The sequence below is a fragment of the Prosopis cineraria genome, unplaced genomic scaffold, assembly GCF_029017545.1.
Source record: "Prosopis cineraria cultivar Desert tree isolate PC_DT_omini unplaced genomic scaffold, ASM2901754v1 PC13, whole genome shotgun sequence".
In the NCBI taxonomy this organism is placed as follows: domain Eukaryota; kingdom Viridiplantae; phylum Streptophyta; class Magnoliopsida; order Fabales; family Fabaceae; genus Prosopis; species Prosopis cineraria.
The window spans coordinates 39,867,487-39,978,111 of NW_026555344.1; the positions used below are offsets into that span (position 1 = coordinate 39,867,487).

The 110,625-nt window shown below is 32.4% G+C and overlaps 7 protein-coding genes and 1 pseudogene across 8 annotated transcripts; 3 read left to right on the forward strand and 5 right to left on the reverse strand.

Annotated features, from left to right (window-relative positions):
- Window positions 1–4,815: 4,815 nt before the first annotated feature.
- Window positions 4,816–6,859, forward strand: LOC129291523 (dof zinc finger protein DOF5.1-like). Its single transcript, XM_054928927.1, has 2 exons — window positions 4,816–5,308; window positions 5,506–6,859. The coding sequence occupies exons 1-2, from the start codon at window positions 5,255–5,257 to the stop codon at window positions 6,541–6,543; spliced, it is 1,092 nt and encodes a 363-aa protein (XP_054784902.1). The 5' UTR covers window positions 4,816–5,254; the 3' UTR covers window positions 6,544–6,859.
- A 5,556-nt stretch (window positions 6,860–12,415) lies between these two features.
- Window positions 12,416–27,755, reverse strand: LOC129290110 (terpene synthase 10-like; annotated as a pseudogene).
- On the forward strand, window positions 22,736–25,636 carry LOC129290247 (B3 domain-containing transcription factor ABI3). The gene is made up of 6 exons (XM_054926969.1): window positions 22,736–24,340; window positions 24,589–24,681; window positions 24,807–24,907; window positions 25,009–25,055; window positions 25,150–25,226; window positions 25,344–25,636. The coding sequence occupies exons 1-6, from the start codon at window positions 22,736–22,738 to the stop codon at window positions 25,491–25,493; spliced, it is 2,073 nt and encodes a 690-aa protein (XP_054782944.1). The 3' UTR covers window positions 25,494–25,636.
- Window positions 27,756–46,142: 18,387 nt separating the features above from the next.
- LOC129290637 (LRR receptor-like serine/threonine-protein kinase RGI2) lies at window positions 46,143–49,986 on the reverse strand. Its single transcript, XM_054927463.1, has 2 exons — window positions 46,905–49,986; window positions 46,143–46,794 (listed from the first exon to the last, which is right to left on the reverse strand). Exons 1-2 carry the CDS (start codon window positions 49,810–49,812, stop codon window positions 46,277–46,279), a joined length of 3,426 nt encoding a protein of 1,141 aa, XP_054783438.1. The 5' UTR covers window positions 49,813–49,986; the 3' UTR covers window positions 46,143–46,276.
- A 5,826-nt stretch (window positions 49,987–55,812) lies between these two features.
- Window positions 55,813–59,440, forward strand: LOC129290373 (putative kinase-like protein TMKL1). Its single transcript, XM_054927128.1, has 2 exons — window positions 55,813–57,349; window positions 58,441–59,440. The coding sequence occupies exons 1-2, from the start codon at window positions 55,966–55,968 to the stop codon at window positions 59,079–59,081; spliced, it is 2,025 nt and encodes a 674-aa protein (XP_054783103.1). The 5' UTR covers window positions 55,813–55,965; the 3' UTR covers window positions 59,082–59,440.
- A 253-nt stretch (window positions 59,441–59,693) lies between these two features.
- On the reverse strand, window positions 59,694–63,429 carry LOC129290467 (probable pectate lyase 8). Its single transcript, XM_054927241.1, has 6 exons — window positions 63,231–63,429; window positions 63,038–63,103; window positions 61,046–61,688; window positions 60,813–60,916; window positions 60,590–60,728; window positions 59,694–60,402 (listed from the first exon to the last, which is right to left on the reverse strand). The coding sequence occupies exons 1-6, from the start codon at window positions 63,416–63,418 to the stop codon at window positions 60,181–60,183; spliced, it is 1,362 nt and encodes a 453-aa protein (XP_054783216.1). The 5' UTR covers window positions 63,419–63,429; the 3' UTR covers window positions 59,694–60,180.
- A 10,088-nt stretch (window positions 63,430–73,517) lies between these two features.
- LOC129290111 (protein LATE FLOWERING-like) lies at window positions 73,518–73,964 on the reverse strand. The gene has a single exon (XM_054926813.1). The coding sequence runs from the start codon at window positions 73,962–73,964 to the stop codon at window positions 73,518–73,520; it is 447 nt and encodes a 148-aa protein (XP_054782788.1).
- A 3,136-nt stretch (window positions 73,965–77,100) lies between these two features.
- LOC129290781 (sterol 3-beta-glucosyltransferase UGT80A2-like) lies at window positions 77,101–95,008 on the reverse strand. 2 transcript variants are annotated; one of them, XM_054927771.1, is made up of 14 exons: window positions 94,505–95,007; window positions 91,404–91,585; window positions 90,767–91,006; window positions 88,461–88,572; window positions 86,926–87,096; window positions 84,798–84,861; window positions 84,579–84,636; window positions 84,299–84,476; window positions 83,700–83,830; window positions 82,982–83,084; window positions 82,818–82,894; window positions 79,585–79,632; window positions 79,354–79,503; window positions 77,101–77,493 (listed from the first exon to the last, which is right to left on the reverse strand). In XM_054927771.1, exons 1-14 carry the CDS (start codon window positions 94,683–94,685, stop codon window positions 77,326–77,328), a joined length of 1,863 nt encoding a protein of 620 aa, XP_054783746.1. In that variant the 5' UTR covers window positions 94,686–95,007; the 3' UTR covers window positions 77,101–77,325. The 2 variants fall into 2 exon arrangements, 1 of the variants encoding a protein (XP_054783746.1); XR_008588554.1 differs by lacking the exon at window positions 77,101–77,493 and having other exon boundaries at window positions 79,432–79,503; window positions 79,585–79,652; window positions 94,505–95,008.
- Window positions 95,009–110,625: the final 15,617 nt, after the last annotated feature.

Below are 110,625 nucleotides of genomic sequence, written 5' to 3' on the forward strand. Positions count from 1 at the left end.
TTTTTTATATGTTTGAGTATTTTAAACCCCTCCTAAATTAACATTGCCCTATCCGAATTATTGGCTCTAGTTATTTCAAATAACATATTCATGAATCCCATTATTTTAAATATGTCCAAAGAATATTTTAGAAAATCGGAATGAAATAAACAATTCTTAAATTCACTGGCGGAAAAGGTTTCACCCTAACTTCTTGTTTCGTACATATATTTAGAGTTGCTAACAACTAGGGATCGCATTTAGATCGATGTTGCTAATCTGATACTAGTGAAATGAGCTAAGTCTACTTAATTAAACACTGAGTTCCAGTGCGCGTAAATATAGAAAAAAAATTTATCAAGTGCAGGCCAAACAATAATTTTTAGATATTTAAAAAATCTTAAAAAATTAATAGAGAGAAGAGATCTATGTTTTCTATAACAAAACACATGGTGTTTTTTGAAGAGATAAATATGGTCTTTAATTATTAGGGTTAAAGGGCATTTTTGTTCCTATATTTTTCTTTGAGGGGCACTAAGCATCTTATACTAATAAATGGGGGGAAATGAAGGGGGATTTTTGCTCCACTAAAAAATAGTTTAGAAAAAAAAATACTCTATTTATAAGTACAGATTGTCCAATACTCTTCGAAGAAAAGTGTAAATATTAATGATCATTTTAATTTAAGTAATGACTATTTTTCTTTTAACAATGACTATAATAAAACAAGTAATTACAACTTCCCCTCTACAGTTGCTCATTCCATTTTGGTCATTACTAAAAAAAATAATTATTACTTAAATTAAAGTAGTCATAGATATTTCAACACTTAAATTTTAATGAATCAAAAATTTGCATAAAGAAAGATATAATTGCATGTTCCATTCTGCTTATTGTCAGAAGATAAGTAGTCATTATTTAAATTAAAATAGTCATGAATATTTACAATGCTTGGACTTTAATGAATAAAAAATTTACACAAGGAAATTTGTAATTGTTTATTTCATTCTAATTATTGTCAGAAGAAAAGTAATTATTAATATTTATTTTTTTATTTTTAATTGAGGGTATTAGTTATTTCACAAAAAAAGTATTAATGTCTGAAAGATCCCTAGTGACTTGAGAAGAATTATGACGTTTTGCGAGATCTTATTGTCATTTGTATATTTTAGAGGGTTTATACATGTTTCCTTGTACTTTCCCTTGAAGAGCATTGAGCACCCTATACTATTAAGGGAGGTATTTTTCCCTTGACCCATTTTTCATATGAGCAAAAATCTCTTTTTGTTAATGGATTACTAACGGAGGGAGATTTTCGCCCCTATAAAAAATGGCTTATTAGTATAAGGTGCCTAGCAGTTCTCGAAGAAAAGTATATGGGAAAAAATATACTTTATCCCTAATTATTATTAGTCACTTGATAGGTATTAATTTTTTCTAATATTAATCCTATTTAAAGTTAATAATTATCATTACTACAAAAATTATCTTTTAGAGCACTTACGAAAAAAGCACTACTAAATATAGAGATAGAACCTACATAAGTGCTTTCTTTTAAAGCACTCATGTAATATAGGTTTTTAGGAGTGCTCAATAAATGAGCACTCCAAAATATCAGATGAAAAAATTAAAAAAAATACAATCTTTTAGGAACGCTCTTTATGAGAGGGCTCCAAAAACCTTAATTCTTCAAGAGCATTCACATATTGAGCACTTCATAAGAGCTTATTTAAAAAAAAAAATACAAACTTTTGGAGTGCTCTTAAAAATAGCGCTTCAAAAGCCTTGAGCATATAGGAGTGTTGATGAAAGAGCGCTCTTAAATATAACACCTGTTGGAGCATTCCTTCAATGAGTGCTTCGAAAAGAAAAATAATTAAAAAAAGAATCACACAATTTAAAAGCATTTTAAAAAAGAGTACTTCAAAATGATGACCCGTAAAAGCGCTCTTAAAGGTCAATAAAAAAATTAAAAAAATTTAACATTAATTTATTATTTTATTTTTATTTCCCTTCGTGCGACACTAGGCCAATTTTCATTTTCTTTGCTCTCCTCTCTCTCCCTCTCAGCGACCTTGAACGATGCAGCATGAGATTCCCCCATGCCGTCGCCGTCGCTAAATTGGAACAACGCTGCTGCAAGTCTCAAAGTCTCCATCGCCGCCCAATCACTAATAGATCCACCGTCGATCTGTTTCAATCTCTTCTCTCAGCACCGTCGATCTGTTCTGCCCTGCTGCCGCACATCACCTGGAAAACTCCACCCTCCGTCACTGCATAATCTAACTGAAGGACACAGGTCGTCGCACATCGCCATGGAAGTTGCTGAAGGACTCTTGATGCTGCCGTTGCATGTCGCTATACTCAAGGTTTTCTTAATAATATATAATAATAATTTATGATTGATATTGATAATATATAAATAAATTCTATTCATAGTTAATTTTTTTGTGACTTTAGTCTCACGTTACTTGATCTTCAATTTGAAATTGTTGTCTTTAGAATTTCTAGACTAAAGAACCACACTTGCACACTTAGATGAGACTAATTCTGAACCACGTAGTTCAATCAAAATATTGCTGTGATAATAATATAAATCCGATAATAGTAATTTATGATCTTGGTTAATTTTGCTATAATATTATAGTGCTCTCATTTTAGTTTAAGTTGATTTTGAAATTGAATGTAGTTATTATTAAAGTATGGTATGTTGAAATTTGAGAGGGAACTCTTGCTTATTAATTTTTTTTTTGTTGTATTTGTGAAATTTTTTAATATGTAAAACACTATAATAATCTAGCTAATAGATACACTAAAGGTAAATTACAATATTGTTTGATGGATTTTAGTTACATTAAGCTATAAAATTTTTATCTGTATGAATTGATATATTGTAGTATTGGATTTGATTATTTGGAATGTTTCATTTTTAAGAGGGACTTTGCCAATTTTTTTTTAGAAAATTTTTTTAAGTTTTTGTTTCTTGAATTTCTATGACTACATTAGTGATATGGAACGTAAGTGGATGTCAGTTAATCGAATGTCTAAATAATATTGGGATGGTATGGATAAGTTCATTGAGTTTACTTTTTGTCGTGATCAAAACCCCTGTGAAGTCATATGTTCTTGCTTAAAATTTTACTATGGAAGAAGAGTAAGATCAATAGAATTGAAAGATTATTTGATTTGTAATAGGATTGATTTAACTTTTACTTGTTGGACCAAGCATGGGGAGACGAGGAATAACACTAGTGATTGAAGAGATAGTGTGAGCTACTCAGCATTTGAACATGATAATGAGATGCAAGATATTGATCGTCTTAGAGTAAGAATGTCTAACTGTTATGCTTAATTTTTATAGGATTGTAGCATGTTACTAAGGTGGCAAAGGTCTCCCTTTAAATATTGAAAAGCCCTATTATGTTGAGTTTTATTGATAGAAAAGAATAAAAGTTTGTATTATTTGCTTAATTAAACAAGTTGTGCATCTAAATGATTGTTTGATTGATATTTTAAGTTTATTATTCTAAATATGTTGTTTTGAATTGATGTAGAATTTTAAAAAATTCTAAAATGTCCAATTTATAGGGGAGAGTTTGCCAAATTTTTGCTAGGAAATTAGAATTATATATACAATTTTATTCCCGAAGTGTTAGCAATTAAGTTAAAATTTGTTGCTATCATATTTGGATAATGATATTTTTTATTATTTTATAGATACCTACACAAATACAAGGTTGGAAGGGTGAATACTATGTGATGAAGTTCATAAGAGAAATAATCACAAAACAAGAGTTGATTATTCCTAAGAATGTAAGCCAAGTGTTTTAAATTTTAATTAATATAATGTTAATTACTTATATGTTGCTTTTATTTCTCATGTAGCATTTTGCAGGAGCAAGAATTTTACATTTTATCATGAAGCAAATAGAAGATTTAATTGAAGAGTGGTTAGAATATATAATTGGTTTGTTTGTGATAGGTAACTAACTCTTAAAGAAAAATACCAATGATTTCATTTATTAGACAAGCTAGAGATTAGACAAGTTAGGAAATTAAAGTAGTTGTTTTATTTTCAAGTTCTTTTATTTTATGTAAATTTTTATGTTTAATAATATTGTTTTTGAATTGATTTTTGATATTAGGATTAGATATTTTTAAGAGATACAAAAGAGAAAATTTTAAAAAATTTAAATCATAAAAAAATATACATACAGGAGCGCTCAAGAGAAGAGTGCTTCTAAAAAAAGGAGCATACGAGAGTGCTCTCGTATGCAAATATAAGGGAGCGCTCCATAGAAGAGGGCTCCAGTATGTGGAGACCTGTAGGAGCATTCAATTAAAGAGCTCTCCCGTATTTTCATACAGTCATATATTTGGATGCTGTCTCTCAATCTTATACGGGAGCGCTTTTATAAAGCACTCCTGCAGTCTACTAGATGAGAGCGCTTTAAGCAAAAAGTAAACATTCTTGTAGGGTTATTTTTGTAGTAGTGTATGAGAGATAATGCAATGTAAATTTAAAATTTTTTATTTATATAAATTAAATCATAAATTTATTTCATTTCTAGACAAAATTGATGAGTTAACCATATCTATTTACTTTTGATAAAATATTTAAAAATGTCTTATAACATTGGCATCAGAGACTATATATATTCATTTAATCATATTTATAAATCACTTCTTATATATTTTATCATAATCAAATAAAATTTTAAAATTCATTAACTTTGTCTAAAAATTCAATATACATATTTTAATAATATACTTTCTGTCTTCAAAATTTAATGGAGGATATATGAAAAATTTGTAATAAAATTGTAATGATATAACCTATAAATAAGAGCCAAAAAAATCTCTAATTACCTTATAATTAGGACAAGACATAATAGAGAGGAAGGGAAAAGCAGCGGGAAGACATGGGCGGGGAAGGGAAGAGGAGGCCGCACCACCAAAAAGATTCATTTGGCGCGGACACTGTTTGAACTTCTTCAGCATTCTTCACTCTCTTTTTATTCCTTATATGCGCTTCCCCTTTCATGTCATTTCTTCATGAGGCCATCCAACTGAAGCTTCTGGGTTAAGAAACATCTCCCCTTCTCCCAACCCTAAAAAGCAATCCCACGCAATTCATATTTTATAAATTCTTTCAAACCTCCTCCTTTATTTTTGCTTCTCCTCTCTCTCTCTCTCTCTCTCTAATACTCTAGTTCCTGTGATTCTCTCCTCTTCTCTATCTTTACAAAAGCAAGCCACCGAGATCGAGTGAGCCATGGTTTTTTCTTCCATGTATCCTTATCTTGATCCGGCCAACTGGCAACAACAGGTATACTTTTACTGTTTCCCCCTCAATTCTCTCCTCTTGCTTTGTTTCTCCAAAAGCGATCATTCCAAAGACAATATTCTTCTCACTTTTGCTTATTACTGATGCCCCCATTCCCTGCTTCCTGAATATACCCAGATGTTAAATCTTTCTCTCTCATTACTAATTTTTCTTCTCCTTCCTCTTCCATGTCATGGCAGCAACCTGATCGTCAGATTGGAACTGGCGGTGGTCCGAGTTCTCAGCTTCTTCCTCCTCCGCCTCCGCCTCCTACACGGTCTCATGGGGCCGGCGGTTCCGTCTCCATCAGGCCTGGTTCCATGGCTGATAGGGCTCGGATGGCCAACATACCGATGCCGGAGGCGGCGATGAAGTGCCCTCGGTGCGAATCCACCAACACCAAGTTTTGCTACTTCAACAACTATAGCCTCTCTCAGCCTCGCCACTTCTGCAAGACATGTAGAAGGTACTGGACCCGAGGTGGGGCGTTGCGAAATGTGCCGGTCGGTGGGGGATGCCGAAGGAACAAGAGAAGCAAAAGCAGCGGCTCAAAGTCACCACCGGCGAGCTCCGATCCCCAGACGGCCAGTGCTAGTTCAACCAATTCAGTATCTTCTAACAGTGCTTCTGCTGCTGATATAGTAGGCCTTTCGTCTCAGGTTCCGCCTCTGAGGTTCACGGCTCCTTTGCATCAACTAACTGAGTTTGGATCCGGAGATATGGGATTGAACTATGGTTTGAGTAATTACAGCGCAATTTCAGGTCCAGTGGGAGGAGTGGGTGACTTAAGTTTCCATATCGGAACCGCTTTTCCGGGAGGAGCAAGTAGCAGCAGCAGCTCGATCTTATCCGCCGCCGCCGGTTTAGAGCAGTGGCGGCTGCCACAAGCACAACAGTTTCCCTTCTTAGCTGGCTTGGGAGCCTCGCCTGAATTGTACCAATTTGAAAGTGGAGCTGCAGTGCCCAGATATGGTGGCGGCGCAAGTCATCAACCCCGGCCAAAGGTTTCAACTGGGGTGATAACTCAACTAGCTTCAGTGAAAATGGAAGACCATAATCACCGGGAACTAAATTTGTCAAGGCACTTCTTGGGGATAAATAATAATTCGACAGATCATGAGCAGTATTGGAATACTACAGCCGGTAATTCTAATACTGCCGCTCCTAATTGGACTGATCTTTCTGGGTTTAGCTCTTCTTCCACTACTAGCAACAATCCACCACAGGAAAAAATATAATCAAAGAGAAATCTCTGTTCCTTTATGAAGCTTCTGGTTCTTTTGTTAGTCTGGCTTCAACTTCACAAATTAAACTTCTTAGCACTCCTCAACTTGTCAACATGGAGAGAAGAGCTGCTGAGGATAGTTGATGTGAGTACTTGGTTTCTCTAATTAAGATCTTATGAAAACGCTGGATATGTGTTAATTAGTTATTCTTCATTTAACCTTTTTTTCCGCTTTAACTAGTGTTAAGTAGTGTTACGTTGTTATGAGGATGTTAATGTACAATAGAGTGAATTTATGAGTAGTTCACCAGCAGAATGAATTATTTTCATCCGCAGCAGCTAAAATATTCTGGCGATGTTCAATGGTCACCCAAATCTCAAATGAACAGGTTCTTCTCTCTACATATGTTGGGAACTATTGTATTTTTGTGGAATGGTTTTATATATAATTTGGTAGGTAATTTCCTGCAATAGTAATTAGCCAGCGCCATCTCGATCAACTAATGAGAAAATTATATGTTAATATATAATTTATTAATTTTAGTGCATGCATGTAAAGTTTTTTCGGGTGCATGTCATAATCAATTATCATTACTGGTCTGGTCATTGGACTTATGATGACAGCCAAATTGAGCACCGTTAACTTAATCTTTTATGGTTTCTAGAATTTCAATTCCAAAAAATATGTAGTCTTTCTTGTTGTATATACATTCCTCATGTATTTTAAGCGTATTGTTGGAAAAAGGTGTGATTTTGTTCCTTCAAAAATTTGATTTCCTGTTTAATTAATTATTTCTTTCCCTTCAGAAATTAAGTTGATCTAGCTAATAACCACAGACATAGGGCGCGCAGTCTCCTTGATGATAGATAATATGTGATTAAGTTGTTTAATATTTTTCTGCAAAAAGATTTACACAAATAATTTAAGCGTTATTTTATTAAAACCACCTTTATCGAAGGCATAACTCTAATAACGATAGCTTTATCAGCTGGTAGCATTATGCCTTTAGATGAAAGTTATTTCTAAATGACGATGTGTTTCATCTTTAAGTTATCAAACATTCTCTCTTGTCCTATTTATATAAAGGTAATGAGATAATTTTTTTTATTTTATTTATAAGTCATGTTATTAAATTTTTATCATGTTCTATTAAATGTTGATCAATTAGAGAAATTAAAATAATGCATTATTAAAGTATTTACATTTAATAGGGATAAAATTAAAAATTTATTAAATTTTAATATAAAGCTAATAAATTTTAAGGTTTAGTTAGATAAAATATGTTGAAAATTATTTATTCACAAATTTTAAGTGAATTATAGTACAAAACCTTAAAAAATTATAAATTAGTGACTTACTAGCCTTGAATGCAAGCTGATTTACATGATATGAAGTGGCCTGAGTTGGAACTCTAACGACCACATCAAAAGGTTCTAGGTATAAAACAAAAGATCGTACTACTACTCCTTCCAGTTTTCAGAATGAAATATTTTTAAAAGAGTTGGACAGTCTTTATTTAGTATTAATTAATTAATTAATTTTTTTCAATATTACTCCTATATAAAGTCATTAATTATAGGAAAAATATAATACAAATTTAAATTTTTTTTACTGAAATAAGGGCAAAATCCTAAATTTATTTCATTTTAAAATAAAATTAATAACTTAATTATTTTTTTATTCTAATAAAATTATTAATTAATAGAGGCATCTGATATAAAAAATATCGGTGGAAGTATATTTGTATAGAAAATGTAAAATCCAAACCCGGTACTTTCCCATTTGTTCATTATAATAATTTGCAATTAATTTCGCGTCTCAAGATTGAAACTGCCTTTGTTTTTGTCAAAAAACGATGATTGTGATGGTTCATTCCATGCGCCGATGCGCAGTCAAACCTAGGTAGGTTAGAAGTACGGAGAAATTTGTAGCAGTTCGAGGAATCCTTGCCAATTATTCCCACTATCCTCGTTTATAATATACTGCTGCGGTGTATTTTTATAAATTATCTTTATCAATTTTATTAATATTAACATAAAAATAATATAAAGAATAAAAATATATAAAATTTTAAATATTTTTTATATAATAAATTTAAAAAAATAATGTTATGCTATTTTTTTCTTTTATAAAAAATAATTTTAAAAATATATTTTAAATATTATCTTAAAAAAACACTGTGATTCATAAATGTAATCAAATGAACCTTATAGATTGTAACTTACAATTGAGAGAACATTTTTTAAAAGATTATTTTATTCCTTAAAATATAAGAGATACAATAATATTTTTAATTTTTAAATAATAATTAAACAATTTTGTTTTTTGTCTTAAAAAGAAAAGATATATTAATTGTGTACTTTATTTAATAATTAATCAACTTTGTTTTTGCCTTAAAAAATATATATTAATTGTATACTTTATTTACTATCATCATGATATTAATTGTAATATTATTAAGAGTAAAATTAAAAAATTATTGTGATTTTATGTGATTCTAACTAAATAATAATTTTTTATTATTATGTGAGATTCAATTAAAAACACATTCTATATAAAATGAAGGTAATGTGCAATTCATATATGCCTAAATGCATATTAAACACACACATAAATAAATAAAGATGTAATAGACAATCTCAATATGGATGGAGATAATACAAAAGCAAGCTAAGCTTGGTAATTTTATAATGAAATTTGATTATGAGTGAATATGTATAGATAAGGCGACAGATGCATGCATATCCATCTTGGGTCAGGTGACTTCCAAGTACCCGTTGAAAATTTATTAATGATCAATTGTTAAAATCATTGAAGAATTATCGTTTTTGCACGAGAGAGGCAAGTTTGTCCCTTGTGTGTGTGTGAGAGAGAGAGAGAGAGAGATCAATGATTTGTAATAATAAATATATAGGGAATGGAGTGACTGATAATATTATGAGGGAGCAGGACTATATAGACACACAAATGAAAGCTTTTTGCCTAATATGGATTGGAGGCATTGGGGAGAGGAATGAGTTGAGGGAGGAGAAAGAGAAAGAGCATGAAAAGACGACAAAATGAAACCCAAAACATCATAGTAACTTGGACATCAGCATCTTCCTCGATATCCTCCCCGTATTGCAGGGCCTTGGTCTTGGTCATGGTCATGGTCATGGGCTGTACTTTCAGCAATCAAATTGAATACTTTCCTTCATCTCGCTTCCTGAAACCGACAAAGATACCACTGCCATGACCTACTCACTCAACAGCCACGACGTACAGCTTAATTAATTATACAGTTGCTAGAAATAAAGTGTTTTGAAATCGATTCCAATTACTGATTTGTTACCACCGCCATTAATTTAACCTCAAGGAATGTTTGTGCATGTGTGAGTGTCTGAGGAGAGAGAGCATTTCGGAGATTGTCACGCGCCCGGGCGCGTCATGGACCATGTATCATTGATAGGATTCTTGAGTATGGATCCCATGCTACCAGTTAATTATAAAGAATGGATGAATAAAGTAAATTAAAGTAATAGTTGCGTTCAAAAAGAAGAAGAAGAAGAAGAAGAAGTAATAGTTGCGTATTTAGGGACATGGTGGCTGCGGCTGCATGTGGGAAACTCGGTTAGAAACTTCCTGGATCCACCAAACATGAGATTTGAAAATGGGATTGGTGTTGTTGGAAAGAAAGGAATCTTGTTTGAAAGAACCGAGGAGGGTGTTAGGGAATAAAGCAGCACACATATATGTGCACTCATTTTTATTAAAAACCCACAAAAAAACATCCATCATTTTCAACCTTGTTCATATCCGCCCTTCATGACATGCCTAGATTGAGTGACCATGATATTAGTCGCACCAGTTGATGGAGTTAAGATATTTAATTTGTAGATCAGATACACCACACATTATGGAGGAATCAGGGTATATATATGATCTATTTTCCCTCAACTTGTGTGGAGCAGCTTTCACTTTAATAAACATAACTCTTTCTTCCTCTTTCTAAGTTTGGGCTGTGAGATGAAGAGAGAAGCAAAAGAGAGAGTGAGATTCCCAGTAGTCTTCACGTTGTTCCACATGCTCTCAATCATTTTCCCATATCTCCCTCCCCATTCTCACATTTCCCCACCTTCCCCACCCCCAGCTTGTACATATATATTTTAACATCCATATAATCCCTGAATCTATCATTTTAATTTACAAACGTGCATATAATCCTTTTCTTATTTAATTTCTTCTTCATAACAAGCTAATTTTTATCTTCTTACAAAAAATTAAAAATATTTTCCCATGAGGGGGAATTTCAATTAAGGACCATGGGTGGGACTTAATTATTAGTGGGTCCCAAAAAATTTTAAAACTTTAGTTTAGTCTAGAGGGCTGAAATGGAAGTAATTTCAATGGTAAAAAGATCAAAGTATCATTCACTTATTATACAAAATCATTAATTATTAATTTTCTTGTTTCACTTATTAATTTGCCAATATAAGTTATAAATTTTATCTGTTTGTCAGACAAATAGAAATATTAATTGTTTTATTTGCTAACTTTACTTTTTAATTTACTAAAATCAATTTTAAATTATAATACTTGTCAATAATCTATAATTAATGTTAGTAAATTAATAAGTAAAGTTAACAATTTAACAATTAATATTGCTGTATGTTTATGATTGAACAACAAATATCAAGTCTCATATAATTATTTACATATTAATTTATATAATTTACAACTCATAGTAAATTAATAAGTGAATTAAAAAAATTAATAATTAATAATTTTGAATAATAAGTAAATGATACTTTAATTTTTTTACTATTAAAATTATTTCATGTCAGTCTCCTGGGACTCAATTGAAGTTTCAAACTTTTTTAAAATTCACTAATAATTTAATCTTATCTATGACCTTTAATTGAAATATCCCTTGCTTTTTGGTCTTGACTGAATTTCATTTTTTTCCTTCATGAAATAAAAATATTGGGGAACATGCGCGGGCCTACTTGCAAGTTGCAACGCAGGCTGGGGGACCCACATCTGATGGGAATTCAGAGCTGTAATTTTTTTCTTTATCAAAAGATTAAAATCCTCTAAAATTAAGATTCCTCAGTTTCTATGAAATTTTTCTATTTTTAGCATTTTATTATTATTATTTTATATAAAAGATACAAGTTTTTTCTTTCTTCAAAAAATAAACTTTAAAAAAATTTACACATCTCAATTTCAGAAAATTTAAATCCTATCACAAATATTACTTTAGTTTAGAATTAGATAATCAATCTAATTCGTACATAAAATACTTTATACAACAGACCAATAGGATACATTATTATCTCCTTGTAACCGTCATCCTAAATTCAAGAGCAAATGTGATACAAATTAAAAGAAAGATTAGAAAGCAATGAAAGAAATAGTAATGCAAAAAAATGAAAGAGAGAAAAGAAATTATTACCGCATGAATTAAAATAATTATGTAATAATTAAATTATATATAAACATAAGTGAGTATGGTATAAATGAAGATAAAGAAACAGAGATCGGTGCGTGGAGAAAAAGGGAGAAATTATTGACCAAAGAGAGCATGTCGGTCTCATTTATTCTCTTTTTGGAGAGACCATATGCGGCATCCAATGGAGGATGAAGCCTCTTTTATTTTTATCTTTTTATGTCAATGCAAAACGCTAAATTATCCTATTTGCTAAACTTTCATTGTCTCGCTGGATTATCGTATGGGCCTTGTTTTTGCATTTTATTTTCATGGACCCCACACCTCTATTATTTCCCATCTTTCTTCAATCTGATGATATCGTGATCGTGAGTTATTTAACTGTTGTTTCAAATAATTTTTTTTAATTTAAATCTTAATAATAGTGCAAGTTATACACTGGCTTATAAATATTCTCTAAGCAAGTAAAGAATGAAAGATTCCCGGCCGAAATAAAAACAGAAGCACCTGCATATAAATGCAGAAAAAGTAACAGTGCATCTCATATAAATATGAACATTAATAATTTGGAATAAAGTTCTTTATTCCCAGTATAAGCATGCACGTGGTTGAATTAATCAATCATAATCCAAGTTGTGAAATAAATTAAAAGAAGTTAAGTGGAATTAACTGACTCATATTTTCACAAACCAGTCATTGCTGCAGAGTTGTGGCTATGAATACGGTCAGTCTCTTTGAGTCAGATCTGAGATCACAGCTTTGGTTTTGTCGATCTTTATTAATTTGTTTTGATCTGATGTCCTCAATCAGATGTGAATAAATAAACCAGTAACAAGGAAAAAAAATGTACACTTTCACTTTCACCCATCCTATATTTTAAGTATAATTTCTATTTAATAGAATTAAAATATTTCCCTTCAACTTTTTTTTAAAAAGAAAAATATGCATGGAATCATGCAGTGTTAGTTATGTCAAAAACCTACAAAGTTAATATTACATATAGATATACGAAGAGATAACAGCACACAATTAAGTTATCTTTGTATGTTGAGATTTGAGAATATGATAATTTGCAGACCACAATCATTTGTACATATACAGTTAATCAATATAACACTGTACATAATAAATCAAACTTAATATAAGCCAAAATATGTTACGTCGACAGTCGCGTGGTTTATAAACATATAAACATATATATTATTATTTACTTGCTTTGTAAATATATAAAAGTTCTGTAACATTAATTATTTGAAGAATATTTATCATATTTTTTTTTAAAAAAAAATCATAGATGATGAAGTTTGGCGCCCTACATAAAAAAAAATTAAAAACCATAGCTGAAACATAGATAAAATAATATGGATAACTTGGCAATTTAAAGTGTAACCTAAAGCATATATATTTTGGCAACGTAACGTAAAGTCATAAACTCCTTCTCGTGAGGTCATATCAAATTTGGCAGAGGCAGGCCAAAGAGACAAGGAAATACATGAGTAAAATCCAAAGTGTTCCGTAATGGCCTCAAATGTGATGACTGCCTTTAGGATTAACTTAAAAATGGGAAAAATTCTATATGTAATTGCTTCTAAGATTAAAACTGTTATCAAACTTTATAAAATATTTCTAGATTTTAGAAGACTACTAGTGGTATATACGTAGTATTTCTAAAAATTTGATAGCGATTATTTTTAGGATAAATTCAGTGCAATATGTCTCGTAAGATTAATTTGGATTGAAAACAGTTAAGATTGTTGGGTATGAATTGTTTAAAAATGATATTCGTGCAGAAAAATTAATAAGAAAAAGAGTAGAAAGTGCGCTGTCGTGTTGTTCATGCAAAAGGAAAAAGTAAAAACTATATGGCGATCTCTGAATTATGTTTGTCCTGATCCTCAATATATTAATAAAAAATTAAAAAAAGAATATGACATTAAGTTGCACTCATGTTGTGATGCTGTCAAATTCACTGTTTCTTTAACTAATAAATCGAGAAGACCCTGCCCTTAAGACAGCTGTCCGTGATTGAAACGCAGATATAGATCTGTGTGTGTGTTATTTTTGCATGGAAAGAAAATGGATGCTTGCGCGATCAACCACTCATTTCGGACTTTGGATGTCCCTTTCAGGTCTATTTCCCTCATGCATTCAGAATTGACTAGCCTGTGACCGATATTTCTTCTCCTCAATTTATTATTTTTTAATTAATATGCATAATTTTTTATTTCATGGAATGGAGAACGATAATAAGGTCTTGAAACAACGATTCCTAAATTTTCCCCCCCTAAAAAATGAAGTGTAAATATCAAGTGTACGATTAGTCTTTGAAATAAGGCATTTAAATTTCAAGTATAACTCTCAATTTACTTGTAAATTGTTTGAATTGATGTTTATAATCAATTTTATTAATAAAATTGAAATCTAACTATTTTTAATTCACTTGGTTACAAACCTAACTGTCATTCTTTGAAATTCAAATATACTTTATTAAAAAGTATAAAAATTTAAACTCCTCAAATTTAATTTAGTTATCAATTTGATTCTTGAAGTTTAATCTTTATTAATCAAATCATTAAAGTTTCATAGGCATGCGAGTATTATTTTTCCTAAGATTAAAATTTTAAAACAAATAAATAACTGGTGAGTAAATTTGAAGAATAAAAAATTTCATTATTTGCATTAAAAATTATAACCTTTTTTAAGAAAAAATAATTTTAAAACTACTCAAATTTAGAGCTAGTAATTTGAGCAGGGCAGGCTTATTTATGTTGGGTTTAATTTGAGTTGAGTTTATTTGAATTAGGCTTAAAGTATTATATTCCTTCTAAAAAGCTCATATAACTAAATTTGACCCTAACACCTTCGGCTTATTTGGATCAGCCAAAATACTCAAAACTGCTTAAAATATTTTTTCTTTATTTTATGAATAATTTTAATTTTTAAATAATTATGTTAAGCATAAAATACTATTTTAAATTTAAAAAAATAAAATAATAAATAATAAATAATTAATTTTTTATTTAAGTAGCTTTGTTATTATTTTATTATATTATGTATAATTTATTCATGAATGTTTTTTTACTTATAAATTAATGTCTTAATTGTTTAAATAATACTCTTATCATGGTCTAAATAAATATTTTATACATTTTAATTAAAATATATTTTTAACTAATCAAGTTGATCTCAATTCAATCATAGTTAAACTACTAATTTAAAATTATTATCTCAATTAGTTTAAAATTTTCAGTAATTTGTGGGTAAATTATACTTTTTATTTTTAAGAATATTAAAAAATAGCCATCATTATATTATATAAAATAAAATCATATAATTATGAGTATAATACTATTTTTTAAATTTTTTTTAACTTTTTATATTGTTTAACCCTTGCATACAAGGGCTTTTATTCTAATTTATTTTTAATTTTTAATGAAATTTAATGTAGATGATAACCAAATAATATTCAAAAATATTTTATTTATTATGTTTGTCTAATAGTAGAGCTTTAAATTTGTACATGCCCAAAATTTATTTTTACTTTAGATTTAATTAACTTATTTTATAAAAATATAAATATATTTTTTGGATACACAAATGATGCATAGGACTCAATTTTTTTTAAAATTGGCTTTTAAAATATAAAAATTAATATTAAAATATATTTTAAATATTATTTTGATTAAAATAATAAAAACATGAAATATAAATATTTTTAATTCTTTCAAAAAATAACTATAATAATACACTCAAATATATAATATTTTAGTATAAAATGATATAAACATTAAAAAATTAATTAATATTTATTATATTTAATATATTTTTTTAAAAAATTATTTCTTATGAACTTGGCCTGAATATTAAAAAATTATTTATTTTTAAGTTTGGCAGGTTCTAACTAGTTCGTTGGACTTGTTGAAATTAGTGGCTTTACTCAAATTGGCTCTAAAACGGAAGCTTCATTGACCTATACATAGAACTGAAGAGGCTGAAAATTTAATTTGTAAATTAATTGATTTGATTCAGTTTAAAATCAAATCAACGTGAACAATGTCATTGTCCTTCTTATATTTACAACGCAGTTGAATTAAAGCGAAGGCTATTAGATATTAATGTACGCTCCATTTAATTTCTGCCAAAAACTGGGGGTACGGTTCTGCCATTTAATTTGTGCCAACAAATATATTTATTTTTCAAACAGGAGAGCAAGATGTACGATACAAGCGTCTGTAGTCACAAATGGTAATTAAAGAAATCATAAAATTAAAAATTACAAAAATTAATTCTCCATGACGGGCCATACTGGAGTGATGAAGCCCAAGCCCATGCGTTGAAAGCAGAGCAAATGTGATTCATTTCCGCAACTCAATCAGCCTCAAGTTCAATACGATCAACCGCGTTGACCTGACACTGCATGCACATCAGTATTCTCCTGCTAGGCTGCTTATTTGTGTTCAGGTGGTTGGAACTGTGGAATGATTGCCAAGCCATGGCGTTACTATCCGAGCGGCCCACATTGGCCAATCCATCACTCTGGATCCACGCCATCAAAATTTTTTCATTTAAAATTTTATCATATTTTAAAATAAAATTTACTGATTTAATCCAAATTCCAATTCACAATGTGATAAAAATATTACCTTTCATTATTTTTTATGTTCATATAAGTTTTTAGAAAAAAAATTAATCTTTTAATTCCTATTGTTTTGATCTACTTATAATTCAGTCCCTAAATTTTAATTTATTATAATTCAATTCTTACAAATTTAATTCGGCTGTAACTTAGTCTTTAAATTTTTTTTCTTATAATTTAATTTTTATAGTTTCAATAACTTAAATATTGATCTCTATATTTTAAAAAATAAAATTATAAAGACTAAAAATATTTTAAAATTTTTTAATAATTTAAAATATTAGTAATAAATTTTAAAATTATTTTAATATTTATAATTTTATTACTAATATTATCAATATTAAAATTTAAAAATATTATAATTTTAATCTTTAAATATTATAAATATTAAATTTTTAAAATATTTTCAATCTTTATAATTTTATTTTTTAAAATATAGAAACTGATATTTAACTGATTGAAATTATATAGACTAAACTATAAGAGATAAAGTTTAAAAATTAAATTATAATTGAGTTAAAACTATAAAGATTGAGTTATAATGAATTAAAATTCAAGGATTGAATTAAAATTATAGGGATCAAATGATTAATTTTTTTTATATTTTAAAAGTTATTACTCATTCCCTATTTGGTTAAGGAACCAAGTAAAATTTTAATTTTAAAATAAATTCAAAACTAAATAAAAACAAGCCTAGAGAGAAATGAACAAGTTAAAAATTAGTAACGCACACTCCTGTCTCATTTATAAGATATTTTTAAAATAATTTTTTTAGTGTTTAATAAAAGGCACGTGAAGGTGTTATTTGTTACTATTTTTCAATTTTCCTCATGTTGCAAATTTAATTTTGTAATTTTGTGAAGTGGTTTGGATTGAGATTTTTTCAACTTATATAAAAATGAATTAATTTAGATTGAAATTTTTTTAATTCATATAAAAATAAATTGAATCACATTTAACTCACATTTTTCTCAATTCATATAGATCAAGTTATTCCATGTTCCTACCTCTAACAATGGACAGGTGAGGAGAGGGCACGGGGGAGGTGGACAAGGGCTGCAAGAGTGACAATGTGACTGTATGAGTGCGTCTTGCACCTCTAGCACTCCTTGGGTGATTGATAGCCTTTAATTTTTTCCCCCCACCTACTTGTTATTATTCTATAGGATCAAACCAGTGCATGTGGTTGGACAGCTTGGTCTGGCAGCAAGTGATCCTTTGGGTCAATTTCACGATTTTTGGCATAGCCCTAGAGCAGCAAGAGGGGGTTGGGGTATAAAATCTAATTATATAATTTAGTTATTTCATGCATGGATATTAAGAAAATAAGTTAAGTTGGTTATTCCTTATTCGTAAAAAAATGCGTATAATTATTCAATGGGCTGCCTTAATTAAAAAACCTTATTTCTACCAAAAATTAGAAAACTTTATTAATTATGCCTTAATCTAAAATGATTTATATTTTTGAACATGAGACTTGGTCCCTTTGCATTTGAATGTAAGCAAATTTTAGTGAATTCATACAATTTAAAAAAATTGGTTAAGCATAAGTTATGCTTGAAATTTAAAAATTTGAATTAAAATGCCCTTATAATTAATTTTTAGCATGTGATGGAATCAAGTCTGATTTTATGAGAAGCAATTAAACGAAAATGTAATAACTATTTCTTCGATATTCTAATAAAGATAATGAAGTATGAGACATTTTTTTAATGATAAAAACCAAAGAAATATTTCAGAAAAAAATTCTTATATATAATTCTCGAACATGAAGTAAGTATTAACAAGAAACAAAAAGAAACATTTTTGAATCAGAGTTATAAAAGTAATCATGTTTACATTATTTATTCCGTTTAATATTATAAATTATTTTTAATCGAATTGCATGTCCCCATGAGTTAGTAAACTTTATTTAAAATTACATATTTTTTCTATATTTATTTTTATTTAATAGGGTGCTTCAAATATAAAACTACATTAATTACATCCATAATTAAATGTGTTTTTTTTAAAACCTTATTAATTGCATAAAAACTTAAATTATTCCTCCGTCCAAATAATAAGACACTTTTAGGAAAGACTTAGCGTGCCAAAATATAAAACATTTTGATAAAAATAAAGTTTCATTAATAATACTTTTTTAATATTACCCTTTTTATATATTCTCTCTCTTCAATATTTTTTTATTGATGGAGTATTAAATGGAGGGTATTTTTTAAAAGTTTATATTTTTATCTTGAAAAAGTAAGGTTTTATAGTGTACTTAATGAGTTTTATTGATATGTAAGATTTTATCTAAAAGTGTCTTATAATTTAAAACAGAGGGAATATCTTTTTTTTTAACATTGCTACTTTAAAAAAAAAAAATCTTATACTACTTATGTCCTCATTTATAAACCACTCATTTATAAACCACTTCTCGATAAAATTATACCTACTAATGAATATCATTAAATTTATTTTATAACCTTACTTTTTAAAAATAAAAATTTAAAATTTAAAAAATATCCTTCATTTAATAACTTCATTTGTAAAGAATTTTAAAAAGAGATAATATATTTGAAGAGTAATATTAAAAAAATATCATTAATAAAACTTTTTTTTTATCAAAGTGTCTTATTCCCTTTAGTTGTATTTATAAATCACTACTAATATATTTTACTAGAATCACTAAAAACTTTAAATTTTGTTAACTTTGTCTCAAAATTTTTACCTTTATCCCCAATATTATAATTACAAAGAATCATTTTTAACAATTTTTCATAACATTTAATAAGGGCAAATGGTTAAAAATGAATATAAAAAATAGTAAACGCTTTATAAAAAGAACCAAAATTAATAATTTCTCTTTCTTCTCTGTAGATAAAACCAAAAGAAATATATATTGGGATGCCAAATCTCTCCCAAAAATATTTTATAATTTAAAATGGAGGGAGTTATATTGAAGGGAGGAGTAAAAATAGCACACTTTAAATTATCCCTTCTAATGCAAATTAAATTGCAATGCATATAAACCTTGCTACTCCGTACTGCCTCAAGTCTTTATTAGGGGACACTTTTTAAAAGAATTCTTTAATTTTCAATATAGGTACTTGATGAGGTATTAATTATAATTTTTTAATATTATTGATTATATTCAAACTTATTAACCATGAGAGACAATATAATATAAATTAATTTTTTTCCATTTAAATAAAAATAAAATTTAAAATTTATTATATTTTTAAACCAAGTTAATAATTAACTTACTTGTCTCTTCTTGATTTCAATGAGGTGTTTATAGCAATTATAAGCATTGGGTGCCTATACCCATGTGGTAAAATTTATGCTGTCTATTAAATTATGGGTTTGGAAAATATTGTTGCAACTAAAATCAAGAAACACTAAATCCAAATCTCCTAGATAGCATCACATAATGAATATCTACCCTATTTTCAACATAAAATTTAGAATTTTCTTAAACAGTTCAAAATTTTCGTGCTTCTTCTACACTATCATATTCTTTGCTTATTGTTGGTATAAAATCTTCCTCCATTTTCTATCATTGAGAAGCATATGAAGGGGAAAAAAATACAATACTCCTTTCATCTCAAATTATAAGACACTTTTAGATAAAATTTTACATACCAATAAACCTCATTAAATGCATTGAACAATCTTATTTTTTCAAAATAAAAATATAAACTTTCAAAAATATCCTTCATTTAATAAACTTAAATCTACACTTAATTAGTGTTAAATAGAGAGAGATAAAGGGTAGTATTGGAATAGGTTTATTTAATAAAACCTTCATATTCTCAAAGTGTCTTATATTTTGAGACAACAAATCTCTCCTAAAAAGTATCTTATAATTTGAGATGAAAGGAGCAATACATTCATAAAGAATATTCATTTTGTTTTAAATTATAAAATACTTTTAGACAAAATCTCATATACCAATAAACCTCATTAAATGTACTTAACAATCTTATTTTTTCAAAAAAATATAAACTTTCAAAAATATTTATTATTTAATATATTAAAAAGAGAAGAGATGAAAATTAATTATAGAAAAAGAAAGAATAATATTAGAATTGGTGTATTTAATGAAACCTTAATCTACTCAATGTGTCTTATATTTTGGGACAAAAAAAACTTTTTTAAAAATACCCTATAATTTGAGACGTAGAGAGTATATAATATAAACTCATATATCATAATAAGAAAGATAGATGCAAAATATCATAATATATATGGTGTAAAAATAATGATATAGGCGTATACTATTTAAAAAATTCTGAATTTTAGGCGGAAAATATGTTAGACATTTATTAATTACTACTATTTGGGAGATTTGGATGAATTTAGATTTAATATTTCTTAATTTTAATTGCAACAAGGTCTTCCAAATTATTAATTTAATGGATAGCATGAATTTTGCTGCAGGCATATAGGCACTCAATGAATGTACTCCCTCAATCTCAAATTATAAGATATTTTTAAGGAAGATTTAACATCCTAAAATATAAAAATTTTTGATAAAAATAAGGTTTTATTTTCAAAATTACTCTTTCTATATATATTTTTTTTCAATGGAATATTAAATGTAGAGTATTTTTAAAATTTTATTTTTTTATTTTGAAAAAGTAAGGTTATAAAATGTATGTAAAAAGTTTTATTGATATATAAAATTTTATTTAAAAATATTTTATAATTTAAGATGGAGGAAGTAATTGTCACCGTAACGGGATGGGATTCAAATCCATAATATGTGAGCGGAGGGAGTGGCTTTGCGCCTTATGGCATGCGATTCTATTGGGTGGCAAGGGAAGAAACGCATATGTGTTGACCATCTGCCTCCTGATGAATCGAACTGGAATCAAAGTTGCCAGCAGAAATATGAACGCTCATTGCTAATATTACTTTCTCACCACACCCTGAGGCGCACCGTCTGTGTACGCCATTCAGACCCTAACGTATGGCCATGGCACAAAATCCGGAGTCTCTCTCTCTCTCTCTCTGTGAAACCATGGGCACCATTCCCCCTTCGAAACTGCCTTCTTCTCCCTCTAAAACCTCCCTCACCAACCCCCTTTCCCTCTCTCTTACTTCATGATTTGTATTTTATTCAGCCAAACCTCCCAACCCCTTTGAACTTATCCCCAGAAAACATTAAACAACATTTGATCTCTTCACCACGGTGGGTTCCCCCCCGCCCCGGTTACAGTCCAATTTTTAAGCATGTGCCTATCAAGGCCTTGATTGGCTAGCTGGTTTTTCGAAACTCTTGTTCTCTCCCTTTAATTCATTTCTTCTTCATCTTCCCCGGATGGTTCTCTAATTGCCTGCCTGAAAGTTTTTTCTTTCCATTTCTGGTTATTTGAATGTGATGTCTGTCCCTCTCTAAAGATCTAATTAGTACAATTAGGATTTTTTGTTTAAATTAGTGTTCGATGATGACAGAACTAAAAAAAAAACAAAGAAAGAAAAAAGAAAGGGAGTAGTTTTCAGAAGATTCGAGTTTGAAGGGAGAGAGAGTCGCTTTCTTTGAAGGTAAGGGAGGTTGGTTTTTTATTGTTTATGTTATCCGAGTTTTTTGATGCTCTCTTTGTGGATAGAATTAATCAGATGCTCTATGTTGCTTCTCTTCTTAGGATCTGCTGTTATTGCAAAAGCGGGCTCTTATCTTTTCTGCTTCCTTAATTGGTTACAGTGTACTGAAAGTCCCTCACTAACCTCATATCCGTACACAAATAATCCTTCGCTCCTCTCCCTGTCCAAACCTCTTTCTTCTTTCTAGTTTCTCTCTCCTATTCTCTAAAACCACATCTGCGGCCAACACAACTCCAGAGGCTTTAATTTCTAGTGGGAGATCTCTCTCTGCATGCAAGGCTTGTAAAACTGGAACAAAATAAACACCACCCGGTTTTGGTTTTCCTTTTGCTTTCTCTTTCCGAAAACCCCATTACAATACTGCATGATTGTCCAAATGGTTTCAACGAATTTTAATCGTTTCGAGTGGGAGATATGCATGCAAAGTATGAACAAAACCCAATTTTTTTCCTTTTTCCTCCTTTTCCTTAATTTCTCTCTATGAAACCCCTCATTTTCCCCCTCCAGTTAACCTTTGAACATGCAAAATTGTAGGTGGTAATATAGCAATGGAGGAAGAACATGCTTTGAATGTTAACGATGAAAGTGAGATCTGGCTTCAAGACGCGCAAGACGAGCTTCTTGGTGTGAACGAAGCATCCATGTTCTATGCTGATTTACCTCCTCTCCCAGATTTTCCATGCATGTCTTCCTCTTCGTCGTCTTCCTCAACTCCAACACTTCAAGTCAGGACCGCCACGTGCTCCACCACATCTTCATCCTCCACTGCTACCTCATCATCGGCCTCTGCCGTGTCTTGGGCAGTTCTCAAGTCCGATGCCGAGGATAATCTTCTGGTGGAGGATGCGGTGGCTCCGCTGCCACTGGCAACCTTGTCCTCCACCGCTTCCAGGGAGCTCATGCCCCCGCCGGTCAATTGTGATGGCGAGATGGAGGAGCCTTTTCCGTGCCTGGACATGCTAGAGATCAACGATTTCTTCGACCCGTTATTGGTTTTTCAAGATGATGATTGCCAGTTAGAAGAATATCCCCAGAATCAGATAGAGCGGCGGCAGGAGCAACTTGTAATTACGATGCAGCAGCAACCAGAGGATCAAGATCAACATGCGCTGTCTAATGGTAATGACTGTGAAGAAGAGATTCAAGGAAAGGGAGGAAACCCGGATGGGGAAATGAGCGACGTGTTCTTGGAGTGGCTCAAGACGAACAAGGATAGCGTCTCTGCGAATGACTTGAGGAGCGTAAAGCTCAAAAAATCAACCATAGAGTGTGCTGCCAAGCGTTTAGGAGGAGGAAAAGAAGCCATGAAGCAATTGTTGAAGCTTATTCTTGAATGGGTTCAAACTAGCCATCTCCAAAACAAAAGGCGCTGTGCCAAGGAGAATATTATCAATACTAATGATAGTGCGCCTTCATATTTTCTCACTACAAACCCTAGCTCTAATTCCAACCCAAATTTATTTGGAATACCCCAGTCATGTCAATGGGTTTCTCCTCTGCAGCCTTATGCGACAGATCCGGCCACTATGGTGGCCGTGCCGCCACCTTCTTATCAATCGATTGGGTATCCGGGCGACCCTTGTTCAAATGGAGCATTGAACAATATCAATTCTCACCAACCTGCTAGTACTGAACATAACATGATGGAAACGGCTCATTCATGGCCTCCCTCCCAGTTCACGGTTGCTCCCCACTGCAACCAGTCGTATGGGGTCAATAATCTTCACCAAGCTGGTTCACCACCCTTACAGGCGGGGTTTGGCGGCTATGGCAATCAGTATTCATATCACTATTTTCATGGCGTGGCGGCGGGTGATAAGATGATGAGGTTAGGTCCCTCGGCGACAAAAGAGGCAAGGAAGAAGAGGATGGCGAGGCAGAGAAGGTATTTGTCTCATCATAGGAACCAGACACACCAGGGCCAACTACAGAATCGTGATAATAATGAGCCAATTGCAAGATTGGGAAGTGATTATAATTGCACCGGAGCTTCCGCAAATACGGCGAATTGGGTTTACTGGGGGTCACTGGCTGGAGGGGCAGCTTCCCTGGGACCAGTCATTCCAGCTGAAACCCCGCAGGTTTTGGATCGGACCGCCATGGAAACACAGAATTATCAAACTACAGTCCCATCAACAGATCAAAGGCGCCAGGTGCGAGTCAACCTGCATAATTCGAGCCTTAAGATTATAAAATAAGTTTATGATTATTAGTAACTCATTTCAGATTCAAGATTTCATTATTGAGAGATTATTGAGAGTATAAATTAATGATGCAGTTATGCTTGCTGATTTTTTTTTTTTAATTTCTTCCGTTTTCCTCCGTATTTTATCTGGTTTTTATTCTGACTTGAAGATATATAATTGATTGAGGTAATAAATATGGTGCTTTAATTTGATAGGGATTGAAGACAGAGAAGAACTTGAAGTTCCTTCTTCAGAAGGTGTTGAAGCAAAGCGACGTTGGTAGCTTGGGGAGAATTGTGTTGCCAAAAGTATATATTAATCGATCATCTGCTTCATTTGAATTAGTTATACATTTTTACAATATCATAATTAAGTTGACAAAATGAGAATGTTAATTATTCTGATTGTTGATTTTGTCGTTAAATATGTTCAGAAAGAGGCTGAAGCCCACTTGCCAGAATTAGAGGCAAGAGATGGCATTTCTATAGCAATGGAAGACGTTGGAACCTCTCGTGTTTGGAACATGCGCTATAGGTACGTATATGTCCCGAACTAAATTTTCTTGTTCGGTTTGTTCTTTTCTCACAAGTAGGACCAAAACTAATCTTGGATTTTTCTTATTTTTGGAGTCTCAGATACTGGCCAAACAACAAAAGCAGGATGTATCTGCTCGAGAATACTGGTGTGTTTATCAACTTCGGCACTGTTTTTATTTTTGTTCTGTCTTCAATCATGTGAAAAGGGGTTTACCTATAATATGTATACATGATTTGCAGGAGATTTCGTGAAAGCCAACGGACTCCAAGAGGGAGACTTCATAGTGTTGTACTCAGACGTCAAGTGTGGCAAATTTGTAAGAGCTTCTTTTTTAGTTTTTGACTCTAAATGACGTGTATGTGCTACTGAGCATTGCAGTTCCCGTATAGCTTGTGAAATGACTGAATTTTGATTTTGGTGGGAACCAAAACAGTTGATAAGAGGAGTGAAAGTAAGGGAAGTAGCGGGTGGGGCAAAGACAGATCAGAGCAAGAAAGCCGGAAAAACGCAGAAAGCAGCTGCTATTGCTAATAATGAGTCGCCCTCTACAGTGTCACCAGCTCAGAAAAAAAGTAGAAAATGATGTGCTTTTGATCGCAGACTTTAGAGACCAAGGACATCTTTATGCGTAGGAAAAATGGACGGCGGAGGTTGTCTCTCGTCTCTGCTCAACCTTCTCACTGCCATTGCATAGGGTAGTGTGACGAACAATTGGGCCTTGTAAGATGGGAGCGCTGTAGTATATATACTGTATGTATTTGCAGGAATAAGTGAGGTGATGGTGTTGTGCCTGAATTTTTTTTTTTAATAAAAAGATCAAATGTCATTATAATAAATGCTCAAGCTGCCCGTGTAACTAGAACTGCTTGGCCAACAACACAGAAAATAACAGGCAACAAGGATACAAGGAAAAATGAAGAAGCAACACACAGTTACACACAAACACACCAACACGCCGCGTAACTGATCTAGGAAGACAGGGGTCAGCTGGCATTTCATAGGCCTGGGCTTTTGACACGGTGAATTAAAGTCAGGGCCTGCTTGAGAGTTGAGATGCAAGTAATAGGAAGAGGATGGGCGAGCAGCGAGAGGATACGGTGGTTGGTGTGAGGATCTTGGGCATGGCCATCTTGGTGTTAGTACATATAGTGGGCCAGTCTGGCGAGGTTGATGGCTCTGAAACATGCGGGGAATGCAGAATCCTGCACTGTACATCGAACCCCGCACGTGCTCGTATGCCTCCACTTCTGAAGCTTCACTCTAGCTCATGTAGCATCTTATTGATTTTGGAACGTCGCCTCATTCACTTGCTCTCGAGCCATCCCCCTTCTCCATTATTCAAGCATTGCATGCATGCATAAATACATTATACATGAATGCAATTCCCATAGGATAATTTAACTTCAAAAAGAAAGGAAATCAAGTGGCACCCTATATGCGCAGTTGCGGACAATGGTGGAGGAGAGGCGAATAAGATCTGGGTATGGTTGCAGAGGACGAAAGTCGTGGAGTGAAATAACATGGAGAATCAAGAAGTAACCTTGAACAAGTGCCACGGGTCCTCCCACTGAAATCCATGCGTTTTCTATGTATTCTTCCAAGCTTGGCTCGTACCCTTTGTAACACCATTCTGCCTGTTTCATGTACGCTTGGCACTGATCACCCCACTGCTAGTTTGCACTCAACACTTCATCAATTGCATAATCCCCTTTCATGCCCGTGGCTCTTTATATATATATATATATATATATATTCACAATGAAACAAATGCACCTAAATTACACACCGCTTTGTTGAGATAAGGAATGACGTTGAGGCCACTGTTTTTGAGCGCGCCAAAAGCTACCTCGTTCAGAGTTATACAGCGCCAGCAAACATATTTTCATATAATTCGCCATCTTGAATATCAGCACACCAAAATCAATCTATAGTGTAATTAATAGTAACCAATGGATTAATTAAGCTGACCAGCCGTACCCGTGGACCACTTGGGTGAAGAGCTGGAGTTCTTGCAGTATGTGCCGTAAACGTCGTAGATATCGTCTAGTATGGTTATGAGGGAGGTGATCTTGGTCATCTCTCTCCTGAAATACCAGAGCTCAGGTTGGGAAGCCATGCCCACTCCCCAGAAGGTTTCTGTCGGCATGTCCCTCGCAAACCTCAGCTTCTCTCCAACGTCCATCTCCTTCCACCATCTTCTTTCATTTGTACAAGCACGAAACGAAACACTGGCCATTATCAGTAGTATTCTATGATATATGTCAATATCGTTTAAATTAATTGAGTACGTGTACGTACCTTGACTTGGACTTTGTTGAAGTCCGGTGGAGCCAATTAAGCAAAGCTGTGGGATCACGTTCTTCCTCTCTCGTACAAGTCAATGAATCATGGGACCTTAAGTCTGGATACCCTCCAGTGTAGCGTAAGCTACAGCGCATGACTCACCATAAGTGCCATCTCACCGTCTTTCTTCTCCTTTACAAGCTCTTTCAGATGACTGCGGCAAAATTCTCTTGCTTCCTCCAATGTAGTTTCCCCTTCCGTTGAATGAGACGACGCTTGATTCGTTCAATGATACCATCCCAGAGGCTCCCAACAAAATTCCCCTCGTTATCTTGAAAACTTTTGAAAACCTCTAATGCGAGCAAGTAAAAAGGAAAAAAAAGCTTGTCAGGACAGGGCGGCGATACGGGGATGATTCGGTACCTGATGACACATCATATTATTCCTGCTGCCTCAGGAGTCTGAACACGAGGGCAGTGCAGTGCAAGTTATCGTGGGGTCACCAGCCTTAATAAGCTTCACCAGCCACTGGAGAGACGCGGTCCTTTTGACGTGCACGCATAATACATATGTATTTTTTAATGAAATTTTTAACAAAATTTTAATATTATTACAAAATACAAGAGCAAGCATAGATATATTTGAACTACATGAAGCCTGGTGGGGGTAAGATTTTTTTATTTTGTTTATTAATTTCTTGGGATATGCCAATTAGAGTTGTCCATTAGTTTGAAAATAGCTAGGGTTAGACGGCTAGTCCAAAAACAAAAAGGCTGATTTTTTTTATGCCCTTTTATTATTATTTTTTAAAATATAATCTAAAAAAATAAAAGATTAAATATATAACTAAAATAAATGAAAACCTTAAACTCATTCATCCCTCCCTTATTTATTTATTAAAATTTAACTGATAATGTTAGTTAAGTCTCATTTTTATTGCTGTTAGTTTTAATGTTGCTGTTGAATATTAAACTTAAATGTTTAATTTTTTTATATTTATTGTGGTGTAAATTAATTTAAATTTATTTTCTTAAACTTAATCTTATATGCAATAACTTTTATTAGAATTGTATATATTTTTAGAATTTTATATTGAAAAAAGCCAAAAAAAAAAAAGGAATGAGGCTCTAAAGACTAGGGTTGAACTTTGTAAAAGAGAGCTCTAAGATATAATTGAATTTATTAAAGTTAGCCCGTTTTAAGTTCATGCCTTTTAAAGATTGACCCGACTCTAATTGATAGGTATAATACCAAGCAAGTCTTGACTCTTGAGCACGGAACAAAAAATTTATTTCATTCTTCATCATACTCCACCCTTTATTTCGTTCGATTTTGTTTTGGATATAATAATAATAATAATTTCCCATGCGATGCATGGAGGTATTTTAATATTTACAAGATAAACATAAAATACAAGTACGAAAATAAAAAAATAATTTAATTTAATGCACCCAGAATTTATTATTTTATATCAATTAAAATTAAAATGACTATATTTTAAATTGTTTCATCCATATATAGTGTAAAATATTTTTAATTAAATCGCATCTTCAATAAATTAGTTAATTATCTTTAAACTAATAATACATTTCCATATTCACCTAAGACTAAATATGAAATGATTAATTTATTATTTTTTAAAAAATACATTAATTACACTTTGAAACACTAAAAATATCTTATATTTTTAAAAGGAACAAGTATATTAATATAAAATTAATTGGACTTTACTAAATGAAAAAAATGGTTGATAGAAAATTGTGATTTACTAAATCGTTTTAGTCATTGGTGAAACCAAACTTATAAATACTTATACCAACCTAGTGAATCATATAAAATTAGTTATAGATGGGGTATTAAAATAATTTCACACAAATTTAATCACAAAGAAATTCCTTAGGATCTCACTATCATTATCATATTTTGTGAGACCAAATTATCATTTTTATATTTAAGAGGAATTTATCTAGCATTCTCCCTACTTTGAACTGAGGTTTAAAAAAAAAAACTTTCTACTCATTTGCATGATTAATTGAAGGAAAAGTTGTGCTAACAAATATTTCTAGATTCCTTAATGGTTGTCCATGTAAATTAAAATTTGAGCAACAACTTCTATTTTATATTTTGTTACTATTATTGATAGAAGGTTGAGAAATTTTTGAATAATACAAAATATATTTCTTATGTCTCTTGGGCTTTGAGTTTACACACATGGTGCAGAAAGCACTTGGAAAAACAAACACAATAGGCTAACTAGCATATATTTATAGTCCAAAAATAAATCAAGAAAACAACAAGAACTAAACCAAGCAAACTAAGGCACGTAAGCCTAAAAGATAAAAACCTAGGCACATAAGCCCAAAAGATAAACACTATTAAAAAATTTAAACTACTAAAATAATCCAAAATAACCTAACCCAATACTAATTCTCAACACTCCTTATAAAGTTATGTTGGAAGAGATTTAGGGAATCTAACTTAGATAGCATACTGTCACGGATGATATCTCCGTGACCGTGTAAAGATCAATGTAATGAGCGATCCGCTGGTTAACCTCGCACAATATGGGTAAAGGGGGCGATATTGGCATTGGGGGTGTTCTGCCTCAATCTTCGGACTGAGTGCACAACTGGTCGAGGGCTAGTGCCGCCTCCCTGATGAGCCCATGGCAGGGCGAAACCAGTGTGATCCGTACGTGATAAGGCTTGTCCTGAGGATTATGGGGTCCTCCAGGACACCGCACGGGCGCCGTGTGCTGTGCCAGACTCTCAGCTCGTGACAATACGCTCATGAGCTGTTTTTCCAAGAGCCTTTGTCAAAACATTTGCTTCTCATTCCCTTGTTTTCACATGTTTTAAGCTTTAACTTATCTTGTACTTTCTCTCGCACAAAATGATAATTAATCTCAATATGTTTTGTCCTCGTGGTACATTAGGTTTGAAGCTATTTGTATGGCAGCCTTATTGTCATAATGTACATGAATAGGAGTTAGATTATTAGAAACATGTAAATTTGTTAACAATCCATTCAACCAAACTAATTTAAAAACAATGCTACCCATAGCTCTATATTTTACCTCAGCAAAAGACCTTGAGACAATGCTTTGTCTTTTAGGTTTCCATAAGATTATAGCTCCTCCTATTTTAATTAAGAAGTCGGTGATAGATCTTTGTGATGTAGGGCATGTGGCCTAATTTGAGTCACAAAAACCTTCTAATCTCATATATCTTGAAAAGGGAAAGAAGATCCCTTAACTTGGATTTTTTTAAGGTTAAAGTTTATTTCTGTCCCTAAACTATACATGAAGGGTCATAAATACTCCTAAATTCAATTATGGGTCAATTCTATTTCTTAATTTTAAAGATTTCCTTTATCAAATTCAGGGTGTACTTATACTGATTAAGAACAATTCCTTTACTTGACTTCGTTGTTTCAATCCCAAGAAAGTATTTTAATAAGCTTAAATCTTTCATTTTTAAAATTATTATGTAGATAACTCTCAGTTGTCTCTATTCATGCTAGACTATTTTCAGTTATAACAAGATCATCTACATGAGCCAACACAACAATAAATTCATTTTCACACTATTTAGTAAATAAATAACAATCAAATTTGCTTTGTACGAAACCATCAACTATTAAGGCTTTACAAAGTTTGACATTCCACTCTATTTCAAGCCATATAATGATTTTACTAGTTTATACACCTTCTTTTCCCCTTGTTTACTAAACCCTAGAGGTATTTTCATGTATACCTCTTCATTTAAATCCCCCTGCAGAAAAGCATTATCAACATTCATTTGAAAAGGATTCTAGTTATATTTTGCAAATATAGCTAAAACAAAACACATAGTAGGTAATTTGACAATAGGAGAATGTTTCTAAATAATCTATTCCTTCTACTTGACTAAAACCCTTTTCCACTAATCTTGCTTTTAGTTTACTTAAGCTACCTTTAGCATTATATTTTTTTTTCTTGAATACCCATTTGCAACTTATAGCTTTCTTCCTAAGGGCTAAGTCAATTATTTCCCATGTGTTGTTCCTCTCCAAAGCACTAACCTCATCTTTCATGACTTCTATCCATCTTTCATCTCTTATAGCCTCTTCAAATGTGTCAGGTTCAATTATGTCATCAGTTCATGCTATAAAATCCTTATATGATTGTGATATATTTGCATAGCTTATACTATGTTGTATAAGATATAGAATTTTTGTATTTCCTTTTCTATCTATTTTATCGAAAAATTCTAAACTAGAACAGTCATAATCTCCAAGTCAAGTGGGTGTTTGTCGATTTCTAACTAGCCTAGTATTTTATGATTCCAAACTATTCTGTGAGGCATTATTACCTAAATCTATCTCATTCACAAGATCAAAAATGACATTCAAAGCAGGATTACAGACATAATCAAATAAAAAGGGATAAGAAAGCCTTACCAAATCTTGGCCTTGTGTGCAAGTGTCTGCATCTGTAAAAGGAAACTAATTCTCAAGGAATATAACATCTTTATTAGCAAACATATTATCATTCTTAATATTACATAGAATGTAACCCTTTTAATTGTTTGGGTAACCTAAAAAAAAACAAGCCTCAAATCTAGTTTCAAACTTATCCAATTTGCTTAGAAGTTTAGCATAAGCTAAACAACTAAAGACCTTTAAATTAGATAAATTAGGATATAGGCTTTTGAAAGTTGGAACCTTAGATAGAATTCTATTTATTAAATAAACTACAATCCTGACAACCTCTCCCTAGAATTTTGTTAGGATGTTAGCTTGAAAAATCAGACTTCTAGAGACTTATAGGATGTGTTTGTGTTTTCTTTCAATAACCCCATTTTATTGAGGTGTGTAAACATAGCTAGTTTCATGAATAATGCCATTTTTTGAGAGATAAGTAGAAAGATCATGAGTCATGAATTTAGCACCATTATCACTTCGGATTTTCTTAACCTTAGTTTTAAACTAGTTTGATATAAGGCTAAAGAAAGTTTTCAAATAATAAAATGTTTCATTTTTATTTTGCATTAGATATACCCCTGTGTAATGAGATAAATCATCAATAATTGTTAATAAAAATTTGTAACCTTGATGAGTTGATTCCTTGCATGGCCCCCAAATATCAACATGAATCAAATCAAAACATAAGGTACTTTTTGTTTCACTTGAAGGAAATGATAGCTAAGTTTGTTTGGCTTTGAAATAAATATCACAATGAAAAATATTAATAAAATCTAACTTGTTTTATAGGGAGAAACATTTTTAAAGACAAAATTAAGGGTGTATCTTAGTCTTAAGTGCCAAATATTGCTTTCAAATGCATGATTACTAGTAAGAGCATTAAATGGAGAAAGAATACATTCATCTACCACATAAAGACTAGTGTTTATCCTACAATCATCTTGGTTTTGCCATTAAAGAGATGTTGTGTAAAATTTCAGATAAACAAGTAAGGTTACTCTTACTAATCCACCTTAATCTCCCAACATCACGGTAATTACCAAGTTTGTAAACTTATCACAAATAGGGATCTCACGTTTTCATAATTTAAAATACTCTCATAGACTTTTATCATTCTCAAATCAGAGTTTAAGACATGTGCAGAAGCATGAAATCCAAAATAAATGCATTTGTAAAAGAAGTAAGAAAACATTAATTTCTCCAAGATTAGCATGATACGCTATGGCTTACTTTAGATATGTTGCGGCTCATCTACCTTTTGGCCATTTATCATGGCACATTTCACAAAATTTGACAGCACTTTACGATCAAATAACAACACCCGGGATGAACTTTTAACATGTCTTAATTCTCCATCCAATGTCCAATTAAGGTGATCTAGGTATCTACATAGAGCTTTCTCTAGGTGTTTACATAGAGCTTTCTTTTAGCTTTAACTAATGGCATAGATTTTACAGCTAAATTATTTTTCTATCAAAAGTTGGATACCTTTTATAAATCTCACTCCTTTTTTACAATAACACACAACTAGGGTGCCCAAACCACAACACATATACTAAAAGCTTATACCAACCCATAGACCACACTCAATGTACCACTATGGACTCATGCAATAGACCACAATTAATCCAATATATATAATTCATAATTTCATACGCAACTTCTTAATTCATAAAAACATGAGGAGGAGTTAACTTTGCATAAATCCATATTTAGCCATGTCTAACCAATTACACAATATTCTACTTATACTAGTATTTTGGCCTTACAAAGCTTACAACTCCAACACAAATGAACTTAGAGCACAACATACATTTAGAACATCAAATATGAGTGCAAGTAGTTAAAAATGGATTATGCCATCCCAATTGGCAAATTAACAGTTGAAATATACACAAGTAAATCTAGAGGCTTACTATTTGAATTTACACACAATCCTAGACCTTTAGTTATTTTCCTTAATCCTGATCCTATGAGCTAGACCTTGTATTATTGAAAAAAGAAGGGTGAATACAAATACTTAGTAATCAAAGTCAATCTAGCCTAAACGATTGCATATCGATTAATTATGAATGCAAATGGAAATAAACTCATAATCATTATATGCACATATTTCAAATATAGCATTGGCCACAAAATAACAATTATATGACCGAACATGCAAAACATATCATTAGATGTATCTCAATTATACACATTTTAAGGTTGTAAAAATAACAACCATATACCCTTAATCAAAATACGTCGGACCATAATAATGACAATTATATGGCTAGAAATAGAATATGCATGATTAGTGTCAGCCTTCTACCCTCTTGATACTTCCGACATGAAACCAATGGTCATTCATTAGTTATATTTATAACTCAAATTAACCCATCCTTTCACTTGTGAGTAGTTATTGGGCTAAGATGAACCCACTCACTTATGATTTACGGGTTCCTCCAATGTTAACAACCATGAACTAGTGAAGACTAGTTAGGTTTGAGTCTCTTAAAGAACAATTAGGATAGTCTCTAATCAACTATGGGATAATGGCTACCTCCTGATTTCAATGGTTGGTACTGAGGCAAGTTTTCAATTCCAACAATAAGTCGTCATTATCACGTGGATTTACCAATCTAATTCTCTTCCTATTAGCAGACTCCAGCCAAATGATCATGCCATGTAAATATTAACACATTTTATGTAATTCTACCAACAATCATGTCATATCTCATTCATTACCACATTTTCTTCATTAAACAACACACATCTCCACATGCCAGATATCACAATTTATTCATTTCCATAAATACATGTACTTAATTAATATCATTGATAACATATGTATACATGCATATTATCCTCAATAATTCAACAAAAATTTCACACCACAAGATTCATCACATTACTAACATTTGCATCAATAGGTCCTCAGGCACAAAATAAATTTCAAATAATTTAGTTTAATTTACAAATAATTAACATACAACTATATAATTAAGATTTTCTCCCTGTTAGCTTAAACCTTTAAGAGGTTAAATGTTTACCCCTTAAGACACAAACTCCCAAAGCTTCTTCTTAAGCTTGAATAGTGCCAATTTAGTTATTCTATAATAAAATTACAAGGATATCATAATTATCCTTATTTGGGCAATTTCCAACATTCTAACTCCACATTCTCTTTCTATCAAATTTAAAAACTCACTTTCAATCATATCCAATGGGTGTACTTGGTTTCAATAACCCACATTGTCATTAATGAGCTAATAATCCACCATTAATGGCTTTAACATAACTCCAACAACCTTCTATTAATGTCATTTTTAACTATTAACGGCCCTTAACTAATCAAGACTTGTAAACTCATTAATACTAGGTTAAAATATTTTAAATAACTCTCATTATCTCTATTTTAGCTAATAGGTTCTAACCCGTTACTCATATAGACCAAAAATTACCATTACTACTCAAACCTTAACTTAACTCTTTAAGAAAATGGAAAACAAAAGGAGGAAAAGAGATTAAGAACCTTACCTTAGGTGATTATAAGCTTTAAAATGCTCCCAAACCTTAAAGGAAACAAGCCCTAGCAAAAAAACCTTGGTCCTTTTCATTTTCTCATTCTTTCTCTCTTCTAGTTTTAGTATGTTTCATGTACTCTTTATTAGAAAAATTGACCATTCACCACAGCGCATACAGCACACGTTATGGCACATGACACATATAGGTTCTTCTTCGTTGGGTTCCATTTGTGCACTATAAAAAATATTCTGCACGCTGCGGAATATGGCATAGAGGATCTTTCTTTAGCTTTTCTCAACTTTTGATATCGGGTGGCCTGACTTTACTTCAAACCCATATTTAAAGTTTAAATTGCAACCAAACTTACTTTCTAGAACTCTCTGGCCACACATCACATTAATTCACCTAATTGCTCTCTTTTACTTAACTTAATCTTAATTAGTTTTTCATAATGTTACATCCTATAAAACACAGACATTAGGGAAAAAGGCAACAAGTGTTTTTTTATAAGTCATGAGATGAAAATTAAGTCATAGCAAATCTTCAATGCATATAATATGTTATCTAATATTATGTCATTAAATAATCTAATACTTTCAGTGTGTGTTATAGTCAATTTTGCTACATTAGGTACTTTAATTTTTTATGTGGGTTCAATGTATTTTTCATCTTGATCTAGAAATGATAGATTACTTATTATGTGATAGGTGACTCTTGAATCTAATAGCCAATGTGTACATGCTTTGTGTGTGGATGATAATGAGGAGAGAATTGAACCTGAAGACTTAGGCTCACCTATGTCTTTTAAAGTCACTGCACCTATTGTGAGTGGCTTGACAGATAGTGCTTTTACTTCTTTCTTTAAATTCTCTATGATTTGTTCATATTCCTTTTGAGAAAGGATTTGGTGCTCAGATGAGGTTTCATTTTGTGACTCAAATGGATAGAAGAACTAAATCCTTTTGGGTGATTAGTTGTTTTGAATTAGATGCCACCAACACGACCTCTGCCTCCTTAGAAGTTTAAGGGAAACCTAATTATGTGGAAGCAATTATCTCTTGTATGCCTTTTTCTATGGCAGTATATGTACTAATCTAACTAATTGCCTCTAGCACTTCCTTGTCCATATCTTTCTCTAACTATTGTCATTATAGCAGAGTATTCAAATGTCTAAAGCAAAGATGAAGAAATTGACTGTTGATCTTCCACTTGAGAAACAATTGAGTAAGCTTGATTTACCATGGGCAATGACTTCATGAGCAAGATTTGACTTCTTGCAGCTTGATATGAATCATTAAGACTCATAAGGAATTGGAAAAGCCTCTGTTGCTAATATTTTTCCCATACTTAATAGAAGAATTGCATTTGCAGTTAGCAAGAGGGATTATAATCGAATATTCCTCCCACATTCCTTAAGTCTTGTAAAATATCCTAATATAGTCATACCTCCTTGGCTGAGAGAATTGATGAGACGATGTAAACTATAATTTTTGTTCCGTCTATGACATCAAACTATTCTCCAAGATCTTCCCGAACGAGATGAGCATCTTTAGAGAAGGTGATGCTAGCAGTAATTTCCTTAGAGATGAAGTTAATCATCCAAGAAAGAACAATCGCATTACATCTGTCCCACTAAACTCGAAATTTCTCATCAAGGGTCTCTCTTCTACAAGATCCATCAATTATCCCAATATTGTTCCTAACTTGAAGAGCCATCCTCATTGCACGGCTCTAGAAGCGTAATTGGTTGCACCAGTGAGTGGTTAAGCACTTAAGGTTATGGCTTGAGTGTCGGATAGATGCAGGTAGAGTAGGTGATTCATGTCAAGTGCAAAAGTGGAGCATTGTTGTTCTTCTATGTTAGACATATTGCCAGGAGTTGTTTTCAACAGATGTGGCATCAGAAATGAAGGGAGGATGTATTCAATGAAGGTGAATAAAGGAGAAAAGAAAAGATGTCGTCGATTCAAAAAAGAAGGAAAACTCAAGTTTAGGGGTTAGTGTAGAAGCGAAAACGAGCAAGGCAAATTTGCTGCTACCATGATAGAAGGTTGAAAAATTTCTAAATAATATAAAATATATTTCTTATGCCTCTTAGGCTTTGAGTTTACACACATGGTGCAGGAAGCACCCAGAAAAACTAACACAATAGGCTAACCAACATATATTTATAGCCTAAAAATAAATCAAGAAAGCAATAAGAACTAAACGAAACAAGCTAAGGCATGCAGGCTCGAAAGATAAAACCTAGGCACACTGGGAAAAAGACAAACACTATTAGAAAACCAAAAATAAAATAACCCAAAATAACCTAACCCAATACTAATTCTCAATGATTATGCATGTTTAAAACATGTAAATAGTTTTCTAATTCCTCAACTTCTAGCTTGAAAGATTAATAAACAACTTCATGTTTTCTAATTAAAGTATAATTAGGTTATTCTCTTTCATAATTTGGTGGTCCGTGCATCATCTTTGAGAAAAATGAAACATATTTTATAATAAACCATACACTAAAATTTATGTCATAACATGTAACAAACGAGCTTAAGGAAGAAATGAAATGGGTGCTTGAGTTGATAACTCATGAGCCAGAAGTTATCATTGTATAGACGGGCAAGGAAGAAGGACAAAAGGTGTGAAAAATTTTGTTGATCAGCATTCTCTTTCTCTCTGTGCATCTTCCTCTGACCCGTCTAATGTTTTTCTTTTCTTTCCCTTTCTCTGCTGCTATTTTCTATTGTTCGAGGGTTAGTTGTAATTAAGTTCTATAGCTTGTTGATGATCCGAGATTATGGCCTGTTTGTTTAAGATTAAAAAATAGGTAATTTTTAGGTAGTTTAGGGATTTTATAAAAAAATATTTATTTTGTAGAGATTTTATAAAAAGCAGACATTATTTTGTGTTTGGTTACAATAATAAAAAATGATTATTAGTTAGTTATTTTAAAATTTTATAATATCTCCCTTGATTTTTATTATATTATTTTAAAATTTTATGATATTTTTGCATATTATGCCTCTTTACAATAATCTTTTATCTACGACATTAGATTATTTTCAGTAGCTACTCAAAGTAGCTTTTTAAGATAATTAGAAATCTTTCCTTTTAGATTCTGATTATTTTTAAAAAGTTAAAGAAACATCATAAAAAACTAACAAAATAGATTTTTTTAAACAAAATAAGTGATTAATAAGTCAAAACAAATGAGCCCTATGTTGATGAATTCTATTAACGCTTAATGGATAATATTACGAAGTATATCAATTTCTACCCATTACTTGTGTAATCTCTTTATTTTACTTGGTTAATCGTTACATAATAATATTAATAATTCACAATTATACCTAAAAGTAAAATAAAAATAAAATTTATGTTTTTTTGGGCCAAAGAAAATAAAAATTATGTATACACATAAGAAATAATGGTTTTAAATTAAGCAAATGAGCTAATTGATATTATAGCACTATTTATCAATGCTAATTGATACTATAGCTCTATTTATCAATCATGTCCATGACAAGAAAGACACCAGGCCGATTAAAGAGTAGAAAAGTTTAGCAGAGACAATTGTGAGAATGCTTTTTTGTAGCTAGGTTTTATATTTCAAGCTTTGATATACTATTCTATATTAATATATATATATATATATATATATGCTATCTCTCTCTCTCTATATATATATATATGCTATCTCATGTAAAAGGATATCAATATATAATATTTGTTATGTTTGAATTGTTATTTACTATTAAGTAAAAATATTTCCCGGATGTTACATAAGAATATTGATTTTTGGCACAAAGTAGATGGTTTAAAAATGGAGAAAATTTTAATGAGGTTTTTTTGACCTAACTTAATGTCAGTCAAAACTCCTAAAATTATGAAATTTCACTATACATGTAGAGAATTAAAATGAAATTAAAAAATTGATTGAAATGATTTTATTATCTTTGGTAAAATGGACAACACGACGTAAGTAGAATTTGCAACTTTTATTAACAACATAACACCAGTATAAATATAAACACATGAAACTAGGCACATGCATGAACAACTCATATAGAAAAAATAAATAATTGATATATGAAAAATAAATAATTGATTTAAGTAGAATGAGAATTGCCTTATATAAATTGTTCATGCACCTAGCTTCAATAGAGACAAAAGTCATTTTAATCAACTCTTTACTTTCATTTTAGTTAGCACCATTAATTACGGTTCAGCCTATTAGGTTGGCCTTTTCAAGCCTAAAAATATCAAGGGCCAACCTCTATTTTAAAATAAAAAATGATAATTTTAACTTAAAAGGGCCAATCCTTTTAAGCTTGACAATAAAAAGGCTGGCCATTTTAAACTCTTTTATTATTATTATTTTTTAAATTTCAATGTGAAAAAATAAAAATATTAACTAAAAGAAGTAAAGACCTATTACGGTAGACTCATTTCTCCCTCCCTCATCCATCAACTTCAATTCCACAGGAAGAGTTGAGAGTCTCCCATGGTCAATTCCTTTTTTACCTTGCCCTTACGCTATCCTTCACCTTGGTGAGTATAGATGATTTTTTTACTAAAATTAAGTTGGGCCGAAGGATATTCCTTAAAATTTTGGGAGAATTATAGTTAGGTCTCACATAAGAGAATTAATTATTGCAAGATATATTGACAACTGAACTAAACTGTATTAACAACTGGTTGTGTTATCAATACAGTTTAGTTCAGTTGTCAATGAATCTTGCAGTAATTAATTCCTTTGTATGAGACTTTAATATAATTGTCCCTAAAATTTTCCCAAAAAATATGCTATACACTTGTATTGAAAAGGTTTAATGAATAAAAAATAAAAATAGTTCGATTTAAATGTCACGCCATAATAATTAACAGTAAATAAATAGTAGAAAAATGAACTTATTGGCATGCATGTCTATATATATAAGAGTTCCTATTCTTATTATCTCAAATATTTTGCATGCCAAGAAAAGCATGACTTAATTTTTTTTGGAATTATCTAATATATAGAATAATTAATAAAAATAAATAAAAAAACTAAAACGAAAAAAATTAGAATGAAAAATGATTCTCGTGTCGTTATTTTATAAATTGTAACAAATCGATTTTAAAAAAATATAATATTGTAATTAGAAATGCATAGTATTAAATATTAAAAGAATTTATTTATTATATACGTACTAAAAAAATAAATGAGGTTTTTTTTTTTGGAAGAAACCTGCAACGGTGCCTGCGGATCATCTTCCAAAGTAATATTTATTATGGTTATATAATTATATGAATCTTGACCAAATTTCTTGCTATGTAAGTACACATGTTTTAGCGATTGATGCTGAAAAATATAGTTTCAACTTGTCAATATCAACTTTGGCAAAAATAAAAAATAAACTGCCAATATCAAGAATCATCGCCAAGTCTTTTATATATATATATATATATATATATATAATACAAGAATAATAATCACTTTTCTAAACTTGACAGGTATGCATTGTTTTAGGATAAATGAATAAATTTAACCATCAATTATTTTTTAAAAATATTGAGTAGCCGATATTATGAGGTAGTATAAAATAAATTTTTAATTTTTAAAAACAGAACATCTAACACTCACTGTCAATTTTACTCGACAGACGCTAGGCAGGGCTGCAAAATTTGATTAAAAATGACATGTGACACTTCACCTCAGCATATATAAAGGTACAAATTCACTCAATAGATACTAGGCAGAGCCCACAAAATTTGATTGAAAATGACACGTGACATTTCATGTCAGCATGTGTAAAAGTAAAAATTTAGCCACAAATTATTTTTTGAGGAGCACTAGATAGTCTCAACTATTAAAAAAAACCATCCAAAACCTTCTCGTCAATTTTGATCAAGCATTATTTTTTTTAGACTTAGAGGACTTATAACGTGTCAATCTCTTCAATTTTTTTGCTTTTATTTTTAATATCAACTCGAGAAGAAAACTCTCAAAGAATTCTTATTTGAAGACATTTTCAAGCATAACACCAATGAAGTAGAAGAGGAAGAAGACAAAGGTTTTATTTTAATCTCTGTGGCAATTCGAGCGAAATAACAGTTTGAATTGTGATGCTATTACACGTGAGAGAAACTTAATTCAAATGCCATGGCTAAATTAAGCTTGAATCAAGCTTCTCTTACGTGTAATAACATCACAATTCAAACTAGTGTTTCGTTTAAATTGCCATGGAGGTGTAAACAAAACTTTGTCTTCTCTCGCTTCTTCTTTCACTTCATTAGCATCTCCCCCTTAAATGTTTTTATATAAAATTTTTTTAAATCTCTTTTTCTTGAACTGAGACTAACAACGAAAGTAAAAAGATGGAAGAGATTAACGTGTTGTGAGTCTCATAAATTTAAAATTAAACAATATTTGGTCAAAATTGATAGAAAGATATTAGATGATTCATTTTTTATAGTAGAGACTACCAAGTATTTCTCAAAAAATAATCCATGACTACATTTGCATATTTATTTGTTGTGGTGTTGTGCCAAATGTCGTTTTAGTCAAAAATTCATGGCCCCACATGGAAAGTTAACATCTACTAAATAAAAATTAACAGAGGGTATTGCATGTTCTCTTTTTGAACGTTAAGAATTTATTTCACATTATCTTATAATATAAGCTATCCAGTGCTCTTAAAAAAATAATTGGAAGTTAAATTTGCACCTTGACCTACCATATTAAAAATAAAGCTAATTTTAGGCTATTCACATCATCATTAATTCTTAAAAATATTTTTTAAAAATAATATCAATATTATCTCAAAAATTTGCTTTCCTCTATATTCCAAAATATTCACGCACACGATCTCAACAATAACGTCTCAACTAATTTACAATTTTAAATTTTAATTTTAATAGTCTTAAAAAATATCAAATATCATAACTTTCTCAATTAATCTTATTAGTATAATAGATTTTATAATTCTAATAACTATCCTTTAATTCCTATTACTTTAAATATTTTATATTTTAAATTTACAGAATTTAGATTTATATGTGAAATTTTTGAAATTTTTGAATCACTAATAACTTCCTTATCATGTTTGTTCCCTAATATCATAACTCATTTATTTTTGGATTTCATAATTTGGTATGTATCCTATTTTAAAATTATTTACATTTAAATCATTTTAATTAATTAGTGTAATAGATTTTATCATTTGAAGAACCACTCCTTAATTCTTATTAATTTAAATATTTTAAATTTAAATTTAAAATTTATAAAATTTAGATGTAAATGCAAAAGTTTTGAATCTAAAACTTCTTCCATATCCTATGATCTTCATTATCTAATATCATATTCTCTTTGTTTTAGAATTCAAAATTTGCGATATACTATATTTTACAATTATTTAAGTTTAAATTAATTTAATTAATTATTGTTATAGATTTTTTTATCATAATAACCAGCACTTAATTTAACTTTTTCCTAATTTTTAGGTGCATATTTTTGGCTTCCCACATTAACTTCTGTACACTCAAAATTCCCTTCATTATCCTTTCTTCCCAAAATTATATTTCTAATTTTGTATTCTCCAAAGTAGTTGCCATTGATGTTGTCTGTTGCACACACTATATTTGCCTATGCTCCTGACATGCTATGCTTCAAGTAAATTCCAAGTTCACGATAGTCATATTAGTGGATGCATCATAATCCTCTTCCTCTCTTTCAAATCAATCAAAAGCTTGTTTGAATTTCAGTTAAATATAATTAATTAAAAATAATTAATTAATATAATTAATTTTAATTATAATTAATTATGTTATAACATGATTTGTTTGGATACTAAAATTGATTTTAACTGTATAAATTATCATAAAGAACATTGCTTTTTAAATTAAATTATCAATAAAGTTGTATTTAATATTATTAAATTTGTTAAATTTGATTTAAGAAGTAAAATATATTATTTAACAGTGAAATTGAATATATAAACAACCTCTTATAACTTATTTCAAAACATAATTCTGACTTAATAATCATTTATCAAAATTTGTTGCTGTTTGGATAACTTTCATTAAAAAATCAATTTTGGCCCAAAAAATTAGTTTTATATGCTTTCCAAATAGGCAGCAAGTCTCACTTTTCATCAAGTTCCTTCAAGACGTACTATTTCTCATTGCAAATTGCGAAAGGTGTGGTTCTCATGCACACGTGTCATCCTTTTTTTTTTTTGAAAAAAAGAATTTTTCATTTAGTTTTTTTTTTTTAACAACCTTCTGCTAATATTGTTCAAATTAATCTTTAAATATAGTTTCTACCCCAATTCAACATGCTAGTGATGCAATCTTAACTTCAAATTTTTCATAATTTAACCACCTTGCAATGTTTGCCGTGTCCTTTCTTCTGAATTCAAGGTTTAGTTCTACGTCATTGATACATCTAGATATATTACAACTGTTTTTTATCACGAACTCTCTTGCTTTATGAAGTGTAATATTGCTTAGGGGCGTGGGATAATTGTGATTCATAGTGATTTTATCTTTATTGAAGGATTGTATTCAAGCTCTTCTAGAATTGAAGTTTAGGATTCACGCTTTTGCTCCAATATTTATATTATTGATGAGCTGTCACTGATTTATGAATTTATCATTAATCACTATTGTTTAAACATTCAATTTTTGGCCAAAAAAATTCAAAAAAGTTCAATAATGTAACTAATATAATATGAAGTTAATTAAATATCACGGTTTCACGTAATATCATAAATAGCACTCATTTGAAAAAATGATAGAAAAATTCATTTAAATTATATAAACGATAGATTGGTCTTACGAAACGGCATAAATTTTTTGAAATTCTAAAGGATATTTTTATCATTAGGAAATTATTAGAAAGGAAACTTTTGCCCTTTATTCATATTAAAAAAATTCACAACTTTTATTCACATATTAATATTTTTTTTAAATTTGCAACAATTGAATAGATATTTGCAAGTCCTGATTTGTAGGTCTTAATATGTATCAGGTGTTGAAAATTTATAACTTTTCATTCACAACTTTTGTTCCTATATTAATAACTTTTACTTTTAAATTCACAATAATTTAATAGTTATTTGCAACTCTGCATTTGCAGGTCCTAATATACATCATGTATTGAAAATTCATAACTTTTCATTTATAATTTTTTGTTCTTATATTAATAACTTTTGCTTCTAAATTCATAATAATTCAATAATTATTCACAACTCCGCATATATAGGTCTTGATATGCATCATCTGTTAAAAATTCATAACTTTTGTTCACAATTTTTGTTTCTATATTAACAACTTTTATTTTTAAATTTGTAACAATTCAATAGTCATTTGTAATTTCAAGGGTTTTTGTTTTATGTGAGGGCAATTTGGTTATTTTTTTAATTCCCTAATGACAAAAAAATCCCATGAGACTCAAAGAAATTATGTCATTTTGTAGGACCAATCTGTCATTCACATAATTTAAATAGATTTTTTTTGTCATTTTTTCTACTTATTTTATAATATTTTTAGCTTTAATTACAATTTTATTTTAAAATATCATTATGTAGTGTACTTTCTTCAACAATTTTAAATGATTTACTACTCAAAATACTTTTATTTAATGTGATGACTTATTTTAAATGATTTAATATGAATATACTTTTGAATAATTATACACACACATATAATGCAATGACTTATTTTAAACGATGTACTATGATTTGTTGATAAAAAATGTTAACTACCTATACATGTATATAGCTACTACTATTTTATAATATTTTGTTGATTCATCTAACAGGTGTAGACTAGGGGTGTTCAATCTTATACCTATTCTGGTTTGCTCAATTTTGTTTTGGTCATATCAAAATAGGTCTTTTTTAATGTGAAAATAATCGAGACAAAATTTTATTGGACAGAATGAGAAAGATATTTGAGGCAGAATAAGACATGAGATTACCCTTGGGATATCCCGTGCTGTCCAAATATATATATATATATATATATGTATATGTATGTATGTATGTATGTATGTATTTTATTTTAAAAATATTCATTAAATATATTAATTATATTAATATAATTTATAACTATATCAATTGTATTAATTATAATTTCAATACATACAATTCCTATTTAAAATTAAAATTTTTTTATATTGATAATTTTAATGACACAAAATAAGCAATACATGATAATCTCTTTCTTTACAATACATTAATTCTATTAATATAATTTATTTTTATATCTATTTATTTAATAATTTTGTTTATGTCATATTTCTTGCTTTATTTTTAGAAAAGTGACTAGGTTAACCTATCTTAACTAAAGAAGAAGCACAAAAACTTAATGTAGTATTTGTCTTGTTTGCTATTGTTACTCTTATAACCTAAATATCACTTTTAATTTATATCATAATGTGTTAAATCTTATGTATGCTTGGCTTTAAATTGTACATTTATAATTGTGATTGATGTAATTTAATAATTAATTTTAAAGTGTTGTAATTTATGTATTCATATTGTGTTGGTTTTAAATTTAATAAGTTATGTGATTTGAAATTTTAATAAATGTTGTTATTTAAGCATTTCTTTCATATTGTCCTCTTTATTCTAATAACAGAATGTCCCAATTCCATCCTATCCTGTCCTAATTTTCAACGGGACGTGATGACTTTTAGAACGGGAAAAAGATATGAGACAAAAATTTAATTCCGATCATTTTTTAAAATAGGACATGAGACAAGAGTGTCTTAATCTCGTCTCATGAACACTCCAAGTGCATAGCACGGGGTATATATATTGATTCATATAATAATACAGAATGCTTTAATTAATTCTTCTTATTTTTTGTTTTTTTCATACTCAATATAATTGATATTTGTATTGCGCTGTGTTAACGTCTCTGCTTCTTTTAGTTTAAACTTTAAATGTCGCATTTAAAGACTGCAAAGGAAGAAAACGAGATGGAACGAAGCTTATTTGCCGATCACAATTATTAAGACATGTACACAAAGAAACCGGAGTCTTGAAAGTTGAAACTCATAAGCGTCCGTATTAAACATTTCATGTTAAGCAAACCGTAAAAGCCTATCCACATCATCGTTCCTGACTATTTGAATGCGACTTCCGTATTGGAGGACGAAGGAGAGACAAACAGAGAGGCAGAAAAACTAGTGTTGTTGCTGTTTATTGGGTATGAGTGCTTCATCGTATTCCCTCTTGGGTCTTGATCACTTGAACTATTATTATTATTGTTATCTTCTTCATTTGCAGAAGATCCGTGAAGAAGCACATCAACTTTCATATATTCCTCCCTTTCCTGCCTGATCTCTTTAAGCATTGCAGCTACATCTTTCATGGTTGGCCTATCTTCTGGCCCTGGATTCACACACAACAAAGCCACCCCCAAAGTCTGCAATATTTCTTCTATTTCGGGTTCAGGCCTTGCACATAGGCTTGGGTCTAGCACTTCACTTCCTCCTCTTTTCTGTCTGACCCAGTCAACAATGTGGAGCCCGTCTGGTATTGTTGGGTCAATTGGTTGCTTCCCTGTTAGCACTTCTAATACAACAATCCCATAACTGTACACGTCACTTTTCTCTGTTATCTTCATCATGTATCCATATTCTAGAAATCACAAGAAGCCCAAAAATTAGTGGTGAATGATAAAATATATGTTAACATAGGAGACTTAGCAAGATATGAAGAGATGATCTTTAGGACCATATGGTACTGACCAGGAGCGATATAGCCATAGGAGCCGGCCAGTGTGCTAGAGGATCTTGCGAAATCTCCATCATCAACAAGTTTAGCAAGCCCAAAATCAGCAATGTATGGCTCAAAATGAGGACCTATGAGAATATTGTTGGCCTTGATGTCCCTATGAACAATGGGAGGAACACAATCATGGTGAAGATAAGCCAAGCCTTGAGCTGCTCCCAGCAATATCCGATACCTGATGTCCCAGTCCAAGCAGTTTCCACCACTTCGTTCATGAAGCAAACTTCCCAGGCTCCCATTTGGCATGTAGTCATACATGAGTAGCCTAGTATTTCGGTTCCAACAGCAACCGAGGAACCTCACAATGTTCTTGTGTCGAATGGAACCCAAGGTTTTAACCTCAGCTGAGAAGGAATCACGAACTCCTCCTCCATGAACTGCTAGCTTGTCATTTTGCCGATCATATCCAGTACCCAATGTTGTTGGCCATAGTTTTTTCACAGCAATGACATCACCATTTTCTAGTTCTGCACGATAAACGACCCCAGAACATCCTTTTCCAATCACATTAGAGTCAACCAGACATTTTAGGACCTGATCGATAGTGAAGTTTAATTTTTGAAATGGCGTGAACTGCCAAGGCCATGAATCCCCTCCCATCTCAGAATTATTGTCATCTTGAGCCCTTTTCTTTGCTCGATACACTGTAAGAATTCCAAAGATTGCCATTGCAATGGTGAAGGCACTTAGCAATCCTAGGCACAATTTCATTCTCCTAGCCTTATTAGAATCACTATTATTGTGTATTTTTGTCATTGCAGAATTGCTAATGAAGCACGAGTCTCGGCCACTTGGACACAAGCCATGATTTCCTTCCAAATCTGTTGGTGACAATTGGTGGAATAACTTGATGTCCGGAAGATAACCAGTGAAAATGTTGAAGGAGATGTTGAGAGAAACAAGATTTTCAAGTCCTGAAAGTGCCACCAAATCTCCTTCAAGCTTGTTGTGGGAAAGGTCTAGAGCAGAAAGTTTGTTCAGAGAAGAAACCTGCGGTGGGATTACTCCAGATAATGCATTGTGACTCAAATTCAAAGTAATGTCAAGTGCTTCTATATCAAAAAGTTCTGACGGGATTCTTCCTGAGAGATTATTGCTACTTAGATCTAGCAATTGAAGACTTGAACAAAGGCCAAGTGACGAGGGTATTGATCCAGACAATGAGTTTTTGCTAAGGATAAGCCTAATAAGTGAAGTGAGTTGGCCAACACTCACTGGAATTTCACCAGAGAAATGATTCAGAGAAACATCTAAAACCTCAAGCCTTGTGAGCGAAGATAGAGAACTAGGTAAAACACCAGAAAGGGAGTTATTGCTAAGGTTCAACATTTGCAGTTCTTTGCAATTTCCTAACTCAACTGGCACTAAGCCAGTAAGATTATTCTCTGACAGATCGAGGAAGTTTAGGTTATTGAGAAAGCCAAGTTCTCTTGGAATCTCTCCACCAATTTTGTTGTTCAAAAGTCGAAGTCGAATGAGAGAACTACAATTACCAATTTCCTGGGGCATAGGCCCAGAAAGATGGTTAGAGATTAGCAGAAGCTTAGTCAGATTTTGAAGCTGAAATAAGCTAGGAGGTAAGCTATCAGTGAGTGAATTATATGACAAATCAAGAGCTTCTAGGCTGGCACAACTACCCAATTCAGAAGGAATGCTTCCTTCAAGTTTATTTTGCCAAGCGAAAAAGACAGTAAGCTTCTTCAACTTTCCAAGTTCAACCGGAATTGACCCTGATATCTGATTAGTATCTACCTGAAGCTGTATGAGGTTCGAAAGATTGGAAAGAACAGGCGGGATGGAACCAGACAAGTTATTGTTACTTAGCATAAGTTCTTCAAGATTCGAGAGGTTTCCAAAAGTAATAGGTATCGTTCCAGACAAGGAGTTTAAAGAAACATCAAGGATCTTCAAGTTCCAACAGTTACCAATTTCCTGAGGTATGCTTCCCACAAATTTATTCTGCCATAACAACATTTTCTCTAGTTTTTGAAGCTTTCCCAGCTCTTTTGGCAATGAACCGAGTAGCTCATTCTCGTACAAAAACAAGTTCACAAGCTCAGAGCAATTTCCTATTTCAGGAGGAATCTCACCAGACAACATAGTATTATAAATAGAAATTGTTTGGAGCAGCCTTAACTTACCCAAAGAAGCAGGTAATGAACCGGAGATTTTAGTGTCAGCCAGACCTAATATAGTCAAGTTACTGCAATCCCCAAGAGCATCAGGAATCCTCCCCACAATGCCATTGTTTCCTCCAGCTCTTATAACCACGAGATTTGAAAGCTTTCCCAGCTCAACAGGAAGAACTCCACTAAGATTATTATCTAAAATATTAAGGTTCTTCAAACTAACACAATCACCAAGCTCTTTGGGTATTTCCCCAGAAAGCTGGTTAGAGTTCAAGCTCAAACTTTGGAGGTTTTTTAGATTGCCGATGCTGGAAGGAACGACACCGACAAGATTATTTGAGCTAAGGTCAATGGTTATAAGCTGAGAGCAGTGTCCAATATCAGGTGAGATAAACCCAGAAAGGTTAGCCCCTGAAATGACAAGTTTCTGAAGAAAGGGAAAAGATGAAATGTTAGGAGGAAAAGGAAGCGCTAATTCTGTTGCTTGAATGTTTATCTCCGTGACAAGGTTTTGTGAAGAGCATTTGATGAAAGACCAGTTACAAGGGTTGGGGTTTGAAGGGTTCCAATTGGAAAAAGACGAAGGAGGAACAGAGGAGGAGGAGGAGGAGTGGAGCCATGAAAGTAGAACTTGACCTTCATTGTTTGAAGAAGACGAAAGATGAGGAAGAAGCAGAAAAAGAAGGTTGAAGAAGGAGGGAAGATGAAGAAGCGTGAAAGATTGCTGCCTCGACATTTGGTGGTGATTGTTGTGGTTGCTCAAGAAACGCCTCGGCCTTGGCACTGCCTCAAAAACTCCAAGCCACAAGCACTACGCTTGGCCTTGCATTGCCCCTCCCTCACACAGAGTCTGGAAGAGCTAGTGTTTAATACTATTATACTTGCTTTGAGGAAAAGTAACCAAGTGAGAAGCAAGAGGACAACAGATCTTTAATATGATAACCCCTTCAAGAAAGCAAGAGTAGGTGACAAGAGACTGTAAATGATAAATTATGCAGCGAGACTGAGACCACAACCACCGCGGAACCACCACCTCCTCGGCCTCGGGGTTCTGTCTCCTGATATATAATATATATGCAGGGACCGAAAATTGAAGCTACATGCTTCTCCTGTTTTTATATATAATATATTTTTATTGAATCTTAAATATTAATAAATATTTATTACTTAGTTAAAATGATGTAAAATTATAATAATTTTTCAATTTTATCTTTAATAATATTACAATTAATATTATAATGATAAAAGGAAAACGTATAATTAATTATTTATTTTATTTTTTAAGATAATGATAGCATTGTTAATTATTTAAAAATATTATTTATATTTTTTATATTTATAACTAAAATAAATTTTTTTAAAAAAATATTTTATATATAGAAATTGGGTGAGTGTGTGTGTGTATAGTTTATGAAAGCCGTTGTTTTATACGAAGGGGCAGATGTCACATGTGGTCTTGCATTGTTTTCCTCAACCTAGTCACTACAGCAACATGGGGGGTGTCCCATTTTTATGTATTTCGTGTTGTGGGTAAAGATTAACAATTCACTGTTCACATAATTCAATTGGGTTGGACCAATGATCAAACCAGTGACGTAATAATTAAATTAAAAAAATTATATATATATATAATAATTTAAATATAAAAAATAAATATGAAATTGTTACTTAACTTAAAAAAATTAAATATTTTAAGTTTACCATGATTTAATAAGTCATATGATACAACATAACATCAAATGATTAAAAAAATTAATCATTTTTTGAAAAAAAATTTAATAAAAAAGTTTTTTTTTAAATAGTCCGATTCTTAAAAATCAAATCTAGTTTCTAGCTTAATTTCGATTCTCAGTCTGACATCTGACCTAAAATGACCCAACCCAACATAACTTCTAAAACAATTTTCATTAACCAAACTATAATTTGGATCAATCAATGATTGGATCAATCCAACTGTTCAGTTTGATTTTAAAATTATTAAGATGAAATTAAGATGAAAATGAGTTGACCAACACATACAAGATCATTTGAATCTGCTCAACTAAAGCTCTTCCTTCCTGGGAACACCCCAAGCTTTTACTCTGGAAGTGAAAGTAAACGATTCTAAAAAATAGCCAAAATGATAAAGAAAGCAGGAAGGGGACAATGGCTGTGACGAGACCGACAGAGTGTACGAGAAGAGAATCATATTCTCATAGGATGTGATTTTCCCTGAAAGCAAGGCTCATTCATTATTATAGCTAATGCCTCCCTCGTGCTTCTTAAATCTTAATTAGAATATATTCACCTCCTTCCCTCATAATGGCTCCGGGAACTTACTTGTTGAATGGATCCTCAAAGGCTTTAAATGAGATTTTCTCAAATGCAAAAACAAACAAATCTCCTGCTTTTACTGAAAGCCCGATGGAAGGTGTCAAATGAGCCATATATGCTGTCAAACCAACATTTAGCCGACAAACATGATTTTAGGCTATATGGCTTATAAGCCCAACATTGGCAGAAAAGTGAATATGGACTTGTAAACTATTAGAGACTGTTCCCAAAATTAAGCCCCATAATGTAACAAGCCCAAAACTGACCTGCTATATCACCATGCAGCTTACTTTCCATTTTTTTTTAATCAATGGGTTGGTCCTAATTGAAAGGATTAATCCTTGGAACATAGCGAAAGGTTTAAAATTTTAAGGAAAGAAGTGTTTAAATTTAGTACATGATCATGTCTCCAATTAAATTACTTCTAATAAAAAAATACTCATGTACAATAAAAAAAACTTCCATATCTTTTCAAAAAGTTACAAGAAAAATACTTAGATTCTAATCATTTCAAAATTAATTTTCAGAAATATATTACAAAATATTAATAAAACTTCCACCACGCACGCCTGCATTCGTATTCTAAAAAAAAATTCAAAACATAGCGTGCAATCCAGATTTGCCTTGAAGAAAAAAAAAAATCTTCTTACGGAAATTGAAGTGTTCTTTTTTAGCAAAGATACTATATACATCTAAAAAAAAAATACCAAAATGCTATATCATGAGAATTATTTTCCAAAATATTACATCTAAAATACCAAAATGCTAGATTCTAAACATGTTTAAATTAATTTTAAGAAATATATTACAAAATATTAATAAAATAACTAAATTAAGAATAGTTAGACTACTTATTTTTATAATATTTAATTTTTCTAAAATTAGATTATTAGTTTCTTATTACTTAATAGTAACTCTTCTGTTGTCCACTCGGAATTACTCTTCTTACACTTATTAATTTAAATATTTAAAATTAATTAAATTTTCTTATTTTCCGTCAAGGTTCTTGGTTAGTCCGACCGGTCAAAAGAGTACTCAATAATTTAATTCTGTTTTCTTGATTACTCTTCTATTCATTCATATTATTTTTTTGACCAAAATATTATGTTTAAAATAAACGTAACATGTCCCATTGATGAGTTTGTGTGTGTGTGTTTTTTTTTTTTTTTGGGTTTAACAATACTCAACTTCGGAGATGCAGCATTATAGTTTTTTTTTTTTTTTTACAACAGCATTATTGTTTGATAACTCTTTGATTGCGCATGCAAATAGAAATTTGGTATGTATTAAAAATATCATTATGTAAATTTAAATTTGTTTTGACCTGAATATAGTGTAAATTAATGCAAGTTGGAATACACACACACACACACAATATATAGTGATCCGTCAAACAATCCAAACTGGTCGTGAGGTGAGGAACAAGCCTACTCTTTAGAGTTCTTCAAGGGGTCACCAGTCACCACGCACGCCTGCATTCGTATTCTAAAAAAAGCTCAAAACATCGCGTGCAATCCAGATTTGCCCTGAAAAAAAATCTTCTTATGGAAATTGAAGTGCTTTTTTTTTTTAATAACAAAGATACTATGTACAGCAATTAAAAAAAAACCAAAATGCTATATCATGAGAATTATTTTTCAAAATATTACATCTAAACTGATTCCTGCATTGAACAATTTACAAAATTAATGATACCATGAACGATTTTTTCAATATTTAGTCCAAAGTGAAACAAAACTTGTCCTTGGCATGAATGATTTTAAACTTCATCTCCATCACTACTCTTGCTCCTAATAAATGAAATGAATAGTTAGTTTAATGATTTAGTAATCATTTAAATGAAAAATAATGAGCAAATAATTGGAGAGGAAAGTTTTAATAATTACATAATGTTACTAATATGGTTAAGGAATTATTATAATGTGTATTAAATTAAAAATTATTACTAATAAATAAATAATTATTAGGTTTTATAAAAATTAATAAAAAAAATAATTAAGCTATATGAATGAAAAGTGAAAATTAATTTACCTCACACATAATGACTTCTGATACTATATCTTGTTTTTCTTCTCATATATTGCAGCTGTTGTTATTGTTGTATGTTTTTCTCTCCTTGAAATTCAAGTGTTTCACTTATCTGTGTAGTTGATATATTTAAATCAAACTAAGGTAAATCAACTAAAAAAATTGATTATCTAGGGGTGTCATATATTTCATTTGATGGTCCATCATATTTAAAAGTAGAAGTATTGTATTTAACTGAAAATAGTGTGAGGTCATTAAGTAAAGATATAAACGGTCCAAATTGAATTAAAGTGGGTGAGTTAAAAAGGAGTGATGATGAAGGTGCCATGTAATGAAACTCAGTTGAGTAGGATTGGGAGAGGTAAAAGGGAATGATGATAATGATAATGTTAGTATGTAATGGGATTGATTAAAATTTTAAGGTTCTTATTCTCTTATATTTTCATTTTCAATTGGTGATTGTGTAGACAAGTAACTCCCTTGTCGCTTGCTAGGTCTATTTCAAAAAATTTATAGATGACACAACTCAATTCTTGATGGAGCAAGTTGAAAGTCTTTGTTAAATCGCTATCTTCTCATTGCAAGTAAAATATTGAGCTGGTCTTAAGCAACCCTATCTTAACAATCAATGAAATGAGAGCATTATAAATGAAAATTAATTATTAGCAAGTACTCTTTCTGTTAAAAAATATAAGACATTTTTAACCAAATCTTACACCCAATAAAGTAGTTACTTACTTTCAAACTAACTCTATCTTTTCATATTCATCCTTATTAAATATCTTATAATAAATATAAAGTCGCTATCAATAGGGACATTTTTAAAAAATATAATGATTATATCTCAAAAAATTAAAAATATCTTATATTTTTAAACAAAAGGAGTATAACTTTTTTATTTTATCAGTCTAAAGTAAACAATAAAAAAATTGAATTACAACACCTTTTTGAGAAAAAAAAGTAGGAGATTCTCGCATGACAGGAAATATTATATCATGTTAATAAAAAAAAAAAGCTGAATTCATTTACTACGTGAATGATTTCACCTTTCTTTAAAAAAATTAATTTCTAACTATTTATATTTGATTTGAACGAGTTTTTTATGACAACACACTCACTTTTTAGTTTGAATAATTTTTGGTATAATATCTGAATAAATACTAATTTTTTTTTTACTGTTATATAGTGAAATGATAAAAAAGCCAATTGGAGCGAACCAAAATAAATTCTGATGAGAGCGCCCTGCTGCATCTTGGATGAGGTCGCGTGAATCAATTTACACATTTACATTAAACGAACTCATGACTTAACATGTACTCCTCTATTTATAAATATAAAATATTTTTTAATTAAATTTTATTTTTTAATAAAATAATTATTTATTTTTAAATTAATTTTATTTTTATATATATTTATTCCTATTAAACACTTTATAATAAATATAAATTTATTATTAATAAGGACACGTAAAAAAATACTAATTACATATCAAAAGACTAAAAATACTTTATATTTTTGAACATTTAACTCTTTAAAAAATATCTTACATTTTTGAACGGAGGGAGTATTCCTTTTTGAGCCCTCCAAAAAAAACATATATTCCTTCCATTAAAAAATATTTTTAATATTAAAAAATGTAAAATATTTTCAGTTATTTAAGATATAACCATTATTTTTTTAAAGTGTCCTTATTATAAATAAATCACTTTATATTTTTTTAGGGTGAATCATCCTATTAAATAAAAATAAATATAAAAAGATAAAATTAGTTTAAATATAAGTTTACTTGAAGGGTGAGATTTAATTAAAAATATCTTATATTTTTTAATAAAGAGTAAATTATAAGAGTAAATTAGTTTTGACAGTATTGCAGGGTGAGATTTAAATATAAGTAACTACTTAAAGAGTAAAATGTGATTAAAAATACTTTATACTCTCTCCTTTCTAAATTATAAAAAATTTTTAAAAATATTTAACATCTTAAAATATAAAATATTTTGATAAAAATAAAGTTTTATTAATGATATTTTTTCAATGTTACTCTTCATATGTATTCTTTTTCTTGAACATTATTTTATTAATGAAGTATTAAATGAAAGATATTTTTAAAAATTTATATTTTTATTTTAAAAAATAAGATTATAAAATATATTTAATAAATTTTATTAATATATAAAATTTTATTTAATAATATTTTATAATTTGGGACTGAGAGAATATTTTGTAACGGAGGAAGTAAAACATAAGAGTAAATTATTTCGGACATTATCGTGGGGCAAAAATCCTAACATGGCGGAAAGAGAATCTAGTAATGTCAAGACCTAAAGATATTCCGTCATAATAACAAGTAATGATAAGCATTGAGTGAGAATGAGTGAGTTGAGGAGACAGCCTCGTGTACTCCATGAATGAGCTTTACTTATAGTCAAACGTTGTGTCAGCTTTCCAAAGAAAGAAGAAACAGATAGCCTCTTTCTTTGAATTGCCCACAACGGAAACAGAACACGCCCCGTTTTATCTCTCTTCCCACTCCGACCTTCACCCCCTCATGGCGTTCATGAAGCTTTTCACTATCTATGCTTTCATGTCCTGCTACACTTTATCTCTCTCTTCCTCTGCCTCCTCTGACGTTGAACTTCTCTTGGGGAAAATCAAAGCATCCTTACAAGGTAGCTCCCAGAATATCATCTTGTCTTCTTGGAACTCCTCTGTGCCTCTTTGCCAATGGAGGGGTCTCAAGTGGGTCTTCTCCAATGCCTCTTCTCTCCCCTGCACCGACCTTTCTTCTCCTCATTGGACCAATCCGTCACTCTTCAAAGACCCTCATCTTCGTTTGCTCTCTCTTCAGCTTCCTTCCGCTAATCTCTCCGGTTCCATCCCCAGAGAGATTTCTGAGCTCCCTATGCTTCAGAGCCTCTATCTCAACTTCAATTCTTTGAAAGGACCAATTCCTCTTGAACTTGGCTATACTTCCTCCCTCTCCGAAATCGATGTGCGTGAAAATTTTCTAAGCGGAATTTTGCCTCCGTCCATCTGGAATATGTGCGATAGGCTTGTTTCTCTCAGACTCCATGGAAATTTGCTTTCCGGTTCTATTCCAGAACCAGCATTGCCGAATTGTACTTACGACACTTTGCGATTTCTTGATTTGGGCGAGAACAACTTTTCTGGGAATTTCCCAGACTTCATTACTCGTTTTGGTGGGTTGAAACAGCTTGACTTGGGGAATAATATGTTTGTGGGTTCGATTCCTCAGAGCTTGGAGGGGCTGAGGCTTGAGAAATTGAACCTTTCCCACAATAATTTTAGTGGAGTTTTGCCTGCTTTTCTGGAACCCAAGTTTGGTGTGGAGGTTTTTGAAGGGAATAACCCGGACTTGTGTGGTCCGCCCTTGAGAAGATGTGGTGGAAATTCTAATCCTAGACTAAGTGCTGGTGCTATGGCCGGCATAGTTATCAGTCTGATGGCAGGAAGTGTGGTTTTAGCTTCTCTGCTTATAGGGTATGTGCAAAACAAGAAGAAGAAGGGCAGAGGAGAGAGTGAGGATGAATTGGAGGAAGAAGAAGACGTGGAAAATGGTGATGATAGTAATGGTAGTGGTGGTAGTGGTGAGAACAAGCTTATGTTATTTCAAGGTGGCGAGAATTTGACCTTAGACGATGTGTTGAACGCAAATGGGCAAGTTGTGGAGAAGACGTGTTATGGGACTGTGTATAAGGCAAAGCTTGCTGATGGTGGGACCATTGCTTTGAGGTTGTTGAGAGAAGGTTGCTGCAAGGACAGGGCTTCAAGCTTGCCGGTTGTAAAGCAACTAGGAAAAATTCGCCATGAGAATTTGATTCCTTTAAGAGCTTTCTATCAAGGGAAGAGAGGGGAGAAGCTCCTTATTTTTGATTATCTGCCTCTTAGAACCCTGCATGATCTTCTACATGGTAAATATATAATCCTTCCCTTTGTGTTTTTTTCCCCCGGTTTGCTTTATATTGCACCTTGCATATCCATTTCACATTCATCAAAAACTCTTGCGGTGAACCAATTGTTTCAAGTGTCTCATTGCCTGTTAGAATTTTAATATTTCATACTCCAAACATCTATAATGGTATATTCCTTTCATTTATCCCAAAACTAGACTTGACTACTTGTTCAATTTAGGCACTAGGAGGATAACTGTGATTGTAAATTGTTCATGAGCTAGGTCATGCTAACTTTGATAGCATAGTTTTAACCTATCATAGGGATTATTGAAATTTTATGCAAAGAATCTCTCCTAGAGGAATGAGACTAGGCCGTTTCACTAATAAATAATATTATGGATCAATAATAATAGCAAAATTTATGAGACTCCTTTCCTTTGACACTAAGATTCAGCAATAAATCTTGAACTAAGTTTGGTTGCATCAGTGAAGTCAGTAGTGAGAAACTTCATGATCTTGGACTATTAAAAAACCTTCTGGCTCAACAAGAACTTAAGCAACGATGCAAAATGGAATTTTCCAGGTTGTTCCTTTTGTTCGCGTGCATGAATTGTAAAATAACGTATGCTTCTGCTGGCTACTTATTTCAAATATTTGTATAGTTTTGCTCCTTACATGGGCAAATGCCTCTGCATTTTATTCTTTATTTTTGTTCTATGGAAGAAGGATGATTGAAAAACAACTATATTTGAGACACCAAGGACTTAAAAAATACCACGGGAACAGAAAAATTATTTGACCTAATGCAGCTGAAAGTTTTGGATCACAGTCTTAAAAACATCGACAAGTGTTTCGCAATCTTAAAAATTACATTACTGCATCAAAAATAATTGCTTCCTTATGGTCATTTGTAATCATGGGAGTTTATGAGGCCTATTGGCAGAGTCTCTGTTATGCCACAAGTGAAGGTTGTAGCAAGAACTAAGCTCTAAAGAATATCTTTTCATTTTATATTTATTTGTTTTGACTTTTGATATGAAGGGAAGCTGATATGAAGGCTTTACATAGGTTGCGATTGATCCCTCTATTGTAATTTTGGTTTCCAACAGAAACTAAAGCCGGAAAACCAGTGTTAAACTGGGTCAGGCGACACAAGATTGCATTGGGTATAGCTAGAGGGCTTGCATGTCTTCACACAGGGCTTGATTCTCCAATTACTCATGGGTGTGTCAAATCAAAGAACGTTGTTGTGGATGAATTCTTTGTTGGCAGGCTCACTGAGTTTGGGCTTGATAAGCTATTGGTTCCAGCAGCAGCAGATGAAATGGTGGCACTTGCTAAGTCTGAGGGCTATAAGGCTCCAGAGCTTCAAAGGATGAATAAATGTAATTCAAGAACAGATGTTTATGCATTCGGCATATTGCTGTTGGAGATTTTGATTGGGAAGAAACCTGGAAAAAGTGCGAGAGGAAGTGAGTTTGTAGATTTGCCTTCTATGGTGAAAGTGGCAGTTTTAGAGGAGACAACAATGGAAGTGTTTGATGTGGAGATATTGAAAGGGATAAGAAGTCCTATGGAAGAAGGGTTGATTCAAGCTTTGAAGCTAGCAATGGGTTGTTGTGCCCCTGTGGCTTCAGTTAGACCCAGCATGGATGAAGTTGTGAGGCAGCTGGAGGAGAACAGACCAAGAAACAGATCTGCTTTATACAGCCCCACAGAAACTAGAAGTGGAAGTGGTACCCCATTTTGAGCAGTTTCTCTTTCTGCATGCGTGTCGGGTGGATGATTGTAATAATTTTCATCTAGAGAATGCATTTTAGAAAGGGGAAATCTGTGTTTTGTTATTCATGGATGCAAAGAGACATTTCTGGGTATTACACATGCAATGCTATGAGGATCAATGATACTGAAGTAGTGTCCTAAAGGCTGAAATTAATATGAAACATGGGGAGGAATTAGTTGAAATTTGATGAAATAATCCTGAGTGTCATGGATTCATTAACTTTGATCTGATCATTTTCTGAAGTTGGTACTCTTATGGAGATTGTACTAAAACTTTTGCTGGATAAGTATGTTTGAAGTATTTGAATGTCAAATATTTTGCGTTTATTGTCAGATCAAAATGATATCAACAAGATCCAAACACATTATACTACAGACGGCTATTGATTAATGATTTTAATTCATTAGCTTAAAGATGACGGTATACTGTATAAACATCATATGGCATACTAGTACGTGTGCAATTTTTGAAATAAAGTTTTCCGACGAGACGAAGACAAGTCACTGAAAAAGGAACACAATAAATGTAAGGCATAACAAGGGAGAAGAGAGTTCTGATTCGAACAAATGCACAGCAAACTAATTCAATAATAATAATAACATCCATATTCTTTTCTTCATTTTCGCCATTCATATGGGACATACCAAGTGTTCTCTAAAATGAAGGGCTTACAAACATTGTTTCGACAAGATCAAACTATATATAGATGAGGAGATGAAAATAGACTAAAAGGGGTACATATAAGAGTAGATACGGTTTCCCTCTAAAATTAAGGGAAAAACCCTTCACTTCAGTAACTGAAGCAATTGTGGGAAAGGCTTTTTCTAAGCAATCATTGCTATCAAATTGATGACAGTAGTTGACATACTAAAAGAAATGTACGCCCTTTTCTTCCCCATTTGCAAAATCTAAATGGGGAAAGATGTGACCAAAGTGGCTGCAAACTCACTCAATATACCTAGACAATGCAATAAACGAGGAGAAAGATTGAGAGCTTTTCCTTCTTCCTTTCCTTTGTCAGTTTTACTTTCATTATTGTATTTTTGTTTTGCTGATGTTCTTGGTATTAACACATAGAACCCCTCCGGCAGCTAAGAACACCTGCACCAGCAGTGATGGTGCCAACCACAGAAGATGATTTGGCTGATAAACTTGAAGCTCTGGCATAGCTAGCTCCAGATCCAGCACCTGATGAAGTGAAGAAGGCACCGTTTAGCAAAAGGTCTCCCTCTGACCTCCAATTCCACCTTTTCCATGCTGTTGGATTTGTGTCAACTCTCTTTGTCACCTGTCAAGATCATTTTCCCTACTTTTAAGATTTTTGGAATGGCCTATCAAATAAAAACATGCTCTCTGTTTTTTTAAGGGAAAAAAAAAATTGCCAGAAAAAAGTCATTTTTACAGTTCGACAATTCACTACTCATTGATCAAGTGAAATTGTTCCACGTATCATAATTATATAGAAAGTACTTTACCTCCTTAGCAAAAGCGTTCTGAGGGGCAAGGTATCGATTTCCCTGGCTATTAATGGTGGGATCTGCACTGCCACCAATGGCATACATTTCCCAGTGGGTGTAGTCATTGTTTACAACGTGGAAATACCCATGTCTGCACCTGCATTTTCATAATTGAAGTTCACAGTGTAGAACCTTCAATGTCATCAGACACTATTGCATAACACAAATCTATATGATTTACCTTGGCATTCTCTGAATAAGGCCCTCCCCAAAATGGTTGTAGGCAATGGTCACTTGCATTTGCTTGTCTCTTACGTAAGAGTCACTGTGACCCAAAAGCATCACCTGTATACTTCGAAACATCCATCGATTAATAGAAGAAAAGAGACGTGTAATTTTTACCATTTATATCAACAACTTAACCTGAATGACTTATCTAAAAGATAAGGTGCAAGAATAAGGAGGATGATTGACCTCGTTGTGGCGAGTGAAGTAATTGTTGGAAATGGTAATGGCAGTCGAACCCATGACAGCATCAATAAGACCGTCTGCACAATTAGAGAGCGAGTTGTGATCAATCCAGATGTGGCTCGCACCAAAGATGGAAATTCCATCGCCATCAGCCAAGGTTCTCCATCCGTAATGGGAAGGCGAGCTGCGAACCATTGCGTTGCCAGTTTGCTTGCAGTCATGGATATGCAGGCCGTGGATGATGACATTGGTGATGTACTGGATGGTGATGCATCCGCCGTAAGCAATGTGGACGTTGAAGCCACGGCCGTCGATGGTCTTGAAGCTGTTCATGATAAGCTCTTGCTTAAGAGTGATAACCATGTCCCTTTTGAACACGATCCATAAGGGATCGTCTTGGATGACGGCGTGGCGGAGGGTGCCCGGTTTTGGGTTGACGGGGTCGTCGTCGCTCGGGTCAGTCACGACGTAGTACTTCCCGTCTCGGCCGCCGATGGCATTGCGTCCAAACCCAATTCCGCAATTGGCCAGATGTTTCCGGTGGCGCTGCCAGTTCCGGTCACACCGCCAGCAATCGTCGATGGGGTTCCCTGTCCCACAAGAGAAGAAACCCAAATTTCTTCTTTCCGTATGATTGCGTATACTCCTGTCAAACATTCACGCGATGACACCATCAACAATATGGCATAGCCTTCATAGATTCTAGCATATTAAGTATGATTTGAAGAACAGAGCAAAAGAAATATTAATTAAAAGAATGGGAATTTGGTTTGAGGATTTTGCAGTCACAATGTAAGGATACTGTTGGGGGAAAAAGTATGAGAAAGGAATTCGATGCCGGGCTAGACAGACACGTGAATATTAAATTTAAATTCATGATATTAGCGTATCTGCGAGTAATATATCTGCCAGAAAACAAAAATCGTATCTGCAGGCTGGAGCTCGTGCTTGAGACAGACTGGAGAAAGGAAAACCGTTCATGCATGTAACCCCACCTATAAACTATAGTTCAAAGATGCGGGAACTGCATAGATTCGTATCCGGTGACTCTAAATTAGGGGAGGAAATAGATAGAAGAAAATTATAATGAATTCAATAATTAATCAATATACAGATATAGATGTATAGGAAGAATAAAATAAGTACTTCCAAGTCTTCTATACAGTTCAAAATAAGGGAAGAGAGGGTAGATCAATTAAAAGCGTCGGCCGGATCACGCGACAAGAGCATGTGGTTAAGCTGGCAAATAGAATCTGCAAATTAAAGAACATGGTGTCTGATTCATTCGAGTCTTGAAAGGGAAGTCGAGAACGTGAGCCATTTTATGCTTTCATATATACATAACGAATAAGATAAATTGGAGATGACTCTATTTCCTTCGTACCATGTTGAAAAGGAATTCTAAGAATTATCATCGAGTGAGTCCTACTGAGATTCAGCTCTAATTAATGACCTATATATAGCTTTTGTGAGTTACTTACTCAGTGGCTAATCACTGATCCTTCCTTATTTTTCTTAGTTATAATCAGGGTGGGGTTAACTCCATGTGGCTTGTGCTAATGCGGCTTGAATCCTGGCCTGGGAAACGCCTATAACAAGGAATTTATTGAACCAAGCGAGCATGCAGTAACGGTAGCTTCCCGGCAAAGCAATGTGGGAGAGGAAAAATGGCAGCTTTGATTTAAAACTTGCACTGACCACTTTGACTCGGTTTTTATTAAAGTTTATGATGACCGAAAGAAGAAGAAGAAGAAATTAAAAGGACAGGCATATATAGTAGTTTTACGTCTTTTTTTAAATCCACTAGGGTCGGAAAATCATTAACACCAAGTGGGTTTTGATTGGTGATAATGTATCGGCCTAGAAAGGCTATGTCCCATGTGAGGAGTTCCCGAGTGTAAGCCCAAGACAAAAGTAAAGTAATGCACCCCTCACATGCCACGTGAGATTAAATATTCGCACAGGGGAGGTGGGGGGGAGAGAGAGAGAGATTACGTATGAAGCAGAGAGGCTATGTCCTCAGGATTATTAACAGCATGCTCATGGGAAGAAGCGTTGAACCTGAAAATGAAAGAAAAGAGGAAGGTGATGAAAGTAAAAGGAAGAAATTAAGGGAGTGATGCATGATGTGAGAGGAGGGGAAGAAGTGTAAGCAATGAAGTGAGATGTGGGAGATGAGAGTAAGTACCTCGGAAGAAGGAAGGCGGTGGCTGAAGGCAGAAGCAGGGGAATGAGGAGAGAGGAGAGGGCCCAGAATTGGAGAGAGAGAGAGCAGCAGGAGCGCATTGTATTCTCTCTTGGAGCTTTGCTTCGCACTCGCAGCAATGGGAGGCCCGGAAGGGGAAGGCGCGCCCTGCCTTTTATAGCCACTCCCATGGAAATCGCCTTCCAAGCCTTGCCACGCGGACAAACTGCCCTCTCCTTCCCTCAAATTATTCATTTTTTAACATTTTACAAATCTTCATTCTATTCAACCTCAAATTTTAAAGAATAAACGAGTAAATTATTTTTTAAATTTTAAATTCAATAGTATTATAAATTTTAAATTTTTTTATTATATAAATTATTTTTTTAACTTTTAAAAATAATATAATACGCCTCTTCTTATTATCATTAAAAGTTAATTTTAATCATTACTTGATTAAAAATAATAAAAAAGGATCTTAAAATTATAAAAAATAATCAAATAATTGCAATAAGAGGCTCAAAAATGACATACAATGACCCAAAAAATAAAAAAAATGATTAATTTTTTTTACACAATAATTAATTTTAAGATCTATGGTGCTCCTTAACTTAAAGTTTAAGAATAATTTGCTCAATTATCTACTTTTAAATCATTCAATTGTCTTTCTTCATTTAATTCATATTACTTCAATTTCATATATTTTTTTTGTTCCTTTTATTACAACTGTAAGAGTATTTACAATCTTTATTATAGGGCACCTTCTAAAATGATTTATTGGTATTTAATTTAAGACACATAAAAAGTTATTTATTATTATTTTCTAATTTTACCTCTATTATAAATTTAATTTTATAACTCATCGTTTGCATAAATGTCAGAATGATAAGCATTGTGATTTTTATATATTTAAGCAATTGGGTCAACCTGCTTGGCTCTCAACTAATTTATTTGAGTGTTTCAAAACTTAAAGTCGTCATTCATGTTCATATTAAAATTATAAGACTTAATGTTCGAATATGTATAAAAGCTCTCTGCAATCTTGATTCTAACCTGTAAAATCAGTTGTTTCCTGAAAAAATAACTTCCGGGATTGATAAATCGAGATCTAATATAGGAGAGTGATCAAGGAAATCCCTTTTCAATGATCAAAATCTTTATTGCAACAGAAGCTGCTGAAAAGGAGATAGTTCGACAACCCATCCTTACTAGAGCACAAATGACAGCCGGCTAGCTAAGTATTTATTATGTATGAGTTTAATTTCCAGTTTGATATATTCTCGATTGATAAAACAATTAGACACTATATATATATATATATATATATATTTCAGGCTGGCTCTTAGGGGTTATGAATGATTCAACCTAGTTATTTAAACCCATTGTAATATAGGAAAACGCATTCAGTTTGATTTAAGATTTCGGTGTGTTAATTGATTTCTGGGTGTGGCTGCGCTTTGTGCCTTGGAAAACAAATTAAAAGAATGTTTGGAATTTTAAAGAGAGGCTTTTGATACGTGCACGAAAAGCATCATCGGCATAAAAAGAGTGATGAGTACTCTTACACAGTCACATCACATTTGATCAACGTATACAACACCATTTATAACATAATGATCAAAAGCTAATAATTAATTAGCTAGGAGCATCAAGTCAATCAGTATATATATCGTGATATTCACTTCTATCCATCACTGATCACCTGTAATGTAAATCAAATTGAGAAATTAATTGACAGATGGTGTTGCCACTTTTGTTGCCTTTTAATTTTGGGCATCGATGATCGGATCAGGAAAGCGAGGGGGGGGGGTGTAGGGCTTGGATCAAATTAATTACTTTAGCGTTGGTCACAAAATTAAGAATATATTAAATAAATTCCACGAGCAACATGCATGTTTGGAATAATGAACGTGTAACACCACCTTGCTCCATTTATGCTTGTGTCCTCTTCAAGACGTTCTTCATTTTTATCTTTAATTTGCTGCATCTGCTAATACTCCTCCTCCCATCAATAAAGGTCCTTCATTATAATTTTCCTTTTCTACTCTGCTGCCTTTTGTTTTATGTCCTGCAGGTTCATGGGTTTTTGTCTCCATGTCCTTGTCCAGAAATTTCTAGATTCTTTATTTTTAAACTTTGGGGGAAAACTAATTAGTTAAATTATACAAAACTCTTATGAATTTTGAACAGTTACAAATAACCCCCTGTTAAAATTTAAAACTCAATAATGATCCAGCCCCACTATAAACTTTCAAGTCTGTATGGATAACCCTATCTATATCAATTATCTATTTCATTAAATTTTATTTTTCTGAGCAACTCTTAAACTTTGAGTCACATACATACATACATACATATATGCATACATACATATATATAAATAAATAACCCTCCTAAATTTTAAGCTACGTACTTATAAATAATTAATATACAATAATATTTACAGATGTGTGAATTTATAGGGATTTATTGTAAAGTTTCTGTGTATGACATATATAATTTAAGCAAACTAAATATACAATAGTATTTATTTTTAATTTTCCTAATTATCAAAATTGTCAGGGATCTTATATAGGAACATTTCTTTTACAAATTCATATAATTAAGAGATGTTAATTAATGCAATTTTTTTCAATAAAATAAAAACAAGAGGGTCACGCTTTGCCAACAATATTGAATTTGAGAAAAATAATGACAAATTAATAGAATGATACTTCAGAAATTTTTTAATAATCACTTATTTAGCATATAATATGTCTCGCTTCACACAAAAATATGTAACTTAATTGGAGGAAGCAATGCAGGCTTTCATGTCTAAAGATTTGGTAATGTGATGAAGGTTAGCGAATAGCTGGTAGCACCAATGAATGGAGAGGTGGGGTTAGATTTGACCCAAACATGGAGATGCAATTATCAATTTCAACTACCTCATCACAAGACATGGATCTATTATTATTGCATACTCACATGCATTTTTCATTCATGACTCATTTTTTGGCTAAAAAAATCATGACTCATTTGGGTCCCCTTAGTCGTTTCCCACTTCTATTACTATAATATACTGCCGTTTTAGTATGTGATTAATTTAATTAATACACGCGCGCGCGCGCACAACATTTGTGGTTTACTTAGTTCTCTTTCACATTATTGTTTGTTAACATCCCACTTAATTCAAATTTTGTTTCCTTTACTTATATATCCTTTTCTTTTCGCAACAAATATTTATATCTTATTAGTTTCTATATATTTGGTCTATACCACGTACATATACACTACATTTCATGTTGCAGCTCTGATCGAGTTGCAATGATTATATATATAGATATATATAAAAGAAATAATAAGAACTATAATTGAAATATACTCCTTTAGTTTTATTTATAGGATAAAGAAAGAGAAAAATTTGTTCATATTTATAGAACACTTGTCAATTTTCAATGCTCCTCTTTATATTTTTACTTTTATTAAATGTTTTGAATAAAAATATCAATAATGAGATACTCTCTCTGTTTTTATATATAAAAAGAAAAAAACTGTATCACACAATTTAAAAAAGTTGCTTAACTATAATAGTAATGTCTAAATATAAAAAAATTAGATTAAAATGTTCTATGTTAATCAACATAAGTATGCATTAATTATTTTTCATTAATATAAATTATTAAGGGTAATTTAAAAAATGTGTAATAAATACTTATTGAAATAAGTGATTTTACTTATATAAAAAGACAAGTAAAAAACTGGTAATTTCTCCTATAAAAAGAAACGGTGGGAGTATAAGAATATTTATTAGGAGTAAAGGTAAAAACTTGTTAAATTTAAAGACAATATTAATTAGATGTAAGATTTTTCTTAATTTCAGTAAAATACATTAAACGTGAATTATAAATAGGATTAGAGGAAGTAGTTATGAATTGTTGGAAAAACGAATACAATCACAATAACCACGCATAGATGAAATTGTGCATGTCCCAAAAGTTTTGCACATAATTATGGATGAAGATCATAGCTTGTGACCCATAAGATCTCCATCTGTAATTTCCCACCTTTTTTTTTTGGTCTTCCATATGTATATATATCATTCACAAATAAATCAAGCTCCCTACATGAAATCAAACTATATATATATATATATATATTCCTTTTCAAATTTCTCGTTATGCGATGATCATTCCAATCACTTAATACTCTAATAATAATTAAGTGAATAATATAAACCCAAGGGGTGCTCATACTTAACTATACGCACGTACCTTGTGGCCATGCCGGATGCCTTGTGCTAGTTTTTGTGGCACTATTCCAGGTAGTTGTATTTTGTTTTTTGGCATTTAATATAAATCTAGTTACAGCAATAAATTAAGTGGTATAGTTTGTTATAGCTTATAATCAATAAGTCAATCGTACGTCTCATTCTCTCGGCCAAAGCTATATATACTTATGTCCAATTGGACTTTAAATCCACATGGACGAGGTTCACAATTTGACTTGTCAACAATACTTAATATGTTTGAAAGGTAGTAGCAATTAAAGTGGTGCGAGTAAGTTTAAGGAGGGATTGGGGTTGGAAATGAAATATTGAAAAGTAGACTGACCCTTGTTTGACAAAATCGTGAGTGTTAACCTCCCACGAGAACACTTCTGGTCTGAGGACGAATTAAGGGGACGTCTTCCGTAAGTCATGCCTCACAATATAATTGAATTCATTATCTTTCACATTATAATTACCTTTTAATTATAATCACTCCATGTCCTATTTGTCATTTCAAGATCACTAATTAGGAATAAACCTGATATGAGGTGGTGAACTATATATATTTAGATATGATCAGAACCCTATATTAGGGAAAGAAGTCCAAAATCTAGTAATTAAAAAGCAGATTAGGAATATATAACTATTTTACTAAAATCACTTAAGCCACTTGATTAGACACACATATATTTAATTTCTCTAATATCTTGATCCCTTGACACTTTCTGTGATTAGAATATAATTCTCCCATCAAATTATTAGCACTTCTTTATTTTCTCTTTTCTAGCTCCTTAAATTCTCAATTCAAATGCTTTCTCTTATTTCCCGCTCTGGCTGTGAATTAAAATAATAAAATAGATTGCCTACTTCTTAACTTCACCCTTAATTAATATCATTCATCTGATTGTTTAATAATAACTTAGGAGTTGAATCATATGTTGAAGACTTGTAGACACCGTTGCTTGTTTCAGGAGCGTGTGGCCATGAATTGCCATAGCTGGAAGCTCCTTCGCACAGCAAGTTTGGATTGGGAAGAAACCAATCATCAACTTAATTAAATCTCTAATTAACAAACTGCAAAATTAGAGGTTATTGTAGCATATGCTTGCAAGACAATAGAACACTTTACTTTTATTGCAAATCAACAGCTCTTTAATTTAATTATTTTGATGCAATAATTAGTTTGGATGAGGATATGTTCGTGCTTGTATATGTGTGTGTGTTCGCACGGGATCGACCAGACAATATTATTATCAGGCGGTGACATGTGAACAAGCTATATATCTCCCACTGCTTAGAGCCCTAACGTTTTCACATGCCAATAAAGACAATATTAATTAGCTCAGCTAAGGAATCTAAAGCACAACTAATAACAATTTTGACCTCATTATTAGGACTAACTATAAAGGAAATGATGTAAAAGGGCTTCATATTATAAACAACGAAGTTTCCTTTCTTTCAAAGCTCCATTTCTAGTTAGCGCTTATTCATCTATAATTATAATTTGCTCTTTCTCTCGAGAGAAATATCCTTATGTTGCGCCTTGATTAATAGACATGGCATATGATACAGCCAGGTATAAAAATATTCAAAAAGAAAAAAGAAATACACTTAATCCTTGGTGATGAATGATGATTAATTGATGAACACACTTGCGTGCTTCCCTCCGGAAATTTTGGCCCTACCAATAAATTAAGAAATGGTTTATATTATACACAGAGGGTATTCTCAAGTATATGCGAATCGTACGTACATAAAATATGATATCCTGAGAAGTTTAATATTATGCGCAGAGAAAACCCTTTTGTCTGTGAGATATTTATGGAATTTTCTGAAAAAATAGAAAGCAAAGAAGGAGATGATGATAAGACAAGCAAATCACATGCATGCACTTGTTATATTGTTTTTATAAGTTTCTTTATTTTAAACTCTAGAAAAAAAATTATAAAAGTATGTGAAAGAATTATGAGAGGCGAGTACATGAACGGTGGCCTGCAGGATTCCGTCCCTTGTTTTATGTGGTGGCACATTTCGTTGAAGAATGAAAAACCTTGTGGCAATATGAAAACAATAGTACAATAAGTCAATTGCACTTATAAGAAGACATGCAAGGCAATACATGTATATGATCATCAGGCGCTGTCAGTGGCGTGGCATTAATTAGGCTCATAATTAAAATATATAATAATAATGGAAATGGATGACAAGAAAAGGAAAGTATGAGGCTTGTTGATGATAGGAAATGGATAATGAAGGCATAGAAAGGATCATGTGAGGATGAGTGGGAAATTTGCTGTAACGCTGAGGAAAATCCCCACAAAGACAAATGCCAGCTTCTCATTTCAGCCTTACCCACCACTTCTCAGAGTCTTAGATTATATATGCAACTCCATGATTTTGTTTTCTTTATCAAGGCAATCATGTTCAAGACACAATTGATGATTAAATGTAGATAATAGGGGCACCCTGATATGTTTTTTTTTTTTCCCTGGTGTCATCCATTTCTCTATGGAATGAAGATGACGTGTATAGGCCTTCACATCGTGGGCTGTGGAAAGGGACTACGATGGAATAACTAGTTTTGGACATAAATTGTCTGCCCATGCTCAATCATACCATGTGCCGAAGCGAAACCCCTCATTCATTTCTTCTCTGTATATTGCTACTACTATATCATGAATATCAATACATGTCACAGAAAAATCAAGGATTTAGATTTAGAGGTTGAAAAAAACTAAGGCGTGAATTTAAGAACCAAAACCTGGCTCCTACAGGTACTGTGGTTGAGACTGAGAGGCATGAAGCTTCATTCTCATCCACTTCTGAGTTCTCTGAATGGTGGTGTATGCACATAATTAATCTTAAGTGGAATTCTACAATCTTCTAATACACTCGCTTTGTTTCAAAATATAAAACGATCAAAATATTTGTACATATTAAAATTTAAAGACAATATGACAACATTCCTTCTTGCATGCCAAATATGCGTTGTAATATCAGAATATTTATTTAGGAATTAACTTGGGAGAGTAAATTAAATTAAGGTTTAATAAATCAAGTAGGCATATGATTATTATTGGTTGGGCCTAGGACTGAAAATATAAGCTGCAGTAGACCCAAAGGGGTGTTTGGGCTTGGATTGGGGCCCAACAACATAGGCTTAGGGCTGATTGCCGCCTTTATACCATGCGTTACAGTGCATTCTGCAGCTCTGTCACGGCACATGCGTCGAATTAGAATTTAACTTTGGTTCACAAAGAGATGGACTAAGAGACAGAAAGCAAAGGAAGGTTGGTGTCAAAATTAAGTGGTCTATTAAGGTTTGGCGCCTATCATAATTTGGGTGTGATTTTTTAGGCTTGGAGGTTTAAGCTAACATCTCTAATCTCTTCTCTATCTTCTAATCATCCTCTTAAGTTAGTTCTTGAAGGGGAATGACTAGTGTGTTTTCTATGGGTGTTGATCCCAGCCATGAACTTAGATGTTTGAGGTTGTTTAGTGTTAAATAAGTGGTTGTAAGGTTGTTTTGTTGTCAAAATGTTGGGTAGTGATGTTAAATCCAAAGCCCAAGGTTTGTTGGGTGAGATTTGGAGATTTTGATGATGAAGGACTAAATATATAAGTTATAAAGTTAATGATGATAGAAATGAGTAAATTTGAAGGTTGGGATGTATGGAAGAGTGTTGGATGTGAGGTTTGACTAACCTAATCCTTGAATTAGGGAGACATCATGTTGTAAGCTTGAGATTAATAATATACTCCTCTAGTTTTATTTATATATTACTTTCAACATGTTTTATCAATATTGAGGAAACCTTAAAACTCATTAATTTTGTTTTAAAATTTAATAAGTTCTTAATTTTTTTTCCTATTAAATTTATACACTTTAATAATATATTTTCTCTCTCTATCATTCAATGGAGGGTAAAAGAGAAAATTTGTAATAAAAATTTAATGACGTAACTTATAAATAAAACTAAAAAATTCTTCTCTCTCTACTCTATAAATAGAATCAGAGAGAATAAAGCATATAATTTTTGTATATTGTGATGTTGAAAGGGATAGTGGTGAGAAATTGACCACATGGGGAACTATTTTGTAGAGGTATAAATGTAACCTCTAATTCATTTTCGTGTGAGCATGTGATTGATTGAGTGTCTGTTAATGAAGATTGTGTTTGGAAGATGATATAAATGTTGTTTGTAAAATTATACTACCAAGTGAGATGGAATTATGTATTGACTGGAAATGATATGAATGTTATTTGTAAAATTATATTGCCAAGTGGGATGAATCTCTCTCTCTCTCTTCACGTGCGCGTGTGTGGGAGATTATTATTTGTTTGGAATTGTATATTGTGATTTAACTTGTTGGTATGGCTTGTTAGGTTTGAAAGGTGTTGGGGAAATGTTTTATTTGTCAAGGTGTCTCATAATGCGCCCCTATTAAATTGAATAAGTGGCTTGTAAGAATCAAACTAACTTACCATGTTAGTTAGTACCAAATGAGGACATAAGTCTGGAGAAATGAGAAAACAAGGTTGCTGGTCATGCATATTAATCCTTGCTTGGATTGATTTTGTATTGTTTGTAATATGTTGAATATGTTTTGTTATTTCTCACTTACCAATCATATAATTAGTTGCATAATATGCATAATTATATTTTAATTTTAGTTACTAAAACTTTTTTGTCTCATTTTTCATTGTTATTAATTTTTACAGGTGAGGGTCCATTTAGTAGACACAAGGAGCACTAGAAGCTTAAGGGTGTGTGGGGTAAAACCCTCCTTTGTTATCACATTTTGTTCTGATTTTAACGACCTAAGGCATTTTTTATTGTATTGACACATGGATATACACTTTTGATTCTACCCTCCTTGATATCATCCATGGGATGATGATCTATGATGAACGTGTGGATAATCCAAATTTATGAATTTCTATCTCTTGTAATTCTGTGGCTGTGCCCAAATGATGAATTTGTGTGTTTAATGATAATGTGATGACTTGTTCAGGTTAGTTGCATGTGTGTGATGTATTTAAGTGGTCTCGACATCAATATTAGCTTTGGAATGTAATTTGTGAAGTGAAATCTTTGAAAATAATTTAGTGTTTCAAAACATAAAACAATTTAAAAAAATTTTATTAAATATATATTTTTCAATATTAATCTTTCCTTCTTATTATATTCTTTCTTTTTAATTTTATTAAATAAAAGATATTTTTAAAAAAATTTAAAATTTATATTTTTTTAAAAAATAAAGTTGTAGAGTTTATTTAGTAATTTTTTCTATTTATAATTTTGTCAAAATTATTTTATACTTTCTCCAGTTTAAGATATAAACCTTTAAAAATTATTTTTTCCCATCTTATCCTTACATTTATTAATCTAATTTGTTGTGTAGCCTAGGAGTTTATCACATCATTCCCCATTTATATCTTTTTGACTTTCTGATATGAAATCTCTCATTAAAATTTATTGATATAACTATTTTTTTAAATTTAATTCATCATTAATAGTTAGAGTTAAGGATAAAAAATATAAATATAATTATTTTTTCTTTTGGACTCATTGAAGTTTTAGAACAACATGTAGCAAAAATAAAATAAAATTTTGTGAACATTCCAAGTGCAAATATATGCTGGAGCCTTCAAATCAACATTCTGTGCACTCACAAAGGTCAACGGTCCCCGCCATTAAATATTCAATTCACTCGGAATTAGTACTGATGCGTACTATCAACTTCAGCATTTATATTTTCTACTCCCAACGCCCTTCCGGACTCGCTCTTCCACGTCCACTCTTCTCCACACTCACCATATTCCTTTTTGGGATTCACCCACAAGATCGATGCAACTTTTACACACTATTCTTTTAATAAAAATCTTCTCTGTTCATTCTCAATCAATGCAACAACCTCAGTTATCTGGGCGGGGGAAAAAAAAAGTCATAGTACATAGTATGGGTATATGGGGGAGGAAACCAAACCCAGAAAGAGCAGTCATGCTCAGTACGATGCATTATTTCATCTCAACAAGCCTATAGACGCAGAGTCAAATCAAGATTTTGATCTTTCTCTTGACAACGATTCAAGATGCCAATGCTGTGGTCGTCGCTTGTGAGTGACATGTTGCTGTGCCAATTCCCCAAGCCTCTGTCGCCAACATCTTCACAAAACAGAGAATTGCCGCCGAATGTAGGTGCAGCGTTGGGTCTGAAAGGGTAAAAAATCTGATGGGGTTGGAAGTAGTGAAGACTTGAAGCGTGAGAAGCGAGGAACAGGGGAGGGCAAGCAGAGGAGCACTCCGATGCCCTTTTAGCCTTTCTGGCAGCCGTTCTCTCTTTTTTGTGGGCATTTTGGTGTCCTCCCAAAGCTTGAGAGCTGTAGAACTTTCTTGAACAGAACTGGCATTGGAAAACTCGACATTCTTCTCCTCCTCCTTCTCCCACCCTTCGGACTGCCTTTTCCTCATCTTCCATGTCCATCAATACACAGTGTTGAGAATGGCAAAGCAGGGCGGTGGCGGCTATAAATAGTTGAGAATAGGGATGGAGAGAGGTGTGCGTATGGGCTTGGGAAGTGGAAGAGAAGAGATAAGACACATTTCGCGCTTCCCAAACACAGCATTTGATTCATTCCACCAATTACTTTGTTTTCGTATTAGCATGGTGCCACCCCATAGTTCCCAACTTGTCTCTGACAGCCTCGCCGTTTCATCAGCGTTTCTTTGGCTTCTTGTCTTCATAATTATTGCCCCCTTGTAGTTCTTTCCACCATTCAACATTCATCACTTGCCCTTCCACATTTTGACTCGTCAACTAGTTTCGCTATTAAAAAATTAATTACAAATGCTTCCATTTCGTGCATAGATTGGCACCAAGAAACTACTCCCTCCATTTCGTGCATAGATTGACATGAACAAATAGAATCCTAAACTATTGTTTGAAAATTATTTTGAATTCTAAACTCTTTAAATATGCAAATAAACTCTAATTACTAAATTTTTAATACTGTTACTAAATTTTTATGATTTATTTTTCTACAAATTCAATTTTAATTATTATAATACCTGCATAGGCAGTAACAGTGTTAAAAAAGTTAACAGTTAGAGTTTATTTTATATGTTTTAAAAGTTCAGGGTCTAAGGCAATTTTTGAGTAATAATTCAGGGTCTTATTCACTTATTAACCCTGATAAAAATGACATGTTCTAAAAATTTTACGTGGTCCAAAATATAAAATATTTGATAACTTTTATAATTATTTTTTAAATTATATTTCTACTTTATTTATTACTCTTTTTTTTAATGATGCGTTAAAAAAAAAGATACCTTGTATAAAGTATTTAATGAATATATAATTTAAAAGATGTAAATCTTTTTTAAGAAATTAAAGTTTCAATCAATATACTTTAGAGCTGTAAATTAGTTATTAATATTTTAGATTATAGTCCAAAGAAACTACCTACAATTTTATTTATAAGTTTTTTCTAACTACATTACAATATTTAAATTATTGATATTATCTTAAAAAAATTTTATAATTTATTTTTATTAAATGAATCATTTTTAAAAATAAATTATAAATGAAGAAAACTAAAAAAAAATCGGCTACTCTACAAAAAAAGAAGGAAGAAAACCAAGATTCTCAACAAGCAAAAGTGAAGACTGGGATGCAATGCCGGTGCTAGTTTTGCAAGATTATCAACTTCCACGTTTTTCTCTCCGAAGAAATCCAAGTTCAACAGTCCAATCAAGAGAAAACATATTGTGGCATTTCAAGGATCAAGTTCCAAATTTCATGAACATCATTATTTCCATCCTTGATCAGATTAAGGGCCTTTGGAGAGTCATTTCTCAAACAAAACATCTTATGTCCCTCGTCCCTGGCTAAGATTGGCAACATGAGGTTCTCAATTGTGCAATTTTTTACTCTCTACTCATCGAAAATTACAGAGGGATAAGATTAGAAAAAAGTTATTAATGACAAACTTTTTTATACAAACTGACTTATGAAAAAGACTATAAATTTCCTTTAAAAGATGACTTATATATGGGGTTGGAAAGAGTATATACTCCCTCCAATCCTATTTAAGTGTTACTTTATAGCAAGATTGCATTATTTTTTAAAGTTTTACTATAGCATTGCACCAACTAAAAGTTAAGAGTAAATATAGAAAGAATATGTAAATTTAAATTTCATTAAGTAAATGTAAATCAATCAAAAGTATCTTATAATTATGAACGAAGGGAGCATAAATCCTGATTAACACAAAGCAGAGAAAACAGAGGAGAGGAGAGCATTGATTGAGGGAGGCTGAAAGAGCATAACGGCAGAAGGGACCAATGAAAATGGAAAGAGAAGGTTGGGAGTAAGTAAGAGCATTGTGCAGAGAGCATTGGGCAGTAATAATGGATGGGATGAATTGTTGGCTCTTTCCTTCCCTTTCGCCCATAAATGCTCTGACCACAGAGCACTTCGAATTGGGAGATTATGGGGCTAAGCCCCTACTGACTCCTAACATCCATACTTCTACCTATTCATTCTCTACTCTTCCATTATCCGCTGCCACCACCTTGCAATTGCCCACTCCTTGCATGCCCCCTTTGCTTTCAAGTCCTTTTCCAGACTTGTTCAATCCAATCAGTTATCCCCTTTACATCACTCTTCTAACTTCTGCTGTAATTTAGTTTTAACATATCTCATGAAAATTAGCCTGTCAGTATTTTAGTATTTTGTCTAAACGCTGGCTTATCAAAAAGGCAATGGTCACATTATATCACAGTGAAGGGTGCAAATATACCCCCTCACTTTAGAAAAAATTACATATATAAATTTTACAACTTTGCAACATCTACTTTTAATATTTTGTACTTTATAAATTAATAAGATAGTTGAGCTCAAAAACTTATCAAATTTTAGTAGCCAAGATAAAACATAGAAAGCATATTCATATAACAAGCCATATTAATCTATTCAGTATAACTTTTCACAAAAAAAAGGAACAATTTATTTATATTATTATAATTTTAGTTTTAAATGTAATTATTATTCTTTAATTAATAAATTATTATTTACCAAAACTAGTAAGTTCTAAATTAAATTATCATGCATTCCTGGAGACTGCCAAAGGCAAAATTCTAATTCAAATGTTTGTTGTGGGGAATAGGCTGGGATAGGAGTACATTTAATTATTAACAGACCAAACTTGTTAAGGTGCACGTCTCAACATTTTCTGCTGCAAGTTGTTCTATGTACATGATGCTCACGTGATGGGATATAATATCCCACCACCCCTCCCCTGACCCAAAAAAAAAAAATAATAATAATAATAAAATAAAAAACCCGGAGCACAAGTTCCTCATTGAAAGAACCATACTGCTTCACTTAAAAAGTATTGCTACACTAAATCCACTGCATTGAAATCAACAAACAAGTTCGCCAACCATGTAAGTTGTAATAATATTCCCAGTGACAAGCTGATGGTAAATAAAGAACTAAGATGACAAAAACGAAACCTCGTCTATTGATCTTGAAGGATGTAAAATACAAGCCCTTAACACTGTATATTAGTAATAATTAAGAAAGAATGAATATACTGCTTTGATCAAAGCAAACAAAATAAAGAAGTACAATTCAACCTCCGATCGTACTGTAAGTTAAGTATCAATCATCCCGAATTAAAATAATTACATGCATCAACACTAAAATTGAATTTTGTCAAGAAAAGCATGCACAGTAATCAGTAACCTTATGGTAAGGGAGAAGGGTTGAGCACATCTTATGATCATAGCATCAATTAAAAATATAGATGAAATGAGTTGGGGACTGAACAATTTGCATCAAATCAAGAACAACCAAAACATCTACTTATAGATAAAAAACTTGAGGGCGCTGGCTCTGGCTCTGGCTCTGGTTTTTTCCGAGGAAGCTGCTTAAAAAATGCTTTCACAGCTCCTTCTACACCATCTTCATTTTCCATGGCTTTGGCAAGTTCTACTGCACGTTCCTTTACCTGGCATGATATTTGCGTAAGGACACATGATAGTTAGCTTATTCCAGAATGCACCATATCAAATTTGACAACATTCATCAAAATCGAATTGCTTAGCTCAACACCTAATCCCTCGGCAGCAAGGTTAATGTCAGCTCACAAGTTCTTAAAAGGAAGTAGTATACATACAACTCACTAGCTTGTTCAACAAATATAACTCAGAACGAAGTTTAATCATGAAAATCCAGCATAAAGAGCTTCTGCAATCTGTGATTGGATATATTAACCATATACTGAGGGTCTCAAACTTGTGCATCGCAAATGGTGTCCACCATGCTATAAAAAAAATGTGTCCGCCAAACAAATCTAGCACAAACAATTTGCTAAAACCAAGATATGAAAACACAAACAATCATGTTTATCTTATGAGTCCCTAGGGTCTAACAAGCTGCCACTTGATTTTTCTATATTATATCCAAACCTTTGACCACAATGACCCCGAACTCATAGTGAGAAAGGGTTACTGTTGGATTCATTGAAATACTGGAAGGGCACAAATAAGCACCTCTCCATAGAACCGTGTCCCAGGCATAGGGTATCCTATAAGCAACTTCCCACTTCAGACATCTAATTGGAAACCCGGACAAACTATGATGTACAATTCGTTAGCATTATTATGCAAAGCTCGAAAAAGAGGCAGTCTCCATTTTCAATCAGCAAACTTACTATGCGGCTAACTGCTGCTTCAATATTTTTCCCAACCCCCCCACCCTTCCCTGGCAACACGAATTTCAAAAGCATATGCACAAGAGAGAATGACAATAAAGTTTCAAAAGGATAAATTAAAGACAGTTAAGTTCTCAACAAAATTTTCCATTAAATAAATTATAAATATCAATTCAAACAGTTATAAACAAGAATATGAATTGCAAACTAATTGTTATATTTAGAATTCAAACATCGTATTTGCAATTGAAGCTTTTAAATTTGCAACTATCTAAATCGATATTTACAACTGTTTTTTCAAAAAAATTTATCAAGGACCCAACTGTAATTAATTTCTTCTTATAGGACTTAAATTCCATTTTCTCCCTATATTCAAAGCAGTAAGTTAAACTAGTTCATTCAATTATCCTTGAGCAACATAGTGCAACAACTTATTACTATCAAACTTAACTATGATACCATAGGAGTCCAATTTTGATGCTCATCACTTGGTGAGCATCTAGACTGTCCATATGAAAAATATGGATGGTGTAGATTTATTGCTTTTATTTTTTTATTTTATTTTATTTTATTATAAAAATTATAAAATTATAATAAATCTACCTTATCATTAATCTGAACAATACACATTTTAGTTGGATAATCTAATTTAATATTAATTTTTTTAAAAAGAATTTATAAATTGACTATCCAAACATACTCTAAACAGATTGGATCCTAAGTACGTCTGGATAGCCAATTATAAAAATTTTAAAAAAAAATTAATATTAATTTGGACCATCCAGATTAAATCTGTATTATTTAGATTGATAATAAGATAAATTTATTAAAATTTTCTATTTTTTTTTTAATAAATATAAAATAAAATATAAAATAAAAAACTGAAAATCAGGACGGTCCAGATTTTGCACTGAACCCAATCGCAATACTGTAGTCATGTAAGACTTCTCGTAAGCTTAGATTTTTCTTATCACAATCCACATATTCACAAATCAACATTACGAATGCATAATTCGCAGGCCAAAATAGACAAAGCCATAAGATTTTAGCCCCACAATCTTCTTTTGGATGAAGCAGGTTCCTCTCTGGCTCTCTCCAGGCTTTCAGTAGGATCAAACTAAATAAATTGACTAGTAGAGAGAATTTATTTTTCACCTTGGAATCTAGCATATAATTTATTGCGTCGACTAACTTGGGCAGTGAAAACTCATCAACTGGAATAGGTGCAGGGCCGACTCCTCTGGCATGTACTCTATCACCCCAGAACGGTTGATCGCCAAAGAAAGGAACTATGGTTGTCGGGCACTATCACAAAGTACAACAATAAGAAGAAAGCATAACCAAATAATATTATATAAAGAATTCAAGAAACTACAAATTCCTTACAGCAGCTTTTAACCCAGCAGCCGTTGTTCCAGCACCTCCATGATGAACCTGAATGTCACCTTTGTTTACTATTTTATCCAATAAAAATTATGCATGAAATTTCATCAGGAGAAACTGAAACACTAAAAGAAAGTTGGCAAAATATACCCTACGGAAAATATAAAAAACACTAAAAGAAACTCGGCGAAACATAACCCTATGGAAAATATATGTATTTATAAATATTATTAAGATTAATAAAATGAACATAAATCTTCTGCTGGCACAGCCAAGTCTCAATCATTTAATGTTGCCAAGAGCTTGAATTCTACTCAGATCGCTTTATTCAAATCTTTAGTTTGTTAAATAATGCAGTCCCCCCACCCTTCTTATCATCCAAAGAGTGCAGCAAAGACATTCAAGCGTTACTGTATAAGATTTCATTGTGCAGTCACTGATCAACAAAGGTATAACAAACTATAATCCACACCTAACAATAAAAAATGATGCAAGTATAAATTTACTATCCTTTTTGCATTGAACTCCAACAACGTCTTATCCCACTAGGTAGACTCAGCTATATGAAATAGGCCTTATCCAGTAGTATAAACTACCAACGGAACTTAAGCACTTGCAATAAGCTGATGAGAAAAATAGCTAGTTATATATCAATTAGTCAACATATGACTTGACAAAAAGGAAGGGATATCCAGCTGCCTTAGTCAGCATCAACACCAAATAGACTCAGTTATACCAGTTCATACAAGGTCGATGCTACATAATCACCATAGAGAAGGTTTATATCTTCCAAAAATAACAAATAGAATTGCAAGGGCAGGTTCATCCCGCATGGTTGACAAGAACTGCAATTCTCAATGTGCAGACTCATAATCAAACCTACTCTAAGAGACAGCTTGGTTGGCTTGAATTCTTGAGTGATCATGTTTTAAAACCATGCCTTAAACACTCAAGTATGACCACCACCTTGTAATAAATGCATATCATAGTAATGAGTGCAATTTTCACACTTATATCGGCACCTTTTGGTTAATATTGATGCAAAATATGACTATCTCAAGGGTATTTCACATGATTTCATCCATCAATACTTGCAAGAAGCCATCAGGAACATAATCACATGAAATGAAGTCCAAAATCGCATCAAACCAAGCCAAAATGCACAGCAGCATAATCGGCACCAGTTGAGCTTGATCTAACACAGATTAGGATTGTGGATGGCAGAAAGACAAGTTACGAGAAGACCTGGCACCAGTCATGATGGTGCATGACTGACCTGGCATCAGTTTGATCAGAAGGACGAGCTTTTGAGCAGTTTTAACCTAGTAAAGCATCCATAAATTGGGGGACAATAAAAAAAGGGGGGGTTCAACATTGGTCATCCAAGAAGCAGCTAGAACTCATTTTAAAGCACTTTTGGAGCCTTTCTAAACAGAGATATCAAGGATAAGATTGAAAAAGAAGGCAAATCAAGGAGAGATAGACGGAGAACATCATTCCCACCAGTCAATTCTAAGTTTATCTTTTCCTTTATTTTTGAATCATTTTTTGGGATTCTAGAACATCTTTATTGTTCATTTCATATATGAATTGCTAAATCCCAAGCTAGATGTAAGGATGTATCCTAACCCACGGAAAATTTATTCAAACATTTGTTCCATGACTTTGTGTATTTGATTAATAGTTATAGATTGAACTCCTATTCATGTCAATCTTCTTTTTGCTTATTGTGGATTGTTTGTCTAACAATCTCTTAATCTAATCCTTGGAGCTAGGTGAGGACGGACAAGTGAAATCTAATTCTAGAACTAAGAAGTTAAACATGATATATCGAGATTAGAAATAGGTCTAGGTGGTTGTCATAGTTTAAGGTCATGGCTTAACAAGTTAGATTAATGTCAGTTCGATTGAAAGATAATTATGGTTAATTAGATTCAAACTAATAGACCAACAGATTATTAGGATACATTAGTAAAGTAATGATCACTATTACAAATGAAAAGAGTCATAGCTCAAGTTCATAATTAGTTCCCCAGAAGTTAAAGTCCAATTCCATAGTGACGTCCTTAGTGGTTGGCTGGTTGCATTGCAATTTTTATTTGCTATATTACTTTAGCTTATTCATTATAATCTCAACTCAACTGTATTGCTTCTTGCTTGTTTGGCCAAAATTAATTATAATACTCCTTCCATCCCAAATTATAAGACACTTTTAGACAAAATCTCACATACCAATAAACCTCATTAAATACACTAACAACCTTATCTTTCCAAAACAAAATATGAACTTTCAAAAATACCCATCTTTTAATATATTAAAAAGAGAATGGACGAAAATTAATTACAGAGAGAGAAAGGGTAATATTGGAATTGATACATTTAATGAAACCTTGATATATCCAAAGTGTCTTATATTTTGGGATGGAAAAACTCCTTCAAAAGTGCCCTATAATTTGGAATGGAGGGAGTAGTATATATAACTCCATTAAATGTTCAACACTAGAATACTCTAGGCAGTTTATTACAACAAAAATCAACCCTATATAGTTGTATGGGATTGCACTGATCAAATTTTTTAGTCACCACAACATATACTCCCCTATATGGTTGTTTAAGCCATAGCCCAAACATACCCTTCCAAGTTTGAACCAAAAGAACTTAGTCAGCGAGCACAAAAAGTCCACAACTGCTACAAACTAGCATAATTACATGATGTAGGAAAAGGGAAAAAGGAGGAGGGAGGATAAGAGAAGAATGAAGGGACAGGTAGAGAAATTGGGAGAGTGACAACATATATTCTGTATATTATTTGATAGACCAAACAGGTCTAACATTGAAATAAACCTTAGGGCTATTTATAGAGCTCTAAGTACAATTATTAAAAATCATGATCAATATAATGATTATTTAAAATAATTTAAACCTAAATAAGATAAAATAAAAGATAAGATCAAATATAATTCAAAACAAATTAAAGAAAACCTAACTTTTAAAGTAAAGATTACTAAATTCAAAATGGACTTGATAATTCTAAAATTTTCTTTTTTCCCCTTTTGGGCCACAGAATTCTAAGCTTTTCTGCACTTAGCATGAATCTGCAGTTCTCCATTCTCCCCCCCCCTTCCCGATAAAAGCAGTTCTCCATTATTTCAACTATGAGAAAATTGGTGATTCAGCAATATCTAGGTTACTATCATAACGTGCTGAACCAGAGTAAACAAACTAGAAAATCTTACCACAGCCTTGCAGCGTAAGAATAGCCAATCATGAGGAACATTATCCAATAAGTATATTGAATCCTTTGGTTCTGCCACTGGGAAGAAGCATATATAATCAAAAATAAATTAATTAATTAATTAATTAATATCATAGGAGAAGAAAGAATAAGCAATATCCTTACAATTCCCTAGACCCCCCCATCCTTTATTGATGATGCCCCTCTGCCCAGTTTTCTCCAGTGCTTCTACAATTATTTGAGTCATTTTTTCTGGCTCTTCAACAGGCTGTAATAAGATCATGGCGGTGACAAGCAATGAGGTAAAACAAGTCTGATTTCTCTTTCCTATCAAGCCTTAAAAGTTTTTCAAACAAAATAAAACATTTGATCCTCAAGATATAAAATCTTTCAGTAATTCCTCGACACTATAGGATGGTAAACAAACACAAAATTCAGCATTCCGCAAGTCATAATAACCAGAAGGTCACTAACTCGCAGTGGCTTTTAAAATAGATTACAATGCCTAGTATGGGGTGAAACAAAAAACAAAAATATAAATCCTTAAACCTTATTACAATTGCGTCAAGATTTGCAATCTAATCCAACAATAAAAAATAGACAAGGAAAAAACTCAGATTGTGTAACTCTCATGATAATAATAGTTCTAAGGTCCTTGATTTTAAAAATAGACAATACAACTTTGCTTGTTACTCCATGTATCAAAGTAAATGGAAGCAAGATAACACTTGATAGATACTTTGAGGAGGTACCTTGTCATCAGAATCCATTTTGTCACTCAGTAAAAATGATGAGTCACCAAACCATATTCCTAAAGCTAGATTCAGCACAGAGAATTCATATATGAATAAAAGACATAAAAAGTGGGTGTAAGAAGACTCACCAGGCTACCAAATCCAACATAAATGGGCTTGTCACCAGCTTCAAGCCACTTTACAAGGGACTCAGCAGGTTCATAGTTTGATGCAAGATCAAGGAAGCAAAATCCTACCACATCAATTTTTGGTCCCCAATCTGCCAACCAAGAAAAAACAGGGATTTAATGTTTATTCCAAAAGACTAAGCTTCAGAATATAGAATTAGTCGTTTGAATTTCTCAACACTGACCATACTGTTAATATATAACAGTAAAACATCCATATTGGATATTGAGAAACAGAATTCAACCTAGTAAAAGTTATTGAGAAATATCCTCATTGGATACAACTATTGCCAGTCAAGAGAATCATGCCATAGACCTTTCTATTCATTGAAATGATATTTTTATCCATTACATCTAACCACAACGGGAGACCAAGGAAAAGAATGAATATATATAGAAGTTAATATTTTTATCATAAAGAATATGAGCAGAACACAAAGCACTAGAGTCATGCAATAGAGGATTCAAGAAATCTCTGCTAGGATATAGAACAGTATCTATCAACTCCTAATAAAATGACGACATAAAAAGCATTAAAAAATGATATCTGAAGCAACCACCTTTTGGTTTAGGAACAAGGTGAGGACTCCATATATATGCATGTGGAACATCAGTGTCTGAGCCTTGTGAACCACTTAGATATGTGACTGGTCGCAATTTCAGCTTTTTCTTCCTAAGATCATTAATCATGTCCCGTATTCCCAGCCAAATCAATGAGTCAACAATTTGATATGAAAGCTGAAAGAGTTAGAAATGATCAGTTTTGAGCAAAATAAGAGGGCAACCGAAAAAAGGGGGAATGAAAGGAAGATGATAACAGATACAAATTAAATAACTCACCCTGTAACCAGCTTGTTGCTTTACACGGGACAAAGGATGTGGAAATTCACTGGTTGGACTGGAAGGAAAAGGAAAAATACATATAATAGATACGAATCCCCCGCAAAACTTAAACTAACACAATCAATAGGTAAAGAACATGAATAAAAAACAATAGACTGAAAAATAACTGAATGAAATTGTGAAACAACAAGATCACATTACCAAGATGAGACTTACGTCCATGGCATGGTGAAAAATATATGTATTGGAATTTTCAGTGCCTCTGCCACGTGGGTATGCCCTAAAGAAGGATATTGCAATTTCAGACCAGTCAAACAATATAATTAACAAGCAGGCAGAAAAAGGCATAGTAAAAACAAAGAAAAGAGCAGTATAGAAACAGCAACCAAAATTAGAAAGTAGAAGCAACAATTATTCCATGATAACATATCTTATCTAGCAGGGACAAGAAAAGAAAACTGGAAGCCAGTGAGATATAAGACAGCATGGCATATCATCTTGCAACTAAAGTTAGAATATGATGAGAAATATAGTCTATTGATGGAGCTCAAGGTCTCTTTCTGAGGCAGATTTTCCAGACCATTTTGATTCACAGTGATAAAAGAAATATTTTAATGGATCTTAAAATCAGCAATCAATCAATGGAATTATGGAATTATATAAAATGGAATTCTGTAAACATGCCAAAGATTCAAGGGAATAATATGGAAGCTTTCTTCCATCCAATATTCATCTATCAGTATTTAGGTTGAGAGGTTCAGACAAATTATGATTTTAAGTTAATGAAAAGTTCTATCTGTCAAGAGCACCTTTAAGTGCAAGCAATGGAACAAGCCATAAATTCTGTGCAGAAGCCTTGGGCGAGAGAAGGCAATTTAAGTTTAAACATCAATTCGAAGGGTAACTGAAGCTGAGGGCCTTTTGTTTCTTTTCTTCTTCTCCTCCTCCTCCCTTTGTTGTGGTGCATTGAAGGAAAATCGCCTCACAGAGAAAAGGGTTAAGAGAAGGTAAAGGGGTGAGAAACAAAGAAAAGGAGGGAGAAACAAAGAGAAAATTGGGGGGGGGGGAACTTGGAGGAGAGAATGAGAACAAAATTCTTAACTTTATTCAATTCATAAAAAAAAAATAGTGCTCCTAATAGAACCCTAGGTACAATTGTTTAAATAATATAATATAAAATAATCCTAAATAAGATAAGACAATTCCCAATAAGATAGGATAACAGGTTAAATCCTACAAATCTGGATCCAAACTAATTTTATTTAAAAGATAATATAAATCCTAAGAATTTAAAATAAAAATCACACAAATTCAATGTGATCAAATCCTAAGGTTCCCAACTCCTGATAAAGTCTTCCATTTTCCATTATTCTTCCCAGCTTAAAAGAACCTCCTCTAGAAAGTAAAGTTGCCAATGGGACTCCATGGACCTCTTTAGTTATTAAAGTATCATAGACTCAAAACAATTTAAGGGGTATTAGTCATTAGTGATTTTGTCCCAACTATACTCTCAGGCAACAATTCTAAGATGACCTGACTCTGATGCCAAATTGATGTGAAATGGAGGAGGGGAAGGAAGTAGAGAGAAGGGGACAAGGGAGAGATGGAAAGAAAGGAAGGAGAAAACAAAGAGAAATTGAGGGGGCAAGAAGAATTTAAGAGAGAGAGAGTGAGCACAAAATTCTTGACTTTATTCAATTCATCAAAAAGGTCAAATAATTAGAGAAAAATAGGGTAATTTATAGAACCCTAGGTACAATTATTTAAATAATAAAATCTAAAATAATCCTAAATAAGATAAGACATTCCTAAATAAAATAGGACAATAGGGTAAATCCTATAAATCCTAATCCAAACTAATTTAATTTAAAAGATAATATAAAACCTATGAATTTATAAAAAAAAAGATAAAATAAATCTAATCAAATGCTAGGGTTTCCTACTCCTAACAGGAATCTTCGATGACATATCCTTGCAAGTGCTTAAGGGAGAGGAATAATCATAGATTTGAAGCACAGCCTTTCTATATAAATGTTTTATTTGTTCAAAGTTCTACTTTATTCCTGACAATGATCCCTTTGCTGAGTTTCAAAAGTCACCACCCAAAGCTTGAAGCATAGTTTGCATTCTCCTGTTCGCATATTGCTTCATTTTGACCCACAGAAGCTACTAATGTAATGACCATGCCCCATTTGGCTTGAAGACTTTGTCTAAATCTTTAAATTTGAAATTACAGTCATGCCAGCTTGATAGATCCTAATTCATCACAAGAACTTGAAAGGCAATTATCAGTGCACAAATTCAATACATTATATTTTCAAATGTAATGATCAAGAAAACATACCATACGCTGGTGGATTGGCAATGATTGCATCCGCTTTGAAGGAGACACCAGAATCCATATCAGGTTCCTTACAGGCTGGAAGCAAAGAGTTGATGATATCCTTGATCTGATTTCGCTGAATAGGTATCTCAGAAGGTCCTGATGGCAGGAAGCCCTTATTCTTAACCATATCTGCTCCAGAAAGGAAAATGGAAAGTTACAATACAAAAATAATTATAAAGAAGACTATAATCCCATGATCTGAACTCCACGAGTACTTCATTCATGACAGATATATATATATATATATATTTTGGTAGAACATTCATGACAGATTAAATCAACAGACATCTGTTTTAGACCATTCCAGGAAAACAAGCTTCATTCGAGGAAAAGAGCTTGCTGCCTAGAAAATGATTAGGGTGAAGAAAATATATTACACAGCCAAATTCTTGGCAAGAGTACACATCCAATTTTTTAGCCATCCATAACTTAAAAGAGAAACAGTTACAAAACCACAAGGGGGTTAATAAAGCAGGATTTACAATGATTTAAGATACACATACATAAAGTTCAAACAATCTAGTAACAATGGGTCTCACCAAGCGGGCAAGCACAAACTTTTCTTGCGACTCAAACGTTTCTTATCCTTGCCACTTGCTCTAAAGATAACAGAAAACAAGACATAGAAGATGGACATGGCGAATTTTAGGACAAGCAAGAGGATACAACCTCCATTTCAAAGCATCTACTGGTTAATGTAATAACATGCACAATAATAGAGATTTATAGTAAAATTTTATGTTATTTGACTAAAATATCGTTGAGTAATGAAGAAAGAGTATTTGAGATCAGTTGACATATGATTGTTGTAATTAATGAAGGGTAAAATTTTACAAAAATAATTAATACTCGTTGAAATTTTAAAGTGACAAAGATTTTGAAAATAAAAAAAAAAAAAACAAGACTTCAAAACATATTTTGAAACAGCTTACATAGCTAAGGAAGTAATTTTTTTTTTTTAAAAAAAAAGGAGTGGCTAGAAATTGATTGTCCTGCACTACAAGCTTGTAAAGTAGTCCCAATGGCTCGTATCTAATAAAAAAAAATGAAAATATAAGCACACACATGCACAGCCTTCCTAAATGCAATTTAGTCTCTGACAACGGGACAAAAAAAATTCCATTTGGTTATGAGAACCAACTGTGAAAGATCTAACAAATTAGAATATTTTGTAAAATTCTTTCATAAAAAGGGGAAAAAAAATTAATGGATAAACATGCACATATCACACTTGCACATTATTAAGGTGAAAAGCCCCGACAAGGATGCAATGCAATAATATCAAGAAACACCTAAGCCAAATTAATACAGCGTGCCAAATGCACCATATACAGTAGCACTTTGAAACAGGCTGAGTCAGAGGTTCTTCAGAAAATACCCTTAAACCAGTTTCAACCACAAATACAAAACCAAAACACAAAGAGCAGGAGGACTGATAAACAATGATCACGCAGATAATTTAGTAGAAATGTACATGGGTTTATGGTACATACAACCAGCAAGGACTTTTGGATCACCGCCTAAACGATAAAACTCCAAGCCAGCTGTCAGGACAAACTCCTTAAAATTTGAATGAGTAGCTAATCTAACACGATGACCATAGTCCTGCACATAAATGCATATAAAAGCCTCAATTTTAACTCAGAATCTTCAACAAAACCGAAAATTTATAACTTCAAATTTCACTGGACACATAATTTTCTGTAAGATAGTTATTTGAACAATTTAATAAGCAAATATATTTCACCAATAGAAGTTGGAGTAACGTATCAAAGTATACTCAATATCAATTAGCAGCTAGTAAAAACCTTTGTGCAAGGAAGGAGATAATTACAAAGCATTAACCTGGGTAGCAAAGAACAAATGCTGCAGCAATTAGGAATGAAAATGGAGTAATAGCATTTATTCAAGCTGTAAAAGCGGAGCAATAATCAAGACAGCATATAATATCAGGCAAAAGTTTAAACAAAGACTTTCAAATGCCATTAAGACATGAAACACCCAGTATCATTTCAATGTTGCATCCCAATCTAAAATAATTTTTGGAAGTTTGACCTGCTAAAATGCAGCCAAAGCATGTACTTCAGGACACTACAACGTGGACTGACTAAGACATATAAGAGAATTAAAACAGAATAAGGGTAAGATGAAAATTTTGCTGGGAAGATCATAAAAATGAGAAAAGGAGAATTATGTCTGCCTGCAATGCATTGTTTTCTTCTAATATAGTCTTTCCTTTTGTAAACCAAGAGAATTGCAGTAATTTCCTTTATCTACCAACGGGATGACTACTTAGCCTTGACAATCTACAAGTGACATACACCAAAGTTTTATCTGCTCATACTTTATTAAGCAGCACGATAGATAAGATATAAAGAATACAAGAAGCATTAAGGTGAAGTTCATTTGCCAATAGAATCACGTAATTGATTATTCAGTAAATGCATAAATATCAAAGGTGTCATCTAACTCAGTTATCACCTGTAAAGAAGGTTGATATGCCAATTCAAATGTTTTTATAGCATGAAAGTTATGAAAGAATAATTGGACACTCACAATACATGTTTTCAGAGTGAATGACACCAAGAAGTAGAGTGAGGAAACAAGCAGGCTCAACCCATATAGACATAACCCTTATGGGTTTGGGCATGAAAGTCCTATTACCCAATAATTGACTATTTCTTCAAGCCCTACCTTTATCGATTGGGCTCAAGACCAGGTCTAAGAGCCTAATTTTTATTTTTTAAAAATTAAGTTTGTCATTATAAAATTATATATTTATGCTTTAAAGACAAATGAAAATGTTCTAAAATCCAAAATAAGTAATACAAATCATAATTTTAAAGTACAAACACATATTTTAAGATTTAAATTTAATCCAATGATATGAAGTACCTCAATTTTGTGAGGTCAAAATAAAAATGAATTTAAGGAGGTAGCCCTATCACGAGTCCAAAAAAAGATTTAGTGTGTGTTTGATTTTCAATTTATATTCGACAAAAATCCATTTCAAGGATACAACTGTTTGTTAGATTTGGCAAACATACATTCCAAATGTGGTTTGAGTGTACTTTTGAACATTACCCAAATAGACCCTTAAATAGACAACTTGATGGGCTTGGCCTTATTCTCTGCTCTACCAGGAAGCCTCTATCAACCCTCCCTAGGCATTCTCCTGATATTATTTCCTCATAACAGAGTGATTACAATTAAATCAGATCAAGAGAAATCTCAATAACTAAGGAAATTCTCTCAATCTGTTATTCAAAAACAGATAACAAAAATTATAACAGAAATTAAAAAAATATATAACACATCCACATCCAAATGAAGCTCAAAAAAGGCTCCAAGGAATCCCATAATCACAGAAAAAGCCTAAGGCAATGGTTTCTGAACACCAAGTTTTCACAACGCTACTAATAATTGTGAAGCAACTTAGAATATTCAGAACTATTCAATATTTTAGCATACATTTCCAGCAAATTCAAAAAATTATCACTGATTTTCTTTTAGATTTGAGAGGAGTTAGGTGGCAATATGTTGATATGAGGCGCTTTCTTTATGCTCTGGACTTGGTGTCAGCATTCCATCTTGAAACCCCAAGGCTAAGCCTTCTAGGAATCACTACTGGGACCAATTTCATCAGTTGATGCAAGGTGCTTTCTTTATTCAGTAAAACGTCTTACTATGAAGTATGAACAACATTTTTTTTAAACCATTGGAATTGGACTCTCACAACTTCTACAAGGGGGTGAAAAAAATCATATAAAAATATAAGGACAAGCAAAATTTGATATACCTGCAATCGTTTGCCTATTGCAATAAATGGTTGCACATCACCACGTGTGCCAACAATAAGCATTACTATCTGTAATGGAGGTATGTACTGAAGGTCTGTTGCATCAAGTGAATCATCATCAACTACATTATCAACATGTTTGGATCGAACCCTAAGGGCTTCAGGTTCTACGTCTCCTGGGACATCAAATTCTACTGTCCCATCACCCTTTACAGTAGCTATTCTGTTGAACAATTTAAGCTGCACAATTATAAATTCAACTGAGGGTTCATGCCTATAAGCTTAAAATATAAGATGATGATGATGATGTGAAAAAATTACACCGTGAGTGTTGAAAACTAACGTTAACCATTTTTTTTTTTCACACAAAGAGTTCATAAGGTTCCAATGAATGAAATTTTTATTGGCCAAAGAATTCCTCATTTCTCACAAGAAAACCAATTATGCTTAAAAAAAGATTGTCAAAACTCCACAATTTAGAATACCCAACAGTTGTATAATAATTGAAGCAGAATAGTAAGTAGCTACTAGCTAATAAAACTCCTACAATTAGCCATTGGAAGGGGGTTGAAAGAATGCTCAGAAACTAGGGAAGAGAGTAGGGAAAGCCAAAAGTTTCTAGATCACAGTGAATTACCTTCTGTTGGACAGGAATTTTCTCATCAAAAATCTGTGCCGCATCCTCAGGCCATAGATGTCTCTGTCTCTCTGTTTTGGATCTTTCCAACTTAGACTGACTTGAACTTGACTCCAATTTATCAGTATGTGATATTTCTACAGGTAATGTGCTCACTTTACACAACCCTCTCCCAGAAACGCCTGAGCAAGAGTAGGAAACATGAGTACCCTAGTGCTCATGGCACAAGCCCCACATCTAGTTAATCATAATTAATGTTGCAAAGAACAAAGATCATTGCTGATTCACAACTAGACAGTCTAGAAACCGCAAAATCCTTGAAGGAACATATACCAAGAAAAGCATGTAGAAGACATGATAAAGATAAGAAAAAAAAAAGAAAACGCAAAATCCAATAATCACGTGTGCACACAAGGCAAAGTGACATAAAGTTGCACTAATAATCAGCCCTTTAGCATAAGGCATCCAAGATGCTAAAGGTATTAGTATCTATTAAAAGATACTAATGACATTAGTATCTTTTTGAAATCATAACATAGCACTTTTTAAAGAGCTAATGACACACACAAAGAGCACCTTTTAAAATGATATTAGTATCTATACAGTCATTTAATCATTTTACAACATGCTAATGACAAGATAAAAGGACATCAGCAAAAGTATGCTTTTGGTCCTCTTACTTTATATAAAGTTTCAATTTGGCCCCCTAATTTTATAAAATATCTTTTCTGTCCTCTAATCTTAATATTGTTAGTCCCAATTTATGATTTTTTTTTTTTGCCAATCAATATTATTTTGAAAAATTAAACTTAATATGTCAATATTTGAGAATATTTTATCTAACATCTTTTGTCAATGAAATGATCAGTGTTAGGGTTAGAAGATTGAAAAGACACCTTAATTTTATTAAAGGGTTAAATGGCAAAAATACCCATTAATTTTTTTTCCAAGAGCACTTAGTATCCTTAAGTAAACAAAGGTGCAAAAATACCCATAAGCTAGTCTTAGCAGCTGCAATTTTCCTCGAGTTGTTAACAAGAGCAAATGTCTGTTATTTTTTTAGGATGCATCCCATAGTCATGCCAAGTGTCAAATTCCCATAGGCCTTCCACTTCCCTCTCCTCTTCTTTTCTATCTCTCTCTCATCCCTCACTTGCCTCAACATTTCTGTTTCGCTCTCTCCTCTCCTCTCTCTCCCTTTTCTCTCTCTCTCTCTCTCTCTCTTCCCTCACCACCATAGATTAATATCACCTTTGCACTGCTTCAAAGCCAACTCATAAATCTCCATAATCCTCAACACGCAAGTGAAATCCGACTTGGACTTCTTCCTCTTCTTCTTCCCATTTCCTTGACTCCTGGACTCATGCAACACCACCAACTTCTTGCAGAGTCTCCGGACCACATCAAGCTAAGCCTCGTATTCAGTATAGACTAAGAAGTCCCGCTTGAGAGGATTGAACGCCTAAGTCTATATTTGGATTTCCAACGCTAATTCACAATCTTAGCAATTTCACAGCAACTAAAGAGTCTACGTTGCTCAAGTTCATCGACCACATCTATATTGTACAATATCAGCCATTTTCAAGTCAAATCAAAGTAAACCAGAGAATTTGGATAAAAGGAAGACCACTGTGAAGGGAGTGATAGCACCAGCCCCAACGCCTAAAAAGAAAGCACCAATAATACCATCACATGTTTCTTCACCATTGATGGCCACAGTAACACTAACCCCAGCGGTGGTGGCAGAGACACTAGCACCTAATGAAGACATGCAAAAACCACCTCCTCATAAGCGTAGAAGGAGAAAGAAAAGTCATAAACACAAGCACAAGAAACATCAATTGCTCCTCCTCACCGTCCACTTCCCCCCATGACTGCCAACATGACCAAAGCTTGCCACCCCAACCCCTCTACTTCTCCCTCGTCTCCACCTTCCTCTTCCTCTCTATTCTCACCTCCCATTGTAAGCCTAAAGCCACGCGTACAAGACCTGGGGAGCTCACTCTCCACAACCCCATTGACTCTATCGGCAAGTCTCCCTTCTCCCTCTCTACTCACCAAAAGTTCAAGGTAGATCGCTCCCCCGACAACATGGTTGTTCAAAATTAGTATTGACAACCTCAATGGTGGAATGCCCATGAGTAATGGGGGGCAAAGCAAGAGGAAGAGAGAGAAGAAAAGGGAAGGAACCACAGAGAGAAGAGAAAGAAAGGAACACATCAAAGGGAAGGAAACATGATTGTAGGACCCACCCAATAAAATTAACAGATGATTGCCCCTTTTAATGGTCCAGGGAAATTGCACCTATTAAGGCCAGTTTAGGAGTATTTTTGCACCCTTATTCACTTAAGGATATTGGGTGCCACAAAGAAAAAGTTGATAGGTGTTTTTGCCCTTTAACCTCTTAATCAAAATGAAACCTTGAATAAAGTTAAAGAAACAAATTAAGTTCCTAGGAAGTTGGATACCCTTAATTTAACAGCATTACATCCTCAGTGGCATTTGTCAACCCTGTTGACTTCCTTAATATTCAAAGTTGACTACTTACACGACAAGGAATTAGTCCTTTGCCTGGTTCCTAGGAAGTCGGATATCCTAGCGTATAATCATGCCAATCATGAGTAGCTAATCTCAGGATTGCCCGCAATGTTAACATTAAAATAAGTGCAAGTGCAACTGCCGGAGTGGATTACAATGGTAAACTATCCATTCGACGGAATCCCAAAGGTTCTTATGACCTGCCCCCAGAGAGGTGCGCTCGGCACGATAAACAAAACAGAATTAAATAAGCCATCCCGTCTCCCACGTATTGACTTTTTTGTTTTTTTTTTTTTTTTTTGGGTGATGGTCAGTAATATTCCAAAGCCGTCCACTTTTCCAGCAATCAAGGAAGAGGTAACTATAATCAATAACATAAAATTTTCAGAAAAAATCTTAAGGTATCTGATATCATGTAAACAAACTCCATCAACTAATGGTTGCCTAGAGACAAAACCCAAATGCAATTTTCTTTCTTTTGTTCTTAATTTACAAAAGCACAAACTCAGCAAACGGAGGAGGAGGAAGAGAAGATGAGTCCAATAAAAGATGATTTTACAAACCTGAAGAGCTACTGCCACCATTATCGAGTGAGGCTCCATTAGCAGCATCTCTACTACCATCCATTCCAATTCCTTTGCTACTTCTACTTTGAACACCATCAGGCACTTCATGCTCGACTCTGACCGAGAGATCGCTGTAACAGGAAGAAGAGCTCCGGCGTTTTTCCGGCAAGTCGGCCATTATGAGGGCCGCCGATTCCGATGGAATCGATGCAGATCGAAGGATAGAAAGCAGAGGAAGCGAGAATTCAGAGAAGGAATCAGTGGAAAGAGAAAGAGAGAGTGGGTGGTGGAGAGAGTGGGGGTGGGAAAGTGCAGAAAAGAGGAGGGGACACGTACGCAATGCGTGTGAAGATGATGTTTAGAAAGCGCACACTTTGCATTCACAATCGTTGCATTCGAATTCGATTCGATTTTTATTTGGATTTTGGACCCGATGAAAAAGGAAGGCAGATACAATAGTCGTGTCGGTCTTCTGTGCGGGGAAGATCATCCCATCATTGCTTGAACTTTGAACAAATTGGAACTGTTTCTGATTCAATTTCAATTTTTATTGTAAAATATAATATAATAATAAGGAATTATTATTGCAGATCTAATTAAACATTGACATTGGGCCTTAGTTGGTGGGCTTATTAAATGGATGGGCTGGCTGCGTGAATATGTTGGTTTGAGCTTTATGAATTATTTTTTTAAAATATATATATATATATATGTATGTATATATATAACACTAGATTTCTTGTACTTTAATTGCATTTTATATTTAGTTGCCACAATTTTATTTGGTTGCTCACAATTTTTTTTAGTTTAATCCGTTTGCAACATTATTTTTAATAATTTTATAAATGCATATAAGGATTATAAATTAACATCAGCAAAGTTAATTTTGCGGACGAATATTCAACTCTTTTAACCTTTTTATTAACATAATTATTTACTTAGCCTCTCCCTATCTCCCACATTTTATTTGATTAAATTAAATATAAAATATTTTTTTTTGAAAAATGATAGATAAATCTCTTTAAAATAAAAAAATGATAATTCAGTAATACAAAATATGATAATCATAATGAGACCTCAAAGGATTTCTTTGAAATTAAATTTATATGTAAAGTTACTTTAGTAATTCTCTATAATATAAAAAGTTGTAATTTTTTAAATCATTTTAGTCATTAATAGAACCAAAATTGTAAATATTTATACAAAGTTTGTAAACAATATAAAATTAGTTATATTTTATTGGCAGAAAGTTATAATTTTCTAAATCATTTTAACTATTGGTGAAACCAAACTCATAAATACTTATACTAAACTTGTGAATAATATAAAATTAGTTGGACTTTAGTTATTCAAGAAAATGCTTATAAAAAGTTATGATTTTCTAAATCATTTTAGTCATTAGCGAAATCAAACTTACAAATACTTATACCAAACTTGTGAATCATATAAAATTAATTGCAGAGTAGTATTAAAATAATTTCATACATAAATTTAATCTCAAAAAAATCTCTTGAGACCTCATTGTGATTATCACATTTCACAAAACTAAATTATCATTTTTTCTATTTTAGAAAGATTTATCTATTACTCTCCTAAGTCTTTCCCCCTTACCCTTTACCCTTGGCACATGAAAGTTTATGTAAGTTGGGCCTCGATTGTAATAACTCTTCTACTAAATATAACATTCTAAATTTTCTCATTAGTAATTATCAGTATTTTCAAGAGTAATTTAGTTAATTTAGATAAATTATTGATTTAGTGAGGGTTACGGGAGACTAATATAGTTTTTGAATTCTTGGACAGCCTTAAAAGAGGACTAAGTTGATGTTCAAGCAAGCCATGACATGAAAGGGAGTTTAAAATGTTGTGGGATATTCTGTGCTATGCGCCACGGCGGGCGTGTTGATGCACCACGGGGCACGTGCAGAATCAACACTTATTAGTTCACAAAAACAAACTAAAAACAGAAGAGAGAAGAAGGAAAAATGAGAGAGCGACAGAGAGGATCTCCTAGTCTGCTAGGGCATAATCCTTAGACTATTTTGGAAGCATTTGGAGCTTGAATTACCGTTAGGTAAGTTTCACATTCTCTCTTCTCCCTCTTTAATGCTAAAATATAGACATTTGGGGCAATAAGGGTTTTGATTTCAATTCCCTTAGGTTTAGATTGAACCTATTGATTTATTTAAGATCTTGGGGAGTTAAATCAAGCTTCTAACCCTAAGTTTATGAGTATTGTGGTGATTGAAAATTTTTGGTGAGGGTTTAGACAAATCCTGGGTATAATTTGAGGATTTTAAGACAATACGGGACATTGGTTAGTGAATTTGGTGTGTTGGAATGTTTAATAGGATGGTTAGAGTGTCCAGGTATGGTTGATGTTGTGAGAAAGAGGATATTGGGTGTTTTAATCACTTAGGGCCTAGTAAATTCAAAGTTAACTGGAGTAATAATTGATAATTGTCACTTTGATTGTTTGGATTGACCATTGCTCGAGCCTTATCATGCATATAGAACATGTGAAGCTAACGTTGAGCCATGGTAACCCTTTTTTGTGTGACAAAAGGTTAAGATAACTATATAGTTTATTATATTTATTAACTATTATAATTGCATAGAAGTAATTACAAATGATAAAGTTGTGGTTTGAAGAGTTTTGTGCATAATTTGATACTGTAAATGATTTTAGCATGAAAAATTAGTTTTTAAAAGGCTATTGATTTTAATTGATATGTATATACTATGTATATAAGTTTGTGATATGGAAACTGTGAAAGAACATGATCATAAAGGGTAGGAGTTTACCTGAGATATGTGGGGATAATTGTGTGGAGATATATGAGTGAAAAATCTATATGGTCGGGCTGACATCATGGGACATCCAGTACAGCATTATATGAGACTGTTACTATGAGACATCCGGACAGTCTGGCAACTCCCTAGTACTCGTTAGGGTGTGGTTAGGAGTCAATAACGCCTCTATCATAAGTGTGTGAAGAGGGAAAAACTATATTCTGTAAGTGAGTTAGATTACCTTTCGAGTATTTCTACCACCAAAAGTGTGCTCAAGTTAACAAGTAATTAATCTAGGAGAGCCTATAGTTTCATGTCGAGGAGTATTAGAGGTTCCGTGGTTAGATGATCATGCTAGTGTGAAACTATGTGTGTTGTGGTGAAAAGATACACTTATCTCATAATTATGTTATACTTTTTATTACTGTAGTTTTGATACTTTTTCGTGGTTATTTGTAGTAATAAACATTTGATGAACTATATTGATTACTGAGATGTTTATCTCACCCCGTGGTTATATTTTAAAGCTAAGGGCTCCAGTAAGGGCAAGGGAAAGGAAAGGACATTTGAAAAGTGAAGAGCATCATTGTATAGCTCTTCCTTTTCTCTTTTTAGGTATTGTAACAAATATAGTCTATACATATATATTGCCAACACTTAGGAACATAACATATTGGGATATCATTTGTATAGATTTGTTATAGTTATGCGTACCTTGGTTCAAGGATAATGTGTGGATTATATGTGTGTTGGGCCAAGTTACAATTACACGTGATGAACTTGAAGTGAATTATAGGCCAAAATGACCAAGTGACATGTGTGTTAGAATTTATCAACCTTTTATGTTGTTGTGAATTGGGGTTTCAATAGTCATTTTGAATAAAAATGATTAATTGTGTGTTATGATTGAATTGTTACGTGGTGTGTAGTCCATTTAAGGTAGTTAAAGTGTCTTTAGGGTTAATGGCATTTGGTATTATGAGTTAGACACCTTGATGTGTGTTTTATTGTCAAAACAAACCATTTTGAGTTCGGGTGTCCATGTTTTAAATGGATGGTTATTTGGGTGTAAGACTAGTACCATTAGCTAGAGGGCTCAAAGAACTTTGTGTAGATACTTGAACCACTCAAATCAAATGTTAGATGGCGAAACAGCATGCTCTGAAAATTCAAAGGGATGCCATGACAACAATCTGCTGTCATGACAGTGGGTGCGTGCTGCAGCGCAAGAGGCCTTCGAGGAATTCATCTCTCTATGCCATCTATCGTGGCGGGTGCGGCTTGCACCGTGACGGACGAACTAGATAAGGGCAAGATGGCCTATTTCAACCCGTTTTGAAGTGATTTGATTTTCATGCTTCTGTATTTGCTCTTTATTGATTTTTAATCATGGTTTGAGCTCAAACAATATTTTAAAAGGATTTTATTAAGATCTTAAAGTTTTAAACTAATTATCTTTAAACCCTTAAGTTGTGTTAACTTCTTCAAGGAATTTTATTTAATTCTAGTTATCATAACAATGTGTAAGTGTTGTTTTGGTAATGTCAAAGCAGACATTACACTAAAACACCATTAACAATTCAAATCCATGGTAATTAAGGGATTACCTTTTTATAGAGATTACTAAATTTTAATTTCAAATCAAAGGATCCTAAGTTTTCTTAAGTTAAAACATGTCTAAACTCCTAAATTAGAGTAAAAGTAAGCTACGGAAACATAGAATACCTCAAAGGAGTGAAAGAAGTTAAAAACAATTGAAAAACATCCAATTTGCTGGAAAATAGAGCAATGCACTATGGTGTGCTGCTTTCTATGCCACACGCTATGGCTCAGGAGCTAATACGTTGCTGTGTGTTGCGTATTTTTTACAACAAAATCAGGCAACTTTCGATATGCCTTAAATCTCCGTCCGACATCCAAATAATATGATCTAAGTGTCTATGAAAAGCTATTTTCATGAATTAGCTAACAGCATAGGCTTTACTCTCAAAACAAGTCACCCTAGAAAATTAGACATCCAAATACATTTTCACCACTTTTCATAACCTTCACACATAAAAAAAATGTCCAAAACCCATAATAAGTGCTAAAAGGTATTCCTAACACCCAAACCATATTTATTAGATATAAGACTACTAGTAAAACACGTCACATGTACATAATTACTAGTATAACACAAAATCATTTCTCAACCCTTTTAATACCAAAATTAGAAGGGGGAAGTAATTTGCATTACATTGCATCAAAATACATCATAATACTTTTAAAATAATATTTCTACTTTTTACATTAGTATATTGGCTCTATAAACATATACAATTAATCATAATCATACCTCAGGGCCCAAAATATGTTTCAGACAATACAACAACTTTATAGTGCAAGTGTAAACAAAAAAAATGCATCCTAAAATTGGTAATGATATTCTATTACATAAAATAATAAACTTAACACAAAGGGATACAATAAGAATGTGCTAATTCATAAGCCTCCCAAGCTTTTTTCCTCTCTATACCAGAACTAGAGCCTATAAAATGTTAAAGGAAAGAGTTGAGTCTAGCCACTTAGTAATTAAGGTAAAACCTACCCTATGCAGCTATATATCAATTGTAATAAAACACATGCATATGAAACAAAGTTATTAACACATGCTTGCACACATGACATAACTTATCACTCCAGTTAACACATGTTCATCTCATAAAGATTAGGTACATTGTCACAAGACACTCAAACATGTGATCATGACCCAATATCAACACGGTTTGCCACAACTTAAACATGTGACACATCATATAATTACATATGCAATGATCAACTAACTTTATGCCTTCTTTATTTTCTCTGATTGAAACATGGGCTATAACATTGAATAAGGCTCTATTCATATGAGTGGACTATCTAAACTCACTAATTGTGAGATATGACCTAGCCAAAAATCACAACTCACTCTCAGACTATAGTTTCCCTCACTCTCAAATCTCTAAGGTGTTGTATATCTTAAGCTATTCTCCTCAATAAATTGGTGGAGCAAAAGAGGTTCTAGTCCCTCAACAAAATATTGGATAGTCCCTCGACAAATTATAGGATAAAGATATACCCCCATGCACTAGAGGGCGGCATATCATATAAATTTTTCTTTACTCTCAATCCTTAGGTAAACTCCTGCCCACTGATCATACCATGTTTGATACTCACTATTTTTACAACCTCATTATTTTACTATTATCAATCAACACATTAGGCTCACAATCGTGCACTACACTACCCAAGTAAGCATCACGTCTCATTTCACATAAACACATATATTCTCACTTTCAATGATAGCACATTCATCAATATTATTCTCAATCATTATCAACACCTAATTAACCATCATTATAGAACTTAAAACTCATTTCATAATCTCTTTACATTTGTAGTTCAAACTGAAGCAATTACATAAATATATGGATTCATAACGTGTTATCCACATTCATAAAACACAATTGTCATTCCAAACACTTATATCACAATACAATTAACATATAATTATCCAAAATAGGGTTCTTTCAGTTACCTTAAACCTTTGAGAGATCAAAGGTTTACCCCTCAATATTCTAAGTTCCTAAGCTTGAAGTCCCAAGCCAAATTGATATCCAAGAACTTAATCTATAATTAACTAAGTTATCTTCATTAACATTGTTAAAAGCAGACTGTCAATTCACACTTTCACTTTTCCATTTTTCCAACAACATCAATTTCATCATTTGGGCTTGTCCATTAAGTTTATTAACTTCTTTTGATTGTCAGCAACATTATTGAGCCATTGAACTCCCATTTATGACATCACAACTCCCCCAACAACCATCATTAATGAAATTATTAGATATTTATGAGGTTAACCAATCAAAAATCCTAAAACTCATTATTTTTAGGTTTAGATATGCCAATCTACTCTTATTTACTCTATTTGAGTTAATAGATTCAGACCCATAACCTATATAGACCAAAAATCATCTCTCACTTTCAAATCCTAACCAAAAACTCATAAATATAAAAGAGAATGAGAAGAATGGGGTTTAGGGTACTTGCCTTAAGTAATTAAGAGCTTCAAACTTTCTTCAATCTTCCCCTAAATTGTGCCCTAGTAGATCAAAAATGAGTTCCTCTATTTTCCCTTTCTTTCTCTTCTATTTTTCACATCAATTTGTGACTTAAATTCTGCAGAAAATGGCTATGCGCTACAATGAGTGGGATAAAGAGGTCTCTTGTTCATTTAGTTATTGTCAGTGAACCATGATGGACGTATCACACGCTACGACATGTAGCATAGAGACATTCCTTCCTTGTTTTCTTTCCTTTTTGATGCTTAGATGGTCTAAGTTCACATTGAACCCATAATTAGAGCTAAAACAAAACCAAATATTATCATTAGACCTCCTTAGCCACATACCACTACAAAGACTCAATTATCATCATTAAACTTAATTAATCTAAGGATTAAAATTCAGGATATTATATCTATGGCTCGCTAGGGCTAAGGCATGTCTTTAAGCTCAAATGGCATTTACAAAAATATTTACAGATCACCTACTAATATGGTCTTCATGTCGATAGTAAAATTTGATCTCACAACCCTATAAGTTATAATTCAATTTCTTACCAGTTAGACCAACATTTGTTAGTCTTTTACTTTTTACTTTTAATCATACCTAGTTAAATTATTTTCACGTTAGCATATTTTTACCATGTTAACATAAAGATTCACATAACTAATGATGGTTTAGTCTAGTGGAAAGAGCTAGTCCCTCACAATATAACGAACTAATATTTGAATCCCCAGTAGGACAAATATCATATGTATTGCCCTATCATGAATTTATATTTGCATAAGTATAGCAAATTTGATTATGTCAGTTCCAACTAATGAATTTTTGGTGTATTTTTAAAAGGGTTAATGAACAAATAGGACCTTGAATTGTTATTTGAAAATTGTCTTAGACCATAAACTCTTAAAATATATAAAATATTTTAACAATGTTACTATCCACGCAGGTACTATAACAGTCAAAGTTAAATTTGTAGGAAAATAAACTCTAAACAGTACCTACATGGATAGTAACGATGTTAAAAAGTTAAAAGTCAAAGTGTATTTTGCTATAAATTTAAAAATTTAAGGTTTATTTTACATATTTTAAGAGTTTAGGATCTAAGGTGATTTTCGAGCAAGAGTTTAGGATTATATTTGCTTATTAACCCTTTTTAAAACTAAAAGAATTAATAGATGGATTAAATTAAAAGGGTTAAGAATAAAAAAACCTATATGATCTAAAACAAAACACAATCAAAACCTATATTAAATTAATTTAAGTTATAATAAAATTAATTATGTCAGTGCTAGCTCATGAATTTTAGGTGTATTTTTAAAACTAAGAGAATTAACATTATAGACAAATTAAATTAAAAGGCCTAAGAACAAAAAACCTATATGATCTGGAAACAAAATATAGGAACTTGCTAATATATTTTCCTTAAAAAAATATTTACTGCCTTAAGGATTTGGTTCCTGTTTATCTTCCTTTAGATATTGGGCATTCAACAAGCAGCAACCTATCCATTCAAGTTGAGACAATGCATCACTCTCTTCAACATCCTCTAATTGCGTAATATCCAATATATTTTATCCCATCACTTAGTATTTTGGAAAAGGGTCTTATCACCTCCTAATCAAACTAATTCAAACCCTTACTCTATGGGAATTTTATTACCAACAACGACCTTATGGGAACATCGAATATGCCTTTAGTATGTTTATTTAATATAACTATATATCTCAAAATTTGAACTCAAGATCTAATAATAAACTAATTTGATTTTGTTGAACCAAACATCTCTCAATACATAATATTTAATATTGAGCTATGAATGGATTAGAAAATGCTCAACCTCTACATTCAGCATGTGCATTTTTAGTTAGGAAAAAGAAAAATACGTGCAGGTATCGTGCTTGAAGAAGCCCAACACCTTCATGAATTGTGTGGTCTCTCTTTTCTTTTCTTTTAATTGCTGGTGTCATTTTATATACTATTTGGCATATATGTAAGTGTTTCCTTGAAAAAAATACACACATCACATTTTTTTGGATGAATTTCTTATTTTCTTTATAAGAACTTTTTTTTTAACCAAACATGTAATCAATGTTGCCCTTTTTTCACTACGCTTAGGCATTGTCACTTTACTGAAGCAATTCCACTGTACTTGAAAGAAGGGGCTTATCCAAACACCATTAGTTTTAGTTTGATGTCTCACATTTCTATTTAATAGTAGCAGGGTCAAACAAATTGCTAATGATTTTTATGTGGTAACATCAAACTTTATCCTACTAATGTGCTACCTAAATTGCAAGTGATTTTTATACCATTGATAAATTTCATGAATTTTTTTATAAATTATATTTATTTGTTGTTAAGTATATTTTTCCTTAAACAAGGAAATTATAATGGATACCACATCTAATTTTAAACCTTATGCAAATGCATGCAGCATATAAGTTTTTTTTAAGAAATAAAAGATCATCTGTGTAGTTTTATCTTAAAATTATGCACAGGCAATCAAGATAAAATATACCCCAAAAATTTTCTCACATGAGCACTTAGTATTCTTATATTTTAGAATGAGCAATATTGCCCCAAAAGTGTTAAAAGTGGAGCAGTGTCTCCCTTTTCTAACTTCTGACCAATGTTTGACTAATAGTTAACCAAAATAGGCTGAAAACTCTAACGTGGCATTGTAACTTTTACCAACCTTTTAGATCTTGCTTTCTTTCTCGCCCTATCCCTCTCTTTCTCCCCCCTCAATTTGAGCATTCTGACATCCACCACTATTGATTTTAGTGACACACACCAATGTCAAAGTCTTCACACACAACACCTCTAACTAGGTTCTTCTCAAATTTATTGAGTTATTGAACTAGGTTCTTCTCAAGATTTGAATATAGACATTTAATCTCTCATTATTGTAATTCCTTATCTTGTTGAAATGATGTTTGATATTTCTTTAGATCAGAGTGTCAAAGGAGAACAGGTAGTGTTGTTGATGACGAGGAGCTCAAGAATCTGAGCTTGAGATTGATTTGCTCTAAGGAAATTGATGGTCATAGATAGAGTTACGTGGTAGAGAATGATGGCTCTAGAGATTTCATGAAGAAGTTCATTCCGTGTGCTCAATTTGTGGTAAAATTTTAAAGTTCTCTTCTTCCTTACTCACTAGTCATAACACCAGAAGTAGATATAGGGACTTTAAATTTTACATCTTTAAGATAAATCTAAGGTTAGACAAGTCTATTAAAATGGATTTCATTTGCTTTGATTTTTTCCCTAAAATCTTGAAATGGTTGAATCCAATGTTATGGTTTTATAACATTTAGATATTTAGATAATCAAGTTTGAACCTATTGGGGGCTTATTTCTTGTTGTCAATATGCTATGTTGTCTTGTCAAAAATAAATGGATTGTTGTTAACAAATACTTAATGTGGGGCAATGTGGCTAACTTTAAACCTTTTAGGGGCTTATTTCTTCTTGTCAATTTACAATGTTGTATTATTAAAAATGAATGGGTTGTCGTCAACATATATACATTACGTTGGCTAATATAGTTAAGTGGGAACTTGTTAGGGGCTTATTTCTTGTTGTCAATTTACAATCTTCTCTTATAAAAAATGAATGGGTTGTTGTTAACAAAAAGTGTATTAATAGAACTTGTCAATTTACGAATAGTTTATGGAATTGTAGCTAACTACACTGGCCAAACTACAAGTACCCTAACAATCAGCTTCATGACATTGTCATTATCATCACTGGTCAAACTATATACAATGAAATCAACGTTGCCTTTTTTTAGATGCATTTGGTAAGACCTGTTTGAGGATGTCTATAGAGACCTCATTTCTTAGATGATCCACTAGCCATCATAATAGGTCACGTCTTATAGCAGCCAATTCTTCACTGGAATATTCAGGCATAGTTACTTGTTCCTAATCCTTATCATCTATGTTGGGCTAAAATTTAAATCATGTGATTACATGAAGCCCATAATCAATCCTACAAAAATATGGACAGTGTGGTTAATTAATAAAGCAAGTGAATATTCTTGAACATAAACAATACTCACATGTTATCTTGTATTTGAACTTTAGGATAGGTAATTTTTGCATTTAGATTTGGGTCAGATGGTGCCTCCAGGTCAGGCTTAACATGCCTTAAAATTTCATTGAAGTGGGTCCTTTGCATAAATGAATGTTTTTCCATTAAGTAACATTTCAAAGTAAATGATCTACAAAAATTGCCAAATGAAGAGGGACATACACAAGCAACAACCATCATTTCCTACCCATAAGTCCTTGGATCTTTGTTTTAGCCTTATTCAATAAATCCAAGACATATAATTAAAGGGCAATTCGATCCATCCCAAAGTAAAACCAAAGGTTGGCTATAATAATTAGTGCAAAATAATCACAATCTCCTATATTATAACTAATATTGTCTAAATTTATTTTATTCAGGTGGTTGGCTAGAGTCCAAGCTTTTGGACTCCTTATCAAGGTCTCCTATAAAAATAGTGCATTGTCAACAAACATAGTAAACCACTCTAGAATAGTTACACTTCTATACCAATGAATTGTTACTAACCACAAACTCTGAGTCAAATATATGTCGCTTCATCCTAGAGGATTGGTCCTTTTACTTAGCAATTAATGTCAATGCTACAATTGACATGATTTGTACATATCAAACCCATTACCTTACAAATTTTTTTGTGTGAAATCAAGTTTCACTTAAGATAGTGTTAAACATGCTTTATTACTGAGCCATTATCGAGGATTGAGGAATTAAAGTTCACCCTAAGTAAGGTGATATCCAAACATTTGCATAAACACCTTGCACACACAAACTATTCTTGTCAATGTAGACTGATGTGGATAATAAAACGTAAGGATAAGATTACTTATTGTTGAGCTTCATCTCCTACACAAAATTCATAACATAATGAATACAGTTGCTCCTTCTTGCTGACTTTCCTTTTACAGCTAACAAATGCCAATCATGAAGATCCAATGCAAGGTTTTTTCACCCTTTTCGATCTTCTTATTAGAACACTGGATTTGTTATGTGATTTTTCATTATCTTGCTTTGCATTTTCTTCGTCTACTATATCTGAATTATGCTCTTCCTCCTCTCCCTTTCCCTCTTCATTATCTTCTTTAATCTCTTCTGAGCTTTCCTCTCCATTTGGCTTTTTAACTTCTTCTTTGTCTTCTTCCTTACTCTCTTCCTCATTAACTTCCTCTTTGTCTTCTTCTTTATCTTTTCCTCATTAACTTACTTAAAATTTTTCTTCATCCTTGCCTCCTCCTCTTCTTCCTTAGCATCCTTATCCTCATCTACATCTTTTATACCAACCATCTTCCCTTGAAGCTTGACTAACTCATCAACAACATAAATCTACACTTCCTTTAATTTTTTGATGATAACAATGTTCATTCTAACATATATATCTTTTATCTCTTGCACAACACATAGTGTATAATAAAATATACTTCACTAGTATTGAAATAAAATAAATCTGCAATACTAACCTGGTGATGAAATGCTGTAATTGGTGGTAACTTTATGGAGATGGTTTCCTGACTAGTGCCTACAAAATAAAGGACATCATGGCAGCTTTTCTTCTCTAAATCCACTATTTTAGTCACCCTCTCTTCATTCCAATACTTGAAAGCATCACTTGAGGATGGGCCAACTTTAATTACAAAGAAATTTTGAAGGAAAAAGATCTAAAAAAAAGGTAGCTTATATTTCAATCTATATGTCTTCTAATTAGTCATCAAAAATATAAAATAATAATTACAATTGTATACCAATAAGAAAAACATGCAGCCTTTAATATTTTTTGATCTCTAGAGCTTTCCCTTCTGAAAAGTTGTTTGTACTCTTGAATCTCTATTGTAAGCTCATTGAACACAAGTTCTACCTAGTTAAACTTTTCTCATGTATTGTTTGTGTAACTCATCTCTTTCAACAGCTTCTTACTAATAACAACACTTACAGTAGGATATAAAAAGGTGCCAAGTGTGCACAATACAAAAAAAACCTCAAAAGTATCATCATCTTCTCTAGACAAGATCTTCTCCTTTATTTCATTGAAAGACAACAGAGAATGTTTCCTCTTCAATACTATAATAACCTCCTTGTTTGTTTCCATTTTTACTTCTTCCCCTTCATTGGGTAACTCCATCTAAAATTCTACATCTAAAGGAGAAATTTTAATAGTCTTCCCTCTAATTGTAATTTTTTTGTCAGTAAGTCATAAGCACATATTACCTCTCCAACAAGCTCTCGAGGTATTCTCTTGCGACCTATATCCAACAATTTCCTAAAACTAATTTTGTTCACCCTATCCCTTAACTTGTCATTGTCCTTTACAAATTGAGCAACTTTCTTAAACTTTCTTGGTGAACATTTAGTATGGAATGGTACAGTATACTTCCTCTACCTACTTTCAGCTCTTAACTTAAGGGCCTTTACTTTGTATATCTCATTTTCTTCTCCACTCAACTTCTTCCATACCTCTCAACATTTTAGAAGGACTTGTACTTTCCTTTTCTATTCTCATGAAATTCTTTCACAAATTGCTTAAATCCAGTCACATGTTGCCTCCTTTGTCCTTCTTTATCAACCATTTTTCCAATCATACACTTGTCAAAATAGTATAAACTCTTGTTAATTTCCTATGAAAACTTGTGAAAACACTAAAGGGACTTGTTAGAACATTTATCATTATATAATAATACTCTACTATTATAAATAATCTAAGGATCTTGTTAATTTGCAAATTAAAGTTGTCACTCAATCATACACTTGTTAAAATAGTAAAGACTCTTATTAATTTCCCTATGGAAACTTGTCAACACACTAAAGGGACTTGTCAGAAGCTTGCTCTTGTAAATAATTTAAGAGATCTTGTTAATTCTCGAATTAAAGTTATTACTCAATCATACACTTGTCAAAATAATAAAGACTCTTATTAATTTTGCCATGGCTACTTGTAAAACACTAAAGAGACTTGTCAGAACATTCATCATTATATACTACCCTGCTCTTGTCAATATTCTAAGGGATCTTGTTGATTCACTAATTGAAGTTGTCACTCAATCATACACTTTCAGAACATAAAACGCTCCTGTTATTTCCACATGGTTACTTGTTAATATAGTAAAGGGACATGTTAGAAGATTTATCATTATATATGATCCATCACTTGTCAATAATCTAAGGTTTCTTGTTAATTCACCAATTGAACTTGTAAAAACACTAAAGGGACTTATCAAAACATTTATCATTACACACTACCCAACTCTTATCAATAATCTAAGGGATCTTATTAATTCACCAATTCAAATTGTCAAAACATTAAAGGGATTTGTTAGAACATTTACTATTATATATTACCCTCAACTTATTAGTGATATAACAGATCTTATTAATTCACGAATTGAAATTATTGTTTAGTGATACCTTTGTCAAAACACTAGAGACTCTTCTTATTTTCCCATGGCTACTTGTCAATATACTAGAAGGACTTGTTAATTAACAATTGTAAGTTGTCATAAAATCATACGCTTGTTAATGTACTAAAGGGACTTGTTAATCATACTCAAGGCTCTTGTTATTTCAACATGATTATATGTGAATGTTCTAAAAGGACTTGTTTGAGTCTAAGCTTTTATTTTTCTACCCTCATCTTGTCAATACAATACGGGAGCTTGTTAATTTACCAATGGAAGTTGTTATCATGCATATAAAGCAACGGTCAGCAAACACATAAATGACATAACTTGGCATGCAGACCGAAATAACGCCAACAAATCAATCAACTATAATGTTTCGACTAAGATGGAGATAAATGATAATGAATACCTCCACAAGAATGAAATCCATCTTACCGTTTATTGATCACCTTTCTTCATCTCCAACAATATTGAGAACAACCACCTTTAATAATTCACAATGACCCACTGCCAAGCCTTCGACCACTAATAATACTATCAAAGAATCAACCTTATAATGTCATGCACATATAAGAACAACGATTTCATCCTCAGAAGTTAGAGAAGAAAATGCTTCTGATAGTTACTGTGATGGGGGCATTATAGGTGCAATGGTGAGGGCGATGGTGGGGACAACTTGTTTGACAAACGGGGCAGAGTGACTTTCGTTAGGGTTCCACGTGGGTTTTTCTTGTTGTTTTAAATTAAGGGGCATTTTAGTCCCTTTCCTTATGAAAATAACATATAAGAAGGACTAGAGGACTATAGTAAGAATATAAAATTATTTGTTCGTTGTATAATACAAATATTATATAGTGGTCCTTGGACACTATTTTCCCAAGAAATTATGCCAAGCATACGTGATTTTTTTTCCTATTTGCTAGAGGTTGATGAAGGAGTAAGGAATATTCCTATTGTGAAGGAGTATCTTGACATATTCCAAGATGAAGTTTTGGGTTTACCCCCGAAATGTGAGGTAGAGTTCTCCATTGAGATGGTACCTAGTATGGGGCCAATCTTTAAAACTCCTTATTGGATGTTCCCTTCGGAGTTAGCCAAATCAAAGAAGTAGATTGAGGAACTATTAGAGAAATGTTTCATAAGATCTAGTGTTTCACCTTGATGATATTGGGGATTGTTTGTCAAGAAGAATGATGAGAGTTTGAGATTATGCATTGACTACTGATAGTTGAAAAAAGTGTTAAAATTTAAGTAAATGCATGTAAAAATAATTTTGTTAAAAATATACAAATTAAACTAAATGTTTCACTAACAATAAACATAAAAAATGACAATATATCTCAAACTTTTCTTCAACAGTATGGTAGGGTAAATAAAAAAAGAAAAATATTTATGGAGCAAAGGGCGATGATGAAAAAAGTATAAAATGTTTCCTAATGAGAGGATAAGCATTGGTGAGTTGCAATGAATGTAATTCATGCTTTTATTTATTTATTTATTTAGTTATCTCCTGATCTAGTCTCTCACTCCTTGTATCTCTCCTCTCCTAATCTCATCCCACCTTTCCTCCACTTTCTTCTTTTCAATATTCACTTATATTTGTTTAGAAACCTATCATCACAGCTTAGTCCAGAGAGTGCAAGATCAGGGAAGAGCGGGGGCATATTTCAACCACATGCAGTTTTAAAAACTTGAAGGGGCCAGTTGCCTGCATTGGCATTAATGTAGGTCCACCCCTGACTTGCTGCGTCACATTTCTACCTAATGAGTTTGTT

Bases quoted from the DNA above. Each gene is read 5' to 3' on its own strand.
- LOC129291523 (XM_054928927.1), top strand. From the start codon at position 5,255: ATGGTTTTTTCTTCCATGTATCCTTATCTTGATCCGGCCAACTGGCAA. The intron at 5,309-5,505 runs GTATACTTTTAC...ATGTCATGGCAG, and splicing joins CGGCCAACTGGCAACAACAG to CAACCTGATCGTCAGATTGG.
- LOC129290247 (XM_054926969.1), top strand. From the start codon at position 22,736: ATGGAGGAAGAACATGCTTTGAATGTTAACGATGAAAGTGAGATCTGG. The intron at 24,682-24,806 runs GTATATATTAAT...AAATATGTTCAG, and splicing joins GGAGAATTGTGTTGCCAAAA to AAAGAGGCTGAAGCCCACTT. The intron at 25,056-25,149 runs GTGTGTTTATCA...CATGATTTGCAG, and splicing joins GTATCTGCTCGAGAATACTG to GAGATTTCGTGAAAGCCAAC.
- LOC129290637 (XM_054927463.1), bottom strand. From the start codon at position 49,812: ATGTCGAGGCAGCAATCTTTCACGCTTCTTCATCTTCCCTCCTTCTTC. The intron at 46,795-46,904 runs GTCAGTACCATA...TGTGATTTCTAG, and splicing joins CTATGGCTATATCGCTCCTG to AATATGGATACATGATGAAG.
- LOC129290373 (XM_054927128.1), top strand. From the start codon at position 55,966: ATGGCGTTCATGAAGCTTTTCACTATCTATGCTTTCATGTCCTGCTAC. The intron at 57,350-58,440 runs GTAAATATATAA...GGTTTCCAACAG, and splicing joins CCTGCATGATCTTCTACATG to AAACTAAAGCCGGAAAACCA.
- LOC129290467 (XM_054927241.1), bottom strand. From the start codon at position 63,418: ATGGGAGTGGCTATAAAAGGCAGGGCGCGCCTTCCCCTTCCGGGCCTC. The intron at 60,917-61,045 runs GTCAATCATCCT...CGAAGTATACAG, and splicing joins ACTTCACTCGCCACAACGAG to GTGATGCTTTTGGGTCACAG. The intron at 60,403-60,589 runs GTAAAGTACTTT...TGATCTTGACAG, and splicing joins AGAACGCTTTTGCTAAGGAG to GTGACAAAGAGAGTTGACAC.
- LOC129290111 (XM_054926813.1), bottom strand. From the start codon at position 73,964: ATGGACATGGAAGATGAGGAAAAGGCAGTCCGAAGGGTGGGAGAAGGA.
- LOC129290781 (XM_054927771.1), bottom strand. From the start codon at position 94,685: ATGGCCGACTTGCCGGAAAAACGCCGGAGCTCTTCTTCCTGTTACAGC. The intron at 83,085-83,699 runs GTGAGTCTTCTT...ATCTTATTACAG, and splicing joins ATGTTGGATTTGGTAGCCTG to CCTGTTGAAGAGCCAGAAAA. The intron at 77,494-79,353 runs GTGAAAAATAAA...ATATCATGCCAG, and splicing joins ATTATATGCTAGATTCCAAG to GTAAAGGAACGTGCAGTAGA.